At 38.5% G+C, this 144,179-nt stretch overlaps 5 protein-coding genes across 6 annotated transcripts in view; 3 read left to right on the forward strand and 2 right to left on the reverse strand.

Moving 5' to 3' along the window:
- rsph3 (radial spoke head 3) overlaps positions 1-792 on the forward strand; it is a 3,132-nt gene extending 2,340 nt beyond the window's left edge. Inside the window, exons 6-8 of the mRNA XM_062437712.1 lie at positions 1-105; positions 305-391; positions 734-792. The exon at positions 1-105 is cut by the window's left edge and continues 58 nt beyond it. Of these exons, the coding sequence (XP_062293696.1) occupies positions 1-105; positions 305-391; positions 734-792 (251 nt within the window). The remainder of the gene's footprint in view (positions 106-304; positions 392-733) is intronic.
- Positions 793-3,821: 3,029 nt separating this feature from the next.
- On the forward strand, positions 3,822-33,197 carry ezrb (ezrin b). Of its 2 annotated transcripts, XM_062436769.1 has the most exons (14): positions 3,822-3,900; positions 5,708-5,829; positions 12,015-12,098; positions 18,016-18,111; positions 20,368-20,642; positions 21,818-21,901; positions 22,049-22,195; positions 24,946-25,042; positions 25,702-25,865; positions 28,044-28,174; positions 29,168-29,328; positions 30,132-30,224; positions 30,549-30,800; positions 31,866-33,197. In XM_062436769.1, exons 2-14 carry the CDS (start codon positions 5,818-5,820, stop codon positions 32,028-32,030), a joined length of 1,761 nt encoding a protein of 586 aa, XP_062292753.1. In that variant the 5' UTR covers positions 3,822-3,900; positions 5,708-5,817; the 3' UTR covers positions 32,031-33,197. The 2 variants fall into 2 exon arrangements, with proteins under 2 accessions (XP_062292753.1, XP_062292755.1); XM_062436771.1 differs by lacking the exons at positions 3,822-3,900; positions 20,368-20,642; positions 21,818-21,901; positions 22,049-22,195 and having other exon boundaries at positions 5,692-5,829; positions 18,016-18,030; positions 24,962-25,042.
- A 4,025-nt stretch (positions 33,198-37,222) lies between these two features.
- Positions 37,223-44,104, reverse strand: sytl3 (synaptotagmin-like 3). The gene is made up of 13 exons (XM_062437579.1): positions 44,007-44,104; positions 43,423-43,638; positions 42,845-42,912; positions 42,399-42,450; positions 42,244-42,310; positions 42,082-42,154; positions 40,648-40,775; positions 40,015-40,137; positions 39,616-39,785; positions 39,420-39,516; positions 39,155-39,325; positions 38,943-39,018; positions 37,223-37,253 (listed from the first exon to the last, which is right to left on the reverse strand). The coding sequence occupies exons 1-13, from the start codon at positions 44,102-44,104 to the stop codon at positions 37,246-37,248; spliced, it is 1,347 nt and encodes a 448-aa protein (XP_062293563.1). The 3' UTR covers positions 37,223-37,245.
- Positions 44,105-46,815: 2,711 nt separating this feature from the next.
- On the reverse strand, positions 46,816-75,958 carry enpp1 (ectonucleotide pyrophosphatase/phosphodiesterase 1). The gene is made up of 23 exons (XM_062437037.1): positions 75,418-75,958; positions 71,084-71,156; positions 68,400-68,463; positions 66,085-66,182; positions 65,917-65,996; positions 64,014-64,133; positions 62,688-62,797; positions 62,484-62,549; positions 62,320-62,392; positions 61,319-61,427; positions 60,216-60,347; positions 60,052-60,083; positions 59,787-59,914; positions 58,277-58,346; positions 56,506-56,593; positions 54,834-55,018; positions 54,118-54,157; positions 53,430-53,590; positions 51,258-51,393; positions 50,705-50,779; positions 48,973-49,105; positions 48,245-48,392; positions 46,816-48,051 (listed from the first exon to the last, which is right to left on the reverse strand). Exons 1-23 carry the CDS (start codon positions 75,550-75,552, stop codon positions 47,899-47,901), a joined length of 2,409 nt encoding a protein of 802 aa, XP_062293021.1. The 5' UTR covers positions 75,553-75,958; the 3' UTR covers positions 46,816-47,898.
- A 17,355-nt stretch (positions 75,959-93,313) lies between these two features.
- Positions 93,314-127,326, forward strand: kcnk3a (potassium channel, subfamily K, member 3a). Its single transcript, XM_062437446.1, has 2 exons — positions 93,314-93,596; positions 126,407-127,326. The coding sequence occupies exons 1-2, from the start codon at positions 93,314-93,316 to the stop codon at positions 127,324-127,326; spliced, it is 1,203 nt and encodes a 400-aa protein (XP_062293430.1).
- Positions 127,327-144,179: the final 16,853 nt, after the last annotated feature.

Consider the following 144,179-nt stretch of genomic DNA (forward strand, 5'->3'; position numbering starts at 1 on the left):
AAATAGCTGCCCGGGCGTACACGCAGAAGTACTTGGCTGAACTTCTTCCAGCAGTCTTTACCTCACTTAGGAGCCACGGCTACTTTTATGACCCTGTGGAGAAAGGTCTGTATTGCTTTACTGTGAATTCACTCAAACTCAGCTCCCCTTTTTCGACACATGAGGGCATTGCTGCACTCTGCTGCACGTGGTGACATTTCCTATTCATAAGATATAAGAGAATATAAAAGTCCATTGATACTTTGTGCATGAATGTTTTGACGAGTGTTTAATCTGATGTGACATATGTGGTTCTAATTTCCAGATATTGAGACTAATTTCTTTCCTTGGCTGATGTCTGAGGTTAACAACAGTTTGGAGAAGAGATTCACAGCAAGACAGCTGCTGGACAGTAAGATTTTCAATATATATATATCTTTTTAAAGTGACTTTAGTGTACATTTAAACACAAAAGAAAGTGAAGAAAAGCCTTATATTATGTGAATAAAAACTTTTTGAAAAAATTGTGTGAAGGCAGAATTTCCAGGTGTGGGTCAACATTAATATAATGTTGTAATCAACATGTTCTAGAGGCTCAAGCAGCTAAAACACATTTCACAAACCCTCAGGTCAGGTCATCAGGTCATAGATGTTGTTGGAGGGCCATCTAGTGTTTTTTTTAAAGAATTGCTTAGGTCACATATGTCAAACACATTGTAGACACTAAAATATACTCACTGTCTGTCTGTTTCAGCCATTGTCTACCATGTTGTGCAGAACAGGCTGGAGCTCTTCAAAGACCAGCAGTCTTAGCCGACCACATCTGATGTGTGGAAAGATCCTGTAGCATTGATTCATTGTGACAGGTTCAAGGGCATGAAAATAAAAAATATTTTAAAAAAGAAATGTTTTTTTTTTTTTTTTTTTTACAGATTCTTCCACAACATAATACTAGTGCTTGATAGTTTATTATCTTTATGGAGCATCATTCAGGGATAATCTTTGCAATTACAGTAACACTTCAAAGTATGTCAATAATAATAATTTGATCACAATACAGCTTTTGTTTTTACACACATTTGTGCTTATTCTTGTATATTACATATTATATTATTATTCATGTATTTTACATATTAAATTACATTACAAGATTTCATTGAGTTTGAAGTTTCATTCTTGGTGTTATAAAACACATGATTTCAATAAGAAGGGGGCTTCAGTTGTGGTTTAGTGGAGAGGGCAGTAACATAAAACTATATGAAGAATATGAGGAGTCAGTTTGTTCAGTTTCAGAAGACATAATGCACACACTCGCGCACACACACACACTCGCACACACAAAACAAAATCAACCAAATGGCAGCCCTCTCCTACAGACCTTCCAGTATGCAGTAACTTCGTCACTACTTTTCTGACATTAACCTGGCATAGAAAAGAGATAATGACTAAATCAGCTCACAACACACAAATACCTTGCCTTGAGGCCCAGAGGCACAGCTTCTCTGGCCTTACATACCCCAAGATAAACTGTGATTGGCTGAAGTTCCTCAGATTCACTATTAATCAAAGGTGATTCACTATGAGAGGGTTGTCTGGGTCCAGATGTTTGAATCTGCCTGCTCCACAGAGTTGAGTTGACTGATTCTGTTTATTCTGGAAATGCAGCGTAATGAGTTGATAATTCTGTCTGATATCAGGCAAAAGGGAGGGAGGAGGAGGAACTGCAATACAGCTGAGGCCCACAGAGCCCGAGGAGTCACATTATTAACACATTTTAACAGTTACACATGAGGGAATGCAGTATAAGCAGATATTTTATAGCTAGTTTAGTCCAGTCATAATATGAGATGTGGCAATGTTAGATGTTCTGAACTATTCTTCGTTGACTAAATGTCTAGCAATGATAGCAGCGCCAAGTTACAATGTGGAAAATCCAATAAAACTGGTATAAAAATACAATATTCTGTAAACAATTTGCCAAATCATTAACCTTAAACCTTGCTGCTAAAGGAAGATCTGACGTTCAGAAACACTAAACTTTGCCTGTTCTTTAATGTTATATGTGAAAGATTTAAAGAGACTTTGTTTTCTGAAGTCTTTATCATCCGCCTCATTTTAATGGTCGCCAGTGAAAACAGTCTTTTTCTTTCAGGCATGCACCACTTGCCACTTATCACAAGTAAGTTCCTGCCTTGCTACCAGGCTTTCAAAACACCAACCCACTGCATTGTATTAACAAAAAAAAGAGTGCATTCGGTATCAGTCACAGAGCAGGTGTGCAGCTGGTTACAAGAACATTTTTAGAGTGCCTTCCTGTGACTTTATCTATTTGCATTTGGCTTTACTCTGCTAACAGTTCAACAGGCAAATTGAAGAATGTTTTGCATTGCTCAAACAGAGCACCGTACCATAAAAAAGTTATTTAAGATGGGTTATGTGTTGTTTTCATTCTACTGTATTTATTAATATTTTGTTCTTTATCCTTCTTTTGATATTTTAGTTTGGTTTTCTTTGTTAATTCAAGTTCAAAATAACCACCTGATTTACTTAAAACTACTACAACTAAAAACAGATGTTACTTTTAATACATAGGCTCAAACACTGCTGGAATCTTAAGGATTAAGTGATGTTAGTGAAGACTGATGAAGCATATGAGTCAGAAAGTAGTCCAAGGTGCATGGCAGCACATCCACATCACTGTTTGGTTTCGTATTATGGTGAGAATAGGTCTAACCTCCGATATATACGGGTCTATTTTAATCCTGTCAGCCTATTGGTCAGCTCACCTATGAGACACCTCCCCTCTCGCCGGGCAGCACTTCCTGTAGTTCAGCACGATGACGCACACTTCCCCAGAGGACTACAGAGCAATACAAAAGTTACTGATGTGATGCAACGTGATCACAGATGAAACCTCAGGCTTTACACAGTAGAGAGAGGAAGCTTCACTGTATTTATTCACACATTAACCGCAACACTGAGCTCATCTACTTATATTATTATTCATTTAGTACGTTTTTCATGTTATAAAAAATATTGACAAAATGTGATATTAAAGGTGATTTATGGACGTAATTAAGGTGAAAAATATTTGTGTTATTGTAAAGGCCTATGTGCTGTTGTTGAATGTTATGTTATGTAATGGGTTGGCACGTTTTTAAACATAAAAATTGGATATTAATTTAAACTGTGCATACAGATATAATAGAAATAATAATAATAGGAGATTATTTAAAATCGCATTTAGTTAGTAGCATGAAATATTAAGCTTTTGAGTGTGTAGAAACTGAGGCTGTGATTATTATTATTATTATAGTGTGGTGGGTGAAATTTGACCCAGTTAAAGTATGTCATTGGGACACAGTGGGCTACATACTGCTGGTTTTGATCTTTCAAAGGGGGAAATGGATCATGTCAAGCACTGGCCAAATCACTACAGAGTTACACTAAACAGTCAATTACAGGAAAAAGTCAAAAATCCACATGCCATAACCTTTATTAGTGTGTTTTCTCACCATTATATCAACCACATTGTCATGACTTTTTAGCTTTATGGGCCCCTACACCATCATGTGACTTTAGGGTTCCATGCCAACAAACCTTTAATATCATTTTCACTTAAATCTGATGAGATTTCAAACTGTAGGAGGGGAAGACCACATTCAGTTAAAAAGCCCCTTAGAGATAATGAAACTGCTTCTGGATTTGCGGGGAGGCCCCTCAAAGTCCACAGGACTGGTGTAAACCAGCGCTCCTGCAGCCTACCGGTGACAGCAGGAACAGGTTGGGTCCTCCGTGCGCCACAGTGGGATGGATGAGCGCCATATTGCGCCTGGATGAACAGAGGGAGGGGGAATCTGCGGCTGCGAGCTTTGGACCGCCGTACGATCATCAGCTCATCTCTAAAGCTCCTCAGCTCCGGTAAGACTCTGACCCGGTGGATCAGCTGTTTGTTGTACTGACCGAAACTTAACAACAACGAGATTCATAAAAAATATATTTCGCACTTTTTTCCGCGCACTTTCTGCTGCTCTGCACAAAGGAAGCAAATCTCTCAACAGGTGTCTGAGGGATTATAGTGAGGATGATGATGAAGCTCCTGCGCCGACGGGCAACAAAAGGTTGCAACATAATGACAGCCTGACTTAAAGACTGGTGTACCATTTGTTTTATTATGACAAATCGCTGTCAGTGCGGTTTTAAAAGCGCAGAGGTGGAATTTCTCGTTTTCTAAGGAAATCATTTCCCTGTTGTGGGTGTGTTTCCTAGTTCACCCATAACAAACAAACACACACACACACACACACACACACACACACACACACACACACACACACACACACAAACACACACACACACACACACACACACACACACACACACACACACACACACACACGCACGTCTACAGCGGATCAAATACTCACTTGTTGCTTTTTCTTACACTATAATTACCTGAGAATGTAACAGTGTGGATGACTATTGATCATTATTTGTATTGGAAAGCAACATTGTTTCTGTGCTCTTCATAGCGACGATAAAAAGAGAAACAGAAGTCTGAATGAATCATGTTGATCTAAATTGGGGTGTGAGTTTGTCAGCAAACAGTGGATTTAAAAGTAGCAGCTAAAAGAAAGAAGGGTGGGTACTTTAACTTTATCGTGGTCAGTGGGTGAGGCATATTTAAGTCTGCTGCTTGCGTGTTTCAATATTGTCAAGTTAGAATAAAACTGCAGGACTTCCGATGTTCAACTTCAGAATAAAGTCGTTATTGAGTAACAGGCTGAAAATTGGAGGATGCAAAATGACTTTCATTTCATTTCACAGGCCATGTGAAGCTTATATACTGTTTGTTTTATTGCAAATACACACCGTAGGTCTTAACTGTTGCTACACTGTAGAAGCACTGTGATCACACTGTTGGTTTTAGTGCTGTAATGATTACTATATTAGCTCTTATTAAGCACTAATAAATTCAATTATATAACAATCAAAAATATTAAACATTATCTGCTGCTGGCTTCTCTAATGTGAGAATTTGCTTCTTTTCTATGTTTTATACAATTGTATATCCCAGAAAAATGACAGACATTTTACACTGTATGTATGGTATTGTTTTCAGACTTAATGATTAATATATTTATCAAAATAATAATCATCATATTTTCATTATCAATCAATATGTCAATTCTTGAGTAATTTATTTGTTTTATTTGGTCATAAAATTCAAGAATGTGTCATCAAATGTTTTCTTTTGTCTCAACCAACAGACCACAACTGAAAAATATTCCATTTACTGTCATAGAAACCAGCAAATGTTCATGAGAAGGTGGAAACAGATCATTTGGACTTTATTTCTTCTAAAGAATGACTCCTAACGATTATTCAATTATAAATAGTTTGATTCATTGACTGAACAACTAATTGATTAATTGGCGAGCCTAATTGTTGCAGCTCTAGTACAAAGTTGAAAGTTGTTGTTTTGAGGTTAAAGTTACAGTCAGCTAAGTTTAGTTAGTTGGAGGTTAGTTGAGGTTAAAATAAGGCTGAGTCTTGGCAGGACTTGTGCTCTTATTTTAGAGCAGAAACTCTGTGACTTCCTGTGCGGTGTCTCTGCTGCTGACAGCTTGTTGACTCTGGTGATTCATCCTGATGACTGTCGCCTCTCAGCCGGGCTTAAGTAACGCCGAAGATCTCAAACTCGTTTCTCCTCTTTCTCTCTTTCCAGGAAGGTACAGTGAGATCAGTCACAGCCACACGGAGCACAGGTCTCTTCTCTGGAAACACTTTTCTTAATAACAGCAGTTCCTCGCACAGAGCCAGGAAAAGGACAGAAAAATGCCCAAAGCGGTAAGTAGACCCATTGCTTTATTGATATTTTCACTCTGCTTGTATCGCTGCTTTATAGGTATTCAAACAAGCATAACATGTAACTTTAATGGAGAACTGAGCTTCCTAAATTCAGTCTAGTCTTCTAATTTAAGAAGAGTTTTCATACCTTTTATTCCATTAGCCTAAATTATAATAGATTATGAGTCCTTATAGGTTTTATGTGAACTGTTAAGTATCTGTTACAGTGAATATCATCATATTAATAAAATGTCAAAAATGAGTGGAAGCTTTAAAAATGTTATTTAAAATTGACTTGTTGAGGTCTGAAAGGTTATAGTTTATGTTCTAAAACAATTTAATGGATAATTTGGAGAAAACAATCCCAATTTACTTGATGAGAGTAACAGATTGTTACATTTGACTTCTTCTTAATTTTTTGGTGATTGAACCCAAGCAGCAACTGAGACACACTGAGTCACACACTGAACGAAGTCATTCTTCACTGGGTTGAAGATTATGTCATAGAAAGTCATCTGTAGGTCCAGTGTTAAAAGGGGAACACCACTCAGATCACATGCTCCCCTCATATCCGGGGGGGGGGGGGGGGGGGGGGGGGTCATCCCATATGTATGACAGCATCATCCACTTTTCTCCAAAGCTTGGAACAATTGTGAGACTTATTCTCTAGATGTAAACCTATCACAGTTGAGCAGTGTTATATTTATAATGTGCTTTCATAGATGGACAAATCAGCCTCTCACCATAAACCAGACTGGTGGAAAATCTGTTGTTTGTATCTTTGGGAGACTGTGATGAATAAAGGTTACTTTTTAGAAGTTATTTTCATAGCTGAGATCTTGGCTGAGGCTTGCATCCCACTTAAAGTTGTGTGCCCAGAGTCATTTAGGTGAGTTTATGAAACTTTGATTTCATTTACTTTCCATCATTATAAAAGCAATAAAGCTAAGCATTCATTATGTTTGATTTAGTTGCCCTGGTTTATGCCTTCAATTTCTCCTTACTCCCTTTGCCCCACCCCAGTTATTACACAGAGCTCAGTCGCACATGGCTCATGTGCCTCCCTCAGCTTACTGTTTGGAAATGTCTGCTAGGCATATAATAACATGTTTATATTTTAGAGTATGAATGAAAACATGATGGAAATTTGCTAGACATGAATATATCACTGAAGTATATTTCCATTTTTAATTAAAAAGCACTACTGAACCAAACTCATGAGGTACATCTATACCTCGCTTAACATGTCATACTTTTCTGTATCTTGTTCTTTATAAAAGCAGGTAAATTGAAACCTACTAGGACTGCAGCTAACATATATTTAAATGATTGATTAATTGGTTGATCATTTTCTCGAGTACTCTAGTTGTCTGGTCTATAAAATGTCAGAAAATAGTGAAATAAATGGCAATCATGGTCACCCGAAGCACAAGGTGATGTCCTCAAATGTCTTTGTTTGTCCCAATTGACAATCAGCAATTCAATCCATCATAGAGCAATTAAATAAACCAGAAAATATCGCCTTTTATTTCTCAAAAAAATCATGTTGCAGCTCTGAAACATATAGTAACAACAACACATTCAGTTTCAAATCTAAAACAGGATCAAACTTGGTAAGATTATAGTTTAAAAGACAGAAACAGAATCAGAAACTGCTGCCAGAACAGTGGTCAGATCATGACAGACAGGTTGCTGCTGAACAGTGCAGTGTGTTATGATGACAGTGAATAAAGCCCTGGCCAGCATCATCAAGTGTGTTGTTGGTTTGTTTAGACTGGCCTCAGGGTTGTCATGAGCGTCGCCGTGGAAATGACATCATCACTGTCTGATAGCAGCAGCAGTTGTAACAAAACAGCCTTTTTTGGACGATAATGTCAGACTGTTTTCTTTTCCATGATATCAAAAGCTCGAAAGCTACCGATTTTAATTTGATCCCACTGACTGTTCAATATGTGGCCTCGTGACTGGGCCAGCCTTTCCAACATACCATGAGCAATATGAACGGGACACTAAGTCTGTTTTAATGAAGTTGTTCCTTTGATGCTGTTTGCTCCATAAAGCTTCATACTCTCAGATTAATCCCTGAAATGCTGAGTTTCACTTTTAGTAGTGGTGAAATATGTAAATAAGGGTTTATATTTTGACTTCCTGACAAAGTGTGAAATTAGATTACTGGTTGGGAGAGTCTCATTGGCTCGAGCTTGTAGCTGGAAACGGACAGTGTTGCGGTTGTCAAGCATCATCACCGAAAGCTACAGATAAGCCTCATGATACGTACAATCTCCTTTTAGTTAATATGTCATATTTATCTGGATTAGAGATAAACAATAAATAAAGTTGAGCCTTACCTTGGAAAACTAGGTCTGCTGGTCTTGTTTTTGTCCAGAAAGTATGCTCAGGGTTAAAACTCAGAAAAAGTGATTTTAGTCTCATGTTGCTCTTATTTATAATGGTAACACTGATTTAATTAAATGACTTTTTATTCATCATAGAATGTTTAAATTCAGTTTTTACTGTCTGAGTCTGCCATAAAATATACATGATATCCTGGATTTGTGCCCAGACCCTGCATCCACACCCCATGTATTTCTTTCCTTACCCCTTCTGTCATTTTCACTGGCAGTTGTTATCTAATAATATGCAAATCTTCCCACAATGTAACCAAATGTTTACTGTCACAACACCCTCAAACATTGTCTTACTTTAGACAGCTGTAGTACAGCCATCAACGTTTCAATGTGAAGTTATGGGAACTATTAACTTGTCACTCTCAAAAGAAAAATAAAGGTGTATGCATGCTAACATGCTAAAGAGCACAGAAGCCTACAGGCAGTCTGAGTTATTACAGCTCAGATACTTGAAAGGATATCAAACTTTCCATCGTTGTGTGTTTGGAAAAAAGAAGACAGCCAACGGCAGGATGTTGATTCAGATTTGAGGAGCAGTGTGGAAGCTCCAGGATTGGCGCTTCTGTGACTCACGCCTCATTTATCTGAATGACACATTGTCAGAAGTAAGCGACAGAGCTCCTCGACTCTCCCAAAATCCTGTTTCCTCGCGGTCACAACCCGTGACACAAACCATACAAGGAGTGGCTGCGATCAACATGGATGGGTGTTTCCTCTTTATGTCCAGTCCTATTGTTAGTATTTGTTTATCTGAATAATTGATAACTCAATCATGCCTGGAACGCCCTCCTAGTCCTGATTTACCCATTGAGAAATAGTCAGAAGTCCTTTAGCCATAGTTCTTCAATTACTTAAGTTTAATGTTGATTTGGCCTATAAAAATCCACTTAAAAGATAAGTTACTAAAAGCAGAAATGTCAAGCTGATTAATTGATTAATCAATCATAGAAAAAAAAAAAGCAACTATTTTTCGAATTGATTAATTGCTTGTCATTTTCCAAGCAAAAACGCAAAACATTGTCTCATTCCAGACTCCGGTGTGAAGATATCCTGTTTTTCTATGTTTTATATCATTGCAAACTGAATATTTGAGTTTTTAATTGGACCAAACAAGACATTTGAAGTCCTCACCTTTTGAATATAATTTTTAGTTGCAGCTCTGGTATCACTTTTTGAAGCTTTTAATGAAAGAAACATCGGGTCTGTTTTCTCCATTCTTGTTGTACTGTCACACTAGACTCCCAATAGTAATGGTCATTTATGGCTATATTGCTCTTGGACCATTTGAGTAGGATCCCCATGGCGACTCCCATTGCAAAGACTCTTGTAAAGCTATGCAAACTATGCTCAAGGTTAAATATTGAAAGGTCCTCAATGAAGAATCAATGCAGTGAAACCTCTTTTACAGTTTAACTACTTGAGGTGATGACCTCCTCAGAGCAACTTAACCTCTGAGGGGTTAAGAAATCTTCTTTGCCTGGTTGTATCTCATCTTGTTTAGAATATAGTGTAATCTAGTGTTTCTGCTGCATGGTTGTTGTTGCCATAGAGCTGATATTGCTAATTATCATTGTTTATTGGTTACCAAAGCATTGTGGCTTCCTTTGAAAGTGTTAAAATCTGTCAGGAAACGAATGCTGCTGTAGACAAAATGATTGAATCAGTTAGTACAGTAATGACTTGTGAATCTGGGAATCATACGGTTAATACAGACGCCTGTACTTTCCTCTGACTAAAGTTGCACATTGTGGAACTCTGGGTCCCTGCCCAGTTTATTTTTAGCATATGTGTCATGTTTTCTTTACCGCTCTGAATGGCCTCAGTTTATTGTGAGTTACCGTTGGAGGACTAACTTTGAGATCAGATATCACTCACTCAGTGGTTTCTGTTGGCTTGTCTGCTCCATACACATATTCACATATTCCACTCTCTGCTGGTCAGGGAGTGTTTTTCTACAGTAGGTGCTCCAACTGAAGTTGCTATAAACTTAGCATATGATATTGAGATAGGCATCCAAAACCACAGAATCAATTTTAAACAAGTGAGGTCTCAAAGTCTCGCTGATGAGGCCAGTTTCAGATCACTTCTGCTGCTAGTTTTTTGGTAATCTGGCTCCTCTAGGATGCAGACGATGATAGTGAAGGGACTGCTGGGGCCACTGCAGCTGAAAGGGGATCTTTGTTTTGCAGTGCAAAGTAAATGCAGCGTCCCCCCTCCTTCCCTTGCTTTTTCGCTCTGACTTGAAGCTGGTGTAAGTTGCTCTGTTGGATGGTTGATTCAAATTGTGTGCACATGTGCCATCATGGGGCAGAGTTACAAACCGTTTGTGGAGCTGCGTACAGCATCACTTTGATTTTGTTGGTAAAGCAAAAGTTTGCCATGTCACAGATCCTGAGTGAGTCAACTTAGCAATAAGTTGGTCAACTGTAATCTAACCGTAATTGATAGCAGCAGACACATGGATAAAAAAAATGGGGCATCCCTGAATATCCACTGTCTAGACTACTGTGTTCTTAGAGTATCCTGGACAACACAGCGCAGAGGCGTTTGCCATCCAACGCTGTGATTGGATTTGCCTTCTTTGCAGGATTTAAGTCTGCCTGTTAGTTGCTCAGCCTGTGTAGCTTCAGAGGAATCTGTGGAGCCTTGAGTCACCAGACCAGTCACTGTTGCAGCCCAGACATCCCTTTTCCAGTGGGCGTCATTGAATTTGTTCACTGCCGAGGCTCTGCAACGTTCACAATGGACTGGAGATGAAAGATGTCACTGGAGGGTTCTGTGTACTGTGTCCACCAACCGCTTTGTATAGTTTTCACTGGGCATTAATAAGTTCAACCACAATACTTGGAGGGTCCGTGTCTTTTCATAACCCCCGCAAATACCAGCGTCATTTGACATTATGCCCACAGAAGAGAGATTCAGTATGTGCATTACCTCAAAGCAGCTATTGTAAATATTTGTGCATTGTTGCATGGCCTTTGTGTGAAATTCAGATGCCATTTGCTGATTACTTGTTGAATCTACAATACAGAATATTGTTTCTCTCCATTATAACTGGCAGTTGACATCAGTTCTCATTATTCTGTGGAGCGCACCAGTCATGCTATTTGTAATGGTTTTGAAATTACGCATTAATCCCTTTGGTGGATCTCTTCAAGTGGACATTAAATTCTCTGTTCATGAAGCAGGTCTCAGTTAGATAGACCACCATTTTTTTTGTATGCACAGGTCATTCTGATCAATCATTAACCAGTGAACTGAAAGACATGCCTTTCTTCTGTGAATGGGAGGGAATGACTGAAGTATCTGCCTTATTTTAGTCCTTTTGTCCTCCCATTTATGATTTCAGAACAACATTCATAAAGCCTCGTATTAGCTTGGTGAATTATATGTGGAATTAGTGTTAGAAATGCCACTTCTAATCGTGTATGCAGGAGAATGAGTAACCCAAACATTCATGATTTCTTAAATTTAAAACTTACAGCCAACACTAAATGTTATACTTAAACACAACAAGATCTTTTAGAAGAAATTTCCTCAATCAGCACATCTGTCTTTGAGAAAGCGGAGATAAACACAGAGTCCTGTGTGTTTACTCTGCAAATACACCCCCCTCCTACTTTACACACACCAACACACATACACATGAAAGCAGCGCTCTGCAGTTTGCCACGCTCTTCCCCATATTGGTCCTTACCTATGAGAACCTCTCTGTGCTCCACTGTACTGTAGCTCCGGTCATGTTTTGAACTGCTTTCTCTCCCGTTTTTCCTGCAGGTCAATGTTCGCGTCACCACCATGGACGCTGAGCTGGAGTTTGCCGTCCAGCCCAGCACCACCGGCAAGCAGCTGTTTGACCAGGTACGCTGCATATCAGTGCTGTATTGATCTCCAGCATCCCAAATCAACCTATAAATATGTTATCAATATCACTTTATCCAAAAATTAGGTTTTTGGATAAAGCCATTTTGATTGAGAGGATAAGAAGAAACCAGCCAATGAGGGGTCCAGTGGTGTAAAAAAGATGGACATACACAAGAATTAATTTGTGGAGTTATAGGACTAGCCTGAAATTTTGGGAAATACAGAGTTAAATGAGAATTGTAAGGTAAATATGTAGCTGGACCTAGATGGTGGTTAGCTTTGCACAAAGACTAGAAACAGAGGGAAACGACTAACTTGCAGACAGGCAACTAGCGGAGATGCCAGGAAGTAACTGGTCCCATCCAGTAACAGAGACATTCGAATGGTATTATTCTCATTTAACTCTGTGCAAAAAAGCAAATAAGTCTATTTCCCAATTACTTCCCAAAATGCCGAACTATTTCTTGTGTTTCACTGAGAAAGAACCAATCAATCCTGCATGGTGTCCATCACTTGATTGATGTTCCGCTTCTCAAACCTTCATCAGGTAATTTATATCAACAAGCACAGTCACAGTTTTTGATCCGACACACTTTCTCATCAGCAAGAACATTGTAGAATTAAGTAAAAAGGAATCAAAGTTAGATTTTTAATTAGTCCAGCAATACTCACTTCTACTATCATCACTACAAAGTACAAGAAACTGCTGTAACCTTCCTCATCACGTCCAATCACTGGATTGACGTCACCCAGAATGATCTGTGTTAAGAGAAAGTGTCTGCCCTCATTATCTTCCCTCCAAAGCTCTTTACATTCATTACTTCCAGGTCTGAAAAGTTATCTCCCGAAGAAGAGATTACAGGAGCTTTTGGCCTCAAGTGTCCTTATCAGTGCTTTGTCTTCCTATAAAGGTTCAGGGATTATTATAAATGGTTTCCTGTGATGAAAAATGACAGCTTAACATAAGTGAGCAAATGGAACTCGAGGCATTTATTAACCTAATGATTAATGGCAATCAAAATGGTGAATGAAGAGGAATTTACACAGCCTCTGTACAGAGTGAAAGGTGTGGTCACAGTGAAGGCACATGAAAGCTGTGGTTGTAGATATGGCTCCCCAGAACAGTACACTGTGTCTTACTATGTGTTTATTTACAGGATATATTAATTTGTATGTAATCATGATAATTGCAAGTTATCATTTGTGTTTTGTGATGTTTCTAATTTGTCTCAGTACACCTAATTTAGAGACCTTGGTAATCTAACCTCTTTTCATTATCTAAAACATTTTATCTTTATAGTAAAATTGTCATATTGGAACACATTTCTTCTGTATATTAAAAATGAACGCCGCCATTATTGGCACTCAGATTGCTCTTAACACTTCTATTAATGTTTTCATTACAGCACATGTGGTTACGTAATAAACAAAAGTGGAGATATGTGTCATTGGCCTTTGCAGTATTGTCAAGCAAGGAATCATCTTTTCTATTTTCTCCCTCTGCTTGTTGAACAATACAGTTTCAGCTCCTAAAAGTAAATGACATGTCATTAGCATGAGCCTGTCGGAGGTTGTGTGACAACACAGGGGGGAGGAAAGGCATTGTTTTAGCCACTTCCTGTATAACTCGTTTTTTAATAGCGAGTGTTGCCGACTGTATGGATCGTGACTGCCTGTCAGGGGATTCACCCTTTATCTCATAAGCACCACTTCCAAAAAGAATAACAAAATACAATTATGTCCCATATGATTTTGTCATATTCAGAAATTGTGTATTATACATGTGACTGTTTGTGTATAGATGGTGTTTAGTTAGTTCTGATCAAGTCAGCATTTGTGGCAGTTGTATTGTTTGAAGAATAGTAGCCAGACCTCGAAAACCATCCACGTAAAAGAATAGCTATAGACATTCACCGGATAGTCACCTTTGACATATCTCTATTTATAAGTGTGGATGAATCCCCCCACCTACTTGTTAGAATGGCTCTCAGAGGGGTGTGCCACAGATAATCACTCGCTCCCTGTGAGTGTCAGAAACAGTTCAGTGCTCCATTTTAGCTCAAAGATACAATTCACTAATTTGAGCATGGGAAATGGTCCACAAAGCTTCATACCTTGTCTGTGGTCTGAGGAGCAGATTCATTTAGCCGACATTTAGCTTCAGTGACCGTGTTCCTCAAGTCTGACACCAGCCTGATTTTAGTTTTTAAATGTGTGCTTTGGCGGTAATTAGCTGCAACCACTCATGTACACAGTCACAGAGCGTTAGACACGTTCTGTGGAAATGCTGAGTAATAGCGGTGAGCTCATTCCCAGGACCTGTGTGAGGCCTGGTGTGTCCCGTGTGGTCAACACTGATCATAGCCTTAGTCCCTGTCATGCCGCTCTTAAAAAGAAATGCCTGCCACTCCCCTACACACCCTCGTACAGTTTAACTTCCATCTGCCTGAGGTCTATTTGTTTGATTTTGAATTGAGCCTCATTAAGAGAAATCACAGTAGATGTACTTGTTCGTTATACCTCAGTTTGTTTGCTTTGCCTTGTTTGCTTACCTTCCCATGATCTTTTTATTTTTTTATTTTTATGAATGTGGTTTCAAAACTCCTTCAGTTTCAGCTTCGGCTCTTGTTTTGGATTGGTTGAAATCAGAAGGATTGATGTTTAACAGCTGAGAACATGCCTGCATTTTTCAGAGTTCAACAATAACTTGAACCGAATCCAAGCTTGGCTGACAGGTGCCAGGAGGAAAATATGAAACTAGTTCACTCTCAGAGCCAAAAAGACAAGACACCCAACCCACATGTCAAAGCTGAATTCAAGAAAATTGCTGCAAATCTCTTTTAAGAGTAGCTCTTCTAAAATATTGGCTACTTAACACTCTCTTTACTGTTCACTTCACAATGAATGTGTGGTCTGACAGTAATAAAACCATTTCCTTTGAGCCAGTACACACAACCCCCCCCTCCAACTCAAAACACACTCCTTCATCTTTGTGCCGGTCTCTGTTTGAGGCCCGACTGGGTGAACTCCTCCGTTCCCTCCTCAGTAGCTGGAGGACTCTGCATTATTCAGCTCAGAGGATGCAGTGAGTAATGCTGTTTCAGCCCAGTGGCATTCCTCTCTCTCACCACAGGACCTGAGCGCCCATAAATTAGGCGGAGGAACTTTCACTCGTCTTTCACTTTCACTAGGTCGTGCAAACTATTCCTATGTGGTTCTGCAACTTCTGCTCCTTTAACCTAAAATGAATATGAAGTGGCTGAAGACACAATATCTGTTAAGGTTTAGCTTCTTTGACCCGACTCCAAATGTTTCACTGAGTTTACAGTTTTTAATCATTGCCAGTGAAATAGACTGGTGTCTGCTGCTTATAACAGATTATAAAAACAGCTGCTCTCAAGGAGTTTGGCCTCTACTCTTTTGGGTTACAGTCATGAATATATTTTGCAAGTACCTGCTGCTGGTTTTGCATTTGAGTGGTTAATTTTCAGTAGTCTTAGGAGATCTTGACGTACATTGGAGTGAACGAGCAACCCATTAAAGTCAAGGCAGGCTGCCAAAATAACCTGCTGCGATGTCAGTTTACCAAACTTGTGTCCCCAGCTTCAGATTTAATCCTCCTCTAATGAACTGTATTATTTCCTGTATCCTTTGCCAGCAGGTGTTCATAAAATGAGTAACATGTCATTATAGCTGGTTTATCTGTTTGTCAGCGGAATTACAAGTTTATTTTACCACAGTAATGTTGTTAAAGGTTGATAAGCTTGCCCAGGAAAATGGGTATTTATCCCCTGAGAAAACAATAACTCTTAAGGTATCTTTGTGGTTGCCCACTCTCGTTTCTCCGGCTCTCACTCTGTGGACCCCAAAGCACAACCACTATGAAAAGGCTGGTTGTTTTCTGAGGCCTTATGTGTTTCATTACAGGTGAGATGAAGTGCTCTCTCATTTCACCCCCCTTCTAGTGCTTGTTGTTGAGCTAAATACAATCCATTAGAAAAGGACCCTGAATCCAAGCCATTCATCAGCGTTCCCTCAGGTCAGCCTGCCCTGTATTTTGTGTCGGCGACAAAGAGGGCGAGTTTGATTTTAATTTTAACTTCAGCTAGAGATTATCGTTGGGAATGGGCTTGGCCGGAGTACCAGCGTGTTGTTGACTCAAATTTCACCCGGGCAACTTAGCACCTCACCTGGTGACTGGGTGTGGAATTTGGCAGCGATTCATTCAAAAAGAGGCCGGAACAGAGATTGCCCAACTTAACGGCACACACACACACGTAGACACAAAAACATGAATTCCTACATGGTGCTGTTGGAAAATCGCTCTGCTTCTCTGAAGCCCATAAAGAGCCTCTGGTCGTTGAGGTTTCTCTCAGAAGCCAGTGGAAAATGGCAGCTCCTCCTGCAGCATGAGTGATTATTCCAGATCTATAACTGGATTTTTACTTTTTGCCTGAGCTGCACAGTCAAACATTTTCTTTCAAACTGCTGATCTGAAAACATTCTTCTATGGTTAGACCTAATTATAAGTGAGGTTGAAATTAAAACCAGTCTCATAATCTGCCTTTTAAAAGTTAATAATGAGCAGTTTTACCAGAAAGTAAAAGGACTGTAAGTTGGAGCAGACTCCCCCCGCCTTGCTCCAGCCGTCTGTCTTTCCTAGTCAAAGACAGGATGCTTGTCACGCAGCACGCCCTCGTTATACAGTATCACTCCTCCTCACTAGTCAAACAATAGGACCACTCTGTTAAAGACTAGTTCTAAGCAAGCTCTTGGGTGTTGTGGCATATTGCATTAGACAGACAGATGTGAACTAAGTTTTACTCCAGATGTGTCAAAAGTGTTACTGAAGCATCTGAAAATTAGATTAGTTGGTCATTTTAGGAGATATTCATAGACAAATGTTGAGAATAAAAGGATCAGATCAGTCTCATAATCTATCATATATTAGCTGAACTCCTCCAGACAAACAGATGGTATGTTAGAGTGCACTATAGTTTGTCCTTGCAGTATTTGGATGCAGTTTGTATCGTAAACCTGGCCAACTCCATGCTCAATGAGTCTTGTCTACCAGATTAGTCTGGTACCTGAGTAAGTCACTTTAAGGTTAGATTCTCTCTGCTCTGCCAGCCTTTGTAAAGCACTAAATGGCCTTTTCATAACTTCTCACTTCATCAGTGATTCATTTACGTTTTATTGGGAAAATTACCTCATTGATTTTTGAGTTGTGAGGATATGAGCTCTTTTTGTTGACTACTGAAATTACATCATTTCATATTCTGTATTCCTGGAAGAGTAGGTGGTGTTTTCTTTGTAGTCACGCAGTCTTAAACCTGCTCATAGTTGATATCAGCCAAATCAACATCAGAGTGTCTGCCATGGAGCATTGAAACTAAACATTTGAGAAGAAATTCACTAAAAATAATATTTAGTTTCAAGTCATTTTTTGGTATTATGAAGTGAAAATGTGATACAAACCCTGTTTAATGGAGTGTAGTTAAAGTAACAATCTCATTGATCTCTGTTTTATCCTTTTTGGCGGCACCTATGGCAAGAAGAGGTAATTGCAGTCGTGTTTTTCGATCTCACTTCCCAGAGGTCCAAACAGTGCTGCCTGTGTGATGTTGGTAACCGTTTAATCATAGCTAGCATAGACCAGAGAGTGTAGTACACTGCTTTTCACACAAGTGGGTTGAAGAGCGAGTCTGTTGCATTAGCTCCATCAACCATCTCACTAACTGTGCCTTGCTTTTTCACAGGAATACTGGTAATGCAAGGGCTTTCATCAGTGGGTCATAAGCTTGGTCAACATTTTGTTACCTCATTCAGCGATATGTAGTGACTTAATGGACATTTATTTATTAATTAATTATTTAATTACTTACTAAGTCTGACTTCTTTTCTCTATCTGTAGGTGGTGAAAACCATCGGCTTACGGGAGGTCTGGTACTTTGGACTTCAGTATATGGATGGCAAAGGTTATTACACCTGGCTAAAACTGGACAAAAAGGTAAGATTCATCCTTGTTAAATGATATGTTTTGTTTCATTTTGTCTCATCATGATCCTCTTTTGTTTTCTGACTGTCTTCTGTAAATGCTCGGGTGTAAAGAAGAACTAGGTCTGGAGGAAAATCTTGTCCAGTGATTCAATAATACACGGTTTCTCCAAAATAAATTGTTTAGCCGAGGTGTTAAACCACCCAGATCCTGACAGGATCAATTTAGTTAGTAGGTGATTGGCCTATCTTAAGATACATATATATCATTTTCTTTGTGAAATTACAGCTCAGCTTTTCTTCCCTGAAGTGTGTTTTATCTCATAAAAGTGTGCATTCTTTATGATGCTAGCAGAGGTGGTCTTTTTCTAGGCATGCCTCCACTAATACACTGCAGGAAAGCTTGCAATACAACATCATTCACCCATTAATCATAATGATAATAAATATTTAAAAATACAGCAGTATAGTTTGTTTTCACATTCATCAAATATTCAATCATTACAATATTTACCCTTTCAATGCTGTGACATTCTAATATCATTACATATCATGATACCCTTTTAACCCAAACTGCATATTATATCTTCACGGTCATTTCACCTGCAGTCAGAAATATGTCCCAACTGCTGAGCTTTTGCAACACATGGAGTAAAATTCAATAAACAATAGAGAAAGAATGCATTCCTCTGAAGGGACGGTAGAATCACTGCCCCAGTGTTTGCCTTTCAGTCAATCAGTAGCCACCATATTACCACATGTATATATTCACTATTATATGTTCACAGTCTTCTACTTCAAACATGGCAGGTATTTTTTGAAGGCCTGTCTGGTTTGTATCTGTGCTGAGGAATCAGAGTACTGCGAGTAATCAGCAGGAGTATTTGACAAGAGTGAAGTGTGAACTCTCTGTGAACCACAACTGCCTCAACTTTCTCTGTTGTTCCTGAATAAACACAAGTTACCTGAACACCACAAACTGTTATTCCTGAAGTAGCGCGTAATCCAACAGTCTAATCTGTCAGTTTAAGAATGTTTTAGTATCACAGTTGCAGTATAAACCACCTGCAGCTGTTTTGCATTAATAATCTCTTAAATATACACCTGTCTTTGGGTAAAAGTGCAGCCTATAAAAGTTTAAAAAAATCTGTGGATATGTTGAGACTATATTTTTCTATGTAATTAGTTTGATACAAGATTTTCTGATGAATGCCTTCTTGACCGAAACAAATGTAGGAAACTGTGATGAACTCTAGAGAAAATTAAAAAGTTGCCCCTTTGCACTTTATAATAAACATAAACAAGGGTCAGAGAGAGAGAGAGAAAAGGTTATGCTTGCCTCAGTCAGCAGCAGTATACTGTACACTGTGTGCTGACACTGCGCTGCAGCTCATCAGCACAATGCAAAGCTCAAACTGGAATATTCCCTGCCTCGTACAGCCCCATTCTCTCCATCAAGACCGCTTCGTTCCTGTTTTGAATTTAGAAGAAGAGGCATATTGTGTAAACACATACCGTGGCGGAAAGTTATTAAAGTTTATTTCCACGAAATGAGAATCGGAGATCCTCTTTTTGTCAGGGCAGGGCACCCATGAAACTGCGGAACTTGCTGTTTTTTACTGTATAAAGTTTTGACACCTGGTATTTATTCATGTTGCTTATTGTGATTCTTTTGTAGTCAATAATACAATAAACAGGTTTGACAGAGAGAATGTTATTTATACATTTTACTTCACTGGTTACACTCTCAGCACAATCATATCCTAAAATCAAAGTAGACTACTGATTTATACCCCAAATACACCTGATAATACTCAGTAAAATGCTTTTCTGTTTGACATTAATGGAAAAGTATGAGTTCGTTTCGGGAAATGTTGTTCTTTGCTTTTTTTTGGCCAAGATTTATGAGAAAAACAATGCCACTGTCCCATCCGAACTGTAAAAATGTAACCTGTTACAGTTAGCCTGTTAGCTTAGCTTAGCATAAATACCAGTAGAAACTTCAGACACTAGTCCAGTACATACTTAAACCCTGATGAAACAGTAAATTGTTGTTTTTACACTTTGGTTGTTGTGTTAATTAAACAAACATGATTTACTTTGTTAGTTAGCATGAGCTTAGAGTTGCTAGTAGGTGGATTTAGTTAACGAACTGACAGAGTCAGGCAAGGTGTTTCCACCTGCTTCCCACCTTTAAGCTAAGCTTACGGCTGTTTAATGGTCATATGATACTATTTGTTAATTCATTATGTTCTTAATTCCTCCCCAGGTGTCGTCCCAAGACGTAAAGAAGGAGAACCCGCTTCAGTTCAAGTTTCGGGCCAAGTTCTTCCCAGAGGATGTGTCTGAGGAGCTGATCCAGGACATCACCCAGAAGCTCTTCTTCCTGCAGGTGAAGGAAGGCATCCTGAGCGATGAGGTTTACTGTCCACCAGAAACAGCCGTGCTGCTGGCCTCCTACTCCGTTCAGGCCAAGTTTGGAGACTACAACAAAGAACTCCACCGGCCTGGATACCTCCTTTCTGAACGCCTGCTGCCACACAGGTGAGATGTGCCAGTTCATTCAGGACAGCAAATCAAGCTTTGTTGTATTATCCAGGTCAAAAGGCAAGATGTACCATGATGAAGCTGTTGACTTTGGCACTGGTAGAAAGTAATCTTGTTACATAAGGAAATAATTGGGTCATTTATATTTGACAGGAAGAAGGAACTAAAAACTTGTATTACAAGTGCCTAAAAGTGTTGTGTTAACACAAAGGAAATCCACATTTCCACCTCGGTAGCTAATTAAACAAAAGAAGAGGACTAAGTTTATGTTACGATTATGATATTTAGAAAAACATCTAAGTAATTGTGTGTGTGTGTGTGTGTGTGTTTGTGTGCCATCTATTCAAATTATCTCTCTTTTGACCATCGTGCCTGAGAAAATAAAAGATAAGATGAGAGTCAAGGGCACCATTCACACTGCCAAGAGGAGGGGTGTGTAGAGTCAGAAAGAACCCATCATCTTATTTCAACTGGGATGTGTTAGAGGCTGGTGACAATCATTTTCAATCATATTATTATTTTATCCCCTTTAGCAGTCATGCCTGCTCATTGTGATGCAGCTTGGTAATACAGGTACACCCTCTTCAGAGAGAAAACTGTTATATATTCTTGTCAGGGACATGCAGTTATTTGGCAGTGTGAATACATAGCGGCTCTAATATGCTGCCAAGGATGTGATGACTTTTCTAATACACATTTCCGTACATATATTGAAAGATCTCAACAGGTTGCCATCATGTCTGACATTGCTGTTGATTTATGCATAAATAACTAGTTGCTTATCACCATCAGTTTTGCTGTATAGGGAAAGACACAACTGAAAATGAAGGTCTTTATACACCATTGTACAGTAGCTAGATATTATTTTTACATTAAAATGTTACTTAAAGGGGTTTATGCAAATCTAAGTTTTATGCAGCACACACCCTGTTGTGCCTTTCCTCTAACTGTGGCTCACTGCACGCCACCAAACAACTACACTAGTGCTGACAAAGAAGTCAATGCTACTTTGCTAACACAAATGTGCACCTTGCACAGAGCCACAGCTTCAAAATACAGCGCATAATGTTACTAAACACATTCAAAATGAAGATATCCGATTGTTGTGACTGTTAGTTGTCTCTGTGTGGTGATACAGCTGACCTTTGCCGGTTTCTTCTCTCTTTCTGTAGAGTCATGGAGCAGCACAAGTTATCCAGAGAACAGTGGGAGGAGAGGATCCAGGTGTGGCACGAAGAGCACCGTGGGATGCTGAAGTGAGTGTGTGTTTTATATAATGTCACCCATTGAGTTACAGTAGGTTGGGTTTGGTGGATATTGCACTCTGAAATCCTGCAGTATGAAAAGGAATTGGATTGATGGATCATCCCTCTCATTTCCTGCTCTCTGTCCTGTTCTTTCAGGGAGGACGCTATGCTGGAGTACCTGAAGATCGCTCAGGACCTGGAAATGTACGGAGTCAACTACTTTGACATCAAGAATAAGAAAGGAACAGAGTTGTGGCTGGGAGTGGACGCCCTGGGACTCAACATTTATGAGAAGGATGACAAGTAAGCACTGTATTTTGACCTGGAAGTAAACAAAGCAGCTCTGCTGTTAGTGTGTAGTCTGGCTCTTTCTTTCTGCTTGCTGCTACCTGCAGCCCTGAAACACAGAGCTAAACTGGCTGAGCCAGGTCGATGCCTGTACTTAATCACTATTCCTGTTTCTCAGCAGACTGTATGACAGGAATAACAATGAAGGCCAAATGGATACAGTCCTTAGAACATAACTTAAGCCTAGCATTTAGCTTTATTTGGTCTTTATTGCTTAAGATCTATAATTTACTGCCAACACAAGAGACACAAATTTGCCAAATATGATTTATGATTTCTTCCCTTTGTTATGTATATAATTGTGTTGCTGTATTTGATTGTGTCATCGTCTCTTGTAGATATATAGGACAGCTTTTGTTCCCAACTCTGCTTGACATGGTGTAATTATTTCTCCACATACTGCTGATGACAATGACCTCCTGAAACATATAGCACATATATATTTTGTGTGCCATTCATACCAGAGATGACATATATAAGTAAATGAAGTAAATCCCTGCTATACAGTAGCAGCTGTTAGTAACAGCAGGACAGTAGCAGTTTGTATTATGTAGAATGACAAATAGTAAATATTACCCTATTTCCCCTATTTCTTCCTTGGATTAGTTTTTTTTGTCTGGCATTGTGCTTAAAGAAAAATCTACTTTGAAGATCTGCAGTGTTGACAACATCCACCTCCGTGTTGGTTGTGATTGCCACTTTGTTTATGGGGCAATACAGATTGGGAGGTAATCACCCTCTATTTGGTGAAATGAGTCCTGACATCTGCTGTGGCTGGCGGCCTTTTCTGTGGGGTTACTGAAGTGAAGTGCACTGTGTCAGAGGAGCACTTCATCCCAGGTGACTTGCCTTTCAGTCACTGACCCCGCACACTGTACTGACCTGCTGGCCGAGCTGTGCTGTTCATGACTCTTCCCATATTAAACTAGCTGCACTGTGTCAGCTTTCATGCCAGCTGCTATTGAAATGTGTGTGGCCTACAGTGTCTGCCTAGTGGAAGAAATGAATACAGCAAGCTGGTGGCTGTGTAATGACAAATGTCAGGACTTTAATTGAACCTTTACTGGCTGCTTCTTTGTCTTTTATCAACACAAGATTTTCTTTTCAAGTCTAAATAGTTTAATTACGGCCACTGCCATTGTGTTAAAGTTCATCTGGTCTTTCATTTAGCTTTATTGTACCTATACTGTGGTGCGAAACCTTCAGCAAGAGTGAAAAACACACTATCAAGAAGCAGAAAGGGTCCTTATGTCCTTGTGAGAGTCTGTCTCTTTATGCTCTGCCTGGGATCAGCAAAGAAATGCCTTTCCTCCACGGTGCCCTCTGCCGTAACCATGGCTACGCCGACTGGTTTTTCAAGCTGTGCCGCACTTAAGAATGTGAGGCTAACCTACAACACTGTCTCTCCAATGAGGGCAGCCGGCCCACAATGGAGCAGTGCAGCCAAGGCTTCACCGAGGCACAAGTCTGGTGCTGGTTTAACTCCTTACGCGCAGCAGCTCCCGCAAACCACAGCGCTGCTCATTTTATAGGGCAGATTTCCTAGTTTTTCTTGAGCCAGGGTTTCCTCTTAGCAACCATCCTAGTCAAACACACACACACAAAGTGAAACCAGATTCACAAGCTTTAATGTTGGATTTACTCTGATTTAGCAATTCCGATCAATATTTTAGACCTAAGATATTTTTCTTTTCAGCAGAAATGCCACACTTGAATAGGTCCCAGCTTCTTACTCATGAGAATTTTCTTCCTTTATTTGACTTATGTGACAGTTAACTGAATATTTTTGGATTAAGACAAGCTTTTTGGCCTTTAAATAAGTTACAGACATCTGTAGATAAACCAACAATGGTAATAATTGACCCTAAACAATCACAAAAACATATTAGATGTTCATATTTTCATACTTATTCTTGCATTCACTATTTTACGGTCAATTAACAGTAGCAACTTCGGTATCTAGCCAGATCACAACTCTACCTGAACCTGAAAAATATCTTCATTACATACGTTATTTGATATACTGGTTATGTTAGCCTTTGCTATTAATTGCTAACATTCCCCAAGAGTTTTTCATAGATGAGTAATGTATGGCACAGTAAGCCACTCCTAGATTCTAGCTACATTTTCCAGCTACCTTTTTTCCTTCCCTAATTTTTTTGTAAACAATATAATATCCACCAACATGAATCCACAGATAGAGCACAGTTCAATAAACCACAGGATGAGATAACTGAGATAACCACCACATTGTCTTCTCAATTCCACAAGCATGTGTCATGGGTCAGCAAGGGAGAGACATTCCTGTTCAGGCAGTACAGTTTCAGAGCTGAGTTTCACCAAGAGTTGGATGACTGTGTTTCTAAATTACAACACTATGGGCCTGTCAATGTTTACAGTGCAACTTTGTCGTTGTGTTGAATGGGATTGGCATCCGTTCAGTATGTCTGGCACAATAGAAGCGCGAGCCACACCCCAGATTCATCATTCATACTTCAACAGCGGATACAGAAATCCATGTTGACAGTCAGTCTGAGGTTTACTGTTACAGCTGCAAAAAATTCCACTGTAAAAATATGTTTTCTTATATAATAGTCACATAACTGTGTGCAGGGTGAAACGTTTAAATTAAAAATCACATCAAAATGATATACAGCAGCATAATGTTCATGTTCATGTTCATGTTCATGTGATTTCTCCCTCAGATTGACCCCAAAGATTGGCTTCCCCTGGAGTGAGATTAGAAACATTTCCTTCAACGACAAAAAGTTCATCATCAAGCCCATTGATAAAAAATCCCCGGTGAGTAACACATCAGCAGCATCTATCATCGTTGAACTTTTACACATTGCGAAATTTCTAATTCTAATGAAAATTGTTCCGTCTTCTCTATAACGTCACTCTTTCTGTCTGCTTTCACCATCTCCACCAGTTGTAGACTTCCTCTTTAGGTGAAATGAAGCTTTTCAGAGTCTATTGAGTTTCAGTGTGTGAATGTATTTAAGGAGTCTGCTTCCGTTTTACTGGGGGCATCAGGTGTCTGTGTAGTGGAGAGAAAAACCATTAGACATATCCTCAGTCTGATCTACCACACAGAATAGACAGGGCTACTTTCCAGGCAGTGCTATTAGTGATGGACGCCACACACACACACACACACACACACACACACACACACACACACACACACACACACACACACACACACACACACACACACACACACACACACAAAAGTAAGTCTGTCTCTTATCTGGGTACCTTGGAGACTTGGCCTTGGAAGTAGGGCAGTCTATGTACTATTGTTTTTAGCAGTAAAACCAATTAAAAGTTTCCCTATACATGCTCATGTCCTTAATCAGCAAATCACAGTGAGACAGCAGCAGGTGTTTGTTTATTTATCTGTTTCCACTCTCCCTCTCTTGCTCATTCCTCCTGTCTGTTTCTTTTCCAAATTTCAGGACTTTGTGTTTTATGCCCCGAGGCTGCGCATAAACAAGCGCATCCTGCAGCTGTGCATGGGCAACCACGAGCTCTACATGCGTCGCCGCAAGCCAGACACAATCGAGGTGCAGCAGATGAAGGCCCAGGCCAGAGAGGAAAAACAGCAGAAACAGATGGAGAGGTAAAATAGAGGAGGATATGTCCGTTGACTGTAATGTCAGTTTTGCTTAACTTTCCTCCCAAAATGAGTTCTTCACAAAAAGTAAGACTATCACAAACCTTCTTTAAGAAGAGGGTGTAAAAAGTGACTTGCTATTTTGATATTTTATTGATCTTAATATCAGTCTTTAAGTAAAAAAGAAAACTATCCGAGTGCTTTAACAATCAGAAAATAGTGAGTAAGTGTCAAAAATGAACAAAAGAATCATGATGATGATTTAAACCATGTTGTGCAACCCTTCTTTTGACATTGGGCCTCTGACTATGAAGAACAGATTTATCTTTTTTGAAAATGTTGTTATTTGAACTCAGAAGAGTTCAGGGCTGCACCTCCTCGTTATTTTCAAAACATTCTAATCTGAAGATTATTTTCTTGATTAATCAGTGACTCCTTAAATCTATAAACATTCTGAATATTGTGAAAACTACACATCAAAATTCCCAGAGCCAGAGGAGACATCTTCAAATGCACTGTTTTTTTAAACCAACAGTCCTAACTATAACAATTAATAGATTATCAGAATATTTTATGATCAATTCTTTGTCAATTTTCAACAAATTCATGTATCTAATTATTACAGTTTCCATGTTCTCAATTCACACCTTCATTTAAAAGAACACATTTTTTCATAGTACTGACCACATAGGACTGAAGGTTTAATTTAAGTGTTGTATTTCTTTAAGCATGTGTCTTTATTATGCTATCAACACCTCTTGATGATGATCCATGCAGTAGATTAAGGCCAGCAGAGCACTAATAAAAAGTCTGACCTTGTTCTTTGCTCACTGAACCAGCTTTACGGTGGCAGATACTATTGTTAGCCGAGCTTACAGGTAGTCTGCCTTCAATTCATGCAGTTCAACATGTAAAGTGAAACCACCATTCACTGGGCAACAATGCAGCATTCCTCTCCAAGTAAGGAGGAATCTACTTCCTGAATGGGTCGAACTGAAAGTGAATGGATGTTGACCCTGGTCTCGGCTACAGCTGTCGGCTTGCTGTCTGTCCTGTACAGCTGTTTAAACACAGTGATGTAACGCGGAACAGACAACAAAGTAAATACCAGTGAGAGAGTTATTAGATCACCGGGCCCCAGCAGACAGAGTTAGAGTTCACACACAGTAGCTGACAGCAGTCAGTGCCTTTAAGAGTCTGGGCTGATGTCCAAATGTAGTTACAAGATAGTTTGTGATGAGTCCCTTAAGAGCCCTTGTTAAAACATAATTAAACCCTCAGGGAGATTTCAGGTTGTTGCTTAGGTAAAAGCAACATAATAATGCGAGGAGATGTAGAAGGCTGGTGTACAAAATAACTTGTACATAGAAAAAAATATACAAATTGTGTAAAAGAAAAAAAAAAAAAAAAAATGCCAGGCATGTTTATTTACACGCACACACATGCAAAAAGCAGCAAATAGACAAAACAAGATTGTTTAAACATCAGTGTCGCTGACCTATTTGCATGTGTGGTAAATAAGAGATAAGGCTTTGAACTCTTCATGTGTATTGTATTTTATCTTCATAATGCAAAACCTTTGTCAAGTTATTTAAATGTGAGGATTTACTGCTTTTTCTGTCTTATATAATTATAAATTGAGTATTTTTGGATTGTTGACTCTTGGTCACATTATATAGAGTCTGTTCTGATATTTTATTGACTAAACAGATAATTGGAAACAAAATTGACTGGATAATCAATACTAAAAAGAATTTCTTAGTTGCAGATTGAGACAGAATTTACATCTGGACTCACATCTTGCAGTGTGCTACTGTAGCAGCTGTTTTCTTCCACCTGTCATAGGATCTTATCTCTGAAGTAACTAGGAGAATTGCATTGCCAAATGTCTGTAAGTGTAATGTGTAATTTCAAATTAAAAGACCTCACCTGCAAATTCTGATTATAAGACATAAATGAGATCTACATGGAGGTATGCGTTGTATATGGCCCTAACAGAAGTAGATGCTTTCTTTTTTTTTGACTACAGCTGCTTTTGTGCAAACGTGAGGTGAATCTGGGATTTATATGTGGGTTTCACAGATTGTTGTCATGTGCCCGACAACTGTTGTTTGTCAGCCGTAACTGTTCATCGGCTGTGTCAGCTCTCTTTGTTGGCTCATAGCGTCTGTGTCTTATCTGCAGGGCCCAGCTGGAGAACGAGAAGAAGAAGAGGGAGGCCATTGAGAAAGAGAAGGAGCAGATGGAGCGAGAGAAGCAGGAGCTGATGATGAGGCTCTACCAGTTCGAGGAGAAGACCAAAAAGGCGGAGAAAGGTGAGGAATAGGGGGGCGGTCGCACTGCACAGAGGGATCTCAGTAAAAATATGTGTGTGTGTGCACATATGTGATTGTGCAGGTAGGCAATATATGCAGGTTACTTGTTGTGTAACCAGGATGGATGATGAATGTAATAGTGATGCTGGACTCTTCTAGTTTTATCTTTTTCTGCTTGAGCTCTTTTTCTACTGGCAGTAAAACAAAATAAACAAATCCTGATCGACCTCAGGAAGCAGGTCATGTCTTCACAAAGTCACACAGAGAAAGTATCAGGCTAATGCAATTATTAAGTGTCTCCAGGGCTTCCCCTTTAGTCATGATTAATAAGTTGCACACGATTTGCAGAGTTTGTGTTTACATGCTTTAAATACCAGCAGATTATGAACATTGACACATTGAATGATAGAATGTCTAGAAAGTTTGTATTGTCATGGGAAAGAGTTTCATTGTGAGACTTTATTTTTTGATACATCTCTTTGTTTCTCTGTTAACACTTGAATCATGACATCAGACAGATTCACCTTTGGAAAATTGAAATTTTACTTCATCTGAGTCTTAAAATTCTTCTTTTTTTTTAGATGGTAGTAGATATTATTTGGCTGTTATATTATGCTGTTGTATCAACAATAAACCAGCAGTTGGTAATATTTCTGTATCAGTATTGTTACCTTGGTCATAAAGAAAGTCTTGCCACTTACAATGCCAGTCAATTTAGAGTTGTTGTTATGGTGTTGACAACCGTACAAATTATGTGTTGATAATGACAGCTGAATTAAATAGAAATAAAGTTTGCCAAGACTGATCAAATCAAGTAATAATCAACAAACCATTATAGTATGGTATTCTTGCTTAAAATGGTGTAAAATCTTGATAAGAAGAAAGGGCAGGAAACTTGCAGCTATGAGCATCAAAAATGTTATTTTGTGTTTTCCTGTGTGCAGTAGCTTAGCATTTATCTCATATCTCTTCTCTCTCTGCTCTGTATTGTAGATCTGCAGGACCAGCTCCAGAGAGCCATGATGCTGGAGCAGGAGCGGAGGAGAGCAGAGGAGGAGGCAGCTCGTTTGGAGGCAGAGCGTCAGGCTGCCCTGCTGGCTAAAGAGGAGTTGGCTCGCCATGCTGAGGACCAGAAGAAGAGTCAGGAGCAGCTGGTCAGTATTTCTGTGACTGTTCATTTTTATGACACAGAAGATTTGCCTTCAGTGGCTCAATGTAAATAGAAAAGAAAAGGCTTTCTGGTGGAGTTTTGTTTTAATGAAAGAAAGCCTGGCTGGTCCATCAGCAACATCTCAAGATAAGATTAATTGTCTAGGTCAGTACCAGGCACATTGCAGTGTGGAATATTCAGAAGTGCCTGGCTACTGTAGCTCCAGACAAAACCACTTTGTAGCGTCCAGCTGGACCACACCCCATTACTTCAGACTAACCGCCCCCTCACCCCGAGCAGCTCTTCTGTGGACCACCCAGTGTGTTTGCATTGTGTGCTGCTCCCTCTTTACACTTTAACAGTCCTGACAATAAAGCTAGAGTTCCTTCAGCACAGTCAGCCGCTGACAGTCAAACACCAGCACGGTTTTATCGGACAGACACCTGCTGTGACACCCGTTATACTTAAACCCAATTAAGATGCTTGTGCAATGGATTAAGGATCCGTGCGACTTCCGCTGACTGACGGAGTCGTGTTATAAACTTGTTGAACAATATTTAGTATTAACCTTACCCACCCCCACAAAACTTATTAATACTATTGCAACACTATTTCAAGTTTTTGTGGCCAATTTTCCAGCTCAACACTTTTCACATAATTTCACGTCAAAGTGCTTCAGAGTGGACTGAAGTCTGTTCAGTATCTTTTTTTCTGCAAACAATGAAAATCAAGAGTATCTAGTTGTGCTAGTAGTTACTTTGTACGTATACCTCTTCAATAATTGTTTCTGTTCTTGTTTCTTATCAGGCTGCAGAGCTGGAAGAGCACTCGGCCAAGATTGCCCTGCTGGAGGATGCCAAGAGACGCAAGGAGGAGGAGGCCGAAACTTGGCAACTCAGGGTGAGAGCTTTAACTGAGGGGACACTGCAGTTTATAGTATACTGAGGCTCATTCAGCTATTTTTGTCTGGTGGGAAAATTGGAGAAGGTTTACAGTAGACAATTACATTACACCTACAGGCACTGGAGTTTTATCAGTTTATACTCTGTTCTTTTATTCCAAAATATTTAACCAGAATGGCACAATGACAGATTGTAGTAAAGTTCTGGTTGCTGTTTTTGGGCATTGTGACACTAAAACATGCCCAATACAATAATAAAGGTGACAAATCAAGTTCTCGGCCACTCTAACTGTTCATCTCTGTTACTCCTCTGTTCTCACCAGGCCATGGAGGCCCAGGACGATCTGGTGAAGACCAAGGAGGAGCTGCATAATGTGATGGCGGCGCCTGCTCCACCTCTACCTTTACCTCCCCCTCCCCCAATGTACGACCAACTTGACGACAACAGCGACAGCGAGGAGAACACCAGCACACACAGTGCCGACCTGCAGACTGAAGGCATCAACGACCACCGCAATGAAGAGGATCGTCTCACTGAGGCTGAGAAGAATGAGCGCGTCCAGAAACAGCTGAAGGTGAGGACGGTGTGATCAGAGGACAGTAGCCCCCACAGATGCACATTTATTATAATTAAATTTGGTTCATTTATTCAAGAAAGTAATCACACGCCTTGTTGCTTTTACATTTGTTAAGTAATACCAATCCTTACCACTCATTTGAATCACACTTGTGTAAAATGTATACTGGACCACGTTTGTCATGACTCAGGTTCATAAGCACATGCCTTACACTCAGATTTTCTGTAAACACAGAGAAACTTTCCATTATCAGCAGCTGAATCTTAAAACAGCCTTCTTGCGTCAAACTGAACAGTACATCATTGTGCACAGTGAAGCTGTGAAGTCAAGGAACAAAAACAAAACACATTTTTGAGTGGAGGAAGACTTTAAGAAATACAGGTTTTTTTTGTTGAAATATACTTTAAACTTATCTAACACTTGGGGATGGAAATCAGTAATGTCTGTATTGAAAGAAATACGTAAATGTGTGAGATATGTGCTGTGGGGGTGGTGAAGGGTGCAAAATGAAATGAAGATGATGGGTGGATGCCTGCTAAAGGAAGAGATAGTAAGCAAATAGGCCAGCTTTTATAGCTTACGAGCCCAGCTGAGCTAGATCAAATCACACCCCTTTTTTACTATATAGTGTACTATATTTACTGTCCACTGCTTTATTTCAGAGTCATGTGGTGCATTACATTCAGAAATGATCAGAAATGACAGTACAGTAGACCTGTCAGTGATGACACAAAGTGATTATGATTCACGTGTCAATTTCCTCCTCACTGCAGAGGTTATGTAATGAGTGAACGAGGGAGTGATTTCAGACAGAGCAGGACAGAAGTGGGACGAATGTCACAGTGACACTACAATGGTCTTCTTTTATGGTAGAATTACACTCTTGGCAGTGTTTGTCGGGCTTGTTCATCTCATGCCCATCTATTGAAGAGTACGGTCTAGACCTACTCTGTGTGTAAAGTGCCTTGGGATGACTTTTGTTTTGATTTGGAGCTATATAAATAAATATTGATTGATTGATTGATTGATTGATTGATGCCTCCTCTCTTCCTCTCCTCCCAGGCCCTGACCTCAGAGCTGGCTCAGGCACGTGACGATTCCAAGAACACCCAAAACGACCTTCTTCACTGTGAGAACGTCCGGGCCGGCCGAGACAAATACAAGACCCTGCGACAGATCAGGCAGGGCAACACTAAGCAGAGGATCGACGAGTTCGAAGCTTTATAAGAAGGCTTCCGGCTCCCTCGGCCACCTACCCTTTCTGATTGGTCACTACATCTCGCTCCTCGGCTGACGCATATCAACACACAGAAAGAAACACGCTCAAACCCACAAACACACACATCAGTTGCAGACTAAACTGGAGCAGTATAAGCACAGCAGAAGCATCGCTTACACAGAGACAAACTCCTGCTGAGAGATTGTCCGGCAGTATGCAGGGCTTTGCCATTCCTTTGAAGAAAAACTTAGTGCCAAAACATTTTCTCTTCTTAGTGTTTCAGATCTTATTTGTGTATTTGATTGTGTGTAATTTGATCAATGAAGACCAAATCAATCATATTGTTTTTAACCACAGATGGGATAAGTAGAGGGATTAGCCAAATTTTATTATTATTTCACGATGTGCACATAGAGTATGTAATCAAAGCCTCGCTTCTTTTCGGTGTCTGTCGTTCATTGTGTAGGAAGAAAATGACAGATTGTCGTGTCATAGCGACCACTCAGAAAGGGGAAAACAGTATAAGCAGAAAAAAATGTATGTTTGTTTTTGTTTTCCATTATATTTGAACACTTACATTTATGTTTAATATTGCTATTCAGTAGTTTAAATTCATGCCTAGTTTGATATTTATACTGTATATGGGACATTAAAAAGGGTATTTCATCTTGGTTTGTATATTTTTGCTATCTACTAATGAAAATGAAAACATTTGATATGTCTCACAGGTTTTTATATATTGACCCAAATAATAGCAGTCTTATGTTCCATACGTTTTCCTTTAGATAACTAAATTAAAGAGATTTAATTGTAAATTATTATTTTTTACTGTAGGAAATATCCAGCTGCATGCCATTAAATCAGTTAAAGAGATCACTATCTATCTAGGTACTTTGGATTTTTTTGCCGTGCATTTCACAGCATGCTGAGGAATGTCATTATCCTCAAAGCGCTGTGTTGACTCGGACACCTTAGGTTTAATATATTTTATTTCTGTCTAATCTGTGTCATGTCGCTGTTGAGTGAGAGTTGAGCACGTGTTGTGTGCTTTCACCCTCCTAAGTGGCCTTTCTCTCTGGTTGACCCTCTGCGGGTTACAGTCCCAGACAGTTGGTCTTCACTGTTTAGCCAAGGTGCATAGTCTCCAAAATATGGATGTAACTTTGAAATTTTTCTTTTTAATGTTAGACTTCCACTGAGGTTAAAAAGAGGGTTGAGGTGAATGTTATGAAGAAGAGTTTTTATTTTGCAGTTTGGTCACAATGGACTGACCCAGACAGTCACCAACATGTCACTCTCCTCTCTCTGGACATGGACTAGAGTAGCATCTACTGCCACTGTAATGGAAACACACAGCTCTGCTGGCCTTTGTATATGAACAGGATTTTATAATGAGGTGTTCAACATATTGGCAATAAAAAAATAAAATATGATTACACATCAGAGTGTATTTTCTTTTTTCTGAAATACGTTTGTGTACTTTAGGAATGGGGATCTTTTTGTATGGTTTGGGCTTGACCTGATACATTTAAACTGTATGGTTGGCATTTTTTAATGTTTTCTTATTTTAAAAAAACTGCATGAAGGGATCAAATCAACATATCAAAAAAAAAAAAATCAAAGTCCATTTGTTGATGGAAAGTACAAAAACAACAATAGGAATTTGAATATATAGTTTCATTTAAAATGAAAGCTATGTAAGTATCTAAAACACCAGGGCTCTAGTTGTCAGACAACTTTATTCAGAAGTAAATAATGCTTTTGATAGGAACTATTTTCAGCCCTGGATTTAAACTCATTTGATGTGCTAATGAGTATTTATTGTGCATGACTTAAAATAAACCACATTGCCCATGTTGATGATGAAGGAACATGTCTATCAGTACTTTGTACAGTGTTGTTTTTATTTTGAACTGTTTTCAGACAACAGGCACAGAAGAATGAGATATATCAAATTATTTCAGGCAGCTTTATGTACATGATATGAATGATTGCTGACTCTGTTTATTCAATGAAAATCACTGTAAGAATAATGAAAATAAGAAACAGAGTATTACTTGCCTTATCCTTTGAGAAACATTATATTTTAGAACAAAGTATACTTCCAATGTTATGCAACAGTTTGCCCTAGGTTCCTCCCTTCCTGTTTCAAAAAAGGAACTGTAAAGAAATGTTTTTCTGAATTTGGTGTGGAATTATTATTATTAATGCCATAAACGGAGCATTTTTAATTATCTTCAGATTCTGCAGCCCTGGCTTTACTCAGTTCATTAAAAGAGGAAACAATGAGGAGAGACATGTGTTGAATTGAAGTTGACTGGTCTGCAAAGTGCCCAACTAGGATGAAGAGAGATGCTCACTTTGAGCCACTCTTTACAGCACAACATCAGTGCCCTATCTCACTAATTCTTATATGGTGTGAATGTGAGAAAGTCTCTACAACAAGGTTTAAAACTCTTGTGGAGAGCATGTTGGAGGTTGTCGTAGCAGCCCATTGATGCCCATGGTTTGGTTTCCAGACTGAAATATATCAACGATCAATTGGATAGACTGCTGAAATTTTGTGCAGACATTCATGGTTCCCAGAGGGTGTATCCTTATGATATTGTGTGTGATGCTGACAGGCTAAACTGAGAAGATGTCACAAGTAGTACATTATTAGCATTGTTTGTAGATTATTAGCATTATCAATCACATATGGATGTAATGATTGGGTTTAAAGGATAGTTTCACAATTTGTCAAGTGTGTTTTAAGATGACAATCAGGTTTCCATATGAACATTGAAAGAGGTTTTCCTCGCTGTAATTATTCATCTTGTTCATACAAAAGATCCCCTTCAAATGTGCTGCCAATGCAAGCGATTAGGGCCAAAATCCACAATGATTTTGTGCAAAAATGCATTTTTTGCCCGATGAGGCTTCATCAGTCTGAGTAAGTCATCAAGTGGTTATCTGCCAGATTTACAGTCTTTTTAGCATCAAATTCCCTCTTTGGCCAGTGTTTCACTGTTGAGCTGTGGTGGAAGCATAGTAACAAAAAAAGGGACTTTGGCAGTAAAAAGACTAACGTTGAAAGATATCTACTCGATTTGACTGATTTGGAACTGAAAGCTTCATATTAGCTTCAGATCAACTTTTAAATACATTTTTGCACAGGAGGAGGCCTGTGGATTTTGGCCACCATCACATTGTAAGTGCATCATGTAGAGATCCTCTATTGTCCAGTATGAGCAGGAGGGATGATTACAGCAGGCAATGTGAACCTGTCCTCTAAACATACGTTTTTAATTGTAAAGTGATTTAGTTTAACAGTAATAAATGAAAAACAAATTTCTTTACAATATGTACATGACTCATCTCATTAAAATACAATCATGTGCTACATGAAGACTTTATACACTGAATGAATCATTAAGAGCTGACAGCTTAATACAGTATAAATACTGTACAAACAGAAAGTGCTGAGTCTGTGGATGAATGATGTCATGTTCTCTGGCGAGCTGACGTCACGCCACTTGTTAGGCATCCTGAACAGTAGTTGCCATGGTGACCCTGGGGAAGAGGGGGTTAATGGAGAATTCCAGGTCAGTGACATCACTGCTCCTTCTACAGGAACGTGTTTTCTTCTTCTTCCTCTTCTTCATGGAGCTGTGAAACCAGAGACTGAGCATGTTTTTCACACGCTGCTCAGGCAGAGACAATAAAGGCCTCATTGTACAGAAGGAACAGGCTGAAGAGTCTGCCTGCCTGCCCCTGAATGCCTGTGAAATAACTCCAACCGCTTCCTCTGACCGGCGGGTGTGGCTTCAAATGTCATTCATGAGAAATATTATCCCAGTGTCTTTTCCAGTAATTTCATTTGCATGGATGTTAAGCTGCTTGACTCCCCTGATAGCTCATCACTTAAACGAGGAAATTGAATTTGAAAGACGCCTTTACCACAGCAGAGTGGCCTCTGTTCTAAGGTAAAACTGGATCGATAAAACTTCCTCAGCCCCTCCCTACATTTAGCACTGACATAGCCCTTAACTTTTAAGTGCTTTTTGGTGTATTTCTCAACAAATATACTATGAAGCATCCATAACAGACTGTTCACAAATATATATCATATTCAATGATGTACAAATAATAATAAATACTTACAATTCTAAAAATGTTACTGTTTATACACATGCACTAATTATTCACAGACACATTTTAAAACAGTTTATATATGTAAAAACTTACACAAAGGTTTTATTCTTGACATTGGGAATAGTAAATGAAAGCTGCAATAATCAATATTTTTATATAAAGAATGGATCAAATGATTACATGTTATGTGAAAGATGTTCCTCTCAGGTTTAAAGAGCTTTCAGTTCTCTGTTGGGGTTTTCTGGCAAAGCAATCTTACTGTTTTGTCACCAGCATTTTTAGGCTCAGCAGGCAGCTGTTTTGCTTTTGTTCTTTTTGTTGACTAAAAAGCAGACATAGTAGGATTACTGTGTGCACATAATGGAGTATTTAGCCGCTAAAGAGACAGATATTTCCCTCAGGAGTTGGCGGAGACAAAAACACAGCTTAAAGGAGAGTGAATGTTGGACTACTCCAAATAACTGCTAATGTCCCTGCTTGTCTGCTGTACATGTAAAATCGTAATTGTTTGATTAGGTCTACACATATGTCACCACTGACAATATGTTGGTGGTGTGTTTACAGCTTTTTCTTCTTTCCTCAATTAGCCAAAAAATCTGAAAATGCAAAAATTCTACACTCAAGGCCCAGTTAGTAGATTTCAACTGCATATCATGGCTTTCATTAGTAAATGGAATGGATGTCAAGAATTTACAAATACATACTTTATTAATAAATATCATCAATATAACTAACACATTCAATAAATTAATACATATACTGTATATATTAATGTTCATATACAATATGAAGACATTTTTCATATAATTACAACTGTGTAATAAAATCATGAACTAACTGTTACCAATGATTCACAAGAGGACATGTAATTGTTGACAGATACATTGATAATCACGTAACAATGTCCTTTCATTAATTGTTTATATGTGGCTTATTAATGTAAAATTGATGAGTTCCCCTCAGCAGGGAGGGAGTTTGGTCCCACAGCTCCAGGTCAAGAGATCTACTGTATCAAACAGCCGCTGGTGAGCCCAGTCTCACCCTCACAAATGTGCGTCATTTGGAAGAGGTCTCTGCCTTCTCCCACCGTCAGACACCTAAACACAACACAAAAATAGCTGTATAAACACACCTTCATGCCTATTAAACACTTTCACTCTAAATGCATTCACGAAAACACACCAGAACACACATAACACACCTCGCAGCCCTGCGGACACTGAAATGCACACAAAAAAAGACACACCACAATGAGGTGTATTTACACTCTGACGCAGGTGTTCTGACTAGTGTTTGCATTAATGGGAAGGCGTTTGACACTTTGATAAGGACAGTTAGTCGATCATTGCCATGTGTTATGTTGCCATGGAAGTGTCCAAAAGAGAGGTTCTTCTGACCTCTAGTGATGGAATACAGGAACCTCAAGATGATGACTTGAAATATGGTGTTTTGTTTTTCTTTTCATTTTAAAAGTGTGATTCATAATCTGGGGTTTTAATTCTCCATTCTTATATTCAACTCATTGTAAAAGTGTCACTAATAATGTGGAGCTTTAATATATTATTTTCATATTGAAAAAGTGAGCCAGCATTTGTTGTAACACATCTGTAGCACACTATAACCACATGATTACCACAACAGAAAATACAGTGTAATCTATTATAATAACACTGGTGGTTGTGAGACCCTTATTTATATTTAGTTTTTTTAAGATATATTAAGAGATATATTATTATAATCCAATTTTTATTAGTAAGAATTGTTTTTTTAAAAAATTTAATTAGTATAACATTATAGGTGGATGAAAACTTCACGTCAAGTTTCTTTGTGAAGTCCAGTATCACAGATCACAATTCTACTACTAATATCTTAGTGGGCTTTACAGTCCCACAGCATCAATGGATCCCAACCCACCCTGAGCTCTCTGAACAGACAATAAAAAGTAGCCTTTAGTGATATCTATACTTTATTTTCAAATGAATGATTCCCCTGTCTGGTTTGAGACAGTAAGGGTCAGAATTGTCAAGAAAAAAATAAATACATTGCAAAAGAAAGCACAGTTGAACACATAGCTGCTTTCATTTCTCTTTAAAAGCCGACATTATGTAGTGTTTTTGAGTATACCGACAAATGCTACATCATCCATTTTCAAAATCTGGTGCAAATTTAAAGACCCCCTCCAGGCATGATTTAAGGCATCCAAATATACAATATATAATATGAACTATTTTTGTCTGATATGATTTTCCCCTGAAAAACAAAATGTTCAACTACCTGATAAGAAATTCTTAAAGTGAGATCTTCTACTTTCTATCTTATTAAAAATCTATGAATATGCAAATGTTTGCCATTACAAAAAATTACCTCATGAAAAGAAGAGTCAGTGTACTGCACTGTAAAGTCATTTTTCAGGGTACAATTTGTTCTTTTGAGGCTTCCCGTTTCCACATCACACTTGTGTAAGTTGCATGCTGCACAGAGAAACTTTACACTTTCAGTAACTAAATGCGAAAACAATCTTTAGGTGTCAACCTCTGCACGCACATCGTTCTGCACGGTGAAGCTCTAACATCCACCCAACGGAACAATAAGCAATACCTACTTTTGAGTGGAGGGGGAACTAACAGCAAATGTTTAGTTGAGTGTAAATGCAGATGATATTTAATTATTTATTAAATTAAGCTGTGTAATGTAATGTATGTAAGGTAATTAAATGATATGGCGAACAGAAAGCCGTGTCTCTCTTTCTTGCAGATATTTAAGGGAGCTGAGCTGCAGGAGCTCACCCTGGTTGATGGAGCTAAACTTGGGCCTGACCACTTCTCCATCCTGCTCCATAGTGCCCCCCTCTGGACTCTCAGTCTGGTGAAAAGACACAAATCCAAGAGAGAAAAAGAAAATAAACACGCTTGCGACCTCGAAACAAAACAATCAGAACTTTGAATGTTTTTCTTCTCTCATCTGTGTAATATTACAGTAGAGTTCTGCTCTGGTTTACCTTCGGACACAGTGGGTACCAGTTGAAACACTGGGAAGCCTTGTTTTTAAATCCCAAGCCGTCCAGTGGGACGAGGACCTCGCCGAGAAACACCTTCCTTTTTAGGGTTCCTGAATGCCACACAGATGCCTGCAGTCTCTTTCCAACCAGTAGATGGTGCTCTATGTAATACTGTGAAAATCCAGGCAAGAAACTGAATTTAATCTGCCCAAATCAAGCATGACACATCACTACATTGACTGATTGAAAGTGCTGATCTTTTTACCTGTAAAACTTCATTATAAACTGGATCTGTGGTGTTTTTCTTGACTGTTGTCTTCATTTTGCTGCTCTTCTCTGGTAGCACATAGAGTTTAACATATCTGGAATTAAGACACACAAGATAATGAGGTTTTCATGGAGACTCAAACAACAAAATGGGGTCATACATTCTGCAGAGTGTTATATTATATTATCCTCACGGGTGACATTTGTTCCTTTTGTGGTCTCCATTGATGAGATTTCTGCAGGCACCAACTGTGATCTCCAGACAGGAGCTCTTGGTGTTGTAGGCCAGAGCCAGCTGTAGCTCTCCTGCCACAGTGACACCCTCAAAGAGGCCACAGTCTGTGCTGATGCTGCTGATACTGCCCTGAGGGAGCAAGACATAAGCTGTAGCTTCCATTTTTGTGTTTGAAAGACCAGAAAGACCTGATGGACTTTAAATTCAATCAGCAGAAGTGAAGCAAAATACAGAAGAAGCGGATTTTGTATTTATGAGCTCAGAGGCTGAACTGATGACTATCTAAAATCTGATACACCAACTGCCACAGGATGTTTTCTTTTTTTTCTTTCTTTTTTTTTTTTTTTTTTACACTTACTCTGTTTCCTCCGGAGTACTCAGAACCAAAGGACGTTTCTTCTTCAGCCCCAGTGGAATAGCCTTCATGGTCGCTGTCTTTGCTTCTCTTGAACAGGTTTGGAAGACTTGGGCCTTTGAAGAGCTGAAAAGGTTTATATATAACATATGTAAGGGGTTTACTGCACCCACATAGACCAGTAGCATAAAATCTATTGAAAGGGATATGATTGGTTTGATAGATAATACCCACTACTGCCCATTATCTCTGAGCCAAGAGCTGGTATTTGTGGTGTATCAAAAAAACAACAACACACAATTTGAGATTTAAAGTTGTTGTTTCTTTCTGAACACCAGTAGAGTCTGGTAAAGGTCTTAGATCACCTCAAGGCACTTAATTGTCCTTTTCAGAGATGTCATTACCACAAATTGGGATTGTATTGTATTATTGTATTGTCTGTTGCAATTGAGAGGACATGACAAGGCATTGCCGGTAAAGGAGGACTCTGAATGAAATTGGACTGAAAATTAGATTTAGTTTTTCTTTTGTATCTTGACTTAAAGCACTTGTGGTTGCATATCTAAACCTGTGTCTTTAGAGTTCTGTCACCTCTGTTTCCCTACTAAATATAATGTGCAGCGGAGACCAACTTACATTGCTAGATTTGTTGATGTCAGTGTCAGACAGGCTCTTTTGTGTGGTGAAGGTAAAACATGACCCTCTTCTGCTGTTTTCGACTCTCAGCAAGTCCTCTCGCACATCATTTTGAGATGTGGAAATCTCTGCATTGAGAAAAGAGAAGTCAGACACTCCAAACCTCAGAAAAAAAGTTAAAACACAAAGAGCAGGTGGGATTTGTCAAAAGCCTGCCAAATGTCATGAAACATGGATTAAAAAATCTGTGTGGTATCAAAGGGTTTTTTCTCCTCAAGAGATAATGCAGAAAAAAGCTGAACGTAAATGGAAAGCTGATAGGTCATTTCTGGTCCTGCTAGACCTGAGTGTGACCACTCCATCCTTCTACAGCATCTTGTAATTTGGTTGGTCTAAAGGGGTCTGCTCTAAACGTATTATGCTCCTATTTGTCTAATAGAACCTCTTCTGCTGTTGGTGGAAATCCCCCATCTTCTGTTTCCCATTTCACTCATGGCATTTCTCAAGGTTCAATCTTGGGTCTGTTACTGTTCTCTATTTGTATGCTGCCCTTGGGTCAGGTTACCAAACAACATGATGTACAGTACCACTGTTATGCTGACAACACCCAGTTATATGTCTGATTACAGTCCACTTATCAAAGCAGCCTAACCCAATTTCCTTAAATGATGTTTGCCACATTTTTTTTTCAGTCAAATTAATCCTTCTTATTCTTTGAGGATTTACATGTCCAGGATGTCCATGCCCTAGATCTCTGTAATGCCTTCTACACATGTCTTACTCTATCACCTTCAATTGGTCGAAGGCTTTTGCTCCTAGGATTATTACCAGTTCAAGAAAACAAGGTCGTGTAACTCAGATTCTGACCTGCCTGCATTTGCTTCCCGTTCATTTTAGTTTTGATTTTTACATTTTTATTATTGACCTTCAAGGCTTTACATGACCAAGTCCCTAATTATATCAAAGATCTATTAGTCCCATGTGAGCCTTAGATCAGCGAATACTGGCTTTCTAGTCCTTTCCAGAGCCAGACTAGTGACTAAGGGGTTATTGGTTTTCTTTTCTTTTCTTTTTTTTTTGTGGAGCACTTTGTAAAATTGTTAAGAAACGTGCTATATAAATAAAAGTCATTGTTATTATTCATTGTATTATCGTTTTATGTAATTTCTGCTGAAGCAGTTTGTGTAATGAGGTCAAAGGGTTTTTTCACTATATTATTTCAGGCAAATTTCCTTTGTGGTCGTTTGTCTATTTTGTTAAGCGAGAGGTAGATATCAGATTATGTTCAGAGGAAGTCATGCACTTCATTCAGCAGTGACAATTTCTCACCAAGACACACATTGCAAGGACTTGATGGGGTAACTTTTGTGTGTGTTGCTCTGAGAATTCCTCATAAATGTCTGACTATGTATAACTGATGACACATCAACTTACTTTTGATATGACTGGTTAAGGAAAGCATCAGATTTTCCATTGATTTGGCAAAAGGTTTTGAGCTTTTTAAATCCTGTAGATCAAAACACACAAATATTAGCACTCAGTACATAACATTTACATTTTTCCTATAAAATAATGGTGGTATCAAGTTCTAATTACCCCAGATCTGCTCAGAAACTGATAATCCAAGTGGGGTGGAGGAGTGGGTGGCACAACTGCTATATGACTGTGAAAAATATAAAAGTACATGTTACTTTGTGTTTATATATACAAAACACCAAAAAGCCACCCCTGATTGTGAATATTCACCATACCTCAGAACATTGTAGGTCTTTAGTAGTTTTTCCCCAACCGTCTCATATTTATCTGCAAAGCACACAAAGTTAATGAATGACGTGTGAAAGTTGAAAGATGTGAACAGGATGTTAGGTGTTAAATTTGTCAGGACAATCTATCTACGTCAATAATGAGACCAAATATGACTTTCCTGTGACACAGATAAACATTACAATTCTGTCTCTTGGGGCAATGCTTTACCACACTGTATAATAGTAACACTGAGTCCTTTAGTAACTTTTAATGCCCATATAAAGAAAACAGTTTAAACAAATGCAGTTATCACCCATAATGTATCAATCATTGTAGCCAAACTGGTGGATATCAAGGGAGAATCAATAATAAATAAGAATACATTTGAAAAAAGAAACCAATCGTGCATGTATACGGTACGGTATGTATAGTTGGAGCATTGTAAACAAACCTGCAGTGGCTGGAAATTTCTTTGCCTTTTCCTCCATGAACCACTCTCCAGACCTGATCTTCACATCCCTATGAAGAACAGAAACACTGTAAAGGCACTGTAATTACATAATAGACAAAGTGAACTGCTGAAAAAGAAGAGGTAGCACAGTTACTGTGTGGGACTACATATATTACTTTTATGATTGGTTATATGATTCTTTTTGACACAGGCATTTCAAATCTGACAGATATCATACTGTATATTAAACTAAGAAATATAATGTTTTATTTTATTTCATTTTTCTGCTTGTGTAATAGAAGTGTATTTGCTTTCATATGAACATGATTTAAAGGGTCATTTAAAGGGGCAATACAACAACTGTGAGAAAGGCTCTCATTTCAGTTTCTGAACAAAGTAAAAGGCAGAAAGTTAATCTTGAAAGTAAAAGTAACACCATAAGTATAGAAAGTCAATGGTAGTAGTCGTCAAACTTGTCGCTCACCGCAGGTTTACAGTTATTTTGAGCTCTGATTGGAGCACCTACGAGTCTAAATATTTTGGTGCTCTTTGCATCAAGACATTGGTTATCTCTCTACCTGTAGGCGTGGCAGACCGTGCACTTCCAGGCTGTTGCTCCCAAGCCTACACGACATTTTCTGCAGATTCTGTGGCTGCAGCCGCAACAGACTGCGCCTGAGTTCCAGAACTTTCCCAGCGGCCTTTGGCAGCGTGCACAGGTCCGCTCACCGTACTGCCGGGCAAAACTCTTTGCTCCTTTCCTTCTAAGATCCTGGAGCTCATATCTCATCCTCCTGAGATGGAAGAAAATGGAGAATTAGAGACACCTTTAACTGCCAGTGTCAAAAAGAAAATTGATGTTTTTACAACAACAAAAAATCTGAATGTTAAACATCTTTGTTGAAAGTAAAAAAAAACTTTACAGTTAGATTTACAGATTATGAAATATACTGCACAACATAATATGAACAAAAGTAAAATAAGTTACAGAAACAAAAAATAGCACAAAATACACAATACAATACACAATATGATTGATGTGATGATCAATCTTATGTTGATCACTGAGAGGAGGTACCTACTACAGTTTCGTTTCAGCATCAGTCAAAAGAATTTCCCAGAAAGAACATGGTGATAGTACATTTGAGCAAAAATGACTCACTTGATCCGGTCCTCTTCTATTGTACGCAGCTGTTTGTCTCTGCGAAGAACCTCCAAGACTCTCTCTCTCTCCATAGCTTGAAGCAAACTTAAATCCATCTTGAAATGACTGTCTTTGATCATCTGTCAGCCTCACTGGTCCTCTTCTCTCTGTCCTCCTCTCTGTGTCACTGCTTTCTTTTTGTTCCTGTCTCCTCCCCCTCTGCTCTTTATCCCTCCCGCTTGCTGAACCTGAACAGTCTTAGTCCTCCCTTTTCTTGTCTCCTGGAGTTCAAATAGTAAAAAAAAAAAATGGTAAAGGTTATTATTCATGCTGTTAGGGTATCCCTTCTCCTGACTGTGATCTCCACGGAGTCTCCATGCACGTCACAGCCGGATGTGGACTTCCTGAACAGATATAACTGCTTGTACTTTTTCCACTTGGATGATTAAACTTCACTGTCTACCCCAACAACTATGGAACACCCTTTTTAATATTCTTTTCTCTGAGGGCAAGTGAAAAACTACAAGTCTGCTATGACGCAGATAGTAAGTGAGCCTGCAGTACAACAACTCACATTTTATTACATTTAGGCAATATTTTTAGCTCCTAATCATTATTTGTTTGCCCTCACCTCCTTCAAGAGTACTCATTTCTTCATTCCTCCCTTTGTCAGTGTCACAAGTCTCTTTTCCCTCCAGTATTCAACCCCTCTCCGGGCAAACCGCTTCCTCAGCTGCAGGAGGAGCAGTGATGCTTCACTGATAGCAGGGCTGCAAAACAAACCAAATGCCAACCCTTGCATTATTGATGTCTGACATGCGTCTGTGTTCTAGTTTCCTTTTACCTTCCTCTTTTTTTTTTTGCAGGTGTTTTTTCTTCTTTTTTTTATTTAGGCAGCTAAAAATCAATTTATAAAAGAAAGTCATTACCATAAGATCTATTTCATAAAATGCAAATACAGTTTTAAATGATTAATTTTGAAGCAATTGTTTGACACCTATGTGGAACAGGTTTATTTGCTTTCTTGCAGAGTTACAAGAGAAGATTGATGCCAACCTCTCATTTGCTAAATATGAAGCTGTGCAGCTGAACACACAGTTAGAGGTGCTGATGGATTTTTATCACCTTTGGACAGAGCCAAACTAGCTGTTTCCCTGTTTCCAGTCTTTATGCAAAGCTAAGCTGCTGGCTGGAGCTTCATGTTTACTGTGCAGATATGAGAATGGTATTCATTTTCATCTAACTTGAAAATGAATATATCTCAAAATGTCCATTGACATCTCACTCATCCCATTTCCAAAATAGGGCACATCTCAATTTGGAACCAGACAGCAGACAAGTGAAGCATGGGGAGCAAAGAGGAAGTGGCCTGCTGAACAGCTGGATGCCAGCCTGAATTGCTAGATAAGAGTCTGTCCTTGTTACTATCCAGAGCTGCCAGCAACCCAGAAAAAACAATTAACGTCAGATGTAATTAGGCTTCATGGTTCACAGAAGGACACAGCAGTTATCTACCCTCTACTGACGTGTGCCAAGACTAAAGGGATTTTCTCAAGTTGTAAATATCAATGAGGCAATAGGAAAAATATGCTACTAGTGAAAGGTTTCAGTAGAAGACATTTCTTCATAACTCTCTGTGATCTCATCCCTTATCTTAAACCTAATGGCTCTCAGTTTGAAAGTTTGTGAAGTATGATCATTGTCACGTCAACACAAGTACACTCATTTCACACACTCCCCTACTATGTAAAGGACCATGATCGTTCAGGATGTGTGTGGTCAGAACTGACTGAGCTAATATCCGAGAAGAGAAGGAGGGAGATAGACCATATAAGCCCACCACAGCAGTGACAGTATCATACTAAGACCCAAATATGGAGTGTAAGTGCTGTGAGAAAAAACATACAAACCAATCACAAGGTCTCTGACATGTTGCATAGTTTCCTGGAAGACCTGTATGAGTGACTGCATACTTCAAATCGACTCTGGCAGCATGACTGTGCTGACACTAAGAGTGATCACCACAAGCTGAATCCAAATAACCCTTCCCCGTCTGTCATGGTCATGCAGGCCCACCACAAGCTCTTTATTTTAGAAAGAGTAACCTGCTGAGGTCACATAACACTAATGCAGTGGATTTCCAAGAAGTTCTCGACAGCTCATATAGTCCATGCAGTTCTTTACGGTAAATTTAAAAAATGTCGTGCAAGCTACAAAAAAATTTCATTGGTGACCAAAATGGAAACTCGAATGTCTGCCCCTGCTATAGTTCACTTTCATTCTACTGCTCTGAGACGAAGAGTGCCATTGCTGCATTTGAAACCATAAAATACACCTTGCAGCTGCAGTAACTGGATTCTCCAAGTTGTTGATTACAAAACAGTTACTCACTACTTCTCAATTGCTAAGCATTCTATATTGCTAAATCTCAGTTGAGACATAATTCTCACCAGAAGGTAAAACATAATGTGTGTCAATCAACCTGTTATACAACTGCTTCGAAAAAGGAAGCAAACTCAGGTTTGTGGCCTGAGAATTAGGTCGCAAAGCAGTTATGAGATGCGAAGCAGAAAGCTGCAAGATCTTACCTTCAGGCTTACTGCAAGAGTGGTCAACCTGAGGAAGTGGCTGATCTTATACATAGCGGAATGTACAGAACTCAGTTTCCTTTCTTTTTGTGTTCACACATTCTGCTGCAATCTGGAGAGGGCTGTGAGAGCAACTGCTGGTTCTCGTCTGAAAGATTTTACTTAACTTTGAGTGTGCTGTGCACAGAAAATACAATCTGAGCATAATAGGTTGATGACAAAAGATACAAGTCACAAGGTCAGTGTGGAAGAGTTTTTATAAGAAATTGTATATTTGTCCATAGCTGCCATTTCTGACAATACTTTAAAAAGCTGTACATAATGGAAATGGTTGAACCTTTCTTTTTTACCCTGCAAGGTGTATCATGGACTTCCTGACAGTGAAGGGAAAACCAAAGATAAAAGACTGAACTAAGAGTGTGTTGATCCCAAAAATAATTTCATCCATGCACGCACGCACGCACACACGCGCGCGCGTGCACGCACACACACACACACACACACACACACACACACACACACACACACACACACACACACACACACACACACACACACACACACACACACACACACACTCAAAAATCTAAAAACTATCTCAAAAATGTAATTGACCAAAATGTACAAAATACTAAAAACAACACTGGTGCTGAAAATACAAAGATAACCATGGACATACAGTGACAACACATGGCAGGTGAAACCTTGAATTTTACATTATATTAATAATTTCCATTTGTGGAGAAATTCTCACATTTGCTGTTCATACCAGCTGCTGCAGCCAGTGCTCCAGATGTGTGGCAGGACTTCCACCTCAGCAAACAGCAGACACAACTGTTTCCAGATTGACATGAGTTTCCTAGAAGGCCCTTGCCAATAAAGGCCTTTGCGATATAAATACATTCTTCCTCCATCAATAAATGTTTTCTTTTCCCTTTTCATTTTGTTCTTGTCCCATGTGCCCATGTGAAGCAGAGATTTGGAGCCACTCAGCAGATTTGATAGGCGTCTTTGGCTTTCAGTTCTGGAGCCTCATTTATTATTTAAATTGGCCTTCTTCTCTTAAAACAGGATCAAAAACAAATATATGGCATTCACACATTGAACAAATATAAAATTAGTTTTGGAATTAGACATTTAAAAAAAATAAAAACTGGATGGAACTTAACGTTGGAATAAATTTGGTCTGAACACAGGAAACTTTAATAAGTGAGGCACCCATTAAACCCACTGACAGCAGGTTAACTGTGTGTCTACATGGACAGAGGCCTGTAAAGCAGACTAGTATGGCTTCCTTTCTTCATTGGATAATGTCTGTGATTTTAAACACTATGTAAAAAAGTCTTGAGTTGTAGCGTCTCTTCCACTGATAACCTGTTGTGGTAGAAGCTGAGTCCGGTCAGAAGCTCAATGTCTCGGACACGGGCAGTGTGAAACTGCAACCAATCCTCCACCCATGTCAGCTCTGCTCCAGTCTGCAGAGAAACAGAAATAAGAGAGAAGAGAATGGAGGGGAAAGAGAAAATAAGAAGATGTATTAATGTTAGCTCTATTTTAAATGCTCTGCTTTGACCATATTTTCCACTATAGAATGTGTCAACAGGTTTCCACAGGAGTACACTGCCTTGTGATGACACTAAAAGGAGAGGAGACAATGGTATTACTCACAGCAGCACAGCTCTCTGTGTGGTCAGGCATATGTGGCAGGATGAAGGACTTGGCCTGCAGAGGACCCTCGCAGTTAACAGGGCTGAAGGTCGAGTTCCCACAGCTGGTCAGGATCACGAAGAAATGTGTTGGGATGGGAGCCGCATTTCTAGGGAGACATGAAAGCTCAGGGTTTAACAAACTGCTGCCTCATTTCTGTAAATCTCTTATTTAAACTTACCCGATGATGTGCAGAAAAAATGAGTTTAATACTTTATTTATGATGTGTTAATGGTCAAAACCACAAGTATCAAGCTAATTAACTGTATGTAATGTTATGGTGATGCAGGAGTGTGCAATCAATCACTGTACTGTGTGAAAATTCTGCATAATAAAACTAATACTCACTTCAAACTGAATCTAATGGCCTAAATAGGAAGTTCACTGCACTCATAACACAATGCTGAGGTGCAAGAAGTCTAAAAAGGAAGACTCTGTTCAATCAAAAAAGTTAAGCCAGTCATTAGACCTTAGTAAAATGAACAGCTAATGGTTGCATTTTAACCACATTTCAATTTATTCATGAAGACCTCTTTCTTTTCTAACATATACTTTTCATGTCAAATCTTTCCTCAACTAACCCTGTTAAAAGCACAGTGAATGTTGGTTTGTATTTACAAAATCAATTAAAATTTATATTGATTCATGAAAAATCTACTGCCTGGAGTCTGACTGTGTGTTTGACTTACGCCAAGACAGTTTGGAATGCATCGACGTTCCCATCAGCGTTTTCGTCGAATATTGGCCCACTCATAACATTGATTCCATTCAGCTGTTGTGAATATTTGGGGAGTAGTACGTTGTGGAGATGAGTCCAAACATCTGCAGTATGAGAACATTCACATGTATATGACTTAGTGTTGCACAACTGATAAATGTAAAGAAAAAAGTGGTGACATCATAGCAATTTATAATAAAAAAAAATACTTTGACACATTGGGAAAATGGTTTATTTGCTTTTTTTCTGAGAGTTAGATAAGATTGATACCACTACATCAAACTATTCATTGTTTTTTGTCATGTGTTATTGATTTGTTGACAGATTTGTATTCTTCTATGTGCATGGAATATTGTTTGGACCTAATGATTTTATTTGATCATGTAAAATTATTGTTTGTATTGTGATATATAATTCAATGAACTAACTGGCCTCCCTCCATAATACTCGACACAGTAATGAGCCAGCAGGGGGCAGCAGCGGCTAGCTGATTCATATTTAAGCCTCCTGCGTACACAAACTCCAGTGTGTGGTGGTGTTTCTTTCAATGGGGCCTCATTCTAGTGAGAGAGTTTGCATTTATAGCGTGGGTGGCCCCAGTGGAAACCCGAGCAGAGCTGACACACTCAGTTTCTCCAAACAATCACCCAACACGTTCAACATGTGTCAACTTAAGCATGGCTTAAGTTTGCAGGCCACAGCATGAGATCATTTAATGACGCAAACCACAATACTTTCACACATGACACAGGTCATTTTGCAATGCATCCTGGTATAATGAGTGCAGGTACAGACATAATCACCATGGGATTTACAGCAGGATTAAGGAATATGTCTGTATGAGCAAGAGAACAAAGACTAAGGGAGTAAACCGACGTTCAGCCCATTCCAGTTTCCAATGATTTCATATAAATGTTTATTAGAGTGAATCAGCTCAGTCAGATTACAAACTAAACCCACTTCAAAGTAAATCTTACTGTATAGAAAACGGCAAGGATGGCATGAGCATTAACTCTGGGAAAGTTCCTCTCAAAAAACCTGTAATTGTGCTTTTGCAAAGAGAGCTTCACTAAATTAAAGTACAGTAGTGCCATGTAATTTCAGCGGTTAGATCTTTGGACTCTTTTTATGTATATTTAAGAACCAACTGGGGTAAAGTATAGCCTGCTTTAGGAAGTCCAGGTTTGAAAAGTATAATTGAGAAATAAAAATGGCTCACAGGAACGGGCACAATACCTGCTCTCTGAAAACTTGAGTTTGTTTGTTTTAAAGATTATATTTTCTGTATTTTTGCCTTTATTGGAGAGTGAATAGTGAAGCAGTAAACAAGGTGAGAGAGAAATGACATGCAACAAAGGTCCCTGGATGCAGCTGAACTGCGGATACTGCAGTTATGTGGCATGCACAGTGATCATTCAGCTACAAGGATGCTCCGAAAACTTGAGCGTTTAACAATTTAACAAAACAGAGCATGAAATCATGGCTACTCATGATCCAGAGTATCTATTCAGCTCACTGGTTGATTGAAGTATTCACTTCTTGTTTAGTTTAAGAGCTCTTGTTCAGATGGCAAATTTAACTCATCTCATGCCATTTCTGGAATGATTTTTTAATTTATGTAACACAATGATTGCCATTTCCATTCAAGATATGAGTGAAGCTAAAAATCCACAAACCAATACATCTTAGCATGACTGACTTGCCTTTAAATGCAGGGAACATTGGTACCATGTTGCTTGAGATTAGAGAGTCTGTCTCAGGTCCGCTGGCATTCAGATCTATAGACAGAAAGTAACAGAGCATGTCAACCATTTGGATATGGATTAAAATGCAAACTGCATGTAAAGAATAGAGATTTACTGGATGAAACTAAACTTCAGTGTCTGTGGATCAAAAATACAAAGAGGTAAAATCATTAAACTGCACATTTCACAGTGTGTGATCATTTCATTTGAGGCACAAGCCAGATAAAAAATCTAATTCTGGGGGGTCCAAATCTCTCTGGTGAGTTTTACTTCACTCTTTAAGTTTGTCACTTCCCTTTGTGGTTAACGGTATGCACCTGAAACCAGAATTTCATTATATATAGAAAGAATCTACAGTGTCTCAATTAGTGGGGGATGGGACGCTCTTTACTGTTGCGGCCCTAAAGCACAGGTTTTTACATGAGAATGTGGCTCTAAAACACGTCAACTTGAATTCAACACCCAGCTGTGGATGGAAGAGTTGTGACCCCCCCCACACACACCCACTCACTGGGGGGATGCAGCAGGCCATAGGTCAAATCTGGGTCATCACTGAAACGCCGGCACAGCTGGCTGGCGGCCGGTGGGATGCGTACATCAGCACGAACACACGCCTCTAAATCTGGGCTCATGGGTCGGAGTCCGGTCTGAAAGAGAGGATCAGTCAGTGGTGGACAGTGTTAGGACTACAGGCCTGCACTCTGGGCGTTGTGTAATATCACTTGGCTTGGTTTTGCTTTGCCTGTGTATATGGGTCAGCGAGGCCATAGCACTGTTTCTGTTTGCAGAGCTCTCTAAAAATAATAATCTCATCCCACTGCCCTGTCAGAGAAAAACGCCAGATTTTTCAGAAAAAAATGTACAACTTTTGACACTTCATTTCATGGGTCAGTAATTCCCAAACAATTTCCAAGATGTTTCCAGCAGAATAAATTAAGTCCTATAATAGCTAGCATATTTTAAATCAGGACACAGCAGGTCAGCTAATCATGCAACAATGCTCCGAGTCTAAAAACATGCTAATAAATCTGTGTGGCTGTACTGAGCTACGGCAGTGCTTCGAGCTAAATTCAAACAACAGCATGACATGCTGACATGTTGCCATGGATCTATTATAAGAGTGGATACTGGACTACAAATGGTGCTGATTTAGTCCTATAAAAAATGCTTGGCTGGCGCATGTGCCAAAAAAGTTTCTTCCAGGTTTGTTTCTGTGTTACACGGCCCACTGAACATGCACAGTGGCCGCACATGCAAGTTCACGTTCGGCCGATAGACTTTAAATTGTGATGATGTCATGGATTTTTAAATCGCTTTTCTCAGCTTTAGGAAAGTTTTACAAATATAAAACCTCAATGGATCAAAAACTGAGATTGCAGCAGTTCAAAGTGCCCTGTCAACAGTTTTACAGATGTTTCTTTTACAATGGAAAATGCTATTTGGGCCACAGGGGGATTTTTCACTGGAATACCACAAGTTGCCACTCGGAAAAATGGCGGCACTATATCCAACTCTTATAATAAATCAACGCTCACATAGATAAGAAGCTAATTATCACGTATAAGTGTCTTCATTTAGCATGTTTGCATGATTACATTTGCTAATTAGCAGGAAGCGCAAAATACGGCTAATGGTGACAGGAATATCAAGAGCATTTTTTTTACCTTAGGGTGGAACTAGATGAAAAGGGAAGGGATTAGTAAAATGAAATGCCTGTACCAAATTTCATGACAATCCATTCAGAAGTTGTTGAGACATTTCCTCTAAAATCTAAAATCTCAAGTCAGGGGAGTGAATGAATGAATGAAATCATGAGGTTTCATCTTCTGGGGATTACTGTATTTGTTTAAAAAAAAAAAAAAAAAAAAAAAAAAAACATTCATTGAGTGGTGAACAGAGCCACGTTTAATCTTAATGTTATATCTACTTGGCTTCAAATTTAGCTTTTCTTTAAAAATGAAAAGAAAATCATTATTTCCCTATAATTAGTGCCAAAAAATGTGCCTCTTTCCAGGATATTTGTTGGAAATTATTTGGAAAATGAAAGACCTCAGAAATGTACTGTACAAAAATAGTAATGCTAGTTTCTGCTGGCAGATCAACCGCATGGCTTCATACTTTTCATTGATTCATTGATTTTCTGGTAGGCAAACTAGCTTGAAAAGAGCTTTATGGAGATATTAAATTTGACAAGCTGTAAGCTGTATGTTTGTTGTGGGTGTGCAATTGGGTTTAGCATGATGCAGTATGTTATGCCATGACAGTTTAAAAGAACAATCGGACGCATGATTCTTTGTCTAAATAAAGACAGATAATATAGTACAAGCCATATTTAGCTTGTACTGTATTTAGATAAAGCTCGATTGAAAACACATCTACATCCTCTCTTGCTCTATCATTCAGACAGAACAGTACAACAGTGTGAACTCTCCTGGGAATGTATCACTCTGCCTGAGGTCATGATTTACACTAAAACTCAACCGCATAATGAGAAAGACAAGAAGTGTTTAAGCCAACATGAGCACGGAAGATGAGTAACAGCTGCTTAGAGAGGAGATTCAAATACTAAACAACCTCTAACATTCTCTAGCCAAACCCTACCCACACAAGAAATATAGCTGGGACAGCTCAACTGAACGGGCTATGTTTAGAGATGAAAGACAGCTCAAAACAGAGGACTCACCAGAGGCTGGATGGTGAACGACACCCAGAGAGGCATGAGGCGGTCTTTGCTATACCCATTGAGGTAATCCGAGTGGTGCAGAAGACAAAAGGTGGCACCTGGTTGGACGACTTGAGGGGTGCCAAAAGGATGATGGAGACGACGTAAATTGGCTTTAACATCTAAAGGAGGAAAAAAAATCAGCTTTACACCAGTTTTCAGGTACAATATCAGATCAAAAGTATGTGTAATTCCCCTAATTCCAAAACCATGGACACAAATATGCTGCTATAAGATTTCCACATGATTTTGAGACTTGGCTGGAATTTGCTCCACAATATTAGGTCAGGCCCAGATGTTGGCCCAGATGTTGGACAATAAGACCTTGATCGCAGTCGGCAGTACAGTTCATCCCAAAGGTGTTGGATAGGGCTGAGATTGGGGATCACTGAGGATATTTCCATGTGGAAACAGGAAAAGGGCCTTTCCCTAAACTGCTGCCACAAAGTTGGAAGCACACAGCTGAAACTAAACGTCTAAAAATATATTGTATGCTGTAACATTGTGATTACCCAGAATTGGAATATGAACCATGAAAACCATGAAAAACAGACCCAGATGTACAAAAAAGTATCCAAACACTGCAGTAAATCTTATATTTCTCTTTGAAAACCAGTACAAATGCAAAGAAAAACAAACAGATACTCACTGTCATTAGTTGTCAAGAGAAGTCTGTTCATATCTTCCTCCTGAAAATAAATGCACACTTTTCAAATCAGTTCAAAGTAAAGTAGGGCCGCAACTAATGATTAATTAATTTATTATTACTCATCGATTAATCTGCCAAATTCTTTTCTTGATTATTTGATTAGTCATTTGATGTATAAAATGTTAGAGAATGGTGAAAAAATGTTGATCACTGTTTCCCAAAGCCTTTAAATGTCTTCTTTTGTCCTAAGGTATTGACCTTACTATCACAGTAGACAAAGGAAACCAGAAAATATTCACATTTCATAAGCTGGAATCTAAAAAGTCTAGCATTTTTCTTAAAAATGACTCAAAATGACTATTTGATTACGAAAACAGTGGGTGACTGTTCTATTAATTGACTAATCATGCAGCTGTACTCTGCTGTAAGTTTTAATGAACCTCTGCACTGAAGTTATTAAGGTCATTACCTTAGAGTCTGTAAATGTTGATGGAAATTCTGATACTGATATGGCTTTTTATGTGGCTAGTAGCAATTATATTTCTATACAATCATATTTCTGTGTATTGGTCCTTTTTTAAGGAAACACTATTTATCATTTGTATCAGAAATTGGCCATCTGTGAAAAAAATAACTGCTTTGAACTTGCTCAAGAACTTGGAGAAGCAAACATTAACTGTAACAACTACAACAACTTCATTAACTGACAAACATACCATTATCTTGTTTTGGGATGCGCAGGTGCACTGCAGGTCATCACTGGGGACGGGACCAGTAGCCTCGCAGGGGATTTCATGGGAGATTGGTGCTGGGTGTACAGGGAGGTAGAAGGTACGCTTCAGGAGGTGGTTCAGACTGCCGTGGGTCCCGTTGTTTGGAGCAGGACGGATTTCAAGGAGATCTGAAGGAGAGAGAGAGAGAGAGAGAGAGAGAGAGAGAGAGAGAGAGAGAGAGAGAGAGAGATAGAGAGAGAGAGAGAGAGAGAGAGAGAGAGAGAAAACGTGCATGAGACACTACAAAGGACAGCAATTTTTTTAAGATGCGGCCATTCTATGGTGACATTTTTATCACTGGGTTAATCATAGAGATACAGTAATTCAGTGACACCTCTAAGCACGTTTCACAATGTACAATAGTCAGCAGGGGAAAGTAACACAATGGTCACAAAAAAATTTTTTTAGGGTGCTACCAGCCAAGAGTCCATTAAATTCACATATAGGGCACACATACATTATTCTTTTTGTTAAATCATTAGCGACAGTCAACTACACACACACACACACACATACACACACACACACACACACACACACACACACACACACACACTCACACGCACACATACACAACACACACACACACACACACACACACACACACACACACACACACACACACACACACACACACACACACACACACACACACACACACACGACTTTGACTTAGAGTATCACACCTACTGTCGTTTTTCTATGCAACGTCTTTCCTATTTTATATGTGTCTCTTCATTCTAATCTCCAAATAATTTGGTTCAAATTACTGGGTTAATCTGTTGATTTGATGACATGTGTTAGCTGCCCTTATAATTTTGTCCTCCCGTTTTTCATGTTGCATGTCTGTAATTTGTCTTTTTTTGGTCTGTTCTTTACACACATCTATTGCATGTCTGTCCATCCAGGGAGTGGGATCCCTCCTCTGTTGCTTTTTCTGAGGTTTCTCCCAATTTTTTCCCTCATAAATGTTTTTTTACCTAGTTTTTCAAATCAAGGGTTTAGGAACAAAGGATGTTGTATTGCTGTACAGATTGTAAAGGTCCCTGAGGCAAATTTATGATTTGTGATATTGGGCTGTACAAATAAACTTGACTTGACTTGCCTGACCATCTTTTTTCTCTAATGTGGTTCATGTGACTCTTTTCCCCAGAAATTCTTTATTTGGAAGCACCCGGCTGAGATTGAGTGCAGGAGAAGCTTCTTCTGAACTGTGTTGCTGTATTTTTCTTTTCAATAAAACTGCCATTTACAATGTTTTCACAACTGTAAGACATAACTGACTCTTGGCAACAGTTCAATGAAAATTAAGCCTAGGTTGCAAAAAACTGTAATTAAAATGTTCCTTGACGTTTAGATGGAGCGTGAACAATGGTATAGTAGATAAAGTTCACTTTGTGGACATGATTCACTTAAAAAACATGTGGTGATCCATGTCAATAAAAACAACTTCACAATATTAGATCTGTATTTTACAAAATCATTCATGCACCAGTTATGGAGGACAATAACTCTCCACTTTATGTTAATTGCTTTAAACAATCAAACGATAAAACTAAATACTTAAGAGTCAGCTTCGGTGCAGGGGGATAAAGTAAAGTAAAGTTACACTTACCACACATGAGGTTATATACTTCAATGTTTTCAAAAGGGGGCACAACAGTTTGTCTTTTAAATCCTGGACCATAACCAATGAAGATGGCCTGAAAAAAGAAGATACACATTAACAAACTGACATTCATGTATTTATTTAGACACATTTCCACATGTAAATACAATTGAGAGTACAGTGAACTATATTAACAACAGTGTCCAGAGGTATAATAAGGTAGGTATAATTAGGTAATGTGGAAATGATTCAAAATACTCAACTCTGAGTTTTCTTTTAAAATGACCTCACATAACCTTGGAAATGTAAGGTGGGACGTGAGTAAACCGACTATTTCAAGTACACTCTGCTCTTGTTCTCTGCTTTGTGTTGGCAGGCTTAAAGCTTTTTTTAGTATTATGTGTTTCTCATGTGTACTTTGGGTGTTTTCGTATCTGCTCTTAACTTTAGTTTGGTTTCTTTCTATCTTGCATTTAGACTCAAACATTAATTTCTAAATCTTTTTGCAACACTGACCAATAAGCTTCTTGTCCAACAGATTTGGAAGAATCCACAAAATGTTTCTTTCTGCGTCCAATTGCAAATAAAGCTTGATCAGAAACACTTGTTCTTCTGTAATGGTGTATAAGAAAGATAAGTCTAAGGTTAGGGTTAAGAGGAAAATAGAAATGGAGCAATGAGTGACGCTGTGCTTTTAAGCTATGTGGAGCTGCCTTTGAGCCAAATAATTTAACTCTAAAATAGATCTGCTGAACTGAGCAGTAGATGTAAGAGTGCTTGTCAGCTCTCAAATGTGAGTGTAATGAAAAGAGCATATGTGATGTAAAAGGAGCATGTGCCCATTAAACTTTACTCAACTGGATGACAAAACATCAATGATTTCTCTTTACAGGAAAATATTTAATAGAATTTACCCTTTGCTTGAATTTAGATTAGAATTTTTGTAAAAAGTGTAAGAACTATTCCTTTTAAATACAGCAGCTACAACAAAAAATATCACACAACTGGCTTCCAACTGAGAGTTTGCATGATAATTAACTAAGATATGAAAGAAGAAAAAACATTTTTGCTTTATGAAATTTTGTGAAATCCTTATTATCTGTACATATTCCTTTTTCAGAGTTCACAAGACAGAAAAAAGTCATAAACCAGCCACCGGCATTTCATCTGTTTGCTGTTTAAAGCTTTCTTTCACATCTGAACAGTTTCCTAATTTTATACGGAAAGTGCAACTAGTGCCTGTGGCATTTTGTTCTTAAAGTAATCTGGCACCTGTTTGATTTAAGCTTTCTGTCCAGTCTGACTGCAGCTGACAGGTGGACAAGGCAGCAAATGACGGAGGTAGTTAAAAACCTCTTGTCGCTCTGAATCCTACTTAACCTGAGCAATGGAGTGAAAAGATGTGATTTGGTCTTGGTGTTGTATGTCCTTTTACTCCCCCTCTAATTCATTCAGAATGTAATTTCAGTAGACAATTCTGTGAACTTCTCACATCGCCAAATCATCTGTCCTGTTTCTTATCAGTGAGTGGATCATTTTTATCTCACCAGCTGCAGCACAGGTTGAATTTTATGTTTAACTAAGATAAGTACCTGTCAAGCATTTATTGTCAAGCCTACTTGAAGTAACACTCTTCCCACATGTGAATGCCCGCCAAGTCTCATCAGACTGTATATACTTTTTTTTATAAATGTGTCGAGGAATTATCATGGCTTTGCGGTTTTTTAGTCTAAACAGGACGTGATTGCTGACAAACACAAGCCTTCCTTCCTCTGACCTGCATGTTGTTGAAGAGGTTATCAGAGCCGTGGAATCCGCCTGTGCAGTACTTAATTTCCTTGCTGTTCCTGAGGAGAGAAAATAAAAACACCATATCTGAGGAGTTTAAATACACACCGATAACAGACGTGAAAAAAAACAAACAACAACAGGCAGACAGAATGGAAGTCAGTGTAACACCACTCTCATCTCATTTTCAGGTTTAATTAAGTCATATTACTGTATAGCGTAACTACATTCTGCGTGTTGCATCTGTGTCTACTGTAAGTCGACTGATTTCATTTTTCAGCCTGAAGCAATTTTCCATAATTACATGGTTGCTTTCCATCGACGCAGTTGTACAACTCCTCTCCAACAGACCACGTTTCATGATTGCTGTCACTAATTACTGTCAATGCTTCAACTTCTGTGCATGCTCAGACTCGTGTGTGGCCAAAGAAAATGACTCCTTGACATTTACCGTACCAGCTCTGGTATCGTAAGCAGAATCTAACAAGCCAAGAGTATTTTGTATACATGTCAAATTACACAAAAAAGCTAGATATTTTGAAATGTGGCCATTGCAAATCATTTCGATTCTCACTTTCCCACTTTACTTCTCAGAACAGTGAAGTAAAGTGGGACTGTGACTGATGGGAGACAGAATGCTATGGTAACTACAGTAATCATGTTAGTTTTGCAGCCATAACAAGGAAATTAGTTTGTTTACAACTTGCAGAGACTCTAACAAACATCTCCACACTCCTGATCTGGTTAGCAGATTGAATGAGTGAATGTATGAGCGGAGATCACACTGTTGAACGTATCACAAATCAGGGCGTGCTTTAGCCACAGTCTCTGGAGAATTAAACAGGATCAGTAGAAGACTGCTCCAGGAGACGGAGGACAGAGAAGTTAATAGATTAAACCTTAACTATGTTCCTTTAGATATGTAAACAAAACATCTGCCAACTGAGATCCAAACACATAGGTCTGACTCTGATAAGTGGCGTTTTATCTGTGGGAGAGGTTAATTAGTTGACCCAAAGCACATTTGACAGGATAAATTACTGACATGCCCCAGAGTGCAGCAATAAAATACTTCACAGGTCAAGAAAAGGGAGGGTTTTTGATTAAAAAAAACAAGGAAACATTTTGACATATATTTGGCACCAGGAAATAACACATAAATCATCTCTGGTGCACAGGATCAGAACTTGTAACATATGTTTTATTTTACTGGGTCTTAGAAGGCTTTTGACCTCCTGAATTATCATTTTGGGATAAATTGTGGCTTTAATAGACTTGATAAAACTCCCTGAAACAATTGTTGTGTTGCCCTCCCTTCTGCTTCTGTCTTCCTATTGACAGTTTCTAAAGAATTAACACACATAAGTAATTCCAGTTTATTGCAGCTTGGGTCATATTTTTGTAGTTTAGACCTGCTGATTGCTTGCGTTTCTCATCTTGATCTGACTTCTTTTTAGTGCTCCTTGAATTTCCACATTAACAACGGGTGAGTCACTTACAGTGCAGCCTGCCAGCCCTGCTTCATGTAGAGGTGTCCTCTCTCTATGCGTTTGTTGTTTGCAAAATGCATCCGTTTGGGGAGGTTCTCTTTGAGATAAGGTCTCATTGGCTGATCAGGGGTCCTGCACTTCAGAACAGACACAGACGAGGAGAATCAACAGATGGCAAAGGGAGAATGGGTTTGTTTGACATGAAGTCAGGCAAGCAGATAATTTTCCATTCTTGTTATCAATACAATAGTCACATTTGAAATACTTCGCATACCGACAGGTTCTTCACCAGGCCCTCATAGTCAACTGGGGAGAGAAAAAAAGGGACATTAATAATAAAGACAAGGTCAGTGACACTTGTTACAAATAAACTGACACTGAGTGATGCTGCAATGCTGGGAAGAAGGGAAGCTGGGAGTTACTGTTGGGTGGACTCACAGGAGGAGTAGTCGTCTGGGAGGCGGCTTGGCCTGATGCGAGCAGCTGGACCTTGGATGATAGTGAAGTTGGCAGTGTCTGCTTGGTAAGATGATACATATGCTGCTTTTGTACACAAAGCCTCCTCCATGCCTGTATATAAATGAAAAAAAAATCCATGATCATATGTGTATGCTTTTTAATGTTTTGAGTGCTTTTTCCCTGCGAAGCCAATAAGATTTATTTTTCCGTACTGTGTCATTACACATTAAACACTTTTACAGGCCTTTAAATTTGCACAGATGCTGTGCGTGATTTGAAAATTCATTTTTACATCACATTTGTGGACAACATTTTGGGTGTGACATGTGAACCCTGGTGGATCTTTCTTTGTTTCATGTCCTTGATGATGAGCACCAGACTGATAACTACAACAAGACGTCAAAATGAATATCTTCTCTTGGTAGTGATGTCTTTGATGAGGATAGCTGGGTATCGCCCTGAGCCACATTCATTCCAGCGCATTGATCTTTAATACACCTAATTACAAGACTAAACATATGGCCTCCAGATGTCCGAAATAACTTTTTCTTAAAATATCCTAACATGCCACTGAGAACAGTTTTTCCTGGTTAACTCCCACTGAACAGACTCATTTTTCATCAGCTCTCCTTCTGGCATGTGAATGCAGGTTTCCTGCAACAGGTGCAGTGACTCAAGGCAAACATGGGATGATGACACTGAGCCTCTAATGTCCCTCTTAGTGCCGCACAGGCTCTAAAACAGACTTATGTCTCACTAATGTGAAAACCACAGAGATTTAAGACGGCTGCACAAACTTTGTAAGTAAATGGTGTAAAAGCCAAAGAAATTGTCAGGCACTCAGACTCAGGTCTCAGTTGTTCTCTTATTATACTGATTAAAGATGCTTTTAGTGTTATTTTTGCCTTTTGAGCAAAAACATACAAGTCACGTGTCTATTATTGAGTAGCCTTTTTTAAACCACATTTTTTTTTTAATATTTTAATTGACTGTAAATTTAATTCTATGTTTATTCGAGTCTGGGCAAATCTGATTCATTTGTAATCACAGCTGCGGGGACTAGTTGTGTGTGGTTGTCTCACCATGGTCAGATACGATTATGATGTTGACACAGTTATGAAGGTCTCTCTGTTTCAGGCCATCCATCATCATGCCCAAAATCCGATCCACATTCTTTAAGGCCAAAACGACCTGGAAACACAACAGCAGTTAAAAAGTTAAAGTGTCACTGTGGCAGCAAAACAGTTCAGAAAAACAGTGAGTCAGTTTTTTCCATACGTACATTACAAAGTTCATCATCAGCAAGTGAATCATTGGCAAATATAGAAAACTACATGTCAGCATTGTTCATATCCTTCACTGTTGTAAATGTGTTTCTGTCCAACACAGCAGACGGAAGCAAGATGCTGCATGAACACTAACATAACAAAAAAAAAAACTGGCCTCAACTGTTCAAGTGTTTTTAAGACAATAAAAATGATGTTTAACACAATATTGAAAAAGCATTCAATATGAAATGAAACCATTACACTGGTGTATTACACAATTAGCTGTTTTTATCTTTGATGTTTCTTTGAACACTTAGTCACAAACAAAGCTGAAATTATTATTTGATTAATCAATTTGCTAATCTGCATCTATTTTGATAACTGACTAATCATTTAAGACATTTTTTAAGGAACACTGCCAAACATTTGCTTGATACAGCTTGTTTTTGTCTTATGTTAAGCAGTCATTTGAGTATATTTCAATTTTGGATGTTGGCTGAACAAAATATACAACAAGAAGATGTCACCCTGGGCTTTGGAAAAAGGTGATCTATTTTCACAATTTTCTAGCATCAGTTGTTTGAAAACATCGATATGGATTATTCACAGGCTAGCTCCATTACTTCCAGTTACAGTTCCAATACAGTGAGTGCACAGCAGAGCAAGGAGAGGGAGGCGAGTGGTTTACTTTTGAGTCTCATGCTAGGGTCAAGAATAAACTTTGCTCTTACAGTACTTGTCATGTCTAGACCACAGTTTTTTTTGGTAATTAACAACTCATAACCACAGCTTTAATGTTTTAATGAATTACTAACCTCGTCGCTTGCTGGTCCGTAACGATGGCCTGCTGAGTCAGGTTCATCCATGTACAAAGTGATAAAGTCAGGTCTGAAATCAGAGAAGCAAGTGTGATGCAAGTGTTTCCTGGAGGATACTCGCAGCAATGTCCTTTGTAATGATAATGAAGACCATATGATACCTTTCCTTCTGAGGTAAACTAAGCCATTCAAACACTGTCGCCACTCTCTCCTCGAATTTGATTTTCCTGTGCAAAAAAAGGGGTTCATGTAGTTTATGAACACATCAACGCACAACAATATAGCGCCGTCAAATCTCCTGTCACAATTATAGTGCAGAAGTGAAATCAGAAGCATGTAACATACTGTAATGAATTTGCTCTTACGTATCATATTTCTTGTAGAAATTTGGGAGGGTGCCATTGATGGCTACATCTGAGCCGGGCCAGAAGAATGTTCCTGCTTTCTGTTTTTGATGCATGGCAGTTAGCCAGACCTGAGGAAAGGAGAAGAGAAAAAGAAGATAAGAGAAAAGGAGACGAGAGAAGATGAGACATAAGGAGCCAAAGAAGAAGAGAGGACAGGATGAGACACAAGGTGACAAAGACAAGAGGAGAGAAAAGGAGAGACAAAAGAAAAAGTAATGAAGAATGAATGAGAAAGAATGAAGAAGTGACAAAAAGAGGGGACGAGGAGGGACAAAAGGAAAAAACAATAGGTCGGAGAAGAGGAGAAACAGGGAGAAAGAAGAAGAAAGGATACAAAATGAGTGGAGACAAGAATAGAGAGAGCAGAATAGGAGACAAGAGGAGACGAAAGGAGAGAAGGGGACAGGAAAGGAAGAGGAGAGCTTTATGTACATTCATGATTAATTCAGTAAATCTGTTCTATAATAATATCAAACTCATTCATCTCAGCAGCAGTGTTTAGTCCATCAGGATAAAAGTGTAATCTCTCATAGCCCTGACAAGACTGATGGAAATTTAATTACATATTTTTATGCTACTTCGATACCTGTTACACTGATCTGCAGGTAGGTGTGTTTTATTCATGAACTGCAGCCTTAAATAAGCATATTTTAGCAGATGCACTTAGTTATATTGGTTCAAAAGTCATTGCAAAGGAATTCACTCCTGCAGAATAAATCATTCCACATGAATCCACATTGATGTAATTCTCTTTCTGTCCTGGAAAGTCATATGGCTGCATGGTGTATTCTCAAGAAGAGCAGGCTGTCACAAAGTTGAGGAATGAGATTGGAAAACCGCAAAGAGTCTAAACAAGCACAAATCGCAACCCTCACAAGCTGTCATTTAGCACGAGCTTAGTCCATAATTATATGAAGAAGAGAACTGATTCCAAGTGATCAAACAAGTGTCTCGTGCCGTTCATAGACAGACAGCTAATTACCGCCGGATCTGAGCACAATGACTCAGTTTTTTCCACTACCATTTTTTTCATATTTCTTACACAAGACAGGTGCGTTCTCTTGATTCACTTCATGTATTCCACATAAGCAGGCGTCTTTTATATTTCACAAGTCACCAAACAAAAGCTGGCTCCCAGACAAGTGAAGGAATTATTACGAAATGATTACTCACTACTGCCTTGTGGCCTCGCCAAACAGAACTGAACTCCCTGTAACATTTTTTCAGCATGACAAATATTTACTTAGCAGTGAATTTTCACCTTTGTACACAGGTTGCACTTACTGGCTCTCCTTGATACCATTTGGGGTTATATTTCTCATCACTTTTCAAGCTGAAGAAGGCGTTTCGGGTTACATCGTACATCTTGTTGTCCACAATCCCATGAGACTCAGGATAAAGACCCTGCAGGAATCAAAGGTAAAATCACACAGGAAAGGCAAGATGATTTGATATTGTGGCTGCAGGGATTTACAGTGATAACGTCCTTTGTCCTCCCTTTCTAAGCTAAATATTACCTGTAACCACCACATATTTTAATTGCAGAGGTGAAATCCACTATTTAAGCCTCTCACCTCTGCTCTGCTTCCTCTCCATGAGCACATGTAAACCATTAAACCTCTATAGTAACTTCTCTACATTTATTTCACAGGTGCAGGTACAAACTTCCTGAATATCTCAGACCATAGACAACACTTTTACTACTACTACTTACTACTTTTACATTTTAAATTGAAGATGCATCTTTTTGTCACGACTTTAATTTTAAAGCTGCACTTCATGATTTTTATCGATTACAGTGCGTTGTGGACGCTCTGAATCAAATGTTATGTATATTATTATTTTATTATCTATTATTTCCCCCAATATATTCTTGTCAATTTCTTATGTTACAACTTCTCGTCAAAAACATACTGTCATTAAATAACAGTTTAGGACCAAAATACTGTACATACATTGCACAATCACCCATGCCTACACACACATACACACACTTACACTCAACCTGCATCAATACTGGATAAAATACAAATGAAACAAATTATTTCCTTGCCTTGTTTACAATTTCTTTTCAGATATAGCCTACATTTCCATTTTTTATGATATTCATATATGGTTCCCAGAGCAGAACAAAGTATTTCTACTTGGCCGTGGCCTTGTAAGTTAGTCTTTCCAGACCAATACAGTCCGAAAGCTCCTTTATCCACATTCTCAATGTTGGAGTGTCCATATTTTTCCAAAAAAGTGCGATAGCCATACTGGCTTGAAAGTCCAAAGTCAAGAAGTTTAGTCTGCACACAAAGTTTGGCATTTAAATTGACTGTGGTATGAAACATCTCTGACAAGCATTTTATAACATCCTCCCAGAAGTTGAATATTCCCATAGACAGCGGAATAGAGCGTCTTTTCTCATCCAAACATTTAGTACAAACATCTGGGATATTCGTAGACATGTGAGGAAGCTTGACAGGAGTTATGTACATTATTAACCACTTATACTGAAGTAATTAAAACCTTGTATTTATTGTCTGTTTTTGCACATTTTCTAATCTGTCTCATCAATGTCTTCTTGTATATCTATTCCCCAGACATTTCATTTATCCAGTGTTGATTCAGTACTTTATGCAACGAATATGCCGCAGTATTTAGATATGTGTCCTTTCCCTTCTAAATTTACTAGTGGCATTTCCTCAGGTTTTGATAAAGGTGGTGTACACATTATCTGTTTATAAATTTGATGACATGGATATCTCTGACCTATTTGATCAAAAGAACGCAAATAAAGCATTTTCTGAATGCCGTTCATATTCCATGATCTAAATCATGCAGCCTTTTTCTCTTCTGTTACTTTTACTTGCTTCTTTTGGTCCTTTTATTTTTTCTCATTATTATTTCTGGTCTTATATTCTTTAGCATTAGGCACTTTGAATTTCTGTGTGTATTCCTTTAACATGAAAATCAGCATAAAGTTTTGCTGATAATACTTATCTTCTTTTACCTTAGTAGAAATGAAAGACTTTTGGTTGCAATAGAGTATTTCTACGTTGTTATATTATTCTTTTACTTAAGCAAAGTGTCTGAGTACTAACCCTAACCCTTCCACCACAACAGAAAATCAGAAAAACAATCTGGCCAGTTGTGTCCAATTAATCAACCTCTGACTCTGTAAACAGTGGAAAACACTTACAGTCACGATGCTGTAGTGGTTGGGAAAAGTCTTTGTAGGATAAACAGGCCTCATATATGGCGTTGATGTACCAAACTTTCCTGCAACACAGTAATGTTAAATCACATCAGGATGCCTGGTAAACCATGAGGAGCTTTGGAGTCAACATAGTTGTTGTCGCTGACTTACGCAACTTGTTGATGACAGGAAGGTGGCTGCTGTGATCTTTCAGATACCCCGCCCTGAAACCGTCCAAGGACACCAGGATCACGGGAGGCTTGGAAAATCTGGGCGGAAAGACAGAGAGATTCAGATGATGCTTTATGAGGATACTGAGGTGGGTTTGTGAATGGGGAGTGGAGTAATTACTCAGCAGGAGACATGGCTATCTTTGGCACCAGTGGTGTCGGCATGGTAGTGCAGTAAAGTAGGTTTGTGTAAAGAGAATACAAAGCAGCTCTTTGACTGAGCCAGACAGCGGAGGAATTAATTCGAATCACAGACCACACACAAAAACACAGAGAGGAGAAGAGGAAGACAAATGACTGATGATGAATAAAAGACATGAGTCCCAGCAGGTTTCAGTTCCCAGAAGAAGACATGATCTCCTCCTGAATCATTGGAAGTACTGCATCAACGTCATGTTTTTTGTTTCCCAACCCTTATTACATCATGGAGAAGTTACATATTATTGTTACATAACCCATAATGAGATATACAGTTGTCAAAATATCATAGCTATGTAGAAGTTGTAGCGTAGGGGATGAAAAAAGATGCTTTCGATTCAAATGTTTGGTGCAGGACAGGAGAATAATGTGAAACCAATCCTGTTTTTAGAGAAACACGTAAATGAGACAAATATATGTATCTGAGTATCTTAGTATAGAGCAAATCAAAAACCCAGCTAGCCTGCTTCCCTTCCCCCAGCTTCCAAGTACCTAATTGTCCTAATCTGCATTTCCTGCCACAAGTTCAATATCAACCACTCGCATTGAGCAACAAAAAGCCGTTAGGGTTTTGAAAGTTAGCTTCCTAACTGACTTACTCGATCAGATATTTTCTTATCAAAACTTTTTTTGCTGCAACTTAAACCTGCACAGTACTTCTTCCTTTAACATTGATGCACTGAGCAGTTTGGCATATGGTTTTAAATGAAAATAAAGGATTAAATATTCCCCAAATGAACACATTGAAAAAAGTTTTGTTTTGCTATCAGTGCTGAAATTGTATCAGTGTTGTAATGTTCTCATAGTTAAAACTGTTTTTGGCAACTTTAGGTAGTGGAACAAGCTGAAAACACAACACTCAGTAGTATCAAGAATAGCCTATTTAAACATCCAGCAATTAAAAGCAACACTTGCATTCATTATTTTCCATCCACGTAATGAATGTAAGTTCAATATTAACTCTTCTTTTAGCTTAGTTTTTGCTCTCTACCAACTCCTGAGGAAAGTATGTAGCTCTGTAGCTGCAAAATGCTCCTCTATGTTCACCAACTATTTGGCAAATTTGAAGTGTACTGTAAAGTGGTTGTATCAGAGCTTTTTCATTAAAACAGCTGGGTCCTGCATCTCGAAACTAGGTTAATGAGAGCGATGAACATGAACCAAAACAGGAAAACCGAAACAATAAGCTGAAAGATACTTCACTCTATGGGGCTTTGGAGCCCAGCAAAGTTGACTAAGAAGGGCCAGATTTAGCATTAAAAAGCCAAATGGTCCAAATGGTCACACTAGAAAGAAGACCTGGGTGTCTAAGAGATATATGTTTAGATATGTTGATCAAGGCACAGTCTCTCCTGATCCTTGAAGAGTTTCATAGTGTACAGTAAAATACAAATCAAAATTGCAGTCAAAAGAGCTTCTTTGCATGAAAGAGCAAACCACATGTGACATAAATGTGTGGTTTACCAACAGAAACAAAATGAAGAAACCTAACAAAACGAGTGGTGTAAAACGTTGATATAAAAATAAAGACAGACAACATTACACGTGTTGAAAGATATTTTTACAAACCAAAAGCTTAATTTGGAGCCAAAGGTTTTCTTTTCCATAGTCTAATGAGTCTGTCTGGGGTAACTCCTTTACCAAGCAGAAACACACACATGTGACCACACACTCATGCACACAACACTCATCAGCACATTACTCACATTAGCCCAGTTTCCATAGAGACAGTGACAACACCATCATAAAAAACAAGAGTTGTGTGTTATTTACATACTTCTTAAAAAGACGAACAGACTGAATAGTTACAGAAAAGTCGTTCTATTTTCTGTTTAATTTCCGCCTAGTGGGAACAATGGTCTCCACTCAGGAGAAGGGTGGGTGACAGAACTGAACAGCTTTATTCTCAGCACTAAAACATGTTGACAGATTTCTACAAAAAAGGAGCAGAGGAGCTAATGTAGCACACACTAGGTCAGCTGAGATTTAAGACATTATTTTCTATCAATTCCACATTATTTCTCATATTTCAGTAGAAAGTATAGAGTATTGTGTTACCCAGATGGACACTTTGGCTGTTCAGTGTCCTCAAAGGCCTCCTGTAGCCAGGACTCCCCTCCATCTGGAAAAGAGAAGAGTTGTCAAAGGTATGTTTTTAGTATATACAATATGTATCTCTGAGCTACTGTGACTGTAGCACACAATACTGATGTAAATAAACATCAAATAACCTAAAATTAAAAAAAACTCAAGGACTACACTTATTTAAGGGGATGAAGTGTTGAGAAGCTGAGAAGCATTTACTGCCAGATTAAAGAGATTGTTAAATCATTTTACTGGAGTGTAAGTTAAAAGCAGAAATACAAAATTGCTACTTTGTCATCCACATATTCATGAGATGAAGACAGAAGGATTGAATGCTTTCAGTGCATCTTGGCCAGGTGCCCCCCCCCCCCCCCCCCCCCCCCCCCCCCCCCCGTTTATGAACATGAAAATGTCAAAAAGACATTTTAAGACATGTTTAATGTCTTGCAGCTAATTAGTTACCATATCTGTCATGCTGAGATAAGCGGCACACTTTTACTAAGTGAATGTTTGTTTTGTGGCTTGTTCAACAAGTTACGATGGAATACAAAATGTGTGTTAATGTTTGATAAGTTAGATAAGAAAGAGACTTCAGTAGGAAAGCTAATTTCCGTTGCTTGGCTCTTGTGTTTGTGTAACATGATGCTATCAGGCTCAGTGTGACCATCTGCTCTGCCTTTGATAAAACGATATAACACCCGTTGAAAATGAATCCTCAAGTATTTATTAAGTCCTGTGACAGTGCAAAGTTTACACAAACCCTAAAACAAATACTTTTTATCCTACATTGCTTTCCTTTGAGCTGGTCCTGGAACTTTTGGAAACAAACTCTGTAATAACTGTCTTGCTCAAGGACATTCCCACAGATAAATTGACTCCAACCAAGAAGCTTTATGCCTCCTATTTCATCTTTTAAACAACTGCTGTCTGATAGGTCAATCCAAGCCTGCTGACTGGACACATGGCAGAGAGAATCTTAGCATGTTGGTGAGAAAGCCCCTCCTCACTGCCTCTCTAGGCCAGCAGTGCGGTTTAGACCCAACACGGGGATGCTCTGTCTCAGGAGACAAGTTGCTGTGGTCAGTAATCCAAGGGGAAACCCACTCTCAGTATTTTACACTACACACTCAGTAAGTCTCTATGGAAGAAGTGGAGTTCTTGGTTATTTTTTACTGCTTTTCATCTGTTTCCAAAATCCCTTCTGAGAAAATAGCTTTATGAAAGATGTAGAGGTTCCAACAAAGTTACAAAGATTCTTCGTGAGTACAAAAAACATGAATTTTACCCATATGGCTTTCATGTTAGGTAAGTAGGAAATATAAGTTAAAGGGAAATGCCACAGCAGAGAGAGCACCCCGCCCAGGCTGGGGGCAGCTGCCCACAGTCACCACCGCTGCCCCTGAAATGGAAGAGGGGTGTTTTGGCACAGCGGTTTGTAACAAAGAATATACTGACGCCGCTGCCCACGTCTAACCAGATGGGATCTATAGCAGGAGGAAACACGCCAGTCCCGGGTGAACATTCCTGCCTCACTTAGAAGTGTGTTTACGACATGTTTTGCAACTGCAGGCAACAAATCCAAATCACACCACCCTGACAGACTCATATTATGTGAACAAATCATACTTATATGCAGCATCACTCCTCAGTCTCTCTCACACTCCCCCTTTTACTCGACTTGCTTGCTGGTAACTTGGCACTCACGGCTGCTTTAAATACTCCCAATTTGGAGTTTCAGTCAATCTGCAGTGGGACGTTAAGAGTTTCTATCCTGGGATATATACTTGTAGGTAGACTTCCTGGTAGCCTAAACAATAGTTTTATAGGCTCACAGTAGCAGAATGCAGACTTGTTTGTCCCTCTATCCACAGACAACTTGTAGCATGTGTTTCCACAAACCTTTCCTGAAGAAATGTTCCAAAATGTAACCTGAGACAGTTATTTCTGTCTGTCTGTTTCTCTCAGTTGCTGCCAAAGTAACTTCATTCAGTATCTGTGTCAAGGAGTGAAGGCTGACAAAAAGCTTATATTGACAGGTGCGTAAAAGTAAAAGCAGCTTAACATTTTGACAGTTTTGTAAAGATAAAGCTGTAAAATCTGTTAGAATTATCACATGAATAAAATGTATGAATGGGGGGAGCTGGGGTTACTTTTTTCCCCATGTTCCTTTCCTGCACCACACAGATCCTCCACATTAAAACCCCTTTTTAGTTAACTATCAAATTCCTCTGAGGACATTAAGTTCCTGTCTATAGGAAAAGAAGACAATTCCATTTGCTTTTAGCCCATTCATTCTGTCCTAAAGTCAGACCTTTTTAGGAATAGTTTGACATTTGGGGAAATAAATTCTTCCTGACGGAGAATCAGATGACAAGATTGCTACCACTTGTATTTGTCTGGTAAATATGATCCTAATGAAAATTTTTTTAAACTTATATTTTTAATGTGTTCGTTCATAAGACACAAACACAAGTGGGACCTACAGCATCAAAAGATTTCTCTTATAGCAAAATGGCAAATAGCAGCCCGACTATAATTCTGTTACCTGCTGATTGAGTCTTCCTCCTACAACTATTGACTGAAGATACATAAATAGTGTGGAACATAGCTGTACAATCATCTGTTCAGTATGTAGGTCAATTAACAGTGGTGCTTACCTTTCCCATTGCTGCTCTTTGTCAGAGAAAGCACCACGGCAAGGATGCCTACCAGAAAGCACAGCAGCAGTATCTAAAATACAGAAGACTCATGTTAGAATTGTTGTTAAAATTTATGAAAATATGTCTTGGCTCTGGTGAGTAAAACAAACGAAGAGGTAAGAGACTCCACAAGCCACCACACTCTGTACTGTAGGTTGAATACCTGTTCTTACATGTTTAAAGTAGTTTGGTTACTACTAATGGCAGAACATCTGTTTTTCCTGGTAGCAGTTACCAAATACCTACCTTTATGTAAAAAGTGAAGAAATGAACAAAACAGAATACAATTTCAACAGAGAGATGCAGTCAATCGGGACTTCTTGTGAGAAATGATTCTGTATGTGGTTAAAATGTCCTTGGCTAAAGTTGAATTTTATTCTGCTGGTACTCTAAACACACTCTAGTGTCAGCTACTTGCTTTGTAACCCTAATATAAACATACCTTAACAGACTTCTGGCACAGAGATTTTTCTGAACCTCCTTGTAATCAACACAACAACCTTTGATTCATTCACTCTTTTATTAATTTAAATACTCATTAGATTTGTATCTTTATTTACTACATGTTTAGGGTAATACAGTGAAGGTTGCTAAGCAAAGAGGGACTGTTTTTATTGCCTTAACCCAGAGAGTGTAATCATTCCTGCCTTTCCCCATACACCATCCCCATCTGTCCAAATGTTGCTCATGGCCCTCTGTAATTGAAAAGTCACGGAGGACTAGCCGCTTCTACATCGGCTGCCTTTCTTGTAGAGCCGCCTGCTCACCAGGGGCGAGGACTTTCTAATTAAAGGGGCGTTTCAAAGACATCTCAATCAGTTTATTTAGAGTGGGAGGGTGTACAGAAGCACTGTCATTGCTACATATTATGATGCCCCTACTACGCCCAAACCAGTGCTGATCATTGTTGTTAAATCAGTGTAGTTTGAAAGCTGGTTTGAAACCTTAATTAAAAGTGTACTGATAGTTTTAAACATTGTCTGGTTCTGTATACCAGTGGCTTGAAAAAACCTTTCAGCTTGTTACACCTTAAAAGGTTCACAGTTAGTCTTAAAACAAATAAGCGGTTAGGGCTGAGTCAAATCAAGTGTGTTTTACTACAAAATGCCTTTTTTGTGTTTTCAGTTTTCCCTGTTGAGCAGCAGTAGAGGGAAAATGTGGATGTTCAATTCTTAATTTTCACATGAGCACCAGACTATTGTTTTAAGAAAGGCTAAAAAAAATTGTGGACTTACCCTCTGAAATAAATAAATGTGTACTTAAGACCCATTGTCACAGTTTATTACAGATACAGCATGTCCATGAAAGTCCATTGTCCACAGATTTGTCTTGTGACACTTTGGTGGGTAAAGACTGGCAACATCTGTTAAACATGCAATAATGTTATTACTCAACTCTCAGCTAAAGGGTGTGAAAGTTTGTTTTTTGTTTAACTGTATGGTTTAGTTTAGTGTGTGTGTCTTGCTTAAGGTGGGTATAATTTGATGTAATTGTGATTTGGGGTTTGTATTAAAATAAAAATTGAATAAACAAATAACTAACCACAATATATTCCTGTGTAGACACTGAATCCACCAGTGAAAGCAATAATTTTAGAGTGAGTCACTATAATATCAACTTAGACTGCACAAATATGGCATCAGTTTTTCCTCTGTTGTAACCATTGCCTGTTTTCTTACCTTCTTATCTCAAGTCATTAAAGTTCAGCCTTTATTATTATACTTACCACGTGTGTAATTATCCTTTCTGCCAGTTTTGAAACATTATTTTTTATCACATTGGAAAAAATGTACTTTAATTTCAGTTTTATCATCAAAATTAAGTTATTTACACAAAGGTGAATAAAATACATAAATCCAACAAAAGCTCACTTGTCCAGACACATTTAAAACACACACTGTTGAACAATGGGAACAATTGATTAGATTTTACACGTGGGAGGTGTTTTCACACGTTTTAAAACAAATAGGCTCTTCTATCTTCACACTATGATATATTTTAATGACGTAGTCATTCATGCCGCCCGCTAATTCTTTTGTGCTGCAAAGCTGTGGTAGTATTCAGTCTCAAAAACAGGCTTGTGGGAATCCTCCAGCACAAGTGATCCATTTAGTGTGATTCACATACATATGTGGGCTTATTTTTTCCAGCTATAGGTGAATACAGAGCGAGAGGGACTTTTGGATGGGCTCCTTTGGAAAGCCTTTAAACGTGGTCTTTGTGGGTTGTGAAAGTAAACAGTCTGTCTGGTTGAAACCTACTCGTCTGAAACACACTTGATTACTAACTCTAAGTCATCACATCATCAACAGGGATCTGCTGAAAATGTAAAACTACAGTAGGCAGCTTGAAAAAATCCACAAGGCTTAAAAATATCATATTAGAGTGACTATTCTGCAAATCTTTCATGTGTAAGCCTCATGTTGGTGTAAAAAATTGTATTTCTCAAATTCCATGTTTTTTTTTTATTTCCAATTTTTTCTGTTAAATGTTTGTTTTATGTAAAGCACATTGAGTTGCCATTGTGTATGAAATGCGCTATATAAATAAAACTGCCTTGCCTTGCCTTGCCTAAAAAACAATGTTTTTGTCCTTTTTAGCCCCAACATGTTGTAATCAAACTTTTGTAAGACATTGAATAACACTGTAGTTTAACACATACCAATATTGCAATGACTAACAGATGTATGGGGCCTGATGTATGTCAGGGCAGAGCATATTGTAGTCTAGACCACATGTGTATCTCATCAGTGCCAAGCAGACAGCAGAGCTTCTCCTGGAGCTGAAAACACTGGTTCCCATGGTTTTAGTTAAGGCTTTCCAGTAAATAGTTTGAAAGGTGTGTATACTGTCAAATGATTCTCTTATCTGTGCAGTTTATACTTCACCGATGTGTATGTATAGAGAGCTAATGAGACTGCTTAAACTGTGGTTTAACCATTCTTATACATATGTTTTGGCGCAATTCATCAATGTGCCTCATTCTTTAATGTATTAGCCCAAACCACAGCTGTATAAAAGCAGTACTTGAACCATATAGCCGCATTTTTCTTTGCAATTCAAACTGTGTGGTTGAAATCTGGGGTAAATCCCTAAGTGTACCCCAGATTTAGCCTCCCTATGAATATGTGTCTTGCATGCCTAAAGGAGCCGCAAATAATAGAAGTTGATGTTGTTGCTTAAACTTTCCTCCCAAAATGAAATTCTAGAGAAATACAAAGAAAACAGTCAAGCGTTTTCTCATCCAGGTCATAAGATAGCTGGACGTAGTCAGTTTGGTCTTAAGGAACAACCGAAGTGGTGTAAAATACTGACTTTCAGCAAATTTCAATCCAAAAGCAGCAACGCAAGCTCTAAAAATTGAATGAGTCAAAAGCTACTAAAAGTTTACTTTTCTGAATACACCCCCTACTACTTGTACAATTCATTAAAGCTGCATGCTGCACAGTGGACAGTTTTATCCAAATTACTGATACTCTGACTTCAGCAGTGTGCCAAGATGTGCCAAAACTAAATTAAACAAACACAACTAGCCAAAAAATATCTATCTGATGCTTGTGTCCCTTTTAATATCCAGAATACCAACTGAAATAGTTATAGTGCAGAAAAATGTGGCCGTGCCTGAAAATCCTGCTATCTGACACCAAACTTCCAGCTGAAACTTTACACAACGGTGCAGCCCTGCATTACAGTAACAACTGTTGTTCATTCCCACCTGCAGGGACACTCCTGGCCTCTGTCTCTTTACACTGGAGCGAAAACATTTTGTTTCCACGTTCACACTGGCCACTCTGACAGTTCTGGCTGTTTGACAGCTGTGGATTAATAACACTGAGAGTAAACAGTGCAGAAAGGCAGACTTGAGGTTGCGGTTTTTATTTCCTGGTGATTCATTATTTTTCCTCATGATTAAGTCAGACACGGTCACTATAAACTCAGTATCTGAGAGTTAATGGACACATTTACTGTTGTACAGTAATATTTAAGTGCCTAACAAAAGACACAGATGATAAAAATGGCATTTAGATGACTATAAAGTCTGTTAAATACCACAGAGCTAATATAATGTAGAATTTTACAGGAATATAACAGTGTGGTTAAAGGTGCAACCATTTGTTTCAGTTTTAAAGGGATAAAATTACACTTAACAAAAGTTTTGACATAAATGAGCCATAACGTTTCACTTTTAGAGTGTGGAATAACATAACTGTTGCACTGTTGAGCAAGATAAGAGTTAAGTGGTCTTCAGTTTAGACAAAGAGGTAGGGAGGGATAATTGCTTTTGAACGTACCCCAGTAATGATTTTACAGTGGTTGCTCCTCTTCTTTCCTCTCTCAGTGTTCCCCCTTTGACTCTCCAGCTCTGATGTCCCAAATAAAGACGCAGCTTGTTCAGCCGACCGCTCCTCTCCTTTAGTTACCTCCATGCTGCTGAGCGCTGAAAAAACAAGAAAGAAAGAAAGAAAAAAAGAGAAACTACTGCCACTGTTCTTCAAGAGGGACTGAGTGGCAGGCAAAGATTTCCTGCTGAGGAATATATGCTGTGACCCTCTGCTGGAGTAGGTATAGCACCGCCTTGTTTCTTCCAACTACGTCTCCAGCTGTACAAAGCGGCCGCATGCGAGTGATCAGAGAGGAGGCTGATTGAAGAGAGCAGCGCAGACCTCAACAGTCTGCTATTTTGGCTCACAAGTATCATTTTCCCATTGCAGTCAGCTCACCATTCAGTCTGAAAGGTTGCCACTTTAGAGAGAAGTTGTAGTTTTAATTAAAAAGACACAAACTCATTCCGGTTTTTTTTTTAATGTTCACACATGCTTCAAAATCTGTATATCATGCCTGAGCTGTCAACGGTGAAGGCAAGAACAACTTCACTGTAAATCAGCTGCTGAGGAACTTCAATGAAGATTTACTGCTCTGATGACTGACTGCTGCCGCCACCTGGTGGTCACACTGGAGTGATGCGCTGAATAAAAAAAAAGAACCTGCCTTACAGTTTTCATAATAATAATAATAATAATTCAATTCTGTTTTTACAATGAGTGCTTTTAATTAGTAAAAAAAAAAAGTAAATTACAATAGAATTTCCCTAAAATAGTTTAAAAAGAAAAATATTTTAGAGTTATTTACGATTATTTTACTTGCTTAGGTTCACTCAATTCCTGGATGCCTCCAGATCATGATTATGTTATTTGATCCCACAGACACTCAACAACTGAGTCAAGACAGCCTGATATTGTTGTTTGACATAACTTTAGATTAAAACAAATACATAGAAATAAGTCTGTCCTAAGGCATTTATTAGTGTCCGACTCTGTGAAAGTGGGAAGAACAGTAAAATGATTTCTTTTTTTTACCGAATCACACACATTAATTCTATTCTATGGGATCTCCTTTTGATAACTAATGTAGTAACTTATGTGATATCCTGAATACTGTTTCACTTAAACACACAACCAACACAGCTTTTTGGATCTGCAGCCCATTTTACAGATTCTCACACACTCACTTTAGGACTCCTCAGTTTATGTTCAAACATGTATTCATTAAGACAGCAATTTGCCAAATCATAACCACACTGAAATAAATCTATACTCAACAAAAAACACAACAACAGTCAAAAATAAAGCACACTGAAACCTCTCCTGCTGCATGTCTTTGACTCACTCATGTTGAATACACTGCAATACTTTCTATAGAGAGGTAAATATCTTCCTGTATATTTTAATGAAAAGTTAATTTACATAATATAAACATTTCTTACATTATCAACAATTAAAAAACAGCAAAGACATAAAAACAGACTCCAAAAAGATGAATCATGTGTTGCCTGTTAGTGTTTTTTTTATCTCAGTGTGTTCTGGTTGACTTGTCATTAAAAAAGTATCAGGTCACATTGTAGATATGAACTTTTTATACTTTTTATAGAAATGGTGCATAAAATATCCACAAGATGGCGATGTTGCAACACTGTTACACTGGTGCAAAATTACCTTTCCTGTAGTAGAACATTTTCATAATGCTAGAAGAAATGCTTTTTATATAATGCAGCTCTGCCCTTATCCCTGACAGCTTCAACACATGCACGCATATTTCAGCTCTGTGAGGTCCAGCTTTCTTTCAGATCCAGTTGCATCTCATGGTGTGATAATGAAGATCACGTGTGCTGGAACTCCCGACCTCTGACCTCTGCCTTAACTTGCACTCACAAACAGCCCTTGGTTAACTGTTCTCACTGCATGTTTGTCTTTGTCTCCCTCTGTGTGTGTGTGTGTGTGTGTGTGTGTGTGTGTGTGTGTGTGTGTGTGTGTGTGTGTGTGTGTGTGTGTGTGTGCGCGTGTGCGCGTGTGTGCGTGTGTAATGTCTAATTGTGAAACCAAGTCTAATTTTCTGTTGTCATTTTAAACCTACAAAAGTGTGTGTGCATGCCCGTGTGTGTAGGTTTTCAAGTTTGTTCACGTGTGGTTGTGGTTACAGTGTGTTTGTGTTTGTGTGTGTGTGTGTGTATGTGTATTTGTTTGTTTGTGTGTGTGTGTGTGTGTGTGTGTGTGTGTGTGTGTGTGTGCCCTGCTCAGTGAACTGTCTCTCAGCAGAGTGTCTCCCTACAGCTGTCCCCAACCCAGCTGGACTTAACAATATGACCTTTTAATGTTGACTTGCACATGTCGCACTTACTGTCCTCCTCACATGTCCCTCCTGACTTCTTACAGTATTTTTAAGAAACATCTTACATGAGTATGACCTCATGCTTGGGCCAGTGCAACCATCCCTCTAGCCTGTCATTATCACAAAGGCATTTTTCAGGCCTACTGAATTGAATTCAAAATGGTCCAAAATATGATATTTATAAAACATTCCATGCTGTCCTTCTTAGACTTTAATATATGATTCAAAATAAACATTTCAGTGCTCCAAACAATCCTCACAGGAAGTAGGTGAAGAATATACAGTACATGAAATGTTGCCATATAGCATGGAAGAAAAGATGTTTTATCTAACCTCAACCCTGGAAATGTTTGCTTAGTTTCCCCTGAGGAACTTCAGAGTAAGAAAAACATTGTCTTTCACACTATATGACAGTGTCACATATACAATATATTCTACACCCACTTGATCCAAAACTTCACTAAAAGTACGATATGAGGTGTATATTGAGAGAAATTTTGAAATAGGTCATTTTTTATAGCAGCAACAAAGCATTGAATAGAGATGTTCTGTGACCTTTAAACCAGTTTAAATCAATGAAACACCAGTCAACAACCTTTTGAAATAATAGGCCCATATGCAGGGTTAAAGTGATTAAAAAGTCAAAATTGACAGTAAACATCGAAAACACTGAAGATCGACATGCTACAGCATCTTAAAAGCACCTTTTTAAACTGACATTAAGTTTACATTTTGCATGTTCAATGTTTTTTTTCCATTTTTGTTTATTTTTGCTTTCATATTGTCCTCTACTACTACTGTACAGGGTTATTTATGTATGGCATAGTCCAGAATAAGTCCATTATTTTCCAGATGACCTACAACAGAAATAAAAGTATGAATTCATTCATTTGCAACAAGTGACGGCAACAAGTGATGTAGGTTTTTTATCAGTTTTACAGTCTCTGCATTGTCTGACTCTGGAGCTCTAAAATCAATTAGACATCACTGTCGGAACAATCTAAAGCCCCCGGCAACACTTGAAGGGGAAGTGGAGTGGCTTGAACCCAAGCCATGACTGAATAATGCATCTGAAGGAGCAGCAGTAGATGTGCTTAAAGAATTCATCAACTGACAGTTATAGGCACATCTTCCCCATGAGATTTACTGTAGGCACATGTAAATCTGCCATGAATTATTCATTCAACATGACACAATCCTCAGCACATTGTATTGGAAGCTTCTGTCCTCTCAAACATATCTGTCACAAGTTACCTGTCAGCCAGGACTTACAGTAGAGTTGAATGTCTTTGGTCTGATGTTTGCTTTTGTTGTTGTCCTCAAATAATGAGCACCTTTCAAAGCTTTTGATATACACTCACCCACAACTGGATCATAAATAGTGTTGCCCTCCTACTGACTTTGTCTATATACAGTATGTTGATTATTTTTCACTGTTTTGGACACCTATTACATAAGATTTTGATTAAAGGATTGACAGCATATGACAGCAAGTCTGGTTTGACCCCATTTTGTTATATTTTGTTATCAGCACAAACCTGACCTGCATGTTTTATGATTATACAGGTGTTTTTGTTATTACTCGGTTTTTGTATTATGGGCAAAAAAGTCTCCAAAAAAGCTTATTTCAGAATATAATGGTGAAGTGAATGCTGGTGTACGCAGTCTGTTTGCAGCTTTCTGCTGACACCTCTGTGAGCTTCATTCTCACTAATGATGCTCAGAATACGCTGAGACAGCATTTGACACTTGAAATAAGGACAAAGCTGGAGGGATGCTGTCAAATCCTTCCCTTCATAACTGTGAAAGTTTACCGCAGGTTTGTATGGCAAATTAAAGTGCTTTACTGGAATGAGACTGACTAGTTTCGTGCCAAAATGAGATAGGCTTTTAGTTTATTTAGCCATGCTGTGTCACTATGGATGCAATTTCAGTCTGTCAATCCACCACTTTGGTTTAGACTCAAATATCTCAACAGGTATTTGATGCATACCATTGCGTACACATATTCGTGGTCCCCAGAGGATGACTCCCTTTGACTTTTGGGATCACATGACTTTTCCTATAGCACTGTGAGGTTCAATGTTCTGGTTTTAAAATAATATTATTGGATTTGCTGTTGTGAAAACTGCCACTCATGTCCTTTCAGGATAAACTGTAATCACTTTGATGACCCCTTACCTTTCCCTCAAAGTCATCAACAGGCCAATACTTGTTAGTGTCCTAACATATTACATTTTAGGTGACAATGGCCAGACGTCAGCATGTTAGCATTGTCAGTGTGGGCATTTTAGCATGCTGATGTTAACATTTAGCTGAAAGATAAAGCTGACAACTTGTTTTCGTGTTTTGTAAAGTTTAGAATGGACTTGTTTTAGTTCACAAAATTAAAGAGAAATCATGCAACTCCAAACTAACACTGATGAAACATAAAGTGTTCCTGATGCACAGGTAGACTTTATTCTGACACATTGCTTCACTTAAGCATAAACAGGTAAATGGATCAACTCACACTGTCAACACAACTTACAGCAGCTCTTTTCCAGGGTCGCAGACAGCTACCTATAGGTGAGCAGTGGATACCCGTTGGTCTAATTTGGTTTGTTATTATACTATTATATTATTAAATATACTATATATATTATTATATTATACTTTTTTGTATTGTGTATTTATTTCTGCAAATATTTTGGATATATACCATTGACAGTATGACAGAATACAGCCAAAATAAACCATCCTCCACTGGAAAAAAATAAATACAAATCTCACGAGGTATATGTCAGGTGCACTTTCTATCATTAAACTGGAAATATTTTTTGGAAATCTAGCCTGCTGCAGAGAGAACAGTGAGACAGCATGTCCATAATGTGCATAGTGACAGAGGTGGACACATACTCACAGACAGTGAACTGCCCACATTTTTACACACATAAATGTATCTGTGGAGGAGTGGTTGTCGGTAGCTGCAAACTAATTCTGTCCAGGATTATATTTTGTCATGCAACCTGCCAACCCTGCTCAGCAGTAACATGTTACCTTTTTTAAACTTTACACCAGTCATCCTCAATATTCTATCTCTTTGCACAGCTTGTTCAGTCCTTCTGAAACTAGGTTATGGCAACTTTCTCCATCCAATCAGTGATAAAAAAGTGTGGCTACAGTATTGTTGCTGAAACAGTATTTTATGTAAGAGGAATTAACTGTGTTACTTTAATGCAACCTCTGAACATTTGGTGATGCTATTGAAAAAGCAATGTGTTGAACCTGTGTGCCATGAGGGGGAACAGGACAGCAGCGCAATCAATTTGCAGGCTGCAACCAAGTCAACGAAAGTGACTCATTCACACAGTCCCTTATGACCAATGCTCTTAGGACTTTAAAAAGTAAAGAACATGTAAGAAGATCGACAGACAGTGGGAACAGAAGTTTTTTTTTTTACCATCCAGATATATTTATTTTTGCTTTAATTTGATGACCTCAGACGTGTTTTGCAATGCACTTACACAGACATCACGTGTCCATTTCCCAAGCTTTAATTTTCTGTTGATGTTTGAGGTTTTGTAGCCATAATGACGATCACTAGTCATATTAATGCTAACCACCCACTTCCTCTTATTTATTTTAAGAAATAAACGAATAATCATTTTGTGCGTCAGATGCAAAGATTGTCACTTTTTTTTAAGAGTAAGATAATGATAGCTTGTTGTCATCACGCATGAATAGCATGTCTTCAACAAAAAAAGTGGAAACTACAGCAAGAATACTTATGACTAAACAGTGCCTCCTGAAAAATTGCACAATGCTAGAAATACTGACAAACTGAACATGTGAATCCAGCTGGAGTTTTCCAGCTAATTTTAATAGCTCTGCTGTTAAGATTGACTACGTTGCATACACCATACAACACAAAAAACACTTGAAAGGATAGGTTTAAGTTTAACATTGGAACTTGGAAAAGCATCAAAGCAGCAGAGAACATTGTTTGAGATCTCCTCGAGACCACTGCCAATTTAACCCTTCAACTGACAAAACTGAGTGTTTTAACCCTAACCCTAATCCTAACCCACAATATTTGCAGTCATTTTTCTTGTGACAAACCCAGGTTTTTTAAACAATGATCAGACCTTGACCACAGTGTTGTCACACAATGAAACATAACTGTTCAACTGATAATGGCCATTTAATGCAGTGTTAAATAAAATGCGTAAAGTTTAAAGTGAGATCAACTTTTAAAGATTGAAACGTAGAAATTCAACGTATGAAACATAGACATTCAACGTACCTGTGGTTTGCAGGGAAAGTGCAACATTTTATTCTAGTGATTGGGTCACTGTAGCTGTGGAAGATATCCCCTTTATTTGACTAACTCAGAAAGCTGAAGGCTCATATTATTTTCAGATAATATTTTAAGTATGTTTTTGCTCAAAATGAGGGCTGTGGATTTTGTTGTAAGGGCATAGAGGGGGTATTGTAATGGCCAGTATGAACAGGAGGAATGATTACCGTGAACAAAACCTGTTTCAGTGTTCATTTTGCCAACTGAATGTTGGTTTAAGACAAACTTGAAAAAATGTGAACCTGTTCTTTAATTCCTCCTCTCTTCCAAGATGAACAGATATGCAATAGGCTGCTTATTTACACTGAAGACTGAAGCTACAGCTTAAAACTCTGAAAAGAATGAAGATGACTCTAACTAGAACTGTCCAGCTGAAAATATGTCATCCTCTGCAAGACAAAGATTGAGTTGAAGATATTTTCCATTTTTCATGAAATGAATCATCTGAACCTTTCAAATGAGGAAAAAATGAGACATGCACTTTGTAGTTTTCTCAGCAGCAACTTAAAGTGCAGCCATCAATCACTGATGATGATCTTTTATCACCTTAATTAATCTGGAACGTCATCTTGACATTTACATAAATTGTATTAATAACCTCTTAACAAGAAATGTCTGAGAAAGCACAACACCTATAAACAACAACAAGTGCTTTTCTATTTGAGTGAAAAATAATGACGTGACTTACAGACAGTCTCATGTCCAGTCTACGGGAAGCCCAGCTGGAAATCTAAGGGGCTGTTAAGTGTCTCATTATCCTCTGTCAGACATGTCACTTGGTGTGAAGCCGAGCTACAACCCCAAAGTTTACTTATTAGCATTCATCAGTATAACAGGACCAGCAGATCAAACGCTGTGACCCCAGAGTACCTCACAGTATGTTGTTATTCACTTGTGTATGTATTTTTATTCTCTATTCAGCTATACCTTCATTAGTCTTATAATGTAGAAACTATTCCTGTAAAGTGCTGTCTGGGAAATGGCAAAAGTTATTTTCAGCCTGGATTTACATATTATCATATATCATGAAAAGATAAAGCATTGCTAATTATATTTTCAACATTTATAGCTGAAAATAATTTTCATTCCATGAGAGCAGAAGTAGAAAGATGGTAAGTAATAATCATCCCTGCTGTGATTTGCATTGCCATCAGCTATATCTAATCGCATAATGGCTGATGTTTTTTCCTCCACAATTTTTTTTTTTTGATTTGATCATTCCTGAAGAACTCCTGCTGCCCTCATTTGCTCATTATTTCTAAAAATATCGCTGTTAATTTCTGTGCCATTGATCCATTTCAAGCTGAATCGATTTCTCAGAACCAATACGTGACCTTTCCTCGCTTTAGGTTTAATGAGGGTCATGCTGTCAGTGTTTATTGTGGATTCATGGGAAGAAAAGCAGATGACAGGGTGGGTAATCGGCTTAAATATTCATATAGAGAGACAAGTGTTATGTAATCACACAACGGACATGTGACAGTGTTCATTAGAGTAGATGGTGGTAATGTAGGCAGCTGGAATGACTTGTTTGGGAGGACAGGGACAGAAGAGCCTGTGGGATGATGGGTCAGTGTTTGCATAAAAGTAGATGGATTTTTCTACTTATATGTAAAACACGAGTGTCCTTGAGAGCAATGGAAGAGTAGTAGATGTTCACATGGAAGCATGGTCAACAAACAAACAAAATGACTAACATTGCTTGATGTTTTAGTTTGGTTTTGATAGACTGGCTGAAGCCTCCAGTCATACTAACAGCTCTGTGAAGCTTTACTCAGGCACAGGGGTGCTTGATGATTAGCAGGTAATGTATACTGTGTTGTTCATCTTCATTTAGTTTAGTTAACATGTATTTTAATCATGGCAACTCATCCAATAGTTGTTGAGACATTTAACTTTGGACCCAAAGTGTTGAACCAGCTGATTGATAGCATGGCTTCACACCCAGGGCACCAGGACTCCTATGCTGGCTTAGAAAACCTTAACAACCTCTTTGGTGATTTGTTATTAAATTTTCAGACTTGATAATGGCATATAGTTTCATTTACAGCAGCTCTGTAGACATCAACTGACATACTCATTTCCCATTAGACTTACTTTGACAAGTCAATAAGTTACCTAATTATACAGAAAGTTATTTGCTCTTAGACAAAATAAATCAATTCAGAGAATAGCCAGTTTCATGAGTAATGATTTTAGATTTGACCATGGTCCAATGATGCCACTCGACCATAAACAAAAGTATTGGTCTGAGGTGAAGACACATGAATCTTCTGTTTTCCATGTTCCAACAGGTTAAAAAATAGCTACATTAGTGTATGTCACATCCTACCATCCTTTCATCCTGAAGATCAGTACAGGTGTATTTCACTTGTCGGGGTTCTGAGGCTAATAAATAGATTCACCCCTAATTGGAGGGATGTTTGGAATAATTATCGAATGACAGCAGGAGCAGTGGCACAGTCACGGAGTCAGACCAAATGATTGGAAAATGAAAGACTTTAATTGAATGTCAGCGGGAAGCTGCAGGCCAAGTTGAACCTCATGTAATGAGATGTAGACAGCTGAAGGGCATCCCTCCCAGGATGCTTTGGTGGTAGGGAGCAGGCAGGGATGCAAACTGGGGGGTTTGTGATTGCTCCTGTCTCTTTGGCGTTTTCTTAATGATGTACTGTTATCATGGCATTATGTAATGTACTCTTGAGAAATGTTTAGTCAGCCTTATACACCCCAAGCCCTGCCAACGCATGCAGCATGCAGATGTGTGTAGGTTTGTATAGGACATAATATGTGTTTTTTGTGTGTGTACACGTACACATATGTCGGTAACAGGTTATTTTTGCCTGGATGGCCTCGAAATCAATGTGCATTAATTCTCCAGGGATTTATAGATTTTTCTTTTACCTCTGAGTTTTTTCTGTTTGCCAATAAGGTATGATAGAAAGTGAACTGGTAGATGGGTCATCCATGGCTGAACATATCACACACTTACTTACTTATTGTCTTTGTCCCGACTGGGGCATAAGGCCACAATTATACACTGCAAATAAACCCTGGCTTGTGCTTTGGCCTTTGCTTCATCCCATGAAACACCCATCTCCTCCAGTTCTATCATCACTTGCCAGGTGATTATCACTCTGCTTCTCTTTCTCCTCCTAATCAGGGTCCATCTCAAGGCAACTTTAGATATCCTTTAATTGGGCATCTTCAGGACATGACCAAGCCATTGCAACCTGCATTTCTTATTTCAAGGGTAATATTCATGCCGTCTTATTCAGTTCCTCGTTTGAGATTTTGTTAGCCTATAGATATTACAGATTTAATGTAAGCGGCCGTACAGAAAGACAGCCTTAACATTGCTGTTATAAAGTCTGTTTTTTATTTTTGAGGTTTGATTGTTTGAATTTCTGATTTACAGATGTTACAAACTTGACTACAAGCATCTCTGGCTTTGTTAAGGTCTTAATGTCTTTTTGGGTGCCATTTTCACTGCTTATGAGACTTTTGAGGTATGCAAAATCTTCAACAAATTCCAATGCCTCTCCACTGATGGTGTTGGGGCATTGATGTACATAACCTGTCTATCCTTGGTTAATGTGCAGACCAGCTTGCTTTGCATAATTGCTTAGCTGGCCAGATCTTCAGAAAAAGTCACGGTCTTCCAAGTATGTAAGCAAGGTCCATTGGATTCCACAGGAATAATGGTAACTAAGAACAGAATTGGGGAGAGAAAGCAGGCTTGTCTTACTCCAGACTTTGTGTTGTCCAGAATAACACGGCATTCAAAGTGTTCATTGAATTCCCCTGTGATCATAATGATCCATTTTGGATGGTATTTTCATGGTATTTTGTATCCCCTAAGATCGCCCATAGGCTCTCACGATGAACACTGTCAAATATCGTTTTAAAGTCAATATGCATTTTTGAGAAATCCATGTGAGAGACTGACTGTGGGATATCACTCCTTTTACTATCAGAATAAATGGCAGGTTGATGCCGAAAATGACAGTGGTTCTTTTGCAAAGAGACACACAACCGCCACATCTGCATGGAAAGTGATATGCTTCACCAGTTGTCACAGTTGCTGAAGTCACCCTTCTTAGGAGGCTTGAATATGAGTTGTTTGGGATGACATTGTGTTCCCATGTTGGCAAAGAGAGTGGTCACCATGGAGGCTGTGGTGATATCTGCCTTCAGCAGTTCTGTCTGTTGGTGCTTCAAAATGCTGAAGCCATCTTGCAGCTTTTTCCCTTTCCGTTTTTATCAATGCTCCATGTTTATCTTTGTCCAGTTTACTATAGGTGTTACTTTGACCACTTATCTGAACGTGTATACTGTACTCAGTTCTCTCTTAGCTCTTCTCTGCTTTACTTGCCAAGTCTTCCACAAAGTCTCTTTTATCCTTTTGAACACTCCTCTCTGTCTTTGATCTAATTCTCTTCCTTTGCATGTTCAGTCAGCCCAGGGGAATTTGCACTTTGCAGTTTGTTGTTGGCTTTTCTCCTCTCATTGATTTTCCTCCATGACTGAGGTGTTATCCATTTCTTTTCTGTTTTCTTCCTAAAGTCTGTGACACTCTCTGCTGTTTCTTTCTCCACTTTTGTTATGTTACCCCACATTATTTTAACAATATCCTGGTCTTCTCCATCTTCATCCTCAAGTGCATTGAAGCAATTTCTAAATGGTAAACTCTCTTTTGGACTCTGATGCAAGAAGGATATTGATGTCAAACACTTTGCACAATTGTTTGGTGGGAGGTGTTGCTTGCAGTTTCAACCTGGCTTTGGCTATTACCAGGTGGTGGTCACTGCTGACATCTGCCCTAAGATGAACTTTGACAGCTAAAACAGATTGCTGCCATTTTTCATTGACGATTTCGATGTCAATCTGATTGTCAGTATGCCCATCTGGGGATCTCCAACTCAATTTGTGGATGTCTCTATTATGCATCTGTTTTTAAGGCAACATTCTACAAACCTGTCTCCACTGTCATTGATAGCTCCACAACCATACCACCCCATTGTATCCTCTCCCTCAGTGTTATAATTTCCAACTTTGGCATTCAAATCTAGTTATCAGTAGCATGTCATGTAGTGGGACCTTGGAGACTTCGCAGTTGCTCAAACCAGTTGACCAGTTGTCACTCTTCTAAGGAGGTTAATCCATCCATGTTCTGTTTATTTTGACCATCAGCATACCGACACGTTAATGTTGATCCTCCAGTGTTTATGTTATGTCTGTAAGTCTCTGAGGACCACATGTGTCACAAGTCCGGAAGGAAATACCATGTAAAGTGAAGATGAGATTTGCCGCAAGGTCATAGTTCTGCTTACATTTAGAGTCACACGTGGTGCCTGGTGACCTGCCTGTATCTATTGTTTCTCCTCCAAAACTTTCTGCAGTGCCTTAAGACTGTCTGGGGTGACTTTGCATATCACAGAAGAAACATTTCAATGAGTATGTCATCGAACTGAAAGCCTGTTCATGTGAGAGGGGATGAATCACAGTTAAATCACAGTTTTGAAATGCACAGCAAATACAGTGTGACACTTATTATGTCTGTTGGGTTTTCCTGTTTACTTGACTTGTGTAGTCTCAGATAAAAGTCAAAATAGCTTTAGAGGAGCTTATATAAACATTGCAAAGGGCTTTACTTTTGCAATGATCAAATGTGTTGAGTCTGGAGATTCCCTCTGCAGTTGAGTCATTAAAAATTGATTTTAAGTTTTCAGACACCTATTTCACCAGAGCATAAATAAAACAACAATAAAATAAATGTCTAACTTACTTCATTATTTATTCCTTAGTGAACATTTGCTTTTAGGAACTTTCTTTACACAGTTTTTTTGGTGATTTTTGTAGGTTTCTATTCCGAATACCCACAAGGTTCAAAGTGCATGAAAGCTCTAAATTATGTGTGGACTTTGCAGCCTTTCCAAAATCGTAGTAATGAGAGTCCAGGCCCAATCCCAAGCTCAAACCGCCGGAGGTTAGAACCTGCCACTGGAAAATTTTGTTCTGATGGGTCAGTGGCTGCAGGAAGTGCTCCAGCTCATGACATGAGGGTGTATTGGTGATTACGCAGTGAAGGAGATACAGAGTGCTGCCTGGCCTGCAGATGAAGCCCTGCAGGTTTGCAGGGCTCTACAGCTGAGACTGATCCGTGTACTACCCTGTACTTGTTTTGTACCATATCAAAAAATAGTTTTTCAGGGGCTTTCAGAATGTAAAGGATTGTAATGTGGTTTCTCATTTTCCTTTCACCATTGTGGCATTGCAGAAAGGCTTGTTTCTTGTGTCATAAATACTAATTAACATCCAAGTTAATTAAAATACAGATTGTAATGGTAACAAACGACTGGTAAAAGTATACTGACAAATCCAGTGAAAAGTCAACAACAACAATTGATCTCACTAACACAAGAATTTCCGTTGTAGCCATAGCCAGATATATCTTACTCCCATGTGCAATAGACCTCCACTGTTGCCCAAAAACTATTAAAAAAACACATACAGTATTTGAGCTACATCATTGCACTGGGTGACATGTTCCTTCATTACAGTGAACACAGTTTATTTTAAGTCACATAAACGGTCTTGCTTAAATACTCACTTGGGTGCCAAATTTGTATTATTTCGCAACTGAAAATGATCCCAAACAAAAACTTTTTTGCCTCCTGTAAGTTGTTTTTTCTTCTAAAAACTACAGTTCCCAGCTGTTTCAAGAAATTGCTTAGGCTCAATATATATTTGTGACTGTTTGGTAGGAATAAAATGAACAATAGACTTGATGAGGCAGTCAGAAAGCATTTAAAGCAGTGTTGGTTTTCATGAGATGTGTGTTGTTAATAATAATACAAATAAAAATAAACATATGATATTACCAGACTTTGTGAACAAGTTTAACAAAGAATATATAATTATTATTCAATCATTTTATTATGAATCTCAATGATCACATAATGAAGACATTATTTTTCTGTATGTTAATATTTTCATGACTAGTTTTCTCACAAAGGCATCATTTTTTTATATTAACTATACTGTTTAAATGGAAATATATCTTGAAAGAAGTGAAAGTGTATTAATGCTGTTTTATGTCTTTGTTCTTAAGCTGCCACAGAGCCTTTTTGAAAAAAGCCACATTTTGATCAAAGTGTCATGGATTAATTGACGTATTGATCTAGACGAATCCTGCAGCACTTTCAGTTTTGATGGGAGGATTTATGCAGGATCAGTCATGGTTGACTTGACTGACCTGGTTATTGAAGCCAGGGCTATTTTTGGCACAGCTCACAGTGTGGCACTTAAGATTGACCAGGATCTATCAGTATAGTAAAGGCAGTGAGGTGCAGTGCAGATGACATCGTCTGTCACAGATTGCGAGAGTTAAAAAATACATTTTAGGTAGTGAGGTTGGTTTGAGGTTGTGTTTAATTGTCTGTAGTGTCTCATTGTGAAATAACAACTAAAGTCACATTCAGATGGAAATATACTTTTTAGGAAAAATCAGAAAAGGACATTTTATTTCACATTAAAAGAAACTAACTGTACTACCTAAAGAGTATGAATAAAAGCATAACAAAACAGTTTATTCTCATCAACGGAAAAGAGGGATTATACAAAATAAAGTCTGATTGGGATTGCCTTGACTTCCTTAGAGTGTCCTGCCAAAACAGTGCCTCCATCTCCCTCTGACGTACAACACATCAGGGAACCTCCGACTGGAAACAAGTGACACTGAAGGTCATCAAATTTGGCATCTGTTAAACTTTCACTTGACATTTTGTCTCCTTGCGTCAAATCATCATCATCATCACATGCTTCTGTTTCAGCTTAGACACACTGAAGTTCACTCCTCCCACACCACTCTGGAGACTAGAATGCCAGTTAATATATACAAAAAGTTTAAACAAAGTTGGAAACTTATATATTACTATATATATATTACTATTATATTATTTACTTTTATATGTTTAAAAAAATGTCCCTGGTATTGCCTTGCTGTGCTAGGGAATGCTAAGGTCAAAAAGTGGCCATTTGAGTTTTTCCTGGAGCCACAGTAACAGCTGGACTCTGAAAAATCTTGTGGTGAGTCATATTGAGATCATCAGTCATAGATGGTTGAAGTTTCCCTTCAACTTAAAAAAACCCAAACCCTCACAGCAGTGAATGTAAATGAATAACGTAAGGCTTTTTTACCCCCAACTGCTCTGGTGAAGTAGATCAGTAGTCAACAAGGCTGCTGCAGTCCACATAGTCTCATAAGGTTTTCTTCCAAAAATATTTTGTATCTTTTGAAATGTCACCATCCATTAATATGACAACTATTTGGTTAAAGCAGGCCATTTTAGGTCTTGTCTCTTTAAGGCACCCCTCCTAATGAGCCCACCCTCTTCTAATTGGATCTCGGCAAACTTTCGGCACGTCCGAAGGCTACATAAGCAAACAGTAGTAGGATTTTACTTATTCTCTCATTATGTATTCAAATAGAAACTTCTCAAATACATCTGTACATATTCAAGCCTGAATTTAATCCGAAATAAAGTGGAAAACGCAAGCAACCCATGGAACTTCCATGGCAACATATGCTACAGACAGCCATTTGTGCATGTGTGAACAATCTGATCATCACAAGAAGGAAGTAGAGGTAACATTGCAAACAGTCTTCAGAGTAAGCTGAAGCCCTGGTTTTTGACTTTCAGGGCAATATTACATATGTTCAACTCTGTCCCCTTTAAAGACCCTGAATTTCCACACAGGTCTTTTGAATTGTTCTGTCTGAGTATACCTGTGCTCATGTCGCAGGTGTTACAAATTTCATCAATCAGTATGAATTATGGAGGTGTAACTTCTCCTACTTGAAAAGATGCAGCAAAACTAAAAGAAAACTCAAAGTCGAATGCAACAGCCAAAAAGGGACTGTTAAGGACAAGTGTCTCTGCTGCTCGCAAATGAAATGTATAAAACACAACTTTATACAGTATATGTGTAATAAATCACTTTGCAGGTAATTAACGTGAGACAAATTGTTGTTTAATATACTTTACCTTAAAATTATTGTTCTGTAAATGTTTAATTTCCCACATATCTTCACTTACACTCCCAAATACTTATTGAATTTGCTATTTAAATAGCAAAATATATTTAATAATTACTTATTGGTTGATGACATGTTATCTTCATTAATCATTTTTAAAGGGGAAATAAACTATTTTGTTTGCTTGTATTGCTTGTATTCATAAATAATGAATAATAATGAATTTTCATAAATAATGAAAAAAGACTTAGCAGGTATATAAAAAGGCTTGTATTCACTTGGCCACACACTCCCCCAAGAATGGGAGTAACATTTTAAAATCGAAATAAATAATTAACTTGTCCCTCCTCCTCTGCCCACAGTGTCTCCTCCTCTCCTGCAAACTCCAGCTCATGTCAGCTCAGATTAGTCTCTGCTTTGTGTATCTTTTCATTCCTGACCCTGTCATCCCTCACCTGTCCACTAGTTGACCCTGTTGGGTTGCCTTTACTCTGTTTTTGTATCAGTCATGCTGTCACAACTTTTCATATCACTCTTCACTTACAACAGCATATATTTATGTCATTTTCACAACAACAAATAAAATAAATATTCAATCAAATTTGATTTGTATAGCAGCTTTCATGCAGTTTAGTGCAATTCAGTGCTTTACAGATGACTGAAAAGCCAATCATTAGACAAAATAATTGAAGAATTTTGGCCAGTTAAGTCCGTCAGGCCATGCTTACAAAACTTTGGTAAGCAATTACAGACACACGGCAAGTGATACCCAAAAAATAAGTTTCACTCAGTGTCATCAACATATTATATGTACAAAGTTTAATGAATGGCAGAAACATTTTCCAGGTGGAAATGGGAGTGGCCTATATTGGTCAAATAACACATAGTCCAAGGAATACACTGTGCAAATATTGTTTTGCTGAGTTTAGCAGCAAAAAAAGGCATGTCATCCAGGTCTTTATGTCCTAAGGCATACATGGAGTTTAGTTTGATTGTTTCATCAGGTTTCATTGATAAATATAATTTAGTATCATCTGCATAACAATTAAAGTTTATGGAGTGTTTGCTATTGCCTGAAGGAAGCATATACAGTAAATAGTATTGGTCCAAGCACTGAACCTTGTGGAACTCCATGTTTAACATTTGCATGCATGGAGGATTCATAGTTAACATGCACAAACTGAATAATGCAGTTCCTTTAATGCCAATTAAATGCTTTTACTTAAACCTCTCCACTCAATAATTTGTTTCGCTCTTCAGTTTGATGTTTGGACTTCACGGTGCAGAATAATGTATGTACAGAGTTTGACACTAGAGGGCTGTTTTCACATTCATCTGCTGAAAGTGGAAAGTTTCTCTGTGCTCAATGAAAGTCTGTGTTTAAAGCGTGGATCTATGACCATGATTTGTGACATGTCATAGCTTGTTTGGAGGCTAAACATGGCCCAGTACACTATTTACACAAGTGTGATGTGTGAAAGGACTTTTCAGTGAAGGAGGAAACCTCTTTTGTCCAGTAAAAAAGTAAAACTTTTGACATGAACAATATTTTCATATTCATTAATTCTTGATTTTTTAATGAGGGACAATAAATAATTAGATTTTAAGGCTTTTAATGAGGTAATTATACTTTTTTTATGAGGAAAAACACATTAGACTCATATTATGATTCCAATAATAAGTATCTTTTATATATCTTACCACATGCCTAGAGGGGATACTTAAATCATTTTTTGAACTTTGAGTTTTTTTTATTCTGGTACTGCTACTTTTACCTGAGTGAGATGTGTTTTATAATTTCCCCACCACTAGATGACTAAACCTTGACAAAGCCAAATTACAGAGTCCAGTGCACACAGTATTTTGTTAAACTGGGATACACGTAATATTTTTACCCTAATATGCTGTCAAATCCCAGACAGGAGAGAGAGAGAAAAAGGGAGGGATGGTTGGGTAGGTGGAGGGGGAGGATTCCTGCAGTGGGAGGGAGGGGTGGTGCTGAATGAACAGCTCCTCGGCTCATAAAGTAATCAGAGAGCTCCTCTGCTCCGTCAGAGCAGCACAGCCATGAGCCAGCCCAGCTCCCCGTCCTCCAGACCCGCGCTGACACTCCGCCTGTCGCCCTGACAAGCACCGTACCACCATGAAGAGGCAAAACGTGAGGACCCTCGCCCTCATCATCTGTACCTTCACCTACTTGATAGTCGGCGCTGCGATTTTTGACGCGCTGGAGTCTCAGAAGGAGACGACTCAGCGGATGGAGCTGCACCTGAGGAAAGTGGAGCTGCTGAGAACCTTCAACTTGTCCACGGAGGACTTTGACAAGCTGGAGAAGGTGGTGCTGCAGCTGAAGCCGCACAAAGCCGGGGTGCAATGGAGATTCGCCGGCTCGTTTTACTTCGCCATCACTGTGATCACTACCATAGGTAAGAGAGCATTACTGAGATCATCCCTGGGAACTTTGATTTTTATTCTGTGGGCGAAAAAAGTTGAAATGATGGATTATACGGTGGCTTCTGTTAAATGTGAGGCAGGATCAATGGCTGTAAACTGCTATTAGATGAATGGTAGGTTAAAGTAACCAAAGAATGCTTTTATGAAAACTACCACACCACAGGTCTCCATCAACTCAGTTTTACATAATCAGCGATTACAATACACTTAAGAGCACTGCAGCGATACCACAGACTGAGGAAATTCCATAACATGCCATGTTTATAAACTCATTATACAGTACAACAGGTGTGCCATAAATCCACTGCAACTATAAAGAATATACACTGATGAAGTACTCAGATCTACTTACTTACTCAGACTTGAGTAAAAATAGCATTTAATTGTCAGTCAAGTAAAAGTATTTTAGTATTAGCAAAATTGACATCAAAAGCAAAAATGCTCATAATGGGGAAAATAGTCTCTGTTAGTGTTAGACTACATGTTAGGTATTTAGTCACTGCGGAAGACATATAAAACATGCTTTTAGGAACCTCATACTGTAGGATTAATACAGTAAGTAATGAAAAAATGAATAGTGATACCACACATAGAAAAAGTATAAAGTCAGTTTTAAGTACAGGTGTACGATGAATCTCCTGCAATACCATTTTAAGTATATGGCCATAACACTATAGTAAATCACACCTTAAAAAACGTTACATTTGACTTAATACACTCATTACATACAGGATTGTTATATGATTATTATAATGATATAAATACCACAAATGAGGTGAACCTTCATAATAAGCTCAGCAGTCCCTGTAGGAGTACACGATTTTCATGGCAACGTGAAGTGCTTTTGGTGTCTGGAGACACCATCACTGCCATCTAATGTGTGTGCATCACTTCACACAAATCGAACAGAGAGGAGACTTCTTTGGACCTGAACACAGAGAAAATGGTCCTGCCAACAGGTTGTCATCTAAGTCCTTTTGTATTGCAGCATTTTTACTGAATTTCAGCACTGAAAATGGTCACCTCAAAGTCAAAGGCAGCAGCCAAAAAGGGACTCTTAAGGACAAGTGTCTCTGCTGCTCGTAACTGAAAGTTGTCATTAGAGAGGACGCTCCGGGAATCTTAAGTTATGAGGCAGTCATTTGCCTTCCCTTGTGCTCTCTTAGTCATTATTCCTGCTCCAAGAGCCCTTACATGCTGCTGGCCTTTTTTACTTTCATTGCCTTAAACTTTAACTGCAGTTCTTTGCATAACACTTTGCTCACAACTACAAGTACTCAAAGCATAGAGTTTGTTAAATTAATATGACATAAAAAATGAAGCCAAAAAGAAAATAATGTGTGTAATTTTGTCTCATACTATGTAACTTTCAGGCTGTTGTCAAATCAACCACACATCTGCTTTCATTTAATCTGAGAGAAGGTTCACATGCCCCATCTTTCACCCTGCGCGTCTTCTTTTCATCTCTTATCACCACCTCCTATCTGTGCCTCCCGCCTGTATTTAGTGTCCTGGGTAGTTGTCAGTAGTGACCTGTGAATTGTAACCCTATCAGATGAAGGCGACTAATTGCACACCAACCCAACCCGGGTGTCTGTAACTGCATTCAGTAATTGTGAGCCCCACGGCTGCTACAAACACAGTGATTGGCGTTTCAGCCTGCCATTAAGTATTAATGACAACACCAGACCCTCACTGTTCCATTGGCCTCCTGGCACACGACATTAACACTGTAGATACTGTACACACAATATCACACGACCATGACTTACAGTATACAGAGCTACATCTACAGTTTATATAAATTAAATCTGAGATAAAGTTGTGATTTATTTAGGTTTTACTGATGATAACAGAGAGACTGAAATTACTTCTGTCACCAACCAGTGTTTAAAAATAGACATCCTTGTATTTCCTGTCATATTCTTTGAAATTATAATTAAATCAAGGATAAAGCCACTTTATAAAATTAGGCCTCAGGACTTTCAGACCCAACACAGAATACCTCCAGATATGCCTAAATTGGTGTGAAAACAGTGTTATCTATATGAGTTTGTAAGAAGCATAAAAGACTAATGAGATTCATATTGTACTGTATATAAAACATAAAGCAGGCTGTTGATTATATGAAAAACAAATATCCTTGAGAGCAATGATGAATAAATATCCACATTTCTGAACTGCACAAACGTTGGTGGAAATAGTTGACACATGACAAGATCTGGCCTCTGCGAGCTCTACTAATAATTTAACATAAGTGAAAAAGGGAGGAGACGTTGCAATCATTAATCAGTCATCACTTTCCAGAGAGGAGGGGTAGCTGGAGGGCACGGTGTCCATTTACCCGCAAAGATTGAAGCGATGCGAGAAACACCACAAGGAGAAAATAAATGAGCCTGGAGCGAGAAAGCGCTCTCAAGATGGCACGAGATTGGGGCAGCTCCTTGCATGCTTTGGGAACCGGGTGTGATGAAAGTCTGGGGCTCAAGGGGCTCGCCTTGTGGGTATGATGATAGTCATCTTCCCTCTGCCTTCATCCTACAGCCTCCCATCTCCAGGGGCTAAACATCTAGTCATTGCTTATGTCAGTGTATGTGTGACCACAGCATACACTGACCACCTTGCTGTAGTTCAAGGTCACAGAGACCATGTTGAGGACAAACACACAACATGAAAACAGCGTCTTAAGGCTCATATCCTCTGTCTGTTATCTGATGGGCTGTATAGAATCTGGTCACGATAGGAACATGTGAAGCAGTTGTGTTGTTCTTCTCAAGCAGCTGGCTTGTGTTTTCTTCAATGTAGTATCCCAAGGAATTACATCCATATTACACAGTACTCAAAATTAATGATGTAACAACACTGTGGTTAAGGCGTGATTAGGTTTGAGGAAAAATTATGCAAAAAGACATGCACATCCCAGTGACTAATAGGATGGGTGGAGGATCAAAATATACTTGGCAGAGTTGAAAAAGAGAGAGATCCACACACCAAATAGCTCCTGTTTGCAGGATGTTTTATGGAAGCGTATCTGCGCCTTTATTCAAATGGCAAATGCATTCTGCCAAATGGCAATTCAATATAGAATTTAGTCATGCAGTTTGAAAAAATATTGTGCAATATGTAATTCAATATGCAAATTGGCAATACTATCCTCAATACAGTTTTAATTATCTCAATGAAAACAATGACTGAAAATGTAATTGATTAAATTCCATATTGCCATGGTATTCTTGCACCTTTATTCAAATGGAAATGCATTCTGCAAAATGGCAATTCAATGTGCAATTTAGTCATGCCATTTGAAAAAGTATATAGCAATTGACAATTCAATACGCAAAGTTGCAATGCAATCCTCACATCACTTTGTATTTTTTTGGCTAAAAAATACAATGAAGTACAATAGCGCCCCCGCTTACTGGATTGCATTTTGCCATATGCTTTATCTGCACCAAAATTCAATTGAGAATGCAATCTGTCAGTTCTCTCATCAAGGCGGGGCTTCCTTAATGATGTCCCTTCCATGACTTCTCAGCTGTGTTGAGGTATTGGGTAATACAGTTAGACAGATACCCATGTAACCAATCAGGGACCTAGAATAGGGAGCTAGATAAATAAAGGACACATTTGAGTACAAATAAGTTGTATCGGCCAGCACTTATTTGACAAATAATATATTATTAATATATTATTTAGCGTATTTTGACAGTATTTTCTGAGTCAAATCATCACTGTTTAAACATTACTCTTTGTCATAATGTGTAGTGTTGGCAGTAATGTAGTTTTAAATATGTTTGTAGCCTAGAGGAAAAAGAACAAGAAACATTGATAAATATGTTTGGGTATTTTCAAGGCAAGCCCAGGGTAACCAGTTGTTTTAGGCCAGCTCAAAACAAAATATTACCCGGATGCTGACCTAATTTACCAATATGTGAGGAAACCAGTAAAAATTGTCACCTTCTCTGGCTCGTTATGATAGACAAGTGACTAATGTTGACAGGTTTTAGGAGCATAGTGTCAGTACATCCCCTTCTGCTTGGGTGCTTGAAAAGCTTCAATCCCCACATATATCTGAGGGTGGAAGTGTTGTGTTTTGTCTTGGAAAAATTCACAGCCACAGAACAAGATGTTGTATTTTTCTGATAGTGCTGCAGAGTTCAAGTTTTTTAGAGGTCTGGTGGTCTTATCAATGTGTGCCAGTCCACAACTGCATTTAAGCATGTTTATGACATTGTGTGAGGCTGGTTGAACAAGTTAGTTTTTTGGGTGAAATGGCGCTGATGGCAATGGCCACATGGGTAATTTTGAGAAGGGACTTAGCTGAGAAAATGTAAGGCTGATACAGGGGGAAGATCTCACCAGCATGTTAGGCAGATTAGGGGATGTCTTATAAACCACTCAAGGGGGTTTGGAAAAGCACTTCTTAAGTAACAGATCCATCTCAACAATATGCTAATGTTCTTTGACTCTCTTACTCTCTGTGTCTTTGGATTCAGGTGAATACTGAATCACAGAATGCTCCTAAAACCTGAACTGTTCTGGATACATACACTGGACACTTATTAGTTATTTGCATTAGACCATCTTTATAAATACATATATTTAAATTCTTTCTCTGTGTAAAATGAATAGATATATTTTTATAAATAGACAGAGGTGTCTCTAATAAATATACATTACGGCTATCTATCGAGTCCTTTATTGGAATACCAACCACTTGAGGTATTTCTTTTCTGTACGTTTTTTTTTTTTTTTTTTTTACAAAAAATGAATATACAGCACATGTACAATCAGTATATGTGGCCTGCTTATACATTTCTGATTATCAGAAGCAGTCTGAGGAAGACCCTTGAGCTCAAAATGTCACGCATAAGGTGTCTTTCGTCTAGGCTACAGTATTAACCACATGGTTTAGGTTATGGGGCAAGCATAGTTGAGTTTTTTTTAAAACTTCTGAACTGTGCACTGCTCTTGCTCGTAATCACTACGGCAGCTAGATGGCTTCTGACTTTCAAATGCAACTATGTGTGGTTTTTGGGCGACTGGCATAACAACCTATTGTATTGTTTTTCTTGGGAGGACAGTCTCACTTTTCCACAGCTCACATTTCACATCTAATGCCAGCGTTCAATGCCAGTGCAGTAAGTAAAAATTTAAATAATGTTGGCAATGAAAGGTTTTGCAGAACTGTCTTGTATCAATGTTCTTGTCTGGTGATTTTTTTTTCACTCATGCTGACATCACTGTCTCTGTACATTGCAGTACGTTTACACCAGCCAGCTTAAAGGGTTGGTTCACCAAAATTATACAGACAATAGTATATTTTCTAAAAGTCTTCCATATTCAATCTCTAGCCTGCTAATGGAGATATGTAGCGCTCAAATAATTGAATCACATGACATTCAAAGGATTCAAGAGCAGCATCCAGCACCACCTTCAAATTACTTTGTACTTGTAAAAGATCTATAGTGTTACACCCCAAACAATTCACCCATATTGAGGTGGTTTGGAAGCAGAAATCTTAGATGACTCAAAAACCGACCATTGAAATCAAAACTGTCTGCATGGTTAGATACCATCACACATAAGTGACAAAATGTCTTTTGGTCTTTTTAATGAACTGACGTTCAACCATTTTTGTTATTTCATCATATCTAACAACCTAATAACCTTGGGGGGAAAGCATTTTGACTTCTAACTGTTTGTCTATTATCTAATGTCTGAAGTCATTAACCTTCCTCTTTGTGATCCATTCAAGCTCATAAACAAAACTTTAAAGTCACCATGTGTTTGTGGTTAGAAAAACATTCCTTCAAAAAGAACATGCTTCGCTTAGATTTTTATTATTGTGAATCACCTCCTGTTAAATTGTTTTCGTTCAAAGATCATTTGGCTGTTTGCCTCTTGTTGATTCAGCAGACGTGAGCTCAGCGCTCTGCTGTGACGCTGCGCTCATTGTGTGTTGACTGTGAATCTGTAATCTGCTGAAAGAGAGGAACCGAATAATCCCAAAAGATGGCGTCCCATCTGGTTTAAAGCCTGGGACTGGTGGGGAAAATCTGCTGCTTGGTTTGCGAGTAAAACTCTTCCATCACATTAAAAGTGGCTCAGAGCGGACAGCTGAAGCCCCTCCAGCTCTGGTTTAGTTGCTCCGTCACCAGTTGTTGCTGTACTGGGCAGCTACGAAGTGTGGAAGCACATTAGTATATGAATGTGAAGCAGGCTGTCACTGAAAATGAGGAGACATGCTCGGCAAATCCTCTCTGGGTCACTGAGTCTAATGCTTCTATATGTGGACCAATGATGAATAAAATACCTGTTTTTTTTTCTTTTCCTATTTTCATCACTGACACTATGCTTTGATTTGGCGGCTGGCGTGAATCCATTTTCAGCAGTTGCATAATTAGAGGGCACACCTTAAATTATTAATGGTAATTACTTTCATTAGTATCATCATTATTATTCAGTCAGCTTAAGAGGTGAGTGCAGTAAGTGGTTGAGTGCACAAAGAATACATCTCTCACCAACTATTCCACACAGACACCTATCATCATCATCGGACAGAGAGCACTTCTCAGAGGAAAGTTGGGTGAATGTGGGCATTGAATAGATAAAAAAGTGACAATACAAATAAATACACATCAATAGCTAACTTAGTGATTTCGTGTCATCAATAGGGAGGTGGTAGTTACATTATTTTCTTGATGGAGGAATGTGTTTAAAGCATAGACTGTATATATAATGGACGTAACATCCGTGACGTCACCCATTGGTCTGTGGACTGCTGCTCGGAAGCCAATAGTATCGGATCTGAGCAGCGCCATCTTGAAAATTTCCGGTGCATGCCGGAAAAAAAAACAACACGGATTCTACTTATATGAGCATCAGGAGGAGCAAGAGGCGCCCTCCTGAACCTGTGAACCAATCAACCTGTCAATCACGACGTAGCCACGCCCTAATGCATACCCTGCTTTATCGTCAAATATAAAATCAGGGAGGCCAAAATTTCACAAATAAACATCATACTGCATTGAAGAAGGCTTTAAACTGGCGATTGAGACCATAAACACATTTTGAAAACGTTTACTGAGGTTAGAAATCAAGTGAGAAGTTGGAGAATTCTCCATTGACTTGTATAGAGACGGAAGTCCTTTTGACACCAACACGGTCGCCCCCTGGTGGCCTTTTGATAGAATGCAGTTTTAAGTTACTTCTGCGTTGGCCTCATTTCAGAGGACCGGAACTCCCCGCCTGGTTGAAAGTGCTTTTGAGTTTTCTGATAAAGGAAGACAAGAGTCTTCAAGATAAAATTTATAGAAGCATTCATTTGTATTACGTTTTCTGTCAACATTTATGAGGTAATGTTTATAATCAATGTATCTTGGAATTCGCAATTTTTTTAGATTTGAATGTATGAAAATATTACCCTTTTTTTCCACCAAAATATCAGATTTTGCAGTACAATCTGCTGTTATTAACTACAGCAACATTGAACTTTATATGGTTATGATTGGTTGTGGTTACATTGCATTTCAACACAATGTAATTGGGACAACAGTTAAGTGGTATATAAACAGAATTTCTTGAATTGTTATGGTGCTCCCTGATGAAGTCTAAGGCTTTGGGTTAATTTTCTATTCCTGTGAAACTTCTAATTTATATTAGTATACTATGAACATAGAATACATTTTTTTTGTTAACTAACATATTTGGTGAGTTTTACTTTTTTTCCACCAAAATATGTGATTTTGCAGTAAAATTTCTGCTGGTTGAAACTAGAACAAAATCTTTTTCCTCTAAGCAAAATCACTATCTTTTTACTTGTGTTTGTGAGAAAAGAGTTCTGAGTTCTTTTGTTGCATAAACCTAACCGCACACAAGACCCAGGATGTGATGTCTTAGTCCCTAATATCACAGTCCTGCGTCTTATGTGCCAGCCATCCACCCGATCTCCTCTTCTCTGTGACTTCAGTGCAGTATATTACATATTACATTATATACAATTGCCTGTGAACATAATACAGGCAGCAAATATGATTACCAGTGCAACGTAATTAAGGAAACAACTCAGTTTAATATATACGTATATGTCGGCTACATGTTTATAAACTTAATTTCTTAATAGTGTGGCTCTTGGGATGGCAGTGTGAAAGTGAAATATCTCCCAATCCAATATGTAAAATTACTCAAAAATTGGAAAAATTCTCAAATGCGGCCAAATCTGTAGTGAATCAGCTGAGAATGAGTGGTTTATAATCAAACCCAGGCACTTTAGTTCACAATTTATTGGATTGAGGGTGAATTGATCTGGGCCCTGCTGCTGATCTGCTGCTGTGTTTTATGTGATTTGCAGGTTTGGAGGTGACTGTGGCTCTGACTATTTTGTATCACTAACTAACAGGACAACCAAACTAATTCAACAGCTGAAAAGCAAACAGTTGATGTTGGGTAGAAGGGTTAGTGTGTTGTTTTCAGACAACTAGCAGGATGTACACCATTATAAAAACACAGTACACCAGAACTGACATCATGCTAGCTCGTCAGTTTAACAGCTGCACAACAGGTGATCTTCCTAGCAGGACATTAAAAATGCTGTAGATTTCACAAATATGCTACCAAGTATCAAATCCGTTAACTAAGTGATGAGTAGGCGATGTGACGATGCTCAGACATTTGGGCCACTGCTCTCTGCTTTCATAGCATTTACCGTGTGGGCTCCTGAGGTGAACCGTTTAGATAGTTTGCTCCGCTGTGAGCTTGATTTTACCTAAATCGTTGAAGCTGGAGGTCATTTTCTCCAGAAGATTGAAGATGCGGTAAGAGGTGCCATGTCAGTGTTGTTATCCTGCAAGCACACTGCGATATTAACACCACTCTCTCTGTAAGGGCAAATTGTGAGGACATTTTAAGTGTCTAATATCGTCACATCATACAACCCCACACTGGTGCTTGTATGTAAGGTCCTCAAAACAGAGTGAGTTAGCTTGCGTAACTCAGTATCATGCTCTTCTCATTCTCACTCATGATGGAGACACACTGTGCTGTACAGTAATATGACATTTTGTAGAGCCGTAAGGCTGCTTGTAAACAGGTTTTCAAGGTCCCAAAGGTCACAGGACAAACTTTACATGACACAAGTGTGCATGTGAGCAATTTGTTAATTAAAAAAGAGCAATGGCCTCAGCGTCTTTGAGTCAGTGCTGCCACAGGGTTGTCACTGAAAACTTAAAGAGCTGATAGGATGACTAAGCTCTCTTTGTTTGATATGGCCAGCGCGTGTCACTAAGGTTACACAAACCTCAAAACAAAGACGACAAGTGTGCAGCTGAATAGGACACACAGGTTCAGGTTGCAGACAGGGTCATTGAGAGAGTGATCCACAAAAAAAGCTGCAAAATCATCACATAAAGGCATCTCTATGGGTTGTCCTGTAGGTCTTAAGAAGTCATTTAAAGCAGCTCTGAGCAACCTGATATGAAAGGAAGGCCTAGATAAACCAGAAATCATGACATGTACAGTCACTGCACACAACATGGTTATGTTTACAGACTAGTGTGATCTTTTTATGCAAAACAATACAGAAGGGATTAATGAGGTAAGAGTGGATAGAGCACTCACTCACTGTTTCAGACAGATCTGGTTCCCAACCTTTTTTGGTTTGTGACTGTTAAAAAAAATCAACCCATGACCTTTCATCAAAGGTTACATATTTCTTTGAATTGTGAGCAATTCAAGTAAAGCTCTTTTTTTTTTTACTTCTCAGATTCCTGATTTGAATTATTTTTAGAGGCCAGAGGAGACAAAATGATAAAGTATCTAAGAGAAAAGCTAAAACGTTTCTGTGGAGCAGAAAATCGTTTTTTCTTCTTTCCTAACTTGTTAATCATATTGAGACTCTTCCGGTTTGTGTTAGTGTTTGCAGTTGATGAGCCCTGTTCACATGCTGACATTATGCTGCATTATACTGTAGCAGGTAATCAGCATTAACAAGAGAGCGAGACATTTAAAGTTGCAGCAGCACAAACACAGGATGGTTTAGGAGTGCCAGACCTGTTTAGAGGACAAAGGGAACAGAGTAGATATTTCTGGCACAACTTCACCTATTTCTAAGGTGCATGGAGAAGGGAAATAATCTGAAGGTCAAAACTCCAGCAACACTTGTAGTATAAAGAACTTAATGAGACCATTTTGTCATCTTTGGCTGGAGAAACAGACATTAAATCCTTGCAAAAGCACCTGTCTTCTTGTTTTGAAGTGGGAAATGTTGCACTATTGATTTTTAATGGAGTTATGATGATGATTGATGTTTTGAGCTGTTAATTAGGATGACTAAAATGTTCATACTGTGCTAATTGTGTGTGATTACCTGAGACTCTACATGCTGTATAGCAACACTATTAAGTGCTGCTTGCGCAATAGATTACATTTACTAACACATAGAAAAATGTGATGCAATTCTTCGTTACCAGACAGGCAAAAATCTCAGAAAGTATGTGTAGTTCCAGACATAATTTGGTCAAAAAGCTTTTAAAAAAACCCCACCTGCATTTGGATAACTTTGGACAACTACTCCAATTGTTTTTTTTATAGTTTTATTACTCTATGTGTGAACATTTCCAAATTAATGTTGTATCTCTTGGCATTGTATTTGTATGTGCAGCTGTGAGGCACCTTGTAACTCTGGTTTTAAATGATGTTACAGAACTTGCAAATAAAGATGAATTTAGTTGAGGATTTTTAGGGGAAAAGCTTGTATCCAGTGCTGCTGTTTATCTGCTGTTTATGTTTCTACTTTGGTAAAATGGGTATGAAAATAAAGCCTAAAAACTACACTGATACAGTTCTAATGATTTGCACTTTGTTCATCTGTTTGATAAAAAGTCATTACTTTGTGAATGTGAACGAGCCATTAATGAAGGCAGCGGCGCTCCAGTAAATGTGGATTTTATTAGCTTCATATTTTTGTAATCATAATTATTGTAGTAGAATTACTGAATAGGATAAATGTGAAAGAATAATGAGGGAAAGTAATATACAGCAACACATCCATAACTATTAATATTTAGACACAAAGCAAACAAACCCTTGTGTGTCAAAGAAGTGTTTAATGGATTTTGCATGTAGTTTCCAGCACATGTAACATTCACTTACAGCGCCGAGCTGTAGGTACAAACTGGGTCCACAGAGAGACAAACAATGAGACCTCTGCAGCTATTACTGGCAGAGAGAGCTTGTTGGTGTTCTGGATCTGGAGGAGTAACGTCTGAGAAAGTTGATAGAAGTGACTCTCATTGCTGCTGCTGCTCCGTTCACATGACCAGCCAATGTTTACCTATTGTACGTCTGCTTTATGCTTCGCTGCCTCAATGGAAAGTTGAGTCCTTGCCTGACTCACTAAACAAAATATGACTCTGTATTTATTAGACTTCATAATCCGGCGAGGGAATGATTGGAGTTTAACCAAATAAAATAGTACACAGTAGTGAGATCTGAATCTCTCACTTGAAGTTTCCTACTGATTCTATTCCAGGATATAAATATACACTGCGTCACGTGTATTGTCGAAGCTATACTGCATGTGGCAAACTGGCTCCCGTGAGTTTTATTTGACCAGAAATTAGAACTATTTTCTCATTTTTTTCTCTGAATGAAAGAATGCCTATTATCTAATGTCCTGTAACATTGAATTATGTGCGTCACCACAACTCAAAGCTTTTAGCAAGGGTTGGACATAATCGCTCGATTAATGGTATAATCTTTCCAGTAGAAATTTTTGATTAACTGAGACGTGTCTAAGCTTTCCAGGAACAAAATATGCCAACACGATAAGTATATAAACAAAATATATCCTACCTCAGTTTATGAGATTGTCGCCAAATCTGATGAATGTTTATATCACTTGGATACTTGGAGTCATCACATCTTTTTTATGTAGGGTAATACTGAATGCTGGACTCTTTTCTAAGTAGTTAAAAGGTGTATATTTGGATGCTTGATATGGGATTTCTCTCACTGATCAGTAACAAAGATCAACATGCCCACTGACTGAGTCACAAAGGAAAATGAGATGTGTAATGTGAACCTCTGTGCCGAGGAGACTGACTGCTTGTAAAAATGTCACAGAGCTGTCTCTTCAACATTGCTCAGTCACTGTGTTTCTCCTCTCGTGACCTGAAAAGGAAAGGTATTGGGAACTTGTAAGTGTGTAGACAGTCGGGATATGAGTCCAGAAACAATGCTGGTAATGAGGCTGTGACCATTGGCTCACTGAGCGCTTTCAGGAAAAGGATTTGTAGGAAACTTTTGATAATGCCACAATTACAGAGGAAATATTTTGTACATACAAATATTAGGTATTATTGGAAATACTTCCTGGATACCCTGTTGGTACAAGGAAATAAGTGCAGGGAAGAAGGTGATGACATATTTGTGTTAAGAAGCAATCTAGAAATAAATTACACCTTAACTTTACATTTTCAATTAAAATATTGCAATAGCTAGCCAATGTCATGAAAAGGGTCTTAAATTGGATCCTAAAATTTAGAGCTGCAACAGTTAGTCAATTTATTTATACCCGCCAACTATTTTGATGATCAATTAATTGTATTGAGTCTTTTTTTTTTTTTTATCCAAAAATCTTCTCAAATGTGAATATTTTCTGGTTTCTTTAGCCTTCTATGATAGTAAACTGAATATCTTTGGGTTGTGGACTGTTGGTTGGGACAGAAGTTATTTGAAGTTGCACAATGGGGTTTAGGAAATGGTGACTGATATTTTTCACCATTTTGGACATTTAAAGACTGAACACCTACTCGATTCATTGAAAAAATAATGCAGAGAATAATCAATAATAAAAATAATTGTTAGTTGGAGCCCTGCTAAAATTACACAACTGTTTTCCACTATCATACAGCTACAGCTACAGTATAAAAGTACACCTTTCTTCCCAGACTCAACTACATTGTTTAATAATAATATATTTTTAAACACTATTACTGTACCCTGTAATTATTATATAGATACTTAGTAATTAAGAAATTGATTTTTATTGTATTTTTTGCAAATTTCTCTTAAACACAAGGTTGCTACTCACTAACATTTTGTCTTCTTCCCTCGTACTAACATTTTTGTCCCAGAACACGTACTAAATCTACTAAATGATTCATACATACTGTATACAGTGCCTTGCAAAAGTATTCATACCCCTTGAACTTTTCCACATTTTGTCACATTACAACCACAAATTTAAATGTATTTTATTGTGATTTTATGTGATAGACCAACACAAAGTAGCACATAATTGTGAAGTGGAAGGAAAATGATACGTAGTGGTGAAGATTTTTTACAAATAAAAATCTGAAAAGTGTGACGTGCATATGTATTCAGCCCCCCTGAGTCATTACTTTGTCGAACCACCTTCTTCCGCAATTACAGCCTCAAGTCTTTTGGGGTATGTCTCTACCAGCTTCGCACATCTACGGACTGCAATTTTTGTCTATTCTTCTTTGCAAAATTGCTCCAGTTCAGTCAGATTGGATGGAGAGTGTCTGTGAACAGCAATTTCCAAGTCTTGCCACAGATTCTCAGTAGGATTTAGGTCTGGACTTTGATTGGGCCATTCTAACACATGAATATGATTTGATCTGAACCATTCTATTGTAGCTCTTGCGGTATGTTTAGAGTCGTTGTCTTGCTGGAAGGTGTACCTCTGTCCCAGTCTCAAGTCTTTTGCAGCCTCTAACAGGTTTTCCTCCAGGATTGGCCTGTATTTAGCTTCATCCATCTTCCCATCAACTCTGACCAGCTTCCTTGTCCCTGCTGAAGAAAAGCATCCCCACAGCATGTTATGTTTTTATAACCTAACCCTGCTTTAAACTTCTCCACAATTTTATCTCTGACCTGTCTGGTGTGTTCCTTAGTCTTCATGATGCTGTTTGTTCACTAATGTTCTCTAACAAACCTCTGAGGCCTTCACAGAAGAGCTATATTTATTCTGAGATTGAAGTACACACAAGTGGACTTTCTTTACTAATTAGGTGACTTCTGGAGGCAGTTGGTTGTACTGGATTTTATTTAGGGGTATCAGAGTAAAGGGGGCTGAATACATATGCACGTCACACTTTTCAGATTTTTATTTGTAAATAATCTTGAACACAACATATAATTTTCCTTCCACTTCACAATTATGCGCTACTTTGTGTTGGTCTATCACATAAAATTTCAATAAAATACATTTAAGTTTGTGGTTGTAACGTGACAAAATGTGGAAAAGTTCAAGGGGTATGAATACTTTTGCAAGGCACTGTATATATTGTAATTTGCAGGCACTTAATGTACTCTAAGTCAATCTTTCATACGGGTCACTAATCAAACACTTGTCACATTCAATAAGTCCTCCCAGAGATTCTCTCCAAAATTGTCATGCAGTTGTTGTCCACACTGCTGCGGTTACAGGCTATGAGAGCATTATTCTAAAAACTCCCTGTTAGCCATTTCCCATCCACTGCCTGAGAGAACTTGCATTGTATTAAGCAAATTATGCAGAAATGTGTGAGAAGCCATTCACAAAAGCATTCACAGATTTTCCTCAACAATGCTTAAGAGACGCGATATTACATCTCACACTGAGCCGCTAATTGCTTGTGTTTAGTTTTCCGAGAAAATGTCTGAATGCTGATGGGAAATTTGCACTGTGGAGCTCATTATGTGTTGGGTGACATGTATGTGCGGCATTGCAACTGTTTTTCTTTGCAGGTTTGAACTCTTTCAGCTACAGCTACTGTATAGTCCCACAATAATGTATACAGTGTAATCCCAAAGGACACAAACATGCACCTCAAAGAAGCAAAGTCCAAGAATACCTGAAAAACAACTGCATGGTGAATTATTAAAAAAGAACCCCAAACCCCAAATTATTCTTACCTGCTTTGAAATGTTATTATAAGAACAGATACATTTTTCCTGCGTTTGGGGCCTAAAAACAACATGAAACTCCCCTCTGCTGCTATAAAAAGCAGATACACAGATAGTCACACGACCACAGCAGTGAAATTCTCCCTGAGGAACACACAGTGTCATCAAATGCAGCTCTCTGACACACACATTGTTTTCAGTTGGGGGGTGGGGGGAGTTATACCAGCCAGCTGAGTGTTGATTATGTGCCCAAAGCACTGAGCTGTCTCTGCAGCGCCCTAGAGATGGTGAGGCCTCACTTGCCTTAGCTTTTTCTGCCTCAGTACATAAAAGTGCCAAAAGAAAAAGAAAAAAAACTTTCCACATCAAGACTCCTCAGCAGTGTGGAAAGCGTCTAAACACTGAGGTGAGAGGTGAGAAGCTAATACTCTGTGTTTATGGTTCAGTTAAAAAAAATGGAGAGCTCTCATTGCCATCCTTATCATAACAACCTGAAGTGATTTTCTCACAACTCACTAGCTTCTGACGGCTCCAACCTTCTCCGAGTCTAGAGAGGGGGACTGTGTTGAATGCTTTGGTAACTGCGGTGTTGCATTAGCTTTACACTACTCCAACTGGCTCAGAGCACTGGAATGATTCGGTCCGACAGCGCCAAGCGGCTGTAGCTCGCCTGGCTCGTACACTGTCTTCCAGGGGAATTTGTTTTCCAATTTGTTTTCAGCATCTGCTTAATCTCTCAACAAGCCAACCTGGATGAAGTGGACTGTCACACACTGAGGCCTAATGATAATAACAATAACAGTGATAGGTGAGTTGTGTTTACCCCCGAGGGCTGCGATCAGAGTGCAAGCTTATGAGTACACATTTAATATCCATATTAAAAAAGAACCAAGTACCCTGTGACAACCTTGGGCTAAAACTACAGGCTGCTAAACTATTTTTTCCGGAGTAATCCTAATATCACAGCTGTCGGAGGTGATGTGCCAGCTCCCCATCCACTATGTTGGATGTGTGGTGGTGGAAAATTATGTTATTGTTCAAGGCAATTAATAACGGTTGGTACCGAAACAATCTGTTTGGCCAAAATTACATTTTAGGATTTTTCCAGTTGTGTTTCACCAATATTGAAACTGGATGCTATGTTAAAAATGTAATTTTGTGTTATTTTTATACTGTCATGATGTTGGAAATCTTTGTTAACTTAAGCTCAAATATGTTGGATGTATTTGAGAAGAAGTGAAATCCTAAGACTATAGTTTGTTTACGTCCAGTGTGAGGGGCAGCTTCCGGGAGCTAACCAATCAGAACAGAGTAGGCTCATGGGGAAGGGGTCCTTAAAGAGACAGGAGCTTAAAGGGACTGTTTCAGACAGAGGCTGAATTCAGGGGCTACATGAATAAGATAAATAAGAAAAGGTTGAGCCCCAGAATCTAAATATAGACTTGGAAATTTGCACAATACGTCCCCTTTAACTACTGCAGTCACCAAGTATTGAGTTGGTTGTGCTTTATACAACCTTAAAACCTTTCAGAAAAATGATCCATAATCCCTAGAGATTGTGTCCATATTGGATGATTCTGCACCTCACGATTATATCCAATGCCAACATTTAGTAATTATACAGGAAGTTGTGTCGTGTGTCCTTGCTTGTAAGCCGGAGAGTATGTGGGCTCTCAGGCTGAAAACAACTTGCAAGAGGCTGGTTTGGTGAGGGTAGCAGCAAGATGATGCAATATACCAGGAAAGTCCGTTTGAGTATTGATCTAAACTAATGCACAATACAGTTTACAGTATAACATCATGAGGAAGGATTTCACTGGTCTGGAAAGTTACTATCGTGGCAATTATTTTATTTTTTTGTCATGAGCACAAGGTAAACAGTAGAAATACACCGTTCAAATGAGTTACAAAGTAATCTGCCAGGAATATGTGCTTATGTGCTTTGATTGGCCACCTCCGAACCTTGCCTCATGACATTGCATCTCTTAACTGTGAAAGATGAAATGGGTTGCCATGAACAGATATTGTAGAAATGAGAATTTTAAAACCCTTGGATGCTTTGGGCTTAATCTGAGCTCTTGAAGAATCGTCCAATATCAACATACTTGTCTTGCACAGACTCTTCCAGCCAATTTATTACTGAACAACGATGTACTGTTCTTACAGTATTTGGCTAATGGGTATACTGACTATTTCCATTCCCATCAGCACTATGAAGAATGTCCTCTTGGGTAAAAGAGTTGACACATCTCTGCCCAGCATGGTTCAGTATGTCTATTCCAGTGGGCTTAATGGATGCAAACTAAAAATAGGACTTCTAACTGTGAAAAGTGTATATGATATGTTTTTCTCTGTCTAATTTTAGTAAATTCAATTGATAGAGCCTGTGACTGATCCTAATGTATGTATTGTTACACTACACTAATAAGGCACATCCTCTTGCAGCACTTTGGAGTTTCAAAAACAAAGCAGCAAGCGTTTGAACTTCTTCTTTGGTGCTGAAACAGCAAGACATCATCTAAAAGACATTTACATTAGCTTGCCAGCAGACCTGCCAGCTATTGTTGCAACAAAAAAAAGTCTAATGATATTTAAGTTCTTTGGTTACTGAGCACCGTGTCACCCATCAGCGAAAAGACAAGATTTGATCTACTTAAGTATAACAATGAAAATATGCTGATTTCCAGGCAATGTAATTCTGTGCAGGCTTCATGTAGCCGGCAGAAGCTTGTGTCAAAACTTTTCTCCAACTGCACACTGCATGATAATTGCTGTGGGTGATCCTTTCCATGTCAGCTTCTAGTGAATCAATGGGGCAGTCTGACTACTGGGGCTCCAAATTAATATTAGGCTGGAACATAAACTTGAGTCCAATTAAATTTGCATGTCCTTATTATGGTGTTTTTTGCCTCTGTAGGTGCGAGAGTTGTAGAGTGTTATCTGTGAGAAATATCAGTAAGTGTAGACATCCTTTAAAACAAAAAACAATTGACACAATGTACTGTACAAGATTCATGATAATAAATCAAACTTTTTTATATTACATAAACTGCTTGTTACATAAGGTAATACAAAGTAAAATATATTTTAAAAAATGATGATGGTGCTGCTGCCATAAACCTCATCCACTTAGTTCTCCAAGTAGGTTAAAACAAATGCTACGGATGGATTTGCAGGTACTGTGTGACCCAGGTCTGGTAAGGTGAACCTGCAGATTGAGCGGAGGTGGAGCTGATGCTCTGCTCGCTGTCTGTTTGCTCCTGCCATATGGGAAGCCCGAGGCAGTGGTTACCCCGACAAGGTGACAATGCGACCTGACACATAGATAAAACTGGATGGTCATTCAGTAATAGCTTGGACAAACTTATAACGCTTGACACATGTCGATTAGGAATACATCCACATGTACTGCATGTGTTTTGTAATCATGGTGCCAGCTGATGAAATAGCAAACAGGACTGCAAGGTCACTCTCTGCCTGGTATGGAGATTAAAACTGTGATCACACAGTAAGCATCGGACATTACATTTACCTTTAATCATTATAACACTCCTCTTAAAACGCACCAGGCTTCAAGGAAATACATCAAAAGCACAGAAAATCAATGTTTTATCAATATGTTGCCCTTTAAAAAGAGAGTGGTTGCTATTTTTTTAACCTTGCATCTGACATGTTTGATTTTTTTAATGTTTCACAAGTCAAAAACATCTAATGAAGCAACATTAATTCAATTTTAATGCAAGGACTTTTGCGTTTTCATTCAGATTACACTGCACATAAACAAGTAAACAACATTTTGTTTAGTACAAAGGAGGATCAGGAGCAGCAGACAGTACAGTTTGGGGCTCATATAACACCTTAATAAGATCCATTACTTGATTTAATTGCATCTGGTCATTAAGCCAGGTGCCAGCATTAGTCTCATGCATCACATGACGTGACATACGATAGCTGTACAATGTGGCAGCCAGCCCAGTCAGACAACTCAGCCAGGGCGCTGATGGGCACTCATGTCTCCATTACAAAGCCATTGTCAAAGGACCACACACTTTTGTCTGTCTGAGTGTGTCGATGTGTGTGTGCTGCAAAGCACTAATTCCCTAATTTGGGTGTGTACCTGCGTCAAATTGCTATTTCAAATCATTTTTCTACTTGTTGTTTAATTGGATCGACAGTTGTGACTATTTAAATGACAGTTTAATGTAGGCCTGTTTTTATGTTACAGTTCTAACAACATTTGACTTAACTCGATTTGACTCAACTTTTGTAGACTCAATGTTAAAACAAAAGCTAAAATAATCATTTCAGTTGATCCATACTTGGTAGTTTGGACTGTGGAGCTCATAGTTGAATTTCTTTAAATTTGGGAGAACTATTGCACTTTAAATACATCTTAAATGTACTAACTGTTACCATTGCAACTTGTGACCTGACTTAGATTTTAGCTAGCTTGCTGAAGTTTCTAAAAACAGCTAATAAACTGTAACAATATGAAGTCAGAAGTACAGGTAAACATAGCCAGACTATGTTAAAACTGCTGTAATCAATATTTGTATAACAACTTATGAAATAACAATGTATAATATGAAAAGGGTTGATCACAGTGATGAAGCCACAGATAATTATCACCCAACTCTGCAGGTCTACTCAGCTGATGAAGTGTTTTAGTGTCTTTTAGCCAGATGTTTTGGTTTTATGGGCCACAACAGCAACAACTAGTGTTTCAGTGCAGTCTCGACAACATAATTAATGAATATTGTTTGCAGTTTTCTGCTCGGGATATATCATGACCTGAATGACTGTCTTCACAATAAAGAGTCAGATATTTCCCTCGTAAGTTTGTGGAGACATAACCAGAGCGAATAGTAAATTAAATCTACTGGAGTAACATGACATGAAATGAACGCTTGTATTTGTTATTTATGTAAATAAGTTAATGTTAGTTAACATGTTTGCCATATAACCTTTATAAGGTGATATATTCTAATGTTGTATTTACATTTTAAAAATAGAAAATAGTAAATGAATACTATTTGTCATATTCTACCTTACTGTATGAACTACCTTGTTCTCTGTAATAGAAACCTAGATTTATTTAAAGATCATTAGTAGAAGTTTTGAAAGTTTCATGCATATCCTGACTTTGAAAAACATTAATGTTTCCTGAAACATAACCTGCATTAACATTAATGCATAACCTACAATATGTACATAATTTAATTTTTATTTTGCATTTTTAGGTAAAGACTCAATTAAAAGTCTTTGTGCAACCAGGCACTGATGTTTATCATCATCTCTCTGTGTTCTTCTCTTTTCTCTTCTCATTTAATCTGGGGTTTTTCCATATTGTCTTCCTTTTCTCTGTGTAAACTGATCTGTATGTGTTATGTGCCAGGCTACAGTGCCTCCCCCTCGCCAACACTCGTCAGTTTAGGACAGCATCTGCTCCCTGGGAGCAGCTGAACGAGCTGAATAGGGGCCAGAGCATGTACGCATATATCAGTGGAATCAGGTGACTGAGGCAGGTGACTGTGCTGCAAAGAAAGAGCAAATACATCTATTTGAATTAGAGACTGAGGGACAGAGAAATAGAGGGAGAGGAGGGTGGAAGGAGTCAGAACTGAAAAGAAAATAAATATGAGAGTGAGGTAAAAAGAAATAGTCAGAGGAACAAGATAGCGAGACGAGCAGCAGCTATTTTTAAAAAGAGCATTCAGCTGAATAAAACCTTAACCGGCTGCAGCCCAAATTACCAGAAATAACAAGGCAGGCATGAAATAACCATGTCAAATTATAGTAGGCTTGTCACATGTTTTGTATTTTAATGACACCAAGATGGCTTTTTTTAAATATGCAATTTCTCATGTGCTGGACCACAGAGACCCACTCCAATGAGCCCGGATTAACAACCATAAAATGTTGTTATGTGCTACAATCTCAGATTCCTTTTCACCTGTCACATGCGGCAAACACAAAACACTGTTTGGAGCACAAAAATTCATCGTCTCCTGATTCACACTTGGCCCAGTTCCTAGCCTAGATGTAAGTGTGTCTCGGCTCTTTATATATTCCACAGAAAATGATCCTTGTCATCCTCAGCGTCATCATCATCAGTGACATCTGTGACTAATTATGCATGCTGTAGTCTAGGCCAGTGCATCCCAGCTGTTTTAGTCTGGTCTACAGTCACACCCCTGTCAGATGAACTGAAGTACCCCTGCCACTCATCTAGGTTCCTAATTTGAATGGATTTTAAACTGGATGATATTAAACACTATCAATTACATGAAGGGATATATTGTTACAACACGTTTGAACTCTCATTGTTTATTTTATTAATCCATTACTTTCAAATTTCAACTGTTATCAACAACTATTTCAACTGTATATATTCATTACTTTTAGCTTATTATGTTATCTTAAGGTAACCACTTCAACAAAATTCGATACATTTATGTTAGCATCTATTTTTAAACAAACTATTTCAGTGGTTTGTCGCTTTTAAATTGCTACGTTAAAGGATAAGGCTGGCTATATACTTCTTATTGTCTATTGTAAATCTCGCACGCAGAGCCAAAGCAACAATGAACTCATCATACTTACAAGTATTGTTGTGTATCCAAAACTTGGTATAGCTATCGTATTCCTCTGTGCCACAAACCTCCGCCTCCGTTGTTGTCCAAAAACTATTAAACACACATCAATGGGCCACAGAACTGCACTGGGTGATATGTTGCTTCACCAGGAAGAGTTTTGGGGAAAGACTTAACTTGTAGATTTCTCAAATAACATCTGGACAAAGTCAAGATGTTGTGATATGTAACACAACAATCTAGCAAAGCTCTATAAACAGAACCACGTTCTGGACCGTGTGCAGTGACGTCTGTCTTACACAGCTACTCTCTGGAGACTGAAAACCTTATCACTGTTAGTCATTGGAGACATTTCTCAACAAACTTCCATGACCAAACTTTTGGTAATAAAGGTGAATCTTTGACTTGTTTTTAATCATTTTTGGATTACAATGGAGGTCTACGGCACAGAGAAATAAGATATATCAGTCCATGACCAAACCTCAGACTTGGCAGCAATAAGCTTTGCCTTGTTTTATGCTGTTTCACTGTTTATTTAGTTGGTTAGCCTGTTGAACTTGGGTTAGCCCTAACCCCCTAACCCCTATAATGTTGCACAGCTAATATGGCTAGCAATGTTGGACAAGTGTTGTTGAATACCAGCCAAGATAAACTGTGTGAATGTTAAACCTAATTTGAAGCCAACTAAATAACGACAGTAATTGGTTGGATTCTCGTAACTGTTTTTTTCATGTTGTTTTTTTGTGGTACTTGGAACTGTAGCGTTAGCTCAGCTAGCTTTGTTGTTACACATTAGCCCGTTTTGGTCTATAATCCTTACCGGTATGTGTGCGTTGCTGCTGTAACTTAAATTAAATGTACTTGATATACATGCCATAAAGGTGATGATACACATGTGCAAAACAAATTGTCAAACTGCAGGAATTCCTTTGCTTGGCAATGTTGTGTAACTTGGATTAGCACCTCACAGCTAACTTGCTCAGACCATGAAGCTGTGGTGGCCTGCTAAAGTGTGTAAAGTGTGTATATAGTCAAACTGAGGCTAATAAGTTCATTCTGGCCCACAGATACACTCAGCGTTACTGTAATACTAGTATTAGTGACACTACTGTAGCTCCATTGCAGTTCCAGTATGAATATGAATTGTCAACAGCCCTCGGTCTCTGCTGTTGCGGTCAGATAATCTCATATAATCTCCACCAGTTCTGGAGTTGGGCCCTGCAAGCAGCAGCTCATTTGCATAAACACAGAAACAGCACATGGAGAAAAGGACTGAAACAGAGAGGAATAGAAGCATGCTAGAATCCATATTCTCAGTGGTATTTCCAGCCAGAAAACATCAAAGACGTGAGACCTATATTAACTTGTTGAAAAGGCGTATAAATGTGACCTTTAAAGGCCCTCCTGCTAATGTCTTGGTGCCAGGTACCAGAGGATACCTTGAGAGGTCTTGTGGAGTCTATGCCTCAAAGGTTCAGAGTAGTTTTGGTGGCACAAGGGGGACCTACACAAAATTAAGCAGGTGGTTTTAATGTTGTGACTGATCAGTGTATAAGGCACCATCATTGAACTGTTGTCATTACTCTGTATGTCCCTGCTTGTTTGGAGTTAACATGCTATCATTCTTGGCAATGATAGGCAGGTATGTTATGCACTTCTGCCAGCTGTTTACCACAGGGAAAAAGCATCCATTCCCAAAAGAAACGTCAGTATCATATTACACAACATGTTCTATTTTTCTCCTCACTTTTTCTCTCTCTTTATGCCCACACAGCCACACTTTTAAAGCCCAAATGAAGCACTTGAAACAGATACGTCTGTTATTTGAGTTGACCTCCTAAAAGCCTGGAAAGAAATCCCAACTCGAAGTTCCTACATTAGCAATGACTACAAATTAAAGACTTCCTACCCATCTAAATTAAGCTTTAAAGCTTTAAACGTGTCTTGCCTCCTTTTAATTGAACTTTTTAGAATTCACTGCAGTGCAGAACATGAGTTATGTATTCAAAAGCTGTGTTTCCCCTCAGACTTTTTATCTGCTTGCTTTATTTGCCTTCATCTCCCCTGTCCTCTACCCTTTCCTCCTCCTCCTGCTCCCCTGTTGTGTACAGTATCTGTGTATGTGAACCCCACTTTAGTCCAGCTGTGTTGTGAGTTTTAAAACACATCCGAATCAACTGTGTATCAGGTACATAAATCACGTGATTTATTTAATTAGCTAACCCTCCCAGAGATCTCACACTCTGCTTGGAATGCCTCGCTTACTGACCTCATGGAAAACTGCAGCCTGCCAAGGTTTCCTCTCATATCCCCTAAAAAGGAACCTACGGAGTACGTTTGGAAATAGACCCTGATAGGGATTTTTTTTTCACAGGGAAAGCAAAACATAAGCTTTGGATGGCTGGACACACACAGGCACAAATTGGTGCTTTTGATGGGGGATTATGTGCTTCTACAGATATTGTGTGTGAATGTTGTGGGTGTATTGCGTGATGAGGAGAGGGTTTTACAACAAGACAGGTAAATTCTTAGCACAGGCAGCCGTGTCACAGCTCTCTGATCTTACCCCTGCTTGCTTTGGTCTCCAGGCTTGTGATGCTTCAGTGTTTGGGCCTCAGCTGTGAGCTGGATAAGAGCACATGCTCCCAGGCCCGATTTGGAGCCCACACAGGGGTAACCAAGTTAAAGTGAACCCAGACAGACGCTTTGCCAATGTGCTGTCTCCTCTGGCGTTACATCAGATTGCTTGTGATGAATACATCCCGTATCCCCACACGCCCTCTCCGTTTTTCTCTCTTGAACTGGCTGGGCAGGCGTTTTGTCCTCTGTCGGGGCATATAATGAACGTTTGATTAGAGAGATTATTCTTATCATTTTACAATCTACTGTCAGCAAAGGCAGTATTATGGAGAAGCTGATATAACTGTCATTATTACGAAGTATTAAAGAGAATAAAGTACATCCTTACAAATATTCTGATCCATATTGAAAAGTCAATATAGCAAGGTAAAATATCTGTTGTTTAAAGCTACCACCTGCAAAAGTAAATGTATTTATGTTTATATCAGTCATCAACCACTTTTTCAAAATACAAAATATATGTGTTTAACTTATAGGTAGTGTATTACATAATATCAGTAGTGGAGCTATACTTACTTCTTACTAAGGCCTTGGTAAGGATAATAGGCAATTGATTAAAGTCCTCCATTCTCTCTGGCGGAAATATGTATAAAGTATAAAGTAATATGAGTATTTCCAGTTAATGTTACTTTAATCAGTACATTTCAGAGGAATATACAGTAGTGTACATATTGCTTACATATTACTCCACATTTATTTGACAATTAAAGTTACATTGCAGATTGATAATTTACATACAAAATATGATGGACAACATATAGAGTAGTTACAACTAGTTTGCAACTAACTACTACATTAAGATGCTGCTTAAATATTAATGCATAAGTAATGCAATGTAATGATATATGTTATATATAAGATAACCCTCTGAATGTGCCCTTATGTGGAATAAGTAGGCATCTAGAACTGAGGTTGCAAATTGCATCCAACTGAATACCTCTCCCCTTCCAAGCATGAAGCAGAACCTACGGTGAATACGAAACTCACAAAAAACACAAAAGCCCCTCTCTAGAGCCAGTTCTTGGTTTGTCCCTTCTGAGCTACTGTATAAACAATTTTGTGATTCAACCTAGGGTACAGAAATAGGCCTACACTGGATCAATAAATAGCATTCTTAAATAACATAATTGATGTGAATTGAAGTGTCAGTATTTATTTTAAAAGACCAGAATGCTTTGTAAAATCATGAAAATAATTATTTTAAAAAACATCATAAATGATTTTAAAATATTGTAATTTGAATCCTGTAATATAACACAACTGTAGAATTGAAGAAAACACTTATGAATATTGAAGAAACCAATTATTTTTTGCATAAACATGTAAGCACACAAATGTGAATTGAGTGTGTGTAGATTCTGCTCTCATCTATGAACAAGAAGAAGCATACAGTGGTCAATGTCACAATCTTCATGAAAACGGAGAGGGTTTTAAGATGTTTCTTCTTGAGAACAGTTGGTGAAAGAGGTCCAATGTGTTTTGTTGGGTAACACTCAAATGTACATAAAACTCCAACCCTTTAAAGACCTTATATAAACACTTCTATCACTTGCATCATGCAGTGGTAGTATCAAAAAGACCACTGAAAGCTTCTGTATTTATGTAAAATTCTACTTTAATGATACTGTTATGAATTTTAAATCGATTGCAGTATCATGTCCAGTATGTTGTTATTCACTTCAAGGAAGTACTGCCCTTCTGAATAAATCAGGTCACCAAAATAGCAGGAAAAATGTTGTTTCTCATCTATAGCTCATTGAAAATGAACGAAGCAACTGTTCCTTTTTTTCTCCAGAGACTTGATTATACTCATTGACTTTAAAAATTGATGTTTTTTCCAATAACAAGTATTCCTAGAATTCATTGCTTTCGCACACATGGACATTACACAGCAGCTGTCAGCAAGACCTATGGGTCAAAAGCCGGACGGAGTAATGGAGGGAGTTGGGAGGACCAGAGCTGTGTTTGAGTGCCTGAATAAACAATAACGGGGTCGTTTGGAGTTTGAGGTGTCTGTAACTGAGAATTAATGGGGGTCTGCAGGTCCATGTTTTGGACAGAGATGAGACATAATGCGTGGGAAATACACTATCATGCTCAGCTTTTTCTCTAACATCTTTGGGTGTTATCTGTAAAAACGCTTGATGCCTACAAAGTGAACAAGAGTTACAGTTTGTCGGGTCATGTCATGATATCTTTGGCCAGGCACAGCTGGAGATGAAAGCGGACTGTGGAGAATGAGCATGCTGGGAAGCGGAGTGGGCTGCTGCTCAAAGACAGCTTGTACCAAACCGATGACATGATCAGTGTTTATTTGCACAGTTGTACTGAACATTCCCCAATCTGCACTGCATTATCGGGATGGCGTAAACGCAGACAAGAGTGACGTCACACTGGCATGGCAGCTCGGGCCACCTGTACGTTGAAGAACTAGGCTGGCCATATACGGATAAATATTGTGATTCTGTGTAACACCTCTGAGCACACTTCAGCATTGCTGGAGGAATTTGTTTACTGACCACTACAGTATCACACACTGGTAGTCAAATCCTCTTAGAGGAGATGTAAATAGTTGCAAACTCCAGTTTTCACATCAACGTTTTCATTAAAATGTTTTTGTGTGCACATTCAAAGATTTATGCTTTTATTTTAAATTCAGGATTTTATTTTAATTGAGTGCAACAAATGACAATGAGTTGGCATCGCTTATTTCCAAATTGATTTACATTTTTTCCTCTACATGCATACACTCAAGTACACTTTAACGTGTGAAGATGAGGATTCATTAATTGATTTTATTTATTCATGTTTGTCTAGTTAGGGGGCAGAAAAACAAGCTGTAAACAAACTGACATATCAACACTTCATATAGTTTTTATGGCACTTTCCAGGACGTATTGCATTAATTTGCAAATTAGTTTCTGTCCTCTTGATGAATGTTGAGTCCAGTATTCACTCTCTGAGCAGGTGGAGCACATCAGGGAAAAAAGGTTGAGGAGTTGAGTGAGTGACCCCTTTTTGTTTTCTTTTGTTTATTGGCCTTGTTGACGTTTTTTTCCCCTGGATTCTAATGATGGTGACTAAGAGAGATCCAAATGGACTGATATTTTATGGTTCATTTGTGGCCTTTCTACACGGGTAAAGTTACTTTTTCAGGACAATTCATACACTGATGGAGTTTCAATGATTCAACTTTCAAAAGCTTTAAAAGCAGACATATGATACACAAAAGAGATACATAAAAAAAACAACTTAAGAGGCCATTTCAAATGCCAATGACAACAAAATTACATCACTAAAAACTTTAGTTGCAGGTGGAAAAGAGGCCAAACCCCATTCATTTTATGCACACCAGTAAACACTTTGTGCTCAACCTAATTAGCCACATGAGATGCTGTATCCTTTAATTATACCTCTGCAATTATGCAAAGAAAACAAAATCCAGCCGGCTACTGTTTCCACCTTTGCTTATCAGTCTCGAGTGGAGCCCTGTGCCACACACAGATGAGTGCATTATACCAGGTGCCACTGCCTGGTCTGCAGGCTGCAGAGATGTCTGAGGACATTATCAGTCACCACTGAAGCCCAGAGAGCAGCACTGCCACCAGCATTTCTCTTACTGAGTCTGTTTCCTGAACTTGTTATATCTTGTTAAATACACTATGTGTATATAACATGCCATGTTTCATAATGTGATTTGTAATCCCACCGGTGTGCACATCAATTATTTGTACATTATAGCGTCTTTAAACACATACAGCGCTGTGTTTCCTCATTGTGACCTTTCATGTCACATGTAGTGGACAATTAACTGAGTTTTTTTAGTCACATAAAGGTTTTAACAGCTTATCCTTTTTTACTAATTCCTGATAAATTAGCCCCTGATTAATGTACCACCTCTTTGAGAATCCGGCCCCATTAGGTGAGCTGATGCGCTTGATGAATAGGTTGTGCTCCTCATCTTGCTGGCGAGAACAAATTGTACCCGGTAATCAATGAAAATGTAATTGAGTGACAGAGAACTGGAGCGCTAACAGGCACATTATGCCATTCTTTGATGTATTTTCAAAGCCTGTTTTTATCCGGGGCCTAATTAATCAGTATAATGAAGACTTTAGATGCAGTGGGTGACGTGGGTTATGTTTTGTCTTAGAGGCGGACACCACTGGCAACGAAACTGTGCACTGAGCTGTCATCTTTGGAGACAAACTAGCCATAACAAGATCAAAAGGTGAAATGACAACCAGAGCCAGGGTGGCATCATTTGCACAGCGACAGATGAGAAGTGTTTAGAGATATCACACATTTAATTTAGAACATGTGAATGAGGGTTAATATGGCACGGTAACTGAATGAAGCTGTGCGACCATCTGCTTTCAGAGGATTAAAAACAGCGAAATGAAATATGTTTTTTTTTTAAATGGTACAAGCCTACGAATGAAACATCCAGTGTTTAGGAATAAAAAAGATATGATGAGGGAATATTTCTTCTCTCTGTAATATTATTTGCTTTGAGGCATTTGAATTGGGACTAGCCTGCTCGAGGCATTAGCTTAAATGATTGGCTGTAAATTATGACTCAGTAATGAGAGGCAGCAGCGAGGAGGGAATGAGAGTTTTGAGTGCGGTGCACCTGCGCTCTGCTTACATTTATAATCCTCCCCTGCTTGTTAGTTTTGCCTAATAAGCCTTTTAAAAGCTCTTATCGCCTTATCTTCAATGTTATGCACTTTTAATATTTTCTTTCACATGACAATTACAGAAATTAGGTTGTGAGACAATCAGCCTCAGGTTGCGACAAAGTCTTTGATACCTTTTTATATGTTGTAACAATCCTTCCACAAATTGGGCAACTGAGCTAATTTTAGAGGGAATTACTGTTTCCTGATAGCCTGTAATTTCCCAGATGTCTCCTCTCTGTTTTTCCCCGTCTATCCATCAAATATGTCCAAATAGTTGTAGCCATTCCTTCATAATGACTCTGCTATTTTGAAACCTCGCGTGCTCAGTGTTAATGCAGCTGCACATGACCTGCATTAACACAAGAATCTGGGGTTCTTCAGATGTCAATCAAATATCTTTGGTCCATTGTTTTTTTCACCTTTCAGAGCGGTGAGGCTGCACTTTTCCTCTGCCAGAGGCAAAGACTGTAATCCATGTAAACTGAGTGAGTGGCCTGGGTGGCTTTGCGCTGCGTGCCAGGACAAGCCATGGAGACATCCTGTCTCATGAGAACTTTGTCACTGTTGGGGGAGCGAGAGAGGCTGGAGCGGGGAGGATGAGCTTGTCATGCGGGCCTCTTCTTCACTCTCTCACACAGCGGCGGAACTGCTGGCCTTGTCTCCTCCAGCTCCTGCGTCTGCTGCTGACGAGCGTTGCTGTCACTCCGGTCGTACCCACGTCCCAATAAGCTACTGACAGCTCCTGACAGGCCTGCAGCTCAGCCTCCATGCTCACCTGAACACACTGTCCTGCTCACTAAGAAATGAATGGTTAATAAATCTCATTCGCCGGTGTGGGCATAGTGACTTTTTAAGAAGCAATAACATGATATTTCTATTATGCTTCATAAGAAATAAGATCCTTGCTCAGTCCAGTACACTAAGAACCTTGTTTGCAAAATGGAGAGATATCTCCACATAATTGACGTTACTAAGTCTCTGCTGACTCTGTGTCTCTACTGTACTATTTGGTATGTTGCATAAACATCTAAATGGCTTCATCACAAAACTAAAACAAGAAGTTATTACTGGTTATTCTGCTCATTGTTTTGTCTTTAAAATGTAAGAAAATAGTAAAATATGTCCAATCAAAAGTCCAAAACCCAAAGATTTTCAGTACGCTGTCATACAAGTGAAAGAGAAGCAGCAAATCATCATATCTAAGATGCGGGAAGGAATAGATGATTGCATGTTGGCATTAAACAGTTGCTTATACATTTTCTGTCAATTGATTCACTGACTAATCAGCTTATAGTTCGCTGACCTAAACATGCTGTACCTCACCGGGAAACTGCTGTTTCGTACTCGCTGTCCTCTTCTGCTCGCTCTCAGTCATGTTGTATGGTGATACGATCATGGATAAATTTGATTTGATTACACACTAAATCAAACAACAGATTTTATGTACAGTAGGATCTCTATTTAAATGAGTGATCTTTATAAAAAAAAATAACTTATCCTCAGTTTAACTAAACGTATTTACCATTACCAACAAAATCTAAACTAAACATTTAATAAATAGGTGTGATGATTAGTTTACATTTATACTCATAAAATTAAGAAACAATAGGGATATGTTGTGAGTTTTGATTATTATTTGACATGGACTAATGGGATACATACAGTACTTCAAGCAGTTGTGGTCAAACCATGGGCTGATTCTGAATACATTATGAAGGAAAGATCTAGGCCATGTATTATTAAAGGCTTTTTATGGTTATGCTCAAGACTCAGAGTGCCTTGGATTTTCTGTTCTCTTTACAGACATCCAAAGGTCCCTGATGAAAGGCTAATTACATAAAACCACATATGTCAAGACACAAAAAATATGATTTGATATTAAACAGAATTTCTGTTCCATTTAGCCAGCAAGTATAGTCAGAATTAAATACCTGTGCAAAGTTCAAATACAATTAAGGATTATATATTTTCTGTTGCAGTTCTTGAGGAGTGTAATAAAGGTGATTTCAGATGTAGCAAAGAGTCAGTTAAAGCTGCAGAATTTAGTGGCATCTAGCAGAACAGACTTGGTAGAAATGAAATACAATATTCAAGTATATTTTAATGAATGTATAATCCCATGGAAATAAGAATCATTGTGTTTTAGTTACCTTAGAATGAGCCCTTTATATCTTCATAGGAAGCGGTTGCCATGTTGCATCGTTATGTTCCTACAGTAGCCCAAAATGCACAAACCATATACTGGCTCTAGAGAGCAACCTCATCTCAAGATGCCACAAAATCCCACACACTTTTAAAATGTTTACCTTCTCAAATGGAAGTTATAGTTTTCATATATATTCATGATAGTCCAGTATAGTGCATTAATATATGCAGATCTGAGCTGGAATGTGGGAGACTGACCATATAGACTTGCAGTATGCATTTTTGATCCACTGGAGAAAAAGCAAACCAGTAGTCATTTGCAAAGGTCCAAAGAAATAACGATTGGTTTATCTAATAAGAACTGAGCATTGTCTACAGACAATAAGGTCATGTTTAAGATCATAAATTGTCCAGAGAACAAGTCTTTCTGGTAAAAATAGTCTAAATCGACCACGCATCAGAACAGTTTTCACAAAATTGGATTCAAGTTTTAGTTTGGACGAGACTAATGATGGGCAATGAAACTAAGAAGCAACATGTCTCGGTGCTTAGTGAACAGGTCCGTTTTTTCCTTCCACAGGGAGATACATCAGTTGTAATGACTCTCATTTTGGCGGCACAACTGGGAAAGCTTTAAACAGATTTGGCACCAGACAGACAGATGGCTCGACCGCACGGATCAGTGTGACAATAAAACCAGAGCCCAAAGAATTAAATCAACCCCAAGAGTAATTACATTCAAACTATTGGTCAACCTTTTCCATTCGCTGATCCCATTTTTATCAGGGACATCATCTCTCAGCTCCTGCGTACAACAGGTCCACAAGTGGGGAATATATTTCAAGTGGTAATGATGTTGCGTGCGAGGGCCTCGTATCCTGTGGGACAAGAGGAGTGAGAAGATGATGTTATTAGACAAAAGATTGACGCTTAGCATGAAATGTGCCGGAAAGGAAGATCAAATCCATCCTGAAATTCATGAGCTCTGCAGAGTGAGTGCATACAGGATCACTCACAGACAGTATGAGTCATGCAATATCAGAAATTGGCGGGTGGTGAGCACTCATGAGTATTCTCCAATTGGCCATTTCAGTAAATACATATGTCACTGACAATATGTTTATACGATAAGTGGTTTATCAGCCTGTTTTACAAGAAATAAATGAATGGAAATTTCCTCCTACGAACTTTGACATGACATGCTCTGTGCCATAAAGTTGCTTAATTAACTCCGAGTATTGCGGGGAAATTGTATTATTTTTTTGGGTAATGTGACTGTTCAGATGACTCAGTGGAGCACACACAAACCATACTAAGTTTTTCCATTATGCTGGAGAAGTCTTATAATCCGAAGATTCAGAGTACTGCAGGACAAAGAGGGATTTGCCCACATAGCAGAGTAAGGACCAATATTTGCAACGTACTCTATGGTGCCCTGTTTATTTGATCTGTAAAAATGTAGAGCGCTAATTATGTGCAAATGTACTCATTAGCTGAAGCCACTCCACAGAGACCAATTGTCAATGAATTATTCAAGCTCTGTCTTTCCTATCCACGACATCAATACTCGACCATTCCCGCCACACTGCTGTGCATTCTCATCTCCAATTGCATTCTGTCGCTGTGAAATGAAGAGTCTTTGAATTTATCTGAAGAGTTGTTCAAAGAATACAAATCATTTATATCTGTCTGCTCCATGTTTGACTATCTTCCTAGCCTCCAGCCTTCTTACCTCAGACCCCTGTCCTCTGCACCGTAGATTTAATTAGTTCTGCCCCAGTAACCATGTGCCTTTCTTCTTCCCCTCAGGATATGGCCATGCAGCCCCCAGCACAAATGGAGGGAAGGTGTTCTGCATTCTCTACGCTCTTCTGGGCATCCCTCTCACCTTGGTCATGTTCCAGAGCGTTGGTGAGCGGATCAACACCTTTGTCAGGTTCCTGCTCCACCGCCTGAAGAAGTGCCTTGGGATGAGGCGCACTGAGGTCTCCATGGTCAATATGGTGACCATCGGCTTCATATCCTGCATGAGCACTCTGTGTGTGGGAGCGCTGGCCTTCTCTCATTTCGAGGGATGGAGCTTCTTTCACGCCTACTACTACTGCTTCATCACACTCACCACCATCGGCTTCGGGGACTATGTGGCGCTGCAGAATGATCAAGCTTTACAGACCAAACCGCAGTACGTGGCCTTCAGCTTCATCTACATCCTGACAGGCTTGGCTGTGATCGGAGCCTTCCTCAATTTAGCGGTCCTCCGCTTCATGACCATGAACGCTGAGGACGAGAAGAGGGATGCTGAGCAGAGGGCTCTACTCGCGCATAATGGCCAGGCGGGTGGACACATCCACTGCTCTGTAGATCCGGCTTCCTCCTCCTCCACGCCGACTGGGTGTGGTGGAGGGAGTGCGGTTGGTGGTAGCACAGGAGGAGCAGCGAGCCGGGGCCTACGTAACGTTTACGCTGAGGTGCTCCACTTTCAGTCCATGTGCTCCTGCCTTTGGTACAAGAGCAGAGAGAAGCTGCAGTACTCCATACCCATGATCATCCCACGAGACCTCTCCACTTCGGACACCTACATGGAGCAGGGAGAGGCTTTCTCCAACCCCCTCCACTCCAACGGCTGTGTGTGCAGCCTGCAGCGCCACTCGGGCATCAGCTCGGTGTCCACTGGTCTGCACAGCATCAGCAACTACAGAAGACTCAATAAACGACGAAGCTCCATCTAGAAACCAGGAGGACTTCATGCTTTAAGGTCATGTCCCACTTGTGTGCACCATGTGGTAAAGGAGGAGCTCTCCTACTGCACTCCTAAATTAGCTGTGGACATCAGGGAAACACAACTCCAGTCCAAAAAGAGACGCCGTACTCCTGATGTTTGCTTTTTTATGGAGCTGAAAAGAATGGAGCTGCAAGCCAGACTGCAGCCATGTATTTAACTTCCATTCGCTAAGCACAAACCATTTAGGACTTACATCGTTACTGATGTCATTGACAAATAATGCTAATGGTAGTTTAAGAAGAATGAATTACACAGACTCTGAAACAGTTGCTGTGAGAAGACAAGGAAATAAAAGCAGCTCTCCCTGCACCTCTGAATTCTAATATTATCATATTATGATGATGATGTTGAATTCAGTATCTTCTTTGTTCATATGATAGAATATGTCTTCTAATATGAAAAGGGACAAAGTACACTGTGAGCAATGATTCTAAGAGGAGTGGAGTGTATAAACTGTAAATAGCGCCCAACTGAGAAAATTCATACCTTATTTTATTGAATCTTAAGTCCATTTTTTCAAAAAAAAAACAAGCAAAAAAAACACAAAAGGATCTTTGGGTGTATGTATTATACTCACTTCAGTGAAATTTTAAAAAATGTATATATTTAGAAACTTCACTCGTAGGTGTTATTGAGGGAAAGCCTATTTTTTCAGAAATAATCTCAGTGTCTTCTCCTGTGTGTCTGTAAGTTCAGGCTCAAGACAAAACTTTCTGATGTGTGTCATCTATTTTCCCTCCATAAGAAAACTCACATTTGGAGGCATTTAACTGACAGTTTTGACTGACAACGGTTGCGCAGGTATGGCTTAAATGACTCACTGAAGGACTTTAACCACTAGGCCTCCCTGCCGCCCCCTTTCAGACCTCACTGTCATATTTTGTAAAAATCACTATGAATTTATTTTTCATAGTTTCTTCCTGTGCATCAAACTATTTTATGTACTTGTTGCTTGTCATATGTTTTCATATAGCAAAACTATATTCTAATAGTTTAAACTTAGAGCATGTAAGCTCACTTTGTGCATAGTAGAGAGTCATATCTTATTCACTGCTGCACCTTAGAAGATTGTTGTATTATGCTTTAGGACACTGGAAGTCAGTGCACAATTTTATTTTATTTTTTTATGGAATCACATTCATGTTTTGTTATGTAAATTATAAGCCCTAATTAATTCTGTCTTGTGTTATCAGTCTGAGATGTTTGACTTCATTCTCTGTGTTATTGATGACTGAGAATACTAGCAGTACACCTCACTAATAAATAGCCTCAGAGTTTGCACCTCATGCACTTCGGGGGTCTTTGCTCCAGACCTAAATAACACACTTGATTCAGCCAACTGAGGTCTTTATGCAGTGTTCATTTTGATTTAGTCCTCAGAGTTTTCTTAATAATCTTTATTTTATTTCATTTTTGTAGTTTTACTCTAATCACGTTCATTTCAGTCACATTTTCATCTTTTTTTTCTACTGGAAGATACTTCTTAACTGCAATATACCTATTAACATTGTTCAGCATCTCTCAGTAACTGATTGAGGGACATGTGTGTGTGGCTATACATTTACAGTATGCTTTTCTTTAATCATAATAAAATATGATTTAATTTAAAACTGTTTATTTGTCCGAGTGTCAACTGGTCTCAATAATTCACCCTATTAATGGTCATATATGTGTGATATGGTTGTATTTTTGATATTATTATTGATGTACTGAAGCTAACTTGACTGGAGTCAACTGTAGATTTCCTCATTTAAAAACAATGCAGTTAACAGTTTAGCATTAGCCATTAGTCATTTCACAATAGTTTAATAACACATTCATTTGTCATTAATTACAAACATATTATTATTATTATTATTATTATTATTATTATTATTATTATTATTATTATTATTGTTATTATTATTATTATTATATATAAAACATAACTTGATTATTGCCTGCAAAATAACTGTTTGTCTTGTTTTAGAGACATACACAAATAACTAAAATTCCTGAAAAAAACAACACTAATTTTCACTAAGATTGTTCTTTTTCCCACAACAGACATGCAGTACACAATCAAATTATACAACAGATCGCCTGGTAAGGAAATGCAAAATGCATGTTATTCTAAATTATTCAACATTCAATACTGAATAAATTGCAGATTGTAGTTAAAGTGAGCATTATTGGAAGGCATAAATAGTGGATGTAATGAGATGCCTTCCACAATCTTTGAAGACAAAGCATTAGATTCAGCCAACATTCATTCAGCTGAAAACTGTAGCTCTGGGGAACATAACAGAAGGAAACGTTTCAATAAAACAAAGAAAGAATGTTTTTTTTCTTTTCAGTGCTGCAGACCAAAAGTGCTCTACTGCAGTCTTGCTTTATAAGAATATGCATTTGATCACACACAGCAAGTTTGAGAAGATATGAGGGCAACTGAAACAGTGAAATCTTTGGACCTGGTTTTAACAAGGAAGATATCATTTTACTAATATACATTTGTTCATTTGTCTTATCTGTGTCTGCCTGATGACATGTTTTTGTGCTTTTATTTGTGCTTCCTGTACATGTTTGCTTTTATGCTACTGTAGAGCAGTAGACACTGACTGACTACATACATCCTGTATGAATAAAAAACTGTAGACTTTTATTTCATTATATGGGGCACACCTCTTTGGACTCTGTTACAGCAAATCTCTGAATCTATACCCGACTGTGTCACCACTGCTGTCATCATGGCTAACTTTGCAGCCGGGCCTGATGCAGTGTTACATAACCAAAGTTGAGATGAGGGGTCTCTGAGTTTACTCACCCCTGTCATGATATTTATTGCATAACTGTTACAGTCACACCTTTATAGCTGCAAACCATAAAGCCTGTCTTCCACTCCACTTCCAAGGAGAAAGTTCCCTGACAATCAGGAGAGATTTTCATGTCTGTCGTTACCTTTCATCACTCACCCTGCCAGGTTTGACCTGTAGTAACACTCTACAGTAGCACAGTACTCCTCGCCAGCTCATCACTATCTTCACATCTCCTGTCATTCCGGTTTACATGATAAACACACACACACGCACATAGAGGAATAACAATCTTCAAAGTTGTGGGATTTATTTCTGTTTGTAATGCAAAAGAAATATAATCAAATAAGAGGCGTTACAATATAATTGTGTTCCTTCTGTAAGAGTGCATCATACATAATCATCAAGCTTTTATTTTACAGTAGCTTTTATAATTATGTATCTGCTTGATGTTAACTTAAGAAGTTTACTTAGGTAGCCATGTTGGCTTTATTCTGTTTTCTTGATGCAGTATATTGGCAACATTATCAGATATGTACTGTTAGGAAGACAATCAACAATTAAATCAGTTTCACTGAGTGACCACACATCTTTCAGTGCTCTTATTGCTAAATGAGGAAATTATGAAATTACAGTCTAAAGCATGAAGTCTAAAGCTAATTATGCTTAAACGTGCAATAAAAATGTGATTTAAATGTAAATGAAATGTTCAAATATATGTTCAGAAACACAGGTCTGTAATTTCTATTATGATCAGAGGAGGAACACACAAATGTACATTTTTCTTATATAATGTCACTTCTACAATAAATCTTTGCATATTGAATGCAATTTATATAGCTATAAGATTACGGATTGTGAATTTAATGAGATGAACTCAAATTGGTGAACAATGTGGTCCACTGTTTTACTGATTGTTTTGCCCTCAAGAATAATTTATGTTATGATTTAGACACAAAAAGTTACAATCAATCACATCAACTCCTTCTCTCTGTTTAAAATATACTGACTTTGTTAATATGAAAAATATTTCTAACTTTCAATGTTTAACTGCTGTACACAAGATGTCTCCTACTTCACTGAAGAGTCCATTCTCAGTGTTTGTGCACTGGGGGTTTCACATTTCCACATCACACTTGTGTAAATTGCATACCAGACCCTGAATGGCTCCTTAAGCTGTGATGTCTCTTAATCATGTTCATAAATGTGTGTACTAAACTGAGATTTAACATGAGCTCCAAAGAAAATTCCACTTTCAGCAGATGAATGTGAAAACAACCTTCATAGCATCAAACTCTGCAGTTAAACATCCAAGATAAGTAACAATAAGCAAAATAATTTGGTGGTAGGGGGATTTGTTTTTGTGAGCAGGGCTGTAAGCAGGATTTTAGAAATCTTGAGGTCAAGAGTTCAAAGTTCCCCACAGCAATTTCAACCCCTCAAGAAATCTTTTTTTTTAACATTTACCAAAAAAGTCTTTAAAATGTTATTTTAGAAATCTGTTTTGATAGTTTTATGACACTTTATGTAGTAGAAGTAGTTTTGTTTATTGGGACCACAGTGTTAGACATAAATGTTAGCATTTGATGTACTGTACCAGAATCAGCTTATAGCTCATTTTCATCTGCAGTCCCTTCAGTAGGTCAATATTAAAACATATGACAGCACAATAACAGACAGTACAGTAAAAAAACAAGGACACATACAAAATACAAAGCTACACACAATAGCACATCATTGAATTCTGTCTCCCTACAAGCTGTTTCAAAGTCTTGTCATTATCATAATAACTGGAAATAGCACATTTCAATATTGTATTTTCTGCTAGCATAGTTATGTAATTGTCTTTGAATGGTCAAATTTACAGATTTAGTGAATATCATAATATGAGTGAATATCAACTTAGCTATTTAAGAACCTTTAATGTCAGAATCAGAGGCTGAGTTACTGTAGATCGCTTGACATCTTCAACCTGGTTCCACCTTCCTAATAGTGAGTCCTACTCTAACTTCTGTTTTGAACATTTTCTTTAGGGTTGTCACTTACACGTAGCCCCAGTTATTCATATCTATGAAGGATTAAGTTTAAGGATGTCTGACCTGTATATCCAAATATATTGCTTATTGTTAAGACTCCTATCCTATCCTACCTGAAATTCCCCCGTAGTAGCCACATGAGTAAACCCCACTCAGTCCTGAGTATGGCCACTTAAGCAGATTCTCTGATTATTTGAGAAACGGTGGTGTCTTACCTTGTCAGGGTCTTGACCAGGTGAAACTACTCAGCTATATTTACTCAGCTATGGTCTGTTGTGGTGTGTTGAAATCTCCTTTCTGGTTCTTGCACCTGCTTGCAGTGGCTGCCATCGACCAGACAACGTGGCTCTCTCTCTGACCTTTGCCACCGAGGCTGTTATCAGCAGTCCTTTTCTATGTAGGAGACAGAGACACCTTTTCAGACATTTGATTAATACAAAATCAATACCAATCTCATCAAAAATCAACAAATAATAAACCTTCTCAACGTTTCTGTTAATATTAGCTCAGTTAGTCAGTTAGACAGCATACTCTGGCAGGTAGTCATCAGTCCAAAGCAGAGTGAGCCTGAGGGGTGTCCAAGGTACTCCCCATTAATATCTAATGAGTATGTGATTTGTAGATCTTCCCATTTTGTTATTCTGCTGTCACCCTGGGACTGCAGTCTCTCCAGTCTCCTTTGATATTCATTGATAGTATTCCTTATTTCATTCATCAATTTATTTTTCCTTTGTTTATCTTTTCCTTACAGTATCTTTCATGGTCTTCAGTAGTGTATCTCCTTCAGATGGGGATGCTGTATCACACCGTGCCCAATGCTGCACTCTCAGACTATAATTTTCTTTGGCCTTTAAGCGTCTTTGGGTGAATTATTCACTGATTCAGGGTAACCTCTGCTGTGGATTGATTTTTTACACATACTTGTGACAGTCACAGTAGCATTAAACACAAAACATGCAGACACACACACGACAGACACTCAATAAATCCAGTTGCAGCATCCAATCTCCACTCTCTCTAGTTTTCTTCATTTTCTTATTTATGTCAGTGGTTGCAGTTTGAGAATAACCATTTATCTATTCATAATAAATGAACCTGTGCTAACTCTGTTATATCGTCGCCAAGGTCTCTGTAGGCAGAAGCAATTAAATAACCTCTTTCCCTGTGGACATAGCCTCACGCCACACACATCAATTATACCAATATACTCCTTATCTATCAGAATGTCTTCCCAAGGGTGTAATTCCACTGACGTGAATTTTATTTATTTCATTTATGTTGGAACGCAACACGAAGTTGGTCCAGAACCTTTACTAACTGACCTCTGATATCTGACATCAACTTTTAATTTAGCCTATTTCTGACAACATATCAAGTTAAACCATTTCTCATCTCACTTGATTTCTCTCTCTTTTCTGCATATTACAATTTTATCAATTTTGATGTCACAGTGCACAGTAAACACATGTCAGATGTTCACTGCCAAATTGCAGAAAACGTTTCTTTGGATCTCGTCAAATGCAGACATTGCAAGGCAAAAAATTTAAATAAAATGTGCACTTATGACATCTTAGTTATGTTCAGATCCTGCCAACAATGCCAATTTGTTATGGAAATCTTGAGCTTGCTTATTCAGAAACACCAGGAGCTACAGTCTCATGCACAGAGTTGACATGTTACCCTACGTCTGCCGAAAAACTGTCAGCCTCCATAGGATTTTCTTCCCAGACAGCGTTGGCTCTAGACAAAAAATACCACCAAGAAGAAAGGTACAGCTTGACCCAGGACAGACCGGCTGGATAACATGGAAAATTCCTTCACATGGCCAGCTGTCAAATCTAGTTTTTCTTTTCCTATTTTACATGCTGTTACCGTGCCCAATTTATTGAATTTATTTACCTAAAGATAAATATTGGATCTAATAATTCGATCGTTGTAATTTAAATTTATAGACCTCCTTCAGCTGATGTTAGGTCTATTGATTATCTAGTTTCTCTCCCAGTATACCAACTCAGAAATGATAGTTTTGGGAGATAGGTTGACCATTTAAAGGAGGTTTCTTCTAGCCTCAGTTTATCTCAATTGATCAATGAACCCACCAGGCCTAATCTGAAGAACCATTTAAGATCTACTGTAATTGATTTAATTCTTTTTCTAACAAGCTTTTCTCAGCGATCTCTATGATAGTGATATTCATCTTACATCTGGAATTCCTGATTTTGAATTAGCTCTAGATTAATTTATTTTTACGAATAGGTTAATTTGTGTCCTAAATAAGTGTGCACCTTTCAAAAAGTTTAGAGGGAAAAATAGATGTAGTCCATGGTTTTCCCCTGACCTGTCAACATTATTCATGGTAACAAAGCTTGGTCCCTGCACTAAAGAGTTTTCCCACTGGGTTTCATTCAGAAAGATTAGAAATAAATATGCATCCCTTGTAAGAAAGGCTAAATCTGATTATTGTTTGAACCTGGTCTCTAGTACTGACTTTGATGAGATGATAGATGTAATTCTTTGATGTTAGTATATTATCATAGTGAGATCTGTTCTGCCTATAATAGACACTTTGCATCATCTGGTCTTTATTGAGGTTAAGGATAAGGGATTGCATATTTCTAAAATTAACCAGCTTTCCATGAATTATAATTATGTACCTACTTCAAATCATGCCTCTCTAGATCCAGTCTCTCTCTGCACAGTTATTAAGTCTCTTCAAACCATTGATCCTAGGGAGACTACTGGTGAAGACAATGTGGATCCATTTTTTCTTCATTTGAGTAAATAACTCACATTTTAAACTTCTCGATCTCCACTGATGTATTTCCCAGAGTCTTGAAAACTGCTTATGTCACCCCCTGCATAAGGGTAGAGAAAGGAGTGATCCAAATAACTACAGATCAATTTAGAAATTGTCTTGTTTGGCGAAGATTATAGAGTCACTGGTTAAGGAATTTCTTATTTCAAACTGTGTTCTGAGTCTGCATCAGTCAGACCTTTGCACAGCACTGTTTTCACCATCACTTTGGTTGTGACTGTCTCTTGGATGAGAGAAAATGTTTTGCCATGTTTGCAGGCTTCTCCAAGGCATTTGACATTGTTGATGGTTCTTTGCTTTTACATATTAAAGGTAATGTTGGTTTTAGTTCAAGTGTCTGTGCATGGTTCCTGAATTATGTTACAGGCATCAGACAGTGAACTTGGGAACTATTCATTCAAAGTTTTTACTAAGGGCATTCCACAAGGCTCAATTCTGGGTCAAATTCTTTTTACAATTTATATCAATAATATCTTTTCACCTTTAACTATTTGCCATGTATACTTATATGCAAATGATACAGTATTGTATTGTATTGCAGACTCTTCTCAACTATTTGTGGAGAATCAGCAACATTAATTTGACGTTCCCCAAGCTGCATGATGAACCGTACTGAATGCACATTAAACTAAGTTTTTGTAATTCTCCAGACCAAGAGGTCATGGTAGCAAAGATTTTCATATTTTCACTGTACAAAGATCCATTATTGACAGAGTTATAGAATATAAATACCTTGGTATTTGGATAGATGACATTCTCACATTCAAATTTCATATAGACAATCATGTCAACAAACTATGACATAAAATTGTTTTTTGTAGTGAAATAAAATTAACTTTCCTATGTTTCTTAAGAAAAGGATTGTTGAAGCTGTTTTTCCTCTCTGTCTTCGATTATGCTGATGTAATTCATAGCAATGCCTCCTCTTAAGCGCTTGTATGCTTTTTACCATCCTGCTCTTTGTTTTTTTTACTGGTGATGTTTTTAGCATTCATCATTGCATCCTGTATGGAAAAGTTGGGTGGTCCTCTCTATCTGAGAGATGTAATATGCATTTGTTTATCTACAAGGCCCTTATTGGGAAGCTGCCATATAATATCACATCTATGCTACAATTATGTGTGTGTGTGTGTGTGTGTGTGTGTGTGTGTGTGTGTGTGTGTGTGTGTGTGTGTGTGTGTGTGTGTGTGTGTGTGTGTGTGTGTGTGTGTGTGTGTGTGTGTGTGTGTGTGTGTGTGTGTATATATATATATGATATATAACATTTTTAATCAGCAAGAAAACAGTTTGAATCGGAAAATTCATGCAACATAATATTCTCTGGATGAGTCCTTTTCAGAGGCAGTGGAGCAGATTCACATGACTAAATGAAAGTGGAGAGGATGATGGTGGTTGTTCCATTCTAATCTCTCAAAGCCTGCAACCTCTGAATGTCCAGGAGTCACTTCCCTTCACCTCTCAGTACCATTGCATTGCATTAAGCCAACTCATTTTTCACAGGAAACTGGAAATGCGTCTGTCTGCCAGGACCTTTATCTCACCAGCGGAGAATGCCATTAATCGCATGCTCCACTCTGTGCTGTTAATCACGTAGAGAGGAAATGTCTTTTCATGTGCTGAAAAGCTATCTCTCCTGAAGAACACAACAATATGTTGTGTATTACTTAACTGACAAGTCAAAATTACAAATTGCACCCTTTTCTTGTCATGTTTTTCATTTCTTTCAACAACCCAGCTATTTGCTTTCTTGAGAATGATAGCAAAGAAACACTTAAATGTCACACTGTTAACCTGACGCGCCAGATGGTTTGTTACAAAGAACCATCTGAGAAGCTGTTCTTGAAAACTGTTTAGAAAAGGGCAGGCACTTTCAGAAAATACTTGGCAGGTGATTGGATGAACCATCTATCACTGTCTATCACCATCTTACCTTGCGAGGCAGCTGGATTTGCATGATCTCGCAATCTTGCAAGGTCACATGAGAATCCTCGTAGGACACTGATTGATCGGAACCACTGGTGGTTTGGACACAAGCACATAACTTGAAGTGATCTTGTGATGTTGTAATCTTGTGAATCCAGCTGCCTCGCAAAACTGATTGTTGCCACTCACAAAAAAACAAAAAAACCAACAAGATGTTAGTCATCAAACACATGTCAGTCTCAATCTGTGAAATTGTAATTTCACTTCAGTAATTTCTCTCTGTGTTTTTACCATGTCTTGCTGGCTGAAAAGGTTTATTCTTTTAAATATTCCTTTTTCTAAACTTTTTTTTCTATGGCAAAATAAAACAAAGTTAAAAGCTTTGGAAACAACAGCTAAATTGGACCTTGTGTTGACAATTTTTATGTCAAGCCTTTTAGTTATTGGCTTAAACATCTGTGTTTTTTTCTCTTTTCATCATTTTTGGGAAACATTGTACATCTATTCGCCTTCTTGCCAAGAGTTACATTTGAAGATTGAAACCATGCTCATTTCTGTCTTTTCTATATGAGACTACAGCCAGCAGCAGGTTATGTTAGCTTTGATTGGAAAAAACTGAGCAGCTTGAGGAAACAGAGTTAATCATTGATTTTAGAAGGAAAAAGGAGGAGGTCCTCGCAGTGATAATTATGGATCAACACATAGAAATTGTCCAGTCTTACAAATATCTTGGTTTCTATGTGTACAGTAAATTAAACTGGAAAAAGAACACAGAGGTTGTATTGAAGAAGGGTCAGTCAAGACTGTTCTTCTTAAGGAATCTTAAATCGTTTGATATCAGCAAGAAGCTTCTTCATGTTTTTTTATCAGGGAATCTTAGCTAGTGTCCTCTTTTATGCTGGGCTCTGCTGCAGATGATAAAAACAGGATCAATAAGATGATCAGAAAGGCTGCCTGACTGATTGTTCTTACTCCACACTCACTTGAAGTCACTGTAGAGAAGAGAACAAGGGCCAGTGTTTTTAACAGACTCAGAAGCTCATTAGCTCATTCGGTGAACGACTAGCGATGCCTCAATGTTGTACTGAATGACTCCGAAGGTCTTTTGGTCCAGCAGCAGTCAGATTTTTTAATGAACACTTTTAAATGTGGTCCATAACACCTTTCAGCTGTTATTGAATTATGTTATTGGATATGAATTATGTCTCAAATAGCTTTGCATGTTGTTATTTATTTGTTGTTTACTCTGAATGCAATGCTTATATTGTTTGTTTTCTGTGTGAGTTGATTTGGTGGCTAATGAGTTTTCCCACTGTAAATTACTGTCTGATCGAATAATCTAATCTAATGAGAGAATCCCTGTGGAGGCAGGCGAATGTGCTCTCATCACCAGATGATGCTGCACGTGTAAACAAGCAAGCTTAGTGTAAACATACCTGAGCTGAAATATGAAAAATAAATCTAACTATGCTGTCTATAAAAGGTCAAATTACAAATTATGTTTATAGTGTTTGATGAAATATATTAAAGTGACAGGCGCAGGGATTAAATGAGGGATGTGAAATATAAAGTCCATGTAACCCCATTTTCATCCCATTTATGTGGCCATGTGCAAGATTTGATTAAATTTAGTGAAGAGGCAGGTTAGGGTCAGGGGAGGGCATTGTGTTGTGGGTGGACTTCGTATTTGTGTGCGTATTTGACTCCTGTTTTTTTTTGGTTGTCTGCTGTCCATGTCAAATTGCCGCTCTGTTTTGTGTAAAGGTGACTCCATGAACACACATAAAATCTCATAACAAAAATAACAGCAATAGCAGCATCCATAGCAACCACCAGAGCAACATTAGAAAGACCTGGAAGAATCTTCGTAATAATTGTCAAACTATACAGCATATATATTCACTGAATGAAGATCATGAAAGATCCAAAAGATCCGAAAGTATCTTAAAATATTGCATTTTCCACTGAGGATAGAAGGAATATCAGCCATGTGCAGGGACATGACAGCACATGACTGATAAAATACTTTCTGCACCTACTGAGTTCCACCAACATTGGCTCACTGAAATAAATGAGCCTATTAGGTTTAGTAGGCCCCATCTAGCCCATATATTTGGGACAGATGTGTGATGATGTATTCAATGGACTGATAACAGTCAAATCAGGTGGTAATGTGCTGAGAATTACAGGGCAATGCACCAACAAAGCCACAGAAGCAAGCCAGTAAACATGGGTGTAAACAAAGCAGGATTTAAAATAGTCTAAAATAAGTTTAGCAAATATTTCATGAAGAAGAAAATGGATTCAATGCAGTTTTGGTGAGTAACAGCAGATGTAAAAATAACTTTTGTTTGTTTACAAGAAAACATCACAATGCATCTTTATGATACAAACATGAATAACAGCAAATAGGCTTCTGCAAGAGAGGTAGCTTAGAAGCTCTTTATCTTCATCTCTATGTTGTTGGTCTTTTAGTTTCAATCTACTATGTTGATGTGAAGATAAAGGATCTATGTTGCCAAAATATTAGAAAATTGAAATCAAATAAATGAGAAAACAATGTAAGCAAAGCAATTAATTTCAGCAACAGAACAGGATGTAAAATAAAATTGCCGAATAATACCGAAACCCTAATATAATAACACAAGAGGGGACAAAAAAGGCTATTTTAATAATAAGACAAAAATGAGGCAAAATTTACAAACTAGGGGGGACTGGGGGATCATTTTTCTCTTGTAGGTGATATTTAAAGAATGAGATTTCAGGAAGATTGACAGTGTTTTCATTTTATCCCACTAGCACCTGGAGCTTTTGTCGCTCTTTCAGCAGATGAAATGTAGTCATGTTCGTCATAATGACAGGTACTATAAGTAGGCATCTCTGACTTCCTCTTTCTCACTCCTTCTCTCTAATTCAACTCTGATTACCTGATATGGCACGTTATGTGTTATTGGAAAAGGATGACAGGATGAAGCCATGTGGTAATGCAGACACTGTACTGTACAACCGAGTGCATGTGTGTCAAAACCAATTAGAAATAGGCTCTAAATGGTACATTTAAAAAAAATATATATACATATATTATTCTTTTCATTCAAGTCAGAACACATTGGCCCTGCTACATCTTTATTTTACACCTGAATCAATTGGACACGCTGGTTTGAGACTGGCTGTAATGTGATTATTTTAACTGATGTAAAGGGAAAATGGCATCCAGCAACAGGGATAATGGGGAGGGTCTCATCTTATGTGATGGTCATGACATCAGTGGTGTTACATAACTGTGACCTCCGGCTCATCTGCCGCTAACTCCGGCACAGCCCCTCTTCCCTCCCCCACCTCCCATCTCCTCTGTAATCATTCTGCTTGCATGGCTTCAGACATGAAGCCAGCTTTGTGGCCAAGCACGCTGTTGGCATGAGCCAAGATGTTCCTCTGATCTGCTGATGCTGTTGGCTGAGATGAGAACAAGCAGGGATACCAGCAAGAGCATCATGGATGTGGTGTACTGAGCATATAAAGCTGAGTGAACTTTGAACTCCATGAGCAACAAACACCATAGCCGCTGCCTTTATAAGGATGTTGTTTTGTTTTGGGGGCTTTTTTTCTGTTGGTGTTTAGGACAGAAAATGCAGGGTGTCTTATTTATCTTGTGCTGCTATCCATTTTTCTTTATTCAAAACTAGGTACATGTTATGTCTTTATCTCGAAATTGTAAAAACCTGTCCTCTACTACATCCATCATTTAAATTTAAAAAGTTTATGTTAAGGGAACAGTGTGTATGATTTAGTGGCACCTATAGCACTGAGGTTGCAAATTGCAGCCAACTGAATACCCCTCCCCTTACCCACCCATTCAATAAAAAGAAAAATGTCACCATCCCTCTTTAGAGCCAGTGTTTGGTCCATTCTGGGCTGCTGTAGAAACATGGTGGTGCAACATGGTGTCCTCCATGAAGGGGACCCTCTCCCTTTGGTGATATAACGAGCTAATTCTATGGTACACAAATCACAATGATTCTTATTTTCAGGGGATTATACACTAATTAAAACATACTTATGAATATTCTGTAAGAGGCCATTAAACTCTGCACACTGCACCTTTAAAGTAGCCTAAAACACCTCTATTCTACAGGATGTCAGTATGAGTTATGATTGCCACCCCTGGAGTTTGAAAGTGGTTCCAAGACAAAAACCTACTGTAAGATGTCCTGAGAAGACTAGCTGAATAATAAAAACATATTTCTGCTGCACCAAAGTCTGTATTTTTTTTTCATATTTTCCTCTCATTGTTTTCTTTGTTTTGGATAATACTGGATAATTTTACTTCCACAATTTATTTAAATACAACATGGGTAAAAATAATTCTTTGGTTGAGCTGCTAACAACCAGTAGACACAGTTACAAATGGACATTACTTCACCATGGGCCACAAGCCAAAAATGTTGGAAAGCACTCTAACACCTATACTTCCTGCTTGTTATGTGTCAAATAAAACATATAAACTATGAACCTTACCATAATATTATAAAGCAACAAAAGAAATTTAGACAATAAAAGACAATTTTTTAAAGTTGCCAGTATTAAAGAACCCAAAGTCTTTGCAACTGCAAATGATGTACATTTCCAAAAAGACCAAAATCATGTTTGCAACAGGGGGAAAACATCATAAACTGCTAAAAGTGTGTGTGTGTGTGTGTGTGTGTGTGTGTGTGTGTGTGTGTGTGTGTGTGTGTGTGTGTGTGTGTGTGTGTGTGTGTGTGTGTGTGTGTGTGTGTGTGTGTGTGTGTGTGTGTGTGTGTGTGTGTGTGCTGCTCTTTGTCTGCCCTGCTCTCTGTGCTTTCCTTGTTCAGTAATGTTTTATTTATACTAAAATGTGTTGTTGCTCTGTCTGTGGATGTGCTGTTGCTATCTTGGCCATGAAAGACATCCTTCATCTCAACAGACTAAACCTGTTGAAGAGAAGTGAAATAAACAGAGGTAAAAAAATACACGTATATGCTTACATGTTGAGTCCCATGTGACACTAATTAAAGTTATCTGGTGTTGGATCATCTGTGGGTTGTGTGAAGTCAGACCAAAAACCTGACTAATGGGGTCTGCCAGGTTGATTTGATAGAGCAGCACTGCAGAGGGACAATCAAAAGAGAGCCTGACAGCCATCAAACATCAAAAAAAGTAAGAAAAACAGATGAAGCGCCTGCATTAAGGAGTTCTACAGCAGAAGGCCTTACATTCATTTCAACCCGACAACTCACATCTTTCTGTTTTTCTATAATTTTGTCAACATTGTTGTCGTCACAGAAAATGCTGGAAGCCTAAATGTTACGTTTTACGACTACTACTAAAACCAGTTATTGTGTAATCTTGTTCATACCTATTCCTTCAGGGACTTTTCTCCATTGTCACAGTGCATTGAGTTCAAAACTGAAAAAGCAACACCCTCTTTTACAAGAGTAGACAGAGCTTCAGGGAGGCTCTGTCACATGTCAACCTTGGAACCTCAACTCTGCTTTGACAGCCAAAATATAGTTCAGTGTCGGTTTTTTAACATCCTTGGCGCATGTCTCAATATTGTAATGTGCTTATGAATTTTGCAAGTGAAGAATACAACCAGGTAGTGAACCAGACGCAGTGCATCTTTTAGTCAACAGCTTATATTATAACATGCACATAGATGTAAGAGGACAACAAAACCCTACATTCATGCCACAATTCATGCCCTGCACAAATGCAAGCTGCTGTGTGCTGTGGCAGATTTCAAAGCATGGCAGTAAATTGCTTGAATGCACAGAGTCCAGTTTTTACTTTCTACAATTGACCTAAGGCGTGTGTAAATGATTGAAATAGGTATCACATCACAACCTTCATGGCACAATTTCAATTGTGCCCTTTTATCTAGAAACAACCGCTGAGAGCCTTGGAAATGTTTCTGACTTCAGCGTACATTAGCATCAAATCTGCAATGCTGCCCCTGTGTCACTTGTGATTAGGTGTCCTCCAAGACGATCTGCAGGAAAATTTGCCAAGCCCTGCGTACCCCACACACCCGGCCATGTCGCGAAGCTCGACGGTTAGATAATCAGCCCAGATACGAGTTGAAAGGATTGTTATGAAATTCATACACAGCACTTGTGTAAGATCAACAATGCGGATTGTGACATGGATTCTGAACAATTAAATGTAGAAGAATTAATGGTTATGTTCCTAAAAATACTGATAATAATCCTCTTTTAAATGTACTCAGAATCATAATAATCAGACTACACATTTTGCATTTACGGTGATACTTCAGCATTTTATTCACTTGCTTACCGAGAGTTTGACGAGAAGATAAACACCTTTTTCATAGCTGTATGGTGAATATAAAGCTAGGTCCCGCAGCCAATTAGCTTAGCTTAGCATAAAGATAAGAAACAGAGAGAAACAGCTAGCCTAGTTCTGCCTACCAGGGTTACTCTAAATTATTATATATATTATTATACTATAAATCTATTAAGCAAATCTCATTTCCAAAAACCAAAGTGTAATGATAAGCTGCTGTGGTTTGAGGCTGTTTCTTGGCCAAAAGTAGCTACCTGGTCAAAAAAAACCTGTAAATTGACTTGACTTGACTTGTTTTTACAATTCGGTTTTGATATGGATTAAACAAACAAGATATAATTTGACCTTTAAAGGTTCTGGTAGGTGGATTACATTAGCTTTGGGTAGACCAGGCCAGCTGTTTTCCCTTTTTCAAAGTATTTATGCTAAGCTAAGATAACCGGCTGCTGGGTGTCACTTCATATAAGCATAGAGACGTGATAGTATGGTATTAATGTTATCTAACTAGCATTGCTGAAAATTTCCCAAAAGGGAGATTGGGGCTCTTTCAAGTATTGTTGAGTATCTTTTGTAGCAAATGAATATAGTATGTTGAGTTCAGAGAGGGATACTCCAAATTTGAAACAAGATCTGTTTTGTCACAGAGAATGTATTTGAATGATTTCTTCCAATGATGTTGTTTATTTGCTTATTTACAGGGGACAATGCAAAACATCAATGTTAACTTGTTGATATTAGCTCAGGAAGTTCACACCTGTAGGTCCAAGACAACAAAAAACTGAAATGATCAAAATGTATCACTACACTTAAAGTTAGTCAATCAAATGAATACATAAGAATTTCCAATCATTCCTGAGTAGATTTTAACCATGTATTAAGTTTGCTTTCAAAAGTGTTGGTTGACTATTCC

Source organism: Scomber scombrus, chromosome 17 (genome assembly GCF_963691925.1).
Source record: "Scomber scombrus chromosome 17, fScoSco1.1, whole genome shotgun sequence".
Classification (NCBI taxonomy): domain Eukaryota; kingdom Metazoa; phylum Chordata; class Actinopteri; order Scombriformes; family Scombridae; genus Scomber; species Scomber scombrus.

Excerpts from the sequence above, each read along its gene's own strand:
- kcnk3a (XM_062437446.1), top strand. The coding sequence starts at position 93,314 with ATGAAGAGGCAAAACGTGAGGACCCTCGCCCTCATCATCTGTACCTTC. Across the intron at positions 93,597-126,406 it reads CACTGTGATCACTACCATAG|GATATGGCCATGCAGCCCCC; the intron begins GTAAGAGAGCAT and ends TCTTCCCCTCAG.
- enpp1 (XM_062437037.1), bottom strand. The coding sequence starts at position 75,552 with ATGGAGGTAACTAAAGGAGAGGAGCGGTCGGCTGAACAAGCTGCGTCT. Across the intron at positions 62,550-62,687 it reads TTCTACAAGAAATATGATAC|GAAAATCAAATTCGAGGAGA; the intron begins GTAAGAGCAAAT and ends TTTTTTGCACAG. Across the intron at positions 55,019-56,505 it reads AGTATATAACCTCATGTGTG|ATCTCCTTGAAATCCGTCCT; the intron begins GTAAGTGTAACT and ends TCTCTCCTTCAG.
- ezrb (XM_062436769.1), top strand. Across the intron at positions 20,643-21,817 it reads GAACGCCTGCTGCCACACAG|AGTCATGGAGCAGCACAAGT; the intron begins GTGAGATGTGCC and ends CTCTTTCTGTAG. Across the intron at positions 30,801-31,865 it reads GCGTCCAGAAACAGCTGAAG|GCCCTGACCTCAGAGCTGGC; the intron begins GTGAGGACGGTG and ends CTCTCCTCCCAG.
- sytl3 (XM_062437579.1), bottom strand. The coding sequence starts at position 44,104 with ATGGATTTAAGTTTGCTTCAAGCTATGGAGAGAGAGAGAGTCTTGGAG. Across the intron at positions 39,786-40,014 it reads AGTACTCCGGAGGAAACAGA|GGCAGTATCAGCAGCATCAG; the intron begins GTAAGTGTAAAA and ends TTGCTCCCTCAG. Across the intron at positions 39,019-39,154 it reads GGTACCCACTGTGTCCGAAG|ACTGAGAGTCCAGAGGGGGG; the intron begins GTAAACCAGAGC and ends TCTTTTCACCAG.